This window comes from Alnus glutinosa, chromosome 9 (genome assembly GCF_958979055.1).
Source record: "Alnus glutinosa chromosome 9, dhAlnGlut1.1, whole genome shotgun sequence".
NCBI classification, from domain to species: Eukaryota; Viridiplantae; Streptophyta; class Magnoliopsida; order Fagales; family Betulaceae; genus Alnus; species Alnus glutinosa.
The window spans coordinates 11,246,006-11,390,184 of record NC_084894.1 but is presented as its reverse complement, the minus strand read 5'-3'; the positions used below and the strand labels follow the sequence as shown (position 1 = coordinate 11,390,184).

Genomic DNA, 144,179 nt, shown 5'->3' with positions numbered 1-144,179 from the left:
ACTCACGATCCGTGACCCATTGAACCCGACGGCTTGAAGTTTGGTTTTTCCGGCGATTTTCGGTGGTTCCAGTGGCGATTTCCGGTGGGTTGAAGCAGAGGCGAAGCCCGGTGGCCGGAGAACACGATTTCCGGCGAGACAGAGCTGGGTTTTCCGTGGGTCGTCATCGGAGGCGATTTCTGGTAATTTGGGAGGCGATTTCCGGCGAGAAATCAAACCGGTTTCTCTGTCTTTCTCAGTGATTTTTCCGGTAGCTTTCTAAGAAAGTCCTCTAGGAAATTTCTTGTGATTTTACCTCAAATTGTTGTTGCTTGCTTTGTCGTTCTCTGTTTTGATCTAACTGATTTTGTTGGGTAATATGACGAATATTTCTTTGTGGATTATTGATGGGTATTTCGGTTGTGTTCTTCCCTGTTTAGTGGTTACCCGGGTTCCCTGTTTCGACAGTGTGTGTGTGTTTGGATTTTTGTGGGTTCCGGTCGGTAGTCTTAATCTTGTGGTTGTGAAATTGTTGATGGATACTATGATTTGGGGTTGAACCCGTGCATTTTGGAGCTTTGGGTGTTTTGTCTGGTTAAGTGTTATTCCCCTATAGAGTTTCTAAGTTTAAAATAGTATTGTTCTTATTCTTGAGGGCTGATTTTGGATTGGTATTTAATTAAAGAATAACAGATTCTATGGGAGTTTTGCTGACTGTTTTGGTGTTTCTTTTTCAGTTATGGTATCTTTGAGAGTTAGGTGTTGGTATTTGGATTGTTCTAACCAAATCAATTGATGAGTTTTATTGTTGATTGTTCCCTGTTCTTGATTAATTGTGATATGGGGATTTTAGAGGCGTTACGGTGCAAGTTGGATTTGTGTAGCATGATGTTTCCTGTTTTAATGTTGAGTTTTGCTTCTTATGAGTTGAATATGAGTTTTGGCCTTTGAATGATTATGAGATATTTTATTTAGAGTAGTCGAGTGGGTGTATTGAATTGTGGATGATTACTAGTAGTGGTTTTGTTGGCATATTTTATTGTAAAGGATTATTATGTTTTAGTAGGATTCTGGAATAATTTTGGAGTGAGGGTTTTGGATCGGGTTTATTGGATTCGATTTTGTTTGAGGAATTTGGTGAATTGGTGGGTAAAATAGTTAAGCTGATTCTTTGGCTATGGGTGTTGGCTGTGATTTTATTGAAATTTCTTAGGATTGAGGATTTGGTCTATTAAAGTAGTGATGCTGATTCACGACTATAAATTATGCTGTAAATTGGATGGAGATTTTGTATATAGAATATATGAATAAGATAGTTTATTTAAAGTCTTAGAAGCTGAATTTCAGAACGCTCAGCTAAATTCATCCTTATGTTTTATTTAGGTAGAAGCTCGACCTTGACGCTAATGGAAAGTCCAGGTAAGGGGATACATCACCGAAAAACCCCAACAAGATTTTATTATAAATCTTTTGAAAAAGTGTTGGGGAATTTTACAAAGTGTTGCTCATGCGATTTTTAATGCCAAGCTTTATTACTCATATGGTATTGTTTAAGAATTTTGAGCATAAATCACAGTTTTGGTTAAGAGCATTTTTAAGAATTATGATTTATGTATAATTATAGTTAAGACTAAGAGCATTTTAAAATTATGAATTATGCATACTCACAGATATGATTAAGAGCATATTTTAAAGTTATGATTTATGCATAATTACAGTCATAATTAAGAGCATTTCAAAGTTGTGAAATATGCAATGATGAAAAAGAGAGCATTTGAAAGTTATGACTATAGAGCATTCCAAAATAAATGACTCTATTTATGAATACAGTTTTGAAAGAAAAGAGAATCTAAAGTTAAATTCTGCACATGACTACAGTTATAAAAGCGGCTCTTACAGTTTTGAAATAAAGTTTACAGATAAAGCAGAGCCTACAGTATTACAGAAAACGTTCATGTGCAGTAATTGTTTAACCTTGAGGCACTACTACAGTTAGAATTGGTACCCATAGGGTAGCATGGCAAGCATACCGTAAGTCGGTGTGTGCTACCATCCGAGGTTGGCCTTCACCTAGGGAAGATCCCCAACCCGGCGACTCTTCTCTGTGACGACAGGCTGAGTCTATAGGTCCTTTGGACAAAGCCAACGTGCGCCGCTCACGGGAATTAGCGGTGTAGAGTCTATAAGAGGTTAAACCACAGAGAAAGGATTAAAGAGAAAACTGATAAAAAGAATATACTGGATCATAATAAACTGTCATTCTCCTTTATAAACTGTCATTCTTATATCATTATTCATATTCTACAAATTCTATTTAATTGTTCATATGCTATGCCACCTGTCCTAAAACAATACATTTCATTTTATGAATCATGCTTTAATATGTGTTTTCTTATAAAACATAAACAGCCTAGCATAACACTTCTCATACAATTTTCAGAACTTGAATTTCCAACTTATATTCAGTCTAAAATCACATATCATATTCATACTTTTAAACATCATCGTAATTTTTAATATACTCAAAAACACTTAATTCATCTAAAATAAATTAAAATCAATATACTATTGGTTTAGGTTATAAATCAATTTACATTATGCAATTTATCATATGTGAAAATAATTCTTATCAGTGAGTAGAATAAATCTGTCATTATGCATGACTAAAGATTATGGCATAAAGGTTTATAACATGTTTTATTCCCCTGGTGTTGTATTTTCCTTACTGAGTTGTCGAACTCACCCCTTTTTCCTCCACCCCTCTCCAGATGACAACCGTTAGACGAAGTCTTTTTCTTGTAAGGGCGTAGACCTCGCTGAGAGCGATAGTTCGTGATGAACCAGCCAAACCCTAATATTGTATAGTATGATTTGTTCCTTTTGGAGTTCATGATTTTGTAAAGATTTATTAATAGAAAGGTTTAATAAAATAGGAGATTTTAATTTTTTTTAGTTGTAGATGCACGCTTTTATTTAAAATGTTTGTTTTTAACACTTAAACTCACGTTTTTCCTTATATCCCAAAACGGGGGCGTGACAGGCACTCTCTCTCTCTCTCTCTCCCTCTCCCCCTCTCTCACTCTCTCTCTAGCTCAATACTCCTTCTGCCAGCTCTTTCTCTTTCTCTCTCTCTAGCTTGTACTCAATCCATCCGACCCCTCTCTCTAGAAGTCGATCCCGGCTGGCCCTTCCTCATCTTCTCCGGCGACGTCTTGACACGTCTCAGCTAGCCCGGGAGCCACACCTCCGTTTTCCCGACGTACGCTAGCCGATGCCCGGTTTAAAGGTTTTTTTAAATATTTTCCTCACTTTTTGCAATTTTTTTTTTCCTTTTAAATTTGTAATTAGTTGATGATTTGCATATTATGGACTTTAATTTGTGTGTATTTTTTTTTTTTTGTAGTTTTAATATTTATAATATTTGATTATTTGGTTGAAATATTTATTTTTGATTTTGATTTCGCAAATAGTTTTAAGAGTTTGTGCAATTTTGGTTTATGTAATTTGATTTTTGAATTGTTTGTTTTAGGGTTTTTTCTATGGGCACTCTTGTCATTAATTTCGTATGACCCTACACTTGTTTTTAGTTTTTGAAATACTCTTATTTATTTATTTCATTAGTTTACTGGATGCATTTTTTTTAGTTAATCAATACATAAACCATTGCAAATAGCCAATAGATTAATCCCCATGCCAACTATTATTACTATTAGATACACCAAATCTCTTTATTTAGCTCCATATATTTGACTTGAGCTATGGTTAGTGTTTGTTGTTTACCAAAAATACTCTTTTACCCTTCCTTTTTTATTTTTTTCCAAGTTATATCAAGTTTTTCAACGAAGAACACGTCATGCTAGCTAGCAACAAACATAGATGTACATGTGGGGCATCAAATGTAAATCTAGCTCTATCGATCAAGATGGGATCTGCTTGATAGAGAGTCTAATTTAAGAAACATAACCTAAAGGTAATCCAAGTACCACCATCCAAATTTATTAATATATCGAAACTTTGAAACTTCTTTCAAGGATATATAGGGCATTGGGTCATTAGTTATCATATGTGAAATGACATCTTTTACAATTCATTTGAGGGCTGGGATTAATTAATTAGATCATGAATTTGGAATAATATTAATTTTAATTTCAATTAATTGATCTAGTACTGTCATCAAAGCGCCATCAGATCTCTGCCTAAACACATGCATGGGCAGCCATACATGCGTGTTAATTTTACTTTCTTGTAAGCCCATACATATCCACATGCGTACATGTGCATGCATAGTGCACAAATCTATATATATATACAATTTGACATTTTAATTAAATGCAGGTTATATAATTAATGTACAATGTTCTCACTGTATAGGCAAGCCATGAGAAGTTTCATCCTCTATCGTACACTTTTTTTTTTTTTTTTTGGAATAATATTAATTCTAATTTCAATTAATTGATCCAGTACTGTCATCAAAGTGCCATCAGATCTCTGCCTAAACACATGCATGGGCAGCCATACATGCGTGTTAATTTTACTTTCTTGTAAGCCCTTACATATCCACATGCATACATGTGCATGCATAGTGCACAAATCTCAACACATAATATTGTTCTAATTAATTAGGCTCTCTATGCTACCAAGAAAATCGATCTTTATTATGATCAAGCTCTATGCATATATAAGAAGTTGATTCATGCATCTTTTGAGCTTTTTGATGGGCTATATATCTATATACAGGAGTGGGAGAGAACATATATATATTACAAAAAAAAGAGAAAAGACAAGAAAATAAAGAAAATAGATGGATCCTTGCAACATCTATATATTATTTTACCATATATCAAACTTTATTTGGACCAACATGCATGGAGATTGGTAATTAAAGACAAAACGACATATAATTAGACAAAGAAAAGACAAGAAATTAAACACGTAGTGATGAAACAAACTAGCTAGTGTATTTACGTTGTGATGAAACAAACTAGCTAGTGTATTTAGAATCTGTCCTGTTAAAATCTGAATGGTGTATTCCTTCCTTCCTTCTCTGTTTTTTCACTTTTCAATATCTTTTTCTTCTTCACATGATTTGACTAGTGCTTGCAAAAATAATGCATCGCTACTACTACTAGTCTTTCCCACCAAGTCTTTGGCTTTTAGAGATTCTCTTTCCCAATCTGTCTTAGGAGTTAATAAGTACTCTTGAATTATCTTATCTTGAAATATTTGGTCTATTTTGTGAAGTAGTTAGAAAGATAAACAAGAGTTGGATGAAGTTGTTGAGAAGTTCATGAGAGTATATTCGCAGGGTTATGGCCTTTATGAAATTTTCACATGAACATTCGAAGAGAAAATGGGTCATTGTGTGCCCATGTAAGAAGTGTTTGTTGGGCAAATGATGGTCCAGTGAAGTTGTATTTGCCAATTCAACGTTAGGTGCCGGGATTATTGAAGGTTACACTGAATAGATAATGCATGGGAAATCACTTGTCCCTCTCGTTGATAACGAGGCAATATCTAAAGTTCCTAGGACGGTTCAAGTGGATAGCATTCTACTACATGGGGGGTCCAGTGGGATGCAAGACATGTTTAATGACGTTTTCGCGATGTACGATGTTTGTGTAGAAGCTCGTGGGTCTCAAGTGGGAGTTGAAGCCAAAGCCGAATCTGTGGATGCTGAAATTGAAGACTCTAACAGGGGGCGAATAAGTTAAAAGAATTACTAAAGGATGCCGATACGCCACTCCATGGAAATACAAAACATAGCAAATTGGGAGCTATTGTGCGTCTATATGTATTAAGTGTATGGGCGGTTGGAGCAATACATCATTCTCCATGTTGCTCAAATTCATCAACGAGCTGATGCATCCGAATGCAAGTTTGCCTAAAGACACATACGAGGCAAAAAGTACTTGAAGGATTTGGGCCTTGAGTACGAGAAGATATCGACTTGTCGTAAACGTTGTATTTTGTTCTGGAGGGAAAATGAAAAGTTGGACAAATGTACATCGTGCAATGAATCTAAGTGGAAGGATAACGTAACTAATGAAGATGGGTCGACAAAAAGTTCAAAAAAAAAAGTTGGTCAAAGTGTTGCATTGGTTTCCTCTGATACCAAGGCTGCAGAGGTTGTTTATATCACATCATACATTGCCACATATGAAGTGGCACGCTCAAGGCCGTACAAAAGACAGTGTGTTGAGGCATCCAGCTGATGGATAAGCATGGAAGGCATTTGATTCACGTTACCCAGACTTCGCATCAGATTCGCAAAATGTGAAGCTAGGTTTAGCGTCAGATGGCTTCAATCCTTTTGGGAACAAGTCCTCTAGTCATAGCACTTAGCCGGTAATGTTAGTACCCTAAAATTTGCCTCCCTAGATGTGCATGAAACAACCGTATTTTATGTTAAGCTTGATTATCCCTAGTCCGAGTGCACTAGGACAGAATATAGATGTGTACCTAGTGCCCCTTGTAAGTGAGTTGAAGGAACTACGAGAAGTAGGGGTTCAAACTTTTGATGTAACCTTGAAAAAATATTTCACAATGCGTTCGGCCTTGATTTGGACGATAAATGACTTCCCGGCATACGGTGATTTGTCAAGCTGAAGTACACATGGACGGAAAGCATGTCCTTGTTTTAGGCATGAAACGCAATCAACGTGGCTAACTTATGGTAGAAAATGGTGCTTTATGAGGCATAGGTGATGGTTGCCTCCAGATCGTCCATGGAGAAGAAACAAGAGACAATTCAACGGTGCGCAGGAAATGGTTGGTCCTCCCGAAGTGCCGGATGGCGATGAGATCATGAGACAATTAGAATGTGTTGTCAATCGGGCAAGGACCGGACATAAGCTGCCCAATGGGGAAGTTGATTGGAAGAGGCGAAGTGTATTATACGATTTGCCTTATTGGAAAGATCAATTACAACGCCATAACATTGATGTGATGCACAAAAAAAAAAAAAAATGTCGTTGATTACTTGGCACGCTATTGAACATGAATGGTAAAACCAAAGATAACTTCGAAGCACGTCAAGATTTGCGTAAGATGAATTTGAGACCAGAACTTCATCCTTTTACCATGGAAAACGAAAAAACACTTTTTCCCGCAACTGGTTTCACAATGACGAAAAAAGAGAAGACTAACTTCCTGCAAGTGTTATATGATGTTAGAGTGTCAGATGGATATTCTTCAAATGTGTCACGTTGTGTCAAACTCAAGGAATGTACTATTGGGGGTTTGAAAGTCATGACAATCACATAATCATGCAATAACTCATGCCAATTGCACTTCGAGGAACCTTATCAGATGATGTTGTTAGGCCTTTAATCGAGCTAAGTGGGTTCTTTAGGGACATTTGTTCAAAAACACTGCGGGTGGAAGATATGGATCGTCTAGAGAATAAGATACCCATAATCTTGTGTAAATTGGAACGAATATTCCCTCTAGATTTTTTTACATCCATGGTGCATGTGATCATACATTTAGTACGTGAATGCAAACTAGGCGGACCGATATACTACAAGTGGATATATCCGGTTGAGAGGTAATGTTAAAATTATGTTAACTAGTTATATATTCAATCGAATGACCTATTACTATATATCTTTCTTATGTTACCGTTTTATGGTCTAGCTTTAATGTAGGTGCCTTGGTAGATATAAACGTACCATTCGTAATAAGGCTGCACCTGAAGGGTCTATTGCAGAGGGTTACATTGTAGACAAATTGTTGACGTTTTACTCGCGTTATTTAGTCAACGTGCCAACGGTCCACAATAAGGCCCCAAGACACCAAGATGATTCGAGAGGGGTGAGCAATTGGATAAAACTTGATAAGATCACATTTGAGCAAGCACACCGATATATTTTGTTCAACTCTGACGATTTCCACCAATTTCGCACGTGAGTTGCATTATTAAATACGTATTGTACGCCTCTAAATACAATGAAAAGTAACCGAATACATCTTTTGTTGACGTATAAGATGCACATGGAGTCGCTAATGGAACCAAACAATAGGCAACGTTCCTCGCATCAACAGTTGGTGAAGCAACACAGGGACCAATTATGTAGCTGGTTTGAATAATTATTTGCCTATAAAAGTATCATGAAATCATTTTTTAAATAAGGTGTCTAAATCACAGGTTGATAAGTTGGCCGAGGCAGGTAGAATGGAATTGGGAGAGAAACTTGTAAGTCATACCAAAGGCCCAATGTTCGATGCTGTAGAATATAAGCGGTATGTGGTTAATGGCCTGTTGTACCGCACCCTGGATGTCGACGAAGAAAAAAAAAGTCAAAACAATGGGGTGTGTGTCACCACTGAAGATGGTCCTACCTACTACGATAAGCTAACTCGAATAATCGAGGTTACATACTACGACTTGACGTGGTATATGCTTTTCAAGTGCGATTGGGTCGACATTCAACCGAATAAGGGATACAAAAAGAACGAATATGGATTCGATCTTATAAATTTCAAGAACCTAATACACATGAGTGCGTGAATCACTGATGATCTGTTCATACTACCAAATCAAGTATCATAGGTATATTACGTCCAGGATCCCAAAAATCCAAATTGGGTTGTTGCTGTAAGGACAAAACTAAGAAACGTGTAGGATGTTGGCAGTGGTGAAAGTGAGGATTATGCTGAGGCTTACAGTTATCATGAGCACGAGCCTTTCAAAGTCAACGTGACGGGAGACGTTGGTTTTGATGACATTGATTATGCACATACTAATGTACCGGCCACCAAAGCACCATAATAATTGTATGTAGAAATATGGTAATTAACCTATTAAATAGAATCCAAATATATGGTCTCTAGAATGATTTACTTATAGTCGTCTCACTTTTATTTTTTAAGCATGTCGTTTCTGTTGCTGCATATTGTATATTTTATTTACTATTAAATGTGGCCCATTTTAATGTGTTTGCAGGTAGACATGGCCCCTAAACAAAGGACGCCGCAACCGAGAAATGATTTTTGGATGCCTATAGACCGTACACCGGTTGAGTGACTAGTTGTAGGGTCATAAGATATGACACAAGACCCTAACGAGACACAAGAGGGCGTAGATTCTCATATAGTACATGAGCGACTGGTAGTAGGGTCAGACGATACGACACAGGACCTTAACGAGACACAAGGGAGCGTAGATTCTCAACATGTACTATATGAGCAACCGGTTGTAAGGTCAGATGATATGACGTAGGACTCTAACGAGACACAAGGGGCTGTAGATTCTCAACAATGTGTAGCACCTGATATAGAGTTTGGATCATCAGCACAATCAAGACTTGAGACTTCACATCATAATGGTACTACCCGAGTGCTACATATATTACGGGATGGGAAATTTCACACAATAGGTATGAACTATTTTAAATTTGATGATAGTCAGTTACTTTGATAATCTTCTACTAATTTAATAATAATCAAGTGTGACGTAAAATTTTTTTATGAGTTGCAGATGAGCAAGGTAGAAGGAATGTTAGGACTGTTGGTAGTCCTATGGACATATGGCACATACCTAAAGGGGAAAAGGTAGTGATCCAATTCAACCCTGCCTACCAACCAACCGGCCTGGGGGTCGAGAAATTTAGAAGGATTTGTGAGAAGATCATAAGAAATGGTCGATTTGTGCAGTTCAATTGTAAATAGAGGAAGTTACCATCGGAAGGGAAGGAAGATATGTGGCACACCCTAATGGTATGAAACTTTTTATTGACATGTCAATCACTTCTTATTTATAGTTTTGTAGCCTTACATTTCCAATTAAGCTATGGGATTTCATTTTTGGTGTAGAAAAAATTTTATTTTGAGCCTGTTCACGACCTCGTGCACATAAAAAGGTTAGCGTTGATGGACCTAGCAAAGAAAAGAAAGCAATACAGGTACGAGGTCAAGAGGGCTCTAAATTTGAAAGAAAGTGATATCGTAGAGTCTGTGGTCAGTAGGGCTTCGACAGCGCCAGTCTTTGATGCAGAAGACTTCGAAATGCAAGTTGATACGTGGTTGTCTTCAACTGATAAGGTAATATTATTTATTTATTTATTTTGTTGAAGAAATCCACATATTAACATTACCAAGTTTATAGGAGAGAGTGTTGAAGTCCAGGACAAGCCGTGGCCGCAACGCATTTCTTCACATTCTGGGATCGAAGATAAAAAATAAATGTGGACTTCTAATTTTAACAAGTGTGTGTGAACAGTGTGCAACAAAATATTAAATGCGAAATTAAAGGAGACAAATATTTTGTTGACGAAGTGGAAACTCAGTTAAAAGAAAAACCACTCTGGGGCAGCCAAACCCAGGAATTCCACTATTCAAAAAACATAGCTAGATACAAGACAATAACACTCACATGTACCGATGCAGTGGTCGTACCTTGATCTCTGACGTGTAACCCAACACGAACACTTTCCAATCAGGTTCTCCTACCTAAAGGGGTCTTCAATGGAACTCCTTTACCTTAGGGCCAACCCCTTAGATAGACTTCACAACTAATCAAATCACACACTTGGCAAGCCTTTAGAGGAAATATCACGTCTCTAAGCTGTAGAGAATTCACCACCGAATTCTATCTTGAAAGCATGCCCAGACCCTCTTATTTATAGGCTTAGGAAACCCTATTTTGAGTCAAAAACGGAGTCTGAGGCACACGCGTCCGGACGAGAGCCTTGGGCCGTCCGGACGGGCCAAGTTTTACTTGTCCAAAAAGTATTCTGGAATTTTCTGCAGGGCCGTCTGGATGGAAAAATATTTCCGTCCGGACATTTCTAGGGTCTGTCCGGACGCTTCTAGGGTCCGTCCGGATGCTCAAATTACAGTATTTTTTCTAAGCTTTCCAATGAAGCCAATTTTGTCCCAATCCGATATTTGAGTAAAAAGTTATGACCAAAATATCCGAGGGTGTCCGGACGGCTTGACCAAGCGTCCGGACGGTCAACTGCAACCGCCTCTCCAATATAGCCCTGAAAGCTTCCATAACAAGGCCGCTTCCGGAAGGAGTTGCCCTAGCGTCCGGACGGTTGCACTTCGGCTGCATGAAATTACCATAATAAGGCTTGGAGCGTCCGGACCTTGAAGGCTAACGTCTGGATAGTTGAACTGTTGCACGCAACTTCCATATATGAAGCTTGATCGTCCGAACCATGACGGCTGACGTCCGGACGGTTGAACTTGGTATGCATGTTCTTGCCTTATAGAGGACATCGTCCGAACGGTAGCAGCCGTCTTCCCATAACTGTGTCTTAAGGCAGAAACCCTAATGCTTGTCAAACCCTGAATGGCGTCCGGATGGTATAACCACGTCGTCCGGACGGATGCGCTAGAACACTGGGATCTTCTCGAACTCTGAAGAGTGTCCGGACGATTTTCCATTACGTCTGGACGGATGCAATCTTGAATTGTTCGAAGCTTCTAGACACTGATGGGCGTCCGGACGGAAAGATCTCGTCGTCCGGACGGATGTTGCTAACTGATGAGCGTCCGGACGAAATACCACGTCGTCCGGACGGCTGACAGGGAACCAAAATAAATCCTTGAAAACTTCACAGAATCTTCTCGAAGAACATAGCTGAACAGTAGACTCTGGATAAAGCAACATCCTTGTGAAAGCAGCAACATTACATAGAAGTGATTTTGTCCAACAGAATGTAGCCAACACAAAAACTAACAAACTACCCTTTTGGCCATTCTGGGACAAAAATCACTTGACCGGTTAAAAATACAATCCCGGTCCAAATCAACAATTACTCCCCTTTTTTGTCACAAAAGGACAAAGGGTAAAACAGAGGAATGAGAAAAACCACACAACAATTACTCCCCCTTAATGTCTCGGAAGGACAAGGGTAAACGGAGTAATAATATCCACAGACAAAAACGTTCTAAAATCCAAAACAATAGGAAAGTAGAGAAACGTCTGTAAATGGCCCAAAAGAGAGGAACAGAAATCCTCCAAGTATCAAATCCCAAGACCTTTGGAAATTGAACATCCGACTTCAACAATAGTCAGTTTTCCAAAGGATGCATCTGTCAATCACTGTGCTGGGAGCCGCTGGATGTCGTATCCCTAAAAAACCAATCAGAAATATCTCCAAAAATACCATTAGATCCTGTTAGTTCCAAACATAATGTGGTATTTAACACGGCTGTCAAATGATGCCAAAGAGAAATATAAGCAATGCAGCTACTCATAAGGCATAAATATATCATGATCAGCCCAACATACAGACAGAAAAGGATTTTCATGCACAATATCTCAAGAAAATATCCCAACAAATATTCCAATATTCTAAAAGCACAAAGACTTAAAAGAATAACGGAAGACACAAAGAAGATCATGGGATGAGAAGAGATGTGCAACAAATGCCAAAATCTCGGGAGAAATCCACGAGAAAAAGACACAAGATGCCATGATAAACTAATAAAAATGCAAAGATGTGTGTATGACAGAGAAAGAGAAGCAAGTCTTAAACCTATAGAGATCCTGACCGGATGAGCAATTGCTAGGTCAGCATATGGCAAGACTGCTCTTGTTTTGGACGTAAGAATAAGTCTGTCCACACACTTCACATTGAAAATCTGAAACTTGAGGAAAATTTGCAGAAAAATAATTTTTCCAAAGTCAGTTTAAGAACACGCATGTATAATCCACTGATAACACAATCAGGGAGCATCTCAAAACTAAGCAGATATATAAAAGAGAGTTGAGAGTTCAATCAGCACAAACATTTTCCTGGACATAGAAAATTCAAATAGACAACTCAACTCATGCAATGCGTGTGTGTGTGAAGACTTAACCCACAAGGTATGACTATCACAGAAATGACAAAGAGCAACCAGATTTTCTAGACAAGAGAGAAAATCTGTGATAGATTAGCCAAAAGTCAAACCTTATAACTTACTAGGGCCTAGCCACCCTCATCTGATACACTCCCCCTGAGATGCAGCACCGAATTGTTTTACTTGTACCATGAAGGACAAAGTAAATTTTTACTTGCACGTAGAGGGCAAGGCATATAGCAAATTCAGCACAAAAGCAGTGAATAGACAATTTAAAGCACAAAATTCATATGAATAACTGCTTAATTCTTATGGTGCTACAATCTTGAGGGAATGCCAGAGTTTTTTAGGTTCTAGGTTCAACTAGCATGTGGTCAATTTGGCCATCTTATCAAAAACATCTTCTCTTATCCAAAAATTCTTAGAAACACAAAGTCAAAGAAGGAAAGATGTACCTTTAGGGGAGTCATGGATAGTGCACATTTTTCATTACATGAGAAAAGAAGCTATCCTACTTTTGCATATACAGGAAAACACTTGGCAAATTATAGTCAAAAACTCTCAAATATATCTAAGCAAAGTAAATTAATGCCCAAATAATTGAGATATCATGAGAAAATACATGCAATATCTGATATGCCAAAAAAAAAATATCCTGCAAATTCTCCCCAATATTTTTTTTTTTATTAAAAACAAATGCAATATGGAAAGAAAACATCATATGCATGGCAAGATCAAACCTGATGATGCCAATACAGAAAAAAAAATAGTCGCTCGACCTGCTTTTTCTGTCTTCCCCAAACAATACCTGCAATGCTCTCTCAAAAGAATAGGGGGCACAACAAACTGGTTCCTAAATTGCATAGTAAGCACACAAATATAACAAGTAAATGTGCAAGCAATCAAACCTGATGCCTTAGGATTAGGAACCGAATCCTAGGCATGAACACCTTCTCTTGCTAGGTGCATTCGTTCCCCCTCATGGGGTGAATGGTCTCATCACTCTTGACCCATACCTGCTTGACTCGAGGCGGTGGCTTGCAGGTCTTGTCCATGTTGTCCATTCTCCTTAGCATACCTTGCATTAGGCTAAGCAATCCTTCATAGCCATGGCTGCCATTGGGCTTATGCAGCTTTCTCTTGTAGCGCCTTGATTTGTTCTTCTTTGGTTTGCCACTCTGATTGGCAAGAACAAACCTTTGCTGATGTTGCGGAGCCTGAAGTGCCATAGGAAGTAGAGTGCCTGATGTAGCTTTTGTTGGCAGCTCCTTCTGAACCTTCGACTTCTGAGCCTGGAGATGTGGACAATTGGGTCTGATGTGACCGGTGACGCTCAGTGATGGCAGGTAGGCAAGCTTCTTTTGTTTGAATGCTTCTTTGTATTCTTTGCAAAATTATGGTTAGCATTCTTACAAATAACATTGCCCTTACCTTTTATATGTCTCTTATGCGGAGGGACATATTTTGATGAGGAAGAATCATCAACTTCACTTTTCCTCATAGCATCCTGCTTAATCCAAGGCCTGTGGGATTTCAACAAATAACAATTTGGCCTAATATGACCAATTTTTTCACAATTATGACAAGTAGGAACAAACTTACCTTGTGTTCCTGATTCCTTGGGCTTAGACATCACACAATTATTCAAGCAAGAATTATCGAAACAAGCAGTGTCTACTATCACAGGCTTAATAATAATGGAATCTAATTCAGAATCAACAACATGTGAAGTAGAAGCACTCAAGTCATCAACAACTAAATCAGGCTTGTTGGAAATATCTGAATGAATACAAAGCATGCTTTTCAAATGATCACTAGAGTTTTTTTCAATTTCTTCTCAAGTGAATCAATAATGTCAGATAGCATGGTATTCTCAGATCTCAAAGAGTCAATCAAAGCATGTGATTCAGACAATTGAACAATCAAAGACTCTTTTTCTCGCTTCACATTTTTAAGCTCTTTATGAAAAATTTTAGAATGTTGAGCATTCTTCAATTTATTAAAAACCTTAAAGAGCATAATATCAGAATCCTCACTAGACAACAGAGAAGAATTCATGATAAAAGGTGTAAAAAAAAATATAAGTCACAAAAGATGAGGATCACACTCAGGAAATAAATCCTAAACAGAGTGTACATGCTCTGATACCAATTGAAAAATAAATGTGAACTTCTAATTTTAACAAGTGTGTGTGAACAGTGTGCAACAAAATATTAAATGCGGAATTAAAGGAGACAAATATTTTGTTGACGAAGTGGAAACTCAGTTAAGAGAAAAACCACTCCGGGGCAGCCAAACCCAGGAATTCCACTATTCAGAAGACATAGCTAGATATAAGACAGTAACACTCACATGTACCGATGCAGTGGTCGTACCTTGATCTCTGACGTGTAACCCAACACGAACGCTTCCCAACCAGGTTCTCCTACCTAAAGGGGTCTTCAATGGAACTCCTTTACCTTAGGGCCAACCCCTAAGATAAACTTCACAGCTGATCAAATCACACACTTGGCAAGGCTTTAGAGGAAATATCACGTCTCTAAGCTGTAGAGAATTCACCACCGAATTCTGTCTTGAAAGCATGCCCAGACCCTCTTATTTATAGGCTTAGGAAACCCTATTTTGAGTCAAAAACGGAGTCTGAGGCACGCGCATCCAGACGGGAGCTTTGGGCCGTCCGAACGGGCCAAGTTTTACTTGTCCGAAAAGTATTCTGGAATTTTTTGCAGGGCCGTCTGGACAGGAAAATCTTTCCATCCGGACGGAGGCCGTCTGGACGCTTCTAGGGTCCGTTCGGATGCTCAAATCACAGCATTTTTTTCTAAGCTTTCCAATGAAGCCAATTTCGTCTCAATCCGATATTTGAGTAAAACGTTATGATCAAAATACCCGAGGGTTCCAGACGGCTTGACCAAGCGTCCAGACGGTCAACTGCAACCGCCTCTCCAAGATAGCCCTGAAAGCTTCCATAACAAGGTCGCGTCTGGACAGTGTTGCCCTAGCGTCCGGACGGTTGCACTTCAGCTTCACGAAATTACCATAATAAGGCTTGGAGCGTCCAGACCTTGAAGGCTAACGTCCGGACAGTTGAACTGGTGCACGCAACTTCCATATATGAAGCTTGATTGTCCGGACCATGAAGGCTGACGTCCGGACGGTTGAACTTGGTATGCACGTTCTTGCCTTATAGAGGACATTGTTCGGACGGGATCACACATCGTCCGGACGGTAGCAGCCGTCTTCCCATAACTGTGTCTTGAGGCAGAAACCCTAATGCTTGTCAAACCCTGAATGGCGTCCGGACGGTATAACCACGTCGTCCGGACGGATGCGCTAGAACACTAGGATCTTCTTGAACTCTGAAGAGCGTCCGGACGATTTGCCATTACATCCGGACAGATGCAATCTTGAATTGTTCGAAGCTTCTAGACACTGATGGGCGTCCGAACGGAAAGATCTCATCGTCCGGACGGATGTTGCTGACTGATGAGCGTCCGGACGGAATACCACGTCATCCGGACGGCTGACAGGGAACCAAAATAAATCCTTGAAAACTTCACAGAATCTTCTCGAAGAACATAGCTGAAGAGTAGACTCTGGATAAAGCAGCATCCCTGTGAAAGCAGCAACATTACATAGAAGTGATTTTGTCCAACAGAATGTAGCCAACACAAAAACTAACAGAAGAGCATCGCACAGGTTGCACGAGAAATGATACATATAATAGAAAAACGTTCACGGCTCGTACGTACTATAGTAAGTAATAAGCTTATAACTGATAATGTTAATGATATTGTAGGAGAAAGACTCTGGAGAAACCCCGAACTGAGACGATATGTTCAGTGTCTCACTTACCAAGAAAGATGGGAACCTTGTGAATGCAGCGGCTGGGGAAGCTATCGTAAGTGCTAAATACGTAATATTAGTTGTATGTTCAAGTTTTCACCATTGGATGTTTTGTGCAGGCGAAGATGAGAGAAATTATCGATAATCAGTCGCCTGCAGAATGAATGTGTTCACAGGGGTCAGTCTATTGGTTGCATAACGATGCGTGCGCCAAGTGCTAGGACGAGAACATTTTGGTCGTGGACGTAGGGTGGGGCTAGGACCGACTCCCAGTAAATCCACCTCTTATACTGTAAAGACCAAAAAATTTAATAGGCGATTTATCAATTAATAATTGTATTTATTAAATAGATAGGAGTGATAATTATATTTTAGGTAGCAATAATTGCATTATCAAAATAAAATAAGTTTAAGATAAAATAATTGAAAGAATAATAATTATTATAGTGGGTCCTAGTTGAATAAATAATTACTTGCATTAATAAAAGTGTGGTTTAAATATATGTGGGGTCAAATGTTAATTATTAAATGAAACGGTTTTAATAAAATGGGGTCCCACTTTAATTCACATAAGTTGGGGGTTTTAAAAACAAAAGAAATCTCCCCCTTGCCACGTGGCAATCCGGTTGGTTGGGAGGATTTCATTATCTCCTATCAGCCATTCACATCACGCCACGTGTCCCCACCCTATCTCTTTTCCTTCTTTCCTTTTATTTTCCTCTTTTTCTCTTTCTCCCTCACGCACTAATCCGGATCTCCCTCTCTCACGCTCCCCATTTCTTTTCTTCTTCTCTCTTCTCCTCCCCCACCCGATCCCCTTCTCTTCTTCTTCCTCTCTTCCTCTCGGTTCTAGCTCGGCGCAGCACCCAAACCCCTTCATTTTCTTCCTTCTCTTCTTCCCTTCGTCTTCTAACTCTCTTCACTAACCGCCACACACACCCAGCCGAGAGAGAGATGAATCGAGAAAGAGAGAGCTACTAAGAGTGAAAAGCCGTGAGTGAAGGGGTGGATTTTTGGCTGTTGGGTGGAGCGGTTTCTCAAGTAAAACGCATACTTGTATGAGTGTTTCTAATATAGAATGCATGCTCCTATGTGTGTAAAGCGATTTGATGTCCAAATTTCGAGGACGAAATTTTTATAAGGAGGGAGGGATGTAATGTCTGGGAAATTATTTAGTAATTAAAGTATAAATTTGAGTAAATAATTGATTAAACTTAATTAGGTGTAAATAAAATGCAAGATAATATTTTTGAAAGACCAAAGTTTATAAAATAGGTTTATCGGGATTAAATAAAAATAAGTTTATTTAGTGTGGTAAAATAAAACAAAGTGTTTTATTTTTATCCTATGGACTTGTAAATGGTAGCCAAGAAAATAAAATACAAAAGAATGTTGTTAAAGTCCAAATATTGAAAAATAGAAACTAAGTAAAAGAAAAGATTAAAAGGAAAATAAATTAGAAAAGAAATATAAAACAAAATTAATTATAAAAGTAATTAATTAATAAAAAAATAAAGAAAAGAAAAGAATTCAAAAAAAAAAAAAAGGAGATTAAAAAAAAAAAAAAAAGGAAAGAAAAGTCAAAGGAAGAAAGAAGTCAAAAAAATAAATAAAAATAAAAATAATATGCAACATGTGGGGCGACTTGTGCCCCACATGTTGAAAAGAAAAAAAATTGAAGGGCCATTCACACACACACACACAAAAAAAAAAAAAAAAAAAAAAAAAAAAAAAAAAAAGAAATAAAGAAGAAGAAGAAGAAGAAGAAGAAGAAGAGAGGAAAGAGCCATCAGACCCGAGAGATTGGAAGGAAAAGGGTGAGAGAGGATTTTTCATAGAAAACCTTTGATCTAACCGTCCAAACTCAAATCCGACTTCAGTAACGTGATCTACGAAGCCCGATCTACGTTTCTACCGATTGGTTTGAGGTATTTTTGCAAACTCTTGGTCTTTGAGATTTTAGATTAAATCTAAAGATATTTGAGTTTAATTTTATGTGTTCTTAGGATTTGTAGTGTACGTAGAGCTTGCTAAACACTCTCCAAGTGTTGGATTTACATTTGATAGAATTTTTGGTGAGTTTCTTTAAAACCTAACTTTTGGGTATTTAATTTTAATTGAGTTTTTATGTGATTAACCCTTAGTAAAGCTATTGGGTTAATAATATTGTGTTTAGGGTAGCATTTTATAAATTATGATTTAAAGTTAGAAACCTTAATTTGATGGGTTAAATTAATTTGGGAATTTTTAAGTGATTAAAATCTAGATCGATAAATTATGTTAATAAGTTGGTAATTATTGTAAAAAGATTAGTAAACGTAATTTTAGGGTTAATGCCATGGAGAAAATGTTAGTAATTTATGGGTTGGTAGAAATAATGGTAAGTTAGTAATTAATATTATGAGTAAGTAGTTAAATAGTAATTTTAATATTTAACCCTTAGTAAATACTTTGGGTTAGTATTGTTTGAGTTTTAGTTAGTGTCTAAGATTTATGGTAGACCATTGGAACCATTAAAGATATATATATATATTATGGGTTTTTCAACGGTTTAGCCTTGAACGATTCAAGTGCTAATTAGGGTGTTAATTATTTAAAGTACTAAGTAGTGCAATGTGTTAATCCACAGTGATACATTGCAAGATGGTGTCTGGGAGACCTAAGCTTGATATCCGCGCAGCCAGGTGAGTATTCTACTCACTGAGGGATCTTAAGAATTTAGATATATGAGTTGCTATGTTTAGTTTAATTTGATGTTAACTCTATGATGATGATTTGGTATATGTAATTATGAATTATATTGTGAAAAATAAAATATGTTGGTGAATTGACATTGAAGAATGCAAGAGATTTGTGTTGTGAATATGATATATGTTAATGAATTGATATTGAAGATATGCATGAAAATATATGTGAATGAGTTTGTGAGATATTTGGATTGAGAATTGTAATGATAAATGGACATTGATGAAATTGGTTGTATTTATGATTATGGAATAGTAGTTAAAAATATATGTGATTGGGTTGTGAGAATTGTGATGATAAGTTTATATTGATATGTTTGAAATGGCTTAGGGTTGAATAACATGAAGTTGGAATGATGATTTGTGTTGTATGAGATTATGTGTTAAATATGAGTTTGTTGTGGAATGTGGTATGTGTTGAAAGAAAGATGTTTGTGAATACACATGTGATGATATGTATATAGTGTGGATGCTTTGGTATTATGAGAACCCGGTAGTTGGTAGATGATAAGTCCAATGTTGTAGTATCTAGCACAGTGGTAGACCATAAGGTAGCAGCTCTTGGCTGAGATGAGTGGTAGGCCAAAGGGTAATAGCTCTTGGCTGAGATGTGTGGTAAGCCTAGCATTGAATTGCTAGCACTCGTGAGATGTGTGCCATGTGGGTCGAAGCTTTACAAGCAGTATTGACGATAAGCCTAGCATTGAAGTGCTAGCACTAGTGAGATATGTGGTAAGTCCAGCATTAAAGTGCTAGCTCACATAAGATGTGTGCCCTGTGGGTTGTAGCTTTACGGGCGGTGTTGATGGTAAGCCTAGCATGAAGTGCTAGCACACGTGAGATGTGTGGAATATTGTTTATGGTATGCGTGGAATATTGTTAATGGAAACCGTGATAATATAATGTGTGATGAACAACGTGACTTGTACTTGATAATGTGTTGTTATGCGAACTTAATAATTTGTGAATAACGTTGTTGAACCCTACATGCATTTATGTTTGTGTATGTTGTATACTTAGTGTCTTATACTACTGAAGTGGTGAACTCATACTTTCACTTGTACGGATGTGGTTAACCCCCACAACCGTACAGACTCTAATGTTTTGACTGTAGGTTCAATGAATCTAATGAAAGACGTCGTAGCATAGTACTTGGGATGTTATGACTGAAGCCCAAACGCTACCATCCCAACCACTGCAGACAAACGTGAAACAAAGGTCGAAGTTCGTCACGCACATCACATTTTGTGTCGAGGTTGAGCTTTTGCCTCGAAAAGGGACGTCACTATGATTCGTCACGCACGCCATTAGATGTGTGCCATCGATAGCACCTATACAATACTGAAATTGGATAATGGTTAAAATTTGAATAATAACGGACAAACACACATAATAAAATCTGACTACCTTAAACCACGGGTAAAATTGTAAATTACGGGCGACGTAAGGATGAGGAATCTCGGTGCTACAAGGTTGTATGATCGTCTTTCCCAACCTGCAAAGTGCCCTGCATACGCAATGACAATATTTGCTAATTGTGACAGTTGATCACTGCAGCCTGTCAGACACAGTCCTCTGTGACTATGCTTGTGCAACTACTAGGCAAAAGGCTGCTACTTGCTTTGTGATTTTAAGATAGCGGCTACTTCTGAGATAGCCATTATGTTTTAAGGTGCAACATAGTTTCATGAAGGTGGGGGGGAAACATTCTGAAGCGCTCGTAGCATGTATTCAGGTTAGGATTGCTCAAAACCCAATGGATACACATTGGGCCCGTCAAGGAAGACGTGCATTGCGGAATGCGCACAACTCGGTCCATGTGTTGCATCATATAATTCAATTCTTGAAGCACACTGAACAGTCTATGAAATGAAGTCTCTAACTCTTCAAGGACCTCTTGCATGTACCTTTGCCCATCGTTTTCATCTTCATCGTCATCCATGTTGTTATCCAAATTGGGTTCGTCATCTATAATATCTACCTAGTTTACAGCGTCGAAGTTCGAGCTCAATGTACCAGGGTCATCCATGTCAACTAATCGAATCAAATAATATCACCTACATGAGGATACTAACAACTTATTAATTTAACTAAATAGGAATAAGTACGCTAGATAAATATCATAAAGTCGGAAATATCACTACATAACCAAGGTAATAAGTCATAACATATCCAAACTACAAACAACTCTAAAATTTAAAAATGTATAGTGAAATGCCAACAACGAAACATAAATAGGGTTCAATCGTCATCGCCTCGAACAAAACTCATCAGCTAGTCTCTCTGGCAAGCATCTGTCATCGCTACGAAAAGCTTCCCATAATTGTTGACGAACATGGCTTCACACGCCTTACGTTGTTGATGGGCATCCAATCCAAACTCAACGGCCAATGTGTTTACTATGGCAATTGCGTCAATGAGCCAATCTCGTCCACGCCCAGTGCTACAACCTGCATTCCCAACAGATCCAATGGTCTCGATCTTGATCAGCATACGCTCAATGTGATCTGCGATTTTGTAGAATTCCTGGTTGAGGTCATGCATAACCGCCTCTCCTTTCAACGACCTTTTGCTACTGTGTGGCAGCTGGTCTGTCAGGGATGCAACCCACTTACCCTTCCTCTTGTGACTCCATGGGGGAGGCTGTTGGGGTTCAGTGAGGTCGATTATGGCCGGTGTGAGGTTCAGGTCGACGCATGCAATGTCGTCGCTGTCCAAACTTTCCGGGGGGGACCGTGTGCTAACATGTCTATACCGACCAGTTGCAGTTGATCCTCCAAAGATGTTGTTCAAGAGGGAGTAATTTGCCGGAGCGCCATTCCTGAATTTGTAATATTTACTTGTGCCATATTGCTGCAACACATTGTGAATCTGTTAGGGGATAAATAGCATTTGTCAAGTTCATAGAGTAATTGTACAAATGATAGTGAGAGACTTACCAATTTCAATTGTTCCCATTGACGCTCATCTAGTGCGACCGTGTTGTCCACCTCGTTCCAACCTGCCCCAGTCGCAATGTGGCCGGTAAGGAGGTCAATGAAGTCCTTCCAGTTTGTTCTCAATTTCTCTATCTTCTTCTTAACATGATCCTGACTGTATTGGATGCCATCCCTTTCAACAAGTTTGTTCAAATTAGCAGTGATGTTGGAAAAATGGCCCTTGAACGACTGTCACTCACCTTTTGTTGCCAGATCCAACAGTTCATAAACTAGTGCCAACTCATGCTCTTTGGTCCATTTTACTTTACGGGAATTCGACTGTTTGGTGGATGGGGTTGGTACAGGGTGCTTCCTTGGGGACTTTCGTGGGGTAGTGACATATGACATTTATGAAAAGGTTTCATATGCATGTACAACAATTTTATACACAATATATGTTAAGGTATATAAATGACATTTAAACACCTCACAAAGTTTAAAACAGATGACCAATCGTTGAAATATTGAACAGCATCATACCTTTTTAGTTGTCGGACATGGTCGTAGGAAGTACCGTGGGCGCTGGAGTGAACAGTCACAAACATAAGTATACAATTAATTACGAATCACAAGTGTAATTGTTTTACGGAGTGGAAATAGGGTAAAGGAGAAAGGAAAAAACATATAAGAGAAAATAGCCTTTACGCCTATATTGCGGAATATATAGAACGATGCTATGATGGCCTGTCTGAGAATTTAGACCTACTGCTTTCGATTTTCCTCTAATAATCTTCAGAATTTTCCTTTCGTTTATAGGTAAAGGCTGAGATATTGAAAGTCGAGAAATACGATAAACCTATTCAAAAGCTCATTCTAGAGGACACAATTTCTGGCCTCCAAATAACCAAACTAGTCATAGGGTTTACATTCATGAAGTCCTTATCATGGTATGCATTTTTTTTTTTGTTTAAGTTTCATAATCTTATTTATGTTTTGGAGATTCCTAGGTGAATTTGTTTGATTTGGATCATCTGTCTTTAAATCTTACCTCTTTGTGAATTTTACATAATCTGTGGAGGAAAGCAGGTGTTACTTATAGGACACAACGATGAAGGAACCATGGAGGATGATGAAGGAGTTATGGTTGCAAATATGAGGGAAAAGGCTTATCTTAGAGGTTGGCTTGGGACAATGTTTGCCGATTCCCTAGAAAGACATTCTCGTATCTCATCCACTTTGTGGCTACCCAATTCACAAAATCGATGGGAAAACCATGTCTAAGAAATTGAAAGTTATTTCTAGCAAATGTTGTCTTCTTCAGATTTCGATGGAGATGGTCCTGCCCAGGAGAATGACGATTTTCAGACTAGCCCATAATCAGATATGCTGGAAAAAAATGATGCCAATATGGTAACTAAAATATCATAGATATTTTTTCTGCAATATGTGGCTATAATTACTATTCTTTCCGTTTCCGTTCGGGTGTGGAGTAGTTGTCTAGAAAATGATGTTATTGTTCAACAATTCCACTTCGCTTTCTCTTCTTTCTTACTCGGATGAAATATTTTACTCGCTTATCGTTCTTTTGACCCAGCATCGATATGATAATGATGGGATATAGGGAGTGTTTGGCTGCCAGTGTACCGAAGCCATTATCAAGTGCCTTTCCTGTCCCCAGAAAGTGGGGTGCTCATTACATCTAACATCTACATCGTACCATGTTTTTTAAAACTTTTAAATAACGTGGATTAGTTATATATACTGATTTCTGTTACATTTATATAAATTGGCAAACTGTCAGAGTCCCACAGAAAAAATCGAATATTTAAGAAGTAAAATCAGTGAAGCCCAGCAGGCAACCTAGGAGAAGAGAAGAGAAGCCAAGGACAATAATGAAAGGCATGCGAAAGCTAAATGGATCATTTCTTTAAGCATTCATCTGGTAATATATATAGAAAAGTTCTGGGTTTTCAGTTTGTTTAATGGAAAAAAATTAAAAATTAAAAAGAAGCCCTTCACTGTTCTGCAGGCTGAAGAACTTGAAACAGGGATAAAAGAGGAGGTTAAAAAGCGATTAGAGTTGGAGAGAGAATTAGATTCTGAAAAAGAACAGATGAATGAAGTAATAAACGACATTGAAGAAAGCAAGAGCAGGCTAAGCTCACTTGTACAGCTCCAAACCGAGCTCTGCAGCAAGCTTCAGAGGTCCACATTGGCAAAGTCATGCGCCGAGACCCAACTGGAAAAGGCAGTGATGATGAGGGCAGAGATGGTTAGGGAGATTGAGGAGTTGCGGAGGCAAAGAGATATGCTCAACCGGAGGATTGAGTTTTGCAGAGAGAAAGACGCCATTGGAATGGCTACAAAGCTTGATGACTTGAGAAGTGGTTTAAGGGAGTACACGGCCGAGGAGATCAGATTAGCCATCGGTGACTTTTCTGAGAGCATGAGATTGAAATCTGGAGGGGACTGGACTAATGTGTATAGAGGGCGCATGAATCATGGCATAGTTGCAATCAAAATGCTCTATTCAACCAATCAAATATCCCAAGAAGTTTTCCAAGCTAAGGTAACACACAAACCTTATAACTCCTTTGTCTGATTAATTAGTATACCAAAAAATTAGATGATTCATTTTACGGTCTAAATCGGATGATTTTACAGATTTAACGATCTATATGTTGCCACATCATTTAAAATTTTAAATAACGTCTTATTGGGATAATCAAATAACAAGACTGTCAATATGCTTTTAATTTATTTATTTTTTCGTGCCAATTTTTGACATTGTTTTCATTTTTAAGTACATTGAATACTTCTAATCTATAGGCTTAGATGGATTCTGGAGTTTTATTGAAAATATAAATGATAAATGGAGAGTATTCATTTTATGGTCAAGATTTTATATATATATATATATATATATATATATATATATATATATATATATATATATATATATATATATATATGTAATTTAATCTGAATTATGAAATAGATCATCTATAAGGAGGCACATTTGAACATGATCATATAAAACTACATTAATAAATAATAAATGAATAGCATCATTCTATATATTTCTTGGACATGTTTATGTAACACATGCAGCCAAAAAAACCTTTCTAATGGCAGCCAACCAGAGACCCTTTGGAATTGAACCATCTTACTAGTTTCACTAATGTAGTAATGTGCAGGATTTATCTGCATAATACCTTTGAACTAAAAGGCTAAATACACTTCAACCAGTTGAATCATTACATGAAATTAGTTGCAAAAGGTCACTGATTCATACAATTCATTTTCTCAATTTGATTATGGTTTAATTTTTTCTAGTGGTAAGCAACCCATATAAACTCAGGATCCCCATCATCACTAAAGACTACATGCATTTAACCAGCTATGCATCATAAGAATAAAACCAATGACAAACACCATGACCCAGCAAAAGTCCAAGTATGCTGGAAAAGTAGAGGACTTGCAGAAAAAATGCGCACACACGAAACAGTAGCGTGAACAGTAGTCTCCGAAAAAATACATAAATTTCCTGGAATTTTATTTTCACCTTTCCCAATTTTCCTTCCAACCAGACAAAACCCAAATCACAATGATCAAAGACAAACTACATGTATCATTACTTGGCATCAAAAGCACCCAATATTTCACAACAAATTAAAAAATCTGGGGGAAAAAACACACACACACACACACACACACACCTGTGAACGTGATCTGGTACTTGGACCCGTGGCTGTAGAAGTCGTTGACTGTATGGCCGGGCATGCACCGCTGGTGGCAAAGCACCTGCTTTCCCGTGCAAACCGAAATCTCTTCGACCCACTATACACTGTCGTCGGCTGTTGCTACCTTGTGGAAGACCTTATATCCATTTATAGGCAAATGATGGAAGATTGCGAAAATCAAACTATCAAGGATGATTCGCACGGTCTAATGAGGGAGTAGATTGAAAAGACTGGCGATGGGCAAAACGGATGGAGCGTATCGTACGGCTCTTGGATGCGAATCGCAGAGTGGTTGAGGTGTAAATGAAGGAGATATATGGATATTGATGCAAATCGCCTGTCAAGGAAGACCTGCATATTGATGGAGATAGATGGATCAGTGGTGTGAGAGGTTTGGGGAGAGGCTCTTTGACGGAGGACCACGTTCGCTCAGTCCATTCACTTTGGGTTGCTGAAATTTTTGGAGCATGAGGGTCTACTCACTGTGCAAGCTGGCTGGATTGCAAGAATGAAGAAGGAAATGAAGGGTAAAAGTGAAAATCATCACCTGCACAATGTTCTGTGTGAGATCCGAAGAAGAGATTTGCCAACCTGTTTGTGGATTTTCTTCAGGTCTGAAAGAACGAATTTTTTTGCTTTGTTTGTTTGAATAGTCCAGGCTGTTGTACCATAGAGAGAGAGAGAGAGAGTGAGAGAGAGAGAGAGAGAGAGAGAGAGAGAGAGAGAGAGAGAGAGAGAGAGAGAGAGAGAGAGAGAGAGAGAGAGAGAGGGAAAAAGGTTGAAAGGAAAATCACGAAATATAAGAAAGCAGTGATGCTACAACTACTAATTGGGGGAAGGATTGAAAGGGTAAAATAGGAAATTAAATGCATTGAAGAAGTCAGGAAGTTCAAACTTTTCACTTTTTGTACTGACATGAACAGTATGAAAGGGGGGAAGGGGTTTGGTAAACAGGGCCTCTATCATTAACTTAGCAGTGTGATATTGGCAGTTAAAAGTTAGCTACTTAATTCCATGATCCTCGCAAATACGCTGAAAAATCATTTTGTATTGATTTATATTATGTACTTGAAATCAATGATTTTAATGTTAAACCCCGCAGTTGGATGTTCCCACCCTAAGTTAAAATGAAGCATTATATTTGTGTTCAAATGTAAATGTGGGTTTTATATATATATATATATATATATATATATATATATATATAACTAGATTCTTTTAAATAAACGTGTTAGATCTTTTAATCCTAACTCGTTAATTTCATGTTGGGTTCGTTGAGTCGTGTATAAGGATGTAATCAAGCCGAGCTGAGTCGAGTTTGGCATTTTCGAGATTGGCTTGTTTAAAAAGCCCTTTAATCGAGCCGAGCTTTAGAATCCTTGTCCGAGCTCGGCTCGTTACGTAATTACCTTGGCTCGAGCTCGAGCTCGCCAAGTAAACCTTATTGAGTCGAGCCAGGACTCGATAGGCTCGGTTCGGCTCAAGCTCAATATGTAGTTAAATATTTAAAAGAGCCTAATTCGAGCCCGAGCTTGAGCCCGAGCCCGATTAAAAAGCTATTCAAGCCTTTAATGAGCAACTCAGCTCATTTAAGTCTCGTTTAGTATGTTTTGGAATATGATCTGTAAATATTAATAAATAAACTATTAAATACAAAATTTATTCTAAAAATACCAAATAACTTATTTCAAGCATTAGGCATTCACAATATTACAAGCAACTTTGAAAAAATAAATCTTGAATTACAAGGGAAAAAAAAAAACCAAAATACACAAAAATGAAAGAAGTACAACTGTAAGTGAACTAAGAGATAAAATTTACATAAATAAATAAAATACAACACAAATTACAGTTTAAATAATTTAATCTCAACTCTAAAGGGTTACAGTTCTCACATATTGACACCACCAACTTAAACAAAATTCATGCAAAATCAAATAACAATTACATGACAAAATTCAACTCTAAAGGGTCGCACTTCCCACTAGCCACCCTGTATTCACTAAAAAAAGTTTGTTAGATATTTTTATTCCCCTGCATTGTTTACTAAAAGTTCTTCAACCTTAATAAACATGTCAATGGAGCTTGATCACTTAAGATTTATTAGCATGCAAATGATCCTTATTAGTTCCTTGGAGAGTAAAGATTCAGAAGCAAGCCTTCAAATATAAGACAAACAAGAACAAGTAAAACTAAAAGATTATATAAAAAAACTCAAGACCCAACTAAAAAGTGGTAACAGAAAAATGTGGATACTCTTAAAGAAGCTAGCTTTGGATCTTGCCCAAAACAAAATTCTAGGGAATTATTATGCAGTGAAACTCAAAAGAAGAAGAGACAGTGCTGACATGCAACAATAATTATTGAGAGAAACAAAAACTAAACAACCATAGCTAAGAAGAAGAAAAAAAACATATCATGCAAAAAATAATTAATAAACCAATTAAGATTGAAATGTCAAATGGATTAAAAATTAGAACACAGTGAAAATACTTCAATTTCCTAGTAGATGCACTTCAACGTGTATAGGCCAAACACAACCCCATTTAAAGCAGACAGCTACACTGAAAGTTCCTTTTTGTAAGTTATTAAAACTTTGTATTTTAGGTATTTTCCTTTCTAGTGGAACTAAGGAAATTGCTTATCAAAATTTTCTCTCTTTCAATTGGTCTTCTTTAACATTTTTTTTTATTTTTTTATTTTCTAACCACAGCACTCGAGCAATTCCTTCTTGAAATCACATTAATATGGGGGCACACTGCACACATATGTTCAAATAGAAAGGTTAAGGTCCCAAGTTAAATTTTGCTTCCATTGTTTATAGAAGCATTTCTTTGAATTCCTGTGTTACAATTCCAAATATTTCACTAGATTTAACCCTTAGAACGTGCAAAGAAATTGAACAGAAATTTGATCAATCAAACATAATGTACCTCGTTTTCATGAAAAACGATATAAATCATGCATTGTGATTGATGACGAAGAGATGAAAATGTTCATTGAGGGAGATTCTTACACTAATTAAAGTGGATCTGATCTTGGCGTGGGTAGTGATGATTGGGTTGTAATGCATCTACTTGAAAATAGGTTCGAGAATCAAATGGTTATTGTTATGCAAATCAACTTCCTGCAATTTATATATATATAGACATTTCAACTATGATGAACATAACATCAACATTCAGTAGCTAAAAGATATCTGAAGCTTTTTTTTTGGGGGGGGGTAGATATATATAACTTCTGCAGTGAGAATCAGCACATCCACTTTTTTGCAAACACCAAAATAGATTGCAAGGTTATACACAAAAGACAAACAAAAAATAGTAGTTGGCAATCTATTTTGATGTCACGAAAAAAATAAACCTTGAATAATACAAAGATGTCAAAATACGAGAAGTTACATTAGTCTTCCATTTTATATCACCATGGGAGGAAGAAGGTTCTTTGTTGGTAGAGATGATGGTACAAGAATTGATGATCTAGTTGAGGTGAAGCAGGAAGTATTAGGTATTTCCAAAAGTTGCTTAGTGAAACCTCCCTAAATAGGCTTGTCAATCTAAATGCACGTGCCATACCCAGAAGATTGTCACGACTTAGGAAAATGCTAATCAATCAGTATTATACCTTAAAAGAACTAATCAATCTTTTTATAAAACCAAGTTTCAAATGATAGAACCAATATAAGACTTAGTATTCATGCAACACCTTCACAGTTTTGTAATGTAAAATAAATGGAACCTTCTCAGTTTTCACAGTGTCTGCATTGCTGGTCAAAGCTAAAGTGGCCGGGCTGCATCAACTTTTGACTTTTGTTCTCAAAGCTAGCCACCCTGCATTCACTAAAAAAGTTTGTTAGATGCTTTTACTCCCCTGCATTGTTTACTCAAAGTTCTTCAACCTTGATAAACATGTCAAGAGAGCTTCATCACTTAAGATTTATTTAGAACATAGAATTTAATTACCATGACAAACATGAATTACCATTACCATGTCAAGAGAGCTTCCATTCCCTCTGGACATAATCTCACTGTCATTCCAAGAACTAAACCAAAAATCTAAGTCATCCCAAGAGCTAAACCAAAATGGTTACATATTTTTACTCATTTGTATTTATTTATTCAAAGTTCCAAAAACCTTGATAAATATGTCAAGGGAGGTTTATAAATAAAATAACACATAAATTGTTTGAAAAGTATATGTAATGCCATCGCCCAATCATGCCCACAAAAGATCATAGAAGTATGAAACAACAGTTCAAAATACAACACAAAATTCAAAATGCAATACCAAATTCAAAATACATATAAAGTCCCTACGACTTTAAACTTCTTGAATCATGGTGGCGTTGATAAGTCTACTTCAACCACTTTCTACAAAAACAAATAGAAAAAAGTTAATAACTTACTATAATGTCTTAAAACAAATAATTAACACATAATAAAAATGTGCATAAAGTCTCACTTACAGCTTCATCTTTATCTATTTTATAATTTTTTCTAAGTCCATGTAATGCCCTCACCCAATCATGCCCACATAAGATCATTTCTATTGTTTTGGTGGACAATCTCGCTCTGTGAGGATCAATTACTCTACCACCAGCACTGATGCTACTGTAGTGATTGGAATAGCTAAAATGCCCCGTGCCATCTTAGACAAGATGCGATACTTCAAGGCATTAAATTTCCACCATGCCAAAGCCTCAAACTCATCATCTATGTCTTCTTCATTGACATCATTTTCACATATGTAAATGTCATCTTCAAGATATACATCCAAATCTGTTTTAGCGGGTCGCACAACATCATTACATCTTACATGTTGCAAAAACCTTGATCGACCAATAGGAGCTTTGACTGCAGCAACTCTAGTAGAACCACTTGTAGAACGGGAATTTTCCTGAGCAATTTGTTGCAGTTGCATAACAGATGAATTATGAGAAGTTACATATACCTCATATAACTCATGAAGAATGGAGTGGACATTATCAATGTTCATAGAAGCTTCAGGCTCTGGGTAAATTAGAGGGAAACAATGCCATTAATAAATTGCAATTACCCCAATACTTCTCATTTGTTACTCATTTTACTCACCATTACCCTGATGTACTCATTATTATCCCTACACTTCAACAACAATACTTCTTTAATCCTCCAAACCTCAGGTAGAAACAGATTTGAAGTTGGGTATTCACTGCCAGATACTATGTTGGCCACATCATTGAAAATTGACAAAATTTGGTTCACATTTTCAACCTTCTCCCATTCTTCAGGGCTTATTAACCACTGAAATGCTTGATCACTTTGATCGTATCTAGGAAATACGTCTTTGAATTGTACAGCTGTCGCCAACATCATTTAAATGCTATTCCAACGTGTAGGGACATCTAAAATCAATTTCTTGCCAGGGAGTTGCAATCTTTTTTCAATATCACTAAATTTTCTCAACCGACCCTCAGAAGCCACTATGTACTTGATACCCTCTCTAACTGAATCAACTATGTCTCCAATTTTAGCAAGTCCTACTTGCACCAACAAGTTAGTAATATGAGCACAACATCGCACATGAAATAATCGACCTCCAATAGGCAAGACTTCCCTTAACTCGAAATCATCTTTAAGAATTCTGATAGTAGTATCATTTGCTTTAGCATTATCAACCGTTATTATAAATACCTTGTCCTCAATGCCCCAATCACCAAAACACTTTCGCAGTTCTTCAGCAATAACAACACCACTATGTGGAGGTGGCACATTACAAAAATTCAACACTCTCTTTTGAAGGAACCAATCGGAGTCCACAAAGTGGCAAGTCACCACCATATATGACACTCTTTGTGCACTTGTCCACATATCCGTAGTGATGTTGACCTTGTCCACCCCTTCAACAATGTTTTCAACTTCTTCTTCTCAATGTTATATGTAGTAAAGCAATCTTTCCTAATAGTTGCACGACTAACCTTCTTCCAAAGAGGATTTAAGGACTTTCAGAACTTGTTAAACATTTTATACTCCACTATTTTAAAAGGATAATCATGGCAAAGAATCATGTGAGTAGCAAGTTCTCTAGATCTCTCAATCTTAAAAGTAAAATTTGACATAGATATATCTCCCGTTGCATCAGGATCAAGGGCAATGCACTTTTGCTTCTTGTTGGCAGACACATATTTGAGACACGCAACCAAATGCCTACCAAGTGTAGAGGTAGAACTTGAGATGGAAATGGCAAACAACTTTTTGCACCACTTACACTGTGATTTCTTGACACCACCAACTTCAACAATATCAAAGTCATTCCAAACAGGCGAAGTCTTCTGCCTCTCTCTCTTTCCATACATATTCTTCTTAGGATTTTCATCAGTATGACCCACAGTTTGGGATTCACCTTCTAAGGAAGGACTTATCATCGAGTCATCCCCACACACAAATTGATTGACTTCTATTGGTTGACTTGTATCTTCCATAACTAATTAACTATTAAAATGTGAAAGATAGGTTATAGGTATGAAACAGAAATGCCAAAAACTATGAACAAATATACTAACACAATATGGCAAAACTAAAACATAACATGATAGATTTTTAACAAACCAAAACAAAAACAAAATATGGCAGATTTTTAAAGCAAAACAAAACAAAACTTCTAACATGGTGGATTATAACATTGTAGATTTTTAAGTTGTGTAGATCATGGCTGTTTCTAAACAAATAAATTAAACAAGGAACAACTATACTAACACTGTAACACAACATGGCAGAAAACAAAACTAAAACGAAACATGACAGATTTTTAAGTAGCATAGAACATGGCTATTTCTAAACAAATAAATTAAACAAGGAACAACCATACTAAGTTACTAACACAACATGGCATAAAACAAAACTAAAACAAAGCATGGCAGATTTTTAACAAAACAAAACAAAAATAAAACATGGCAGATTTTTAGACTAAACAAAACAAAACTTCTAACATGGTGGATTGTAACATGGCAGATTTGTAACTTTTTTTGTTTTTTTTTTTCCTCACCCTCTAGGTATTATACAAGAAAATCACTAGAACAAATTAAGAGGGGGATACCTTATTACCAATTGCACGCCCAAAGCCACTTGGAACTGCTGCACCATCTTCATCACCGACATTAGCTTTAAGATTGTTTATAACCCTAAAATACAACACTTCAACTATCATAAATGAGAAAGTCACCAATGACAGGGCCTTAAATAAGATTAAAGAGAAAGAAGTATACACCTAAAAAAAGAAACAGAAAGACAAACTATATATGCATTACATAGGAGCTTAACAACACATAGAAATTTAACCATATGTCCATTATTTTATATTGCATTTCAGGACATAGATAAGCAGACCCATTATTTTATATAAAGCTCAAACTCAAGTGAAAATACACTCCAGAAAATCTGGATCAAAACTCTTGCTTAGGGACAAACCCCTTAAACGGGAACAAACAAAGAAAAGCTATACACAAATGGCTAAACTCAAAACAAAGCTATACAGAAACAGCTAAACACAAAATAGAAAATACAAGTCTATAATAAATCCAACCTAAACTGCAAACAAAGTAGCAATCAACAAAACACCAGAAACAAATGCTGCACTGCAAAAGAAAAGAGCAGCAGCTCAAGAATATCAAAACAACAAACAGAACCCAACTTCAGTCAATCTTTTTTTTTTTTGATGAATAAGTGAACATTTTATTCCTAAACAACATCGAAATACAAACAATGGTCTAGCAAGACCACCGAAAACAACAAAACCAGAGCAGATAAGATTTTTTTACACAAAAACAAATGAAAAACACAACATATTAAACCAGTACAGAACCATCTACCTCAGTCAATCTTTAGGAACCACAAACACTTTGAAACTCAAGTGAGATAAACACTTCAAAAAATAATCTGAAAAAGGGTCATAGATTCATGCATTCACATTGATACAGAGTCCAAATTGCAGATTTTGTAAAACACGGTATACACCGAAACATCAAACTTCAAACATATGAAACGCCCCCTAGCCCCATACTCTTTAGTATTTATGTTTTTTCTATGCAATAAGCATCAATATTGTTTTTTTCTAAGCAATAACCAGAGCTCCAAAGCAGAATGCCAAAAGTTGAGATGCATAAATATCAATATATTATATTATAAAAATGTAAACACATCAGGCAATCACGTAAAGGCAGGCAAAGCTCAATAATCAAGTGAGTTAGTGACAAGAAAAACTCAAACCGTTAGATCAAAATAATCCAATGGTCGGATGGAAACCACTCCTTCGAATCCATAGGTGAAAGGCCAGACAAACCATTTAATGGTCGCTCCCTCTCCATTGAATCGTTGATGTTCTGTCTTCTCAAGCCTCTCTCCAAGTCATCACCATTGTCACGCACTCATGCCTCACCATGAACGAATCAGATGATCGAAAAGAAAAAGAAGATCTTTATGTGCCATTGGATTCTCTAGACACAAATCGCGCATGGGAAGCTTCGCCAAAACTCAAAACCTCTTCTCTAAAACAGTTACAGGAGGCATTTGAATGGTCTTGAAAGATTAGGAGAATGGGTGTCATAGGGGGTACTGGGTAGTGGGTAGGGTCAGTCTGAGTTCCCCCGAATCCCCTCTTCTGCAGTTCATGTTCTGCTTCTAGCCTTCTAGTCTCTTCTTTTTGATTGATGGGTTTTTTCACTTTTTAGGATCATTTTGTATTTTTGTTTATAATCGTTCGAAGAGATTGAGAGTTACTGTTTAGTCTATTTGATATCATCCGTTGGATGAAATGTGAGTGAGAGAATTGGTGAGTGGTGGTAGTTGGGTGTGTTTAATGCTAGCATTAAATGCAAAGCATTTCAAATTTGAAATTTTCAATCGATTTGCCCCGACTCCTGGAATCTGGATGCTTCTTCTTCTTTTTTCTTTTGTCATTTTTTTTTTAAACAACCAAATAACAATATTTTATTATAAAAAGATAAAACTAAAAAAATAAAATATATATAAAAGAATAAAATCTAATAAAAATATAAATAAATAATTAGTTTTTTTTTTAAAAAAAAAAAAAAAATACAAAGGGGTGGCTGCCTACCTTGGGGGTCACGCGGCCATCCCCGTTGTATTTTTTTATTTTTTAAAACTAATATTTTTATTTTATTTATTTTTATTTTTATTAGATTTTATATTTTTTATTGTAATAGACACCTATGACGTGTTGACTTCTTATTGGGTATGACATGGCTGACTAACGAAATCAGTTAATTTTTTGATGAAAAATGTGTTCAGAGAGTGATTTGTAATTATTGTTTACCACGATGACCACCCATGAACTTTTTGAACTACAAGGAGTGAAAAATAATTATGGACAACCCCAAAGACCAACAGTACAATTATCTCTTTTTTTTAGCCTAAAAAAATATAATATTAATCAAAGTATAAAGATATCATTATATCAAATTAAAACACAACCTATTATATGCAAAATGCAGTGCCAATATATATTTATTATCTATACATAATACATAGTATGATTATGTACTTTAATATACTAATGTAATTTATTTATAGACACACATACATAATATAACTATAATTTGTGTAAATATGAAAGTATTGTAAATTTGTAATTAATACATAATGTAAATAAAATATAAGTTAGTATATAATTAGGTATTGACATTTGACCAACTAGTTAAAGTGTTACTTTATTAACTAACAAATAACTAGTTACTATAATAATACAGGTTAATAATATATGATATATACAAAATATTATGTAACCTAAATCCTAAATTCTAATTCTTTAACTATGCATAGGTAGTTACTTCATTAGTTAATAACTAGTTAGTTACTTAATAAGACGCTAATACCTTAACTATGTCTATACTTTATGAATCATATAATATTATATGAGATTATCTAGTTATTTAGTTACTTAGTATGATTATGTAATTTAATATACTAATGTAACTATACTAATGTAATTGCTTCAAAATAAAAAACTATACTAATGTAATTTATTTATTAACATATACATATATAATGTAACTATAATTTGTGTAAATATGAAAATATAGTAATTAATACATAATGTAAATATAAGTTAGTATATAAGACTCTAATACCTTAACTATACTTTATGAATCATATAATATTATATGAGATTATCTAGTTATTTAATAATACTCTATTTTCTTAACAATATCCTTATGTTGTGATTTATGAATCATATACGCTTAATTAATACATTATAACTAGTTAGTAAGTTAGTACTAATATATATACAGACACAAAATTAAGTAACCTATATTTTTTTCATTATCAAAATAACCTATAATTAACTATAAACATGTTTTTAACTAACTTGTTACTAGTTAATACGTTAATACTTAATGCTGATATATACATACATATATATATATATATATATTAATAGAAAATATTGAGTATTCTAACTATATCGACTAAGTCACTTATTTACTTGGTATATATTAATTAACTAGATAATATGTTAGTTTATTGACTAACTAGTTAGTCTGTTATACTAAAGTTAGCTCAAATACTAATATACATACTTAAATATATACAACTCATTTTGATTAACATATATATATATATATATATGTATGTATGAATCATGAATGAGTTAATGAGTTGAGTCGAACTTCATTACAACTCATAAGTATTTAATGATAATACTTAAATGAGATCATATGAGCTAAGTACTATCATATGATCATATAATTCATATGATTTTAAATCTTAGATCATGTGATCTAATGATTTATAAATATATAATAATAATACTTAAATCATATGGTTATATTTATATGATAATGATTAAATAGGGTAATATAAATACAAACATTAAGTAACCTATATAATTTTATAAATAATATATATATATATATATATATATATATAGTTGAGCTTTATACGAGCTATAATGAGTCGAGCGAGCGGGTTGGTTGAGCTTGCAACATATTAATCATAGCCTCAACAAGATGATTCTTACCTAACAATTTGGGATTTGTATACTTATTACAGTAAACACTAGAAGCATAAATGAACAAGATGGTTGAAGGAAGCAATACACACAAGGCTGTAAATCAGATTCTCTTCTGGACTTGCATGCATTGATAATTATGGGGCATGGATTATAGGTTTCAATTTTTTTGGATTTTAATTATGTATTTATATTTGAATTATGTAATAGGTATGCATGAATTTTGTAATATGTAAGCTAGTAGACTATTGTTGTGAAAAATTTGAATTTGGAAATAGATTTGGATTTGGATTTGAATTTGGATTTGGAATTTTGTATTAGGGATTTTTTTGGATTTTAATTATATATTTTTTTTAAAAAAATATACATTTTTCTAGACAGTTTGGGCCCAAACCGTCTAGAAAATTACAACAAAAAAATATACATTATTCTGGACGGTTTGGGCCAAAATCGTCCATAAACAGTTATGGACGGTTTTGGCCCAAACCATCCGGAAATAATTACAGACGGTTTGCTAAAACTGTCCATAAAAGGTTATGGACGGTTTGGGCCAAACCGTCTACAATTACGAACGGTTTGTACCAAACCGTCCGCAACCAGGATTACCGACCCATTGTCCTGGATGGTTTGAAACCATCCAAAAAAAAAATGCCTGGACCCTTTTCTAGACGATTTTTTCCAATTTCTAGACGGTTTGAAACCGTCCAGAATTCTAGTTGTCATTTTCTATGGTCAAAGGTTTATATTTTACGGTTAGCCTTTAATCCAATGATTATTGTGACCGGCATATTGCAATAATGAATCTTGAAGTTGAATATAGAATGATTTGAGAGGGAAAGAAGGGCGATGACTTGGCAAAAATTTTGCTCCTAGTAGTTTTCTTCCTTTTCTGTTGCATCGGCTTGGCATGGGTAAGAATTATGTTCCTTGTTTTGTTGTTGTCGCTATGGGTGTACAACCGATTGCAGCTGCGGTTGCAGTTGCGATTATTTCCTTATAACCGCAACGGGGCTTACCCAGTTATTCTTATTTAAATAACTGCAGTGCAACCGGTCTATTACCAATCGCCTGTTATCCGATTATTAGCCAGATAACTGGTTTTCATACATTGTTGATTTTTTTTTTTTGTTAATCCAATATCCAATGCTAAATAATAAATACTATTAGACGTGCATAATTTCATTTACCATTCATCATTCATTCATTTCAATAAATTCATAATCAAGTCCATAAATTAAATAAAAGGGTTAAACACCTTTTTGCTCCCTGTGGTTCAACTCTTTTATTTTTTGCCCCCTATGATTCATTTCGTATCGCAGATAATACCTTAGTTTTGGCTAAAGACAGAGATGGTACCTCCGTCCAAAAACTAACAGTTGTTTACGTCAGCGCCACTAAACACCCTTAAAAAGTCAACACCTGTCCCAGATGCCACATAAGTCTCCACATCAGTGCCATGTAATTGCCATATTTTTTTTATTTTTTTTTTTAAGCTTTAAAAAATTGAAAAAAAGAAAACAGGTGGCTTGACTAGTTTGGGGCCTGGGGGCGGCCAAAGAGAAAATAATAATAATAAAAAAAATAAAAAAAGTTTAAGGGGGTTTGGCCCTTGGGAGTGGCTCATCGGGGTTGTTCGCCCACCCTAAAACCGGCCAAGTGGGTGGCTGAGTCAGGCCACCCCATTTTGGCCAAGGGAGCCACCCCTTATTGTGTTTTTATTTTTTTATTTTTTATTTTTTTAAAAGCTTTTAATTTATTTATTTTTTTAAAAAAATATGGTAGTGACATGATTCTGATGTGGTGACTTACGTGACATCTGGGACAAGTGTTGAATTTGTAATGGTGTTTAGTAGCGTTGACGTGAACAACTGTTAGTTTTTGGACTGAAATTTGGACGGAGGTATCATCTCCGTCTTTAGCCAAAACCAATGTACCATTTGCGATACGAAATGAATCACATGGGACAAAAATAAAAGAATTAAACCACAAGAGGTGAAACCTATTTAACCCTAAATAAAATGACCTATTGTGTATCGTTTATTGTCAGAGAAATGAATAAATCTGTTTGAAATTGTTGAGCTTGTTTGGCGAGCCTATTGTTAATGCCACAGTAACTTAGTAAGTGAGATGAGCAAACATAACTCGCTTTTTGGAAAGGCTGCAAATGACAAGTATCTTTACTAAAGAAGGCATGTAGCTTAGCTCTGATTACTCGTTGGACAGGTAAGCATCACATTTATTTTTGGATCCTTGGTCTTCTCTCAGAAGATTTTCATGACAACTTATATCAACATTTCTTGTCGTTGGAGGAGCTAATGTCCATTGCGCATAAGGTTCTCACTGCCAATTCTATTCTTGTTTTGAGGGGTACATCTGGGATATTCTTGAATGGCTTGCAATACAATGGGCATTCAATAGAGGTTTTTTAATATTTTACATTTTTTTTTTAATATATACATAAACCAATTACTAGTTATTAACCGGTTTTCTAAAATTCAATAACCGGTAACCGTAACTGGAGTATTAATTATTCGGTTGTGGTTATTTTCGGTTTTCTGGTTATTTAATCAGCGGTTAATAACTGCTTCGCTTGTACACTCCTAGTTGTCGCCAGCTGGTAGTCCTTACTTTTTTCAACGCAGTAACCTCCAATTGTGATTTATAGTCCACCCAGTCAGAGGATGGCATGTGGCAAAACCGTATGATGAAGACATTGCTTTCAAGAAGTAAAGTAGAAGTATAAATAGAGAGGTAAGCACCTCACTCATTTGATTCGATTACACAAACACTGTACAACTCTTTTGAGAAGAGAGAGTTATCTTTGAATCTGTTATTAACTAAAGCATCAGAGACGTCTCTGGTTGACCCACCCTGATTGGTCTCTAAAGCCTTATTTTTCCTTCTTTGTTTGTGTACTTATGCTCCATTTTTTTTCGACGTAAAATGTTTTCCGTCGTAAAATATTTTTAATGAAATTATTTTTCAAGAAAAAATAATTTTTTTGAAAATATTTTTCGACATTTGGCTCGTACGAAAAAATCACCAACAACATAAAATGGAATTCGGTCAAACTAAAAATGATTTTCGTTGACTATTATTTTCACTTCTACCAAACACCAGAAAATGTCAAAAGCATTTTTCAAAAAATATTTTATACCCAAAAAAATAAAAAATTAGGCGAAATACTAGCTATGCATATTTTGGCTTCATTAGAATTGATTTGGATGGGAGTGGGGAGGAGGGAAGAGCATGATCGTAGCTAAGATTGGGCAAACAATTCTCACTCCCACTCTATTTTTTTCAATTCTTCAAAAAAGTCAAATAAAAAATATTCTTTTTTTTTTATTTTACTTTTTATATCACATTAATAATTTTTTATTATTATCTAAATAAAAAAATTCACTACAAAACAAAACATTTTTCACTTTTCTATAAAATAATTCTAAATTTTTTTATACTTTATATCACATCAATTATATTTTACTATTATTCAAATAAATGTTTCAAAATTACAATTATTTGCCAACCAAGATGTTTGCAGTCTGAGGAAGCTTATCACTTTCGGGAGAGAGTGATTGGGTTTCTAAATATAAAATATCTTATTTTGCTCCTCACTTTCTATTCATTTGCATTTATAAATGTCCAAGCAAAATGATAAAATTAGATACTTTTTCATTCATTTCCTTATTTGAACAAATAAAAGACACACTAAAGCACACTTCACTCCTTAAAATAGTAAAATGTATATTTTTTAATTAATAAAAACAAAAATAAAAAATATGTTTTTATCCTAAACATAAAAATAAACAATCTTTTGAATTATTATTCCTTTTGTTCTTAATTAATTAATTAATTTTTTATTTATTAAAAAATTCTGTCATTCTCTCCCATCCATGGAGCTCTCGATCGGCTGCAATCCACTATGACGATTTGATCAATTGAATCCATCAAAAAGAAAAAGAAAGTGATATTTTGCCTCAAAATTCAAGGACATCCTGCCTCAACTCAACTCTCTTCTTCGTCAATCAATTCATCCATGATCTGCACAGTTGAGTTCACACCCACTCGACTTCCACCCTCCACCAAAATCTAAAGAATGCCAACCATAACGTAAAACCCAGCCTCACCGTCCCCTCTCCGGCATCTCAAACTGAGGGAAAAATGTCGAACCTCCAATCTCGGTCTTCTTCCACCTCCTACATCCCTCCCCACCGCACCCAACTGCACCCGCGCATGCACCTCTTCTCCCCAACCCCAGCAAACCCTAAACCGCCTTTCCAATCCCAAACCAAATGTCTCCTCCTCTTCGCCTCCCTCTTCACCGTCCCTTTCCTCTTCTATCTCTTCACCACCGCCCAGAAGATCCACCAATCCGCCAAGTTTGCCCAGCCCAAGTCCACCTTCTTCGGCGTCTTCATCAATGCTGGCCCCACCGGCGCCCGCGTCCGCGTCTTCGAGTTCCTCGGCGAGGGCCGGATCCCGCTCATGGACGGGACCGGCTCCAGCTCCATGAAGGTGCGTCCGGGTCTGACCGGGTTCGCCGGCGACCCGGAGGTCGCCGGGGATTCGATCGCGCGGTTGATCAGGTTCGCTAGGCGGCGGGTCCCCAAGGCGGAGCGGAGAAACACTAAGATCCAGTTGATGGCGCGTGCCGAGTTGGAGAGTCTGGGAGAGGAGCTGAGGGAGAGGATTCTGGAGTCTTGTAGACGGGTTTTGAGGTCGTCAGGGTTTCTGTTTAAGGACGAGTGGGCGCGTGTCATTCGAGGTAATGCTATTTGTACTGATTTTGCAGCGTGGAAGTTAGCTTTGTAGTTACTTAATTTTTTATTGAATCGCTACTAATTTCGTTCGCATGCTGTTATAATTGTCGAATACAGAGCAGACGTCTACGTAGAAGTGGTAAAGTTTAAGCTCTTCTAAGCATCTTGAAACACTACAAGTCCTTAGAAGTAGATTATTAGAGGCTTATTTTCAGTATTACAAATGAAGTTCTTTTAGAATTTATGCGTGGTGTCTGTAAATTATATGCATGCCTTTTTTCAACCGTTCAATATATACATCATATTGGGACTTTTTTGTTTTTGGTGAATTAGTGAAGAGTGTTGTGGCCTTGTGTGGGAGAGAAGAGAGGCTGGGTGTGGGTTAGGGTTAGGTTTGTCCATGGCGGCTCGGCACAGAGAGAAGGGTGGCCTGTGTGTGTGGTGGTGTGGGTTAGGGTAAGGGTTAGTGTCAGCGTCTAGGCACAGAGAAGGAGGCCTAGGTGGGTCGTGTGGGTTAAGGTTAGGTTCAGGAGTTCAGCATAGAGAGGGAGGGTTTTATGAGGGTGACCGTGTTGGTTAGGGTTGTCAGCCACTTGGCCTAAAGAGGGGGAGGGTGGACTGGTCGTCTGGGTGTGGGCCGTGTGGCTGTGGATTCAGGTCAGTGGCGTGTTGCACAGTTGCAGAGAGGGAGGGAGGGAGGGTGGTTTGGTGTGGGTTAGGCTGTTAGGTTTAGGGCCAGCGCAACCTCACAGTGGTTTAGGAAATATAGAAAACAGAGAGATTAAGAAAGCATTTATGTGGGGGCTTGGTCATGTGGGTACGGGCCAGATTTCCGACATCCAGCACTGACCCCGTCAGTACTTTGTTTCATGTAACTGACATTGACCAGAATCTAGGTGAATGCCACTTAATTGAATTTTTCATCATGAAGTGGTAAAGTTTAAGCTCTTCTATGCATCTTGAAACACTATATAAGTTCCTATAAGTAGTCTCAATTTCCTTAAACTAAGCTGTTAGGCATTGAAGTAACTATTATAAGTAATTTTAATAAGTTAACTTATGTCAGAGATCTGGGAAGATGAAATTCCTTTGCTAGAAGATTTCATTTGGATAATGTCTAATGGTCCCAAGTAGTTGAGCTTTACTGAGTTGTCTATCATGTGAAAATTTCTTTATGGATGAGGTTGGTATTAAATTCAATTATTTATCAATATTTGCATTGATGCATATTAATCTAACTAATAAAATTCAACGAATGAAAGAGCTCCTATTAGCTAGGTGTTTTCTTTTGTATACTTGCTGTGTACCTAGGGGTGTCTTGCGCTTTTAATGATATATCCATTACTTATAAAAAATAAAAATCATTGAATGAAAGAAGAAAAAGTTCAATCATTTTTTTCAAAGCACATTGTTCCAGGTATAAATTACTTAACTCATGCAAAAGAGGACTGAATTTATTGAACCCTTCATATAATTTACTGGAATTGATTGAAAGAAGAAAAAGTTCAAACATTTTTTTTTGAAGCATATTGTTCCAGGTATAAATTACTTAACTCATGCAAAAGAGGACTGCGTTTGTTGAACCCTTCATATAATTTACTGGATTTTGTCCCCTCCCACCCCCTTTAAAAAAAGGAAAGGATTGTAGTAACTGCTCATTGACTGCAGCTGATAGACTTGTTGGCCATGTTGGTGCGAGTCCTCTTACAAATTGAATCACAACATAACTACTAAATTGATGTCTTATATTATGTATCAGGCAAAACAATTGGTAGGCATGCAATGTATTTTACAATATGTATTTCCATATATGACCGTGACGCATGCACTGAGATCTGGTAGCATAAGTCTGTGCTGTGTACCACAGTTATTAGCTTTTTGTATCTCTTTCGAGATTCATTATTTATCATATATATAATGCTTGGTTGAAAGGCCATTGCTTTGTTCTGCTTTTCTTTCAGGAAGTACTCTTATTGTATATGACGCATGAAATGATCTCGAAACAGGTGAAGAAGAAGGTTTTTATGCTTGGGTCGCTGCAAACTATGCTCTTGGAACTTTGGGAGGTGAACCTCAGGAGACCACTGGGATAGTTGAACTTGGTGGGGCTTCTTTGCAGGTTATCATTCACTAAGCGTCTTTTGACCACAATTTTAATACTTTTTATGTATATATTTTTTTGTTTGTATGCCTACACGTGGGATTCTTCTTGTTGACAATTGGTTTGTTAGACTCTTTTTCACCGGCTTATTAGAACATGTCCGACACCTATATGGATGATTCTAGGAGTCCACTTCTGACGTTGAAAATTTGCAGTAGTATATTGCCTTTCATGTTGATGAATTATTTTACAATTGTTGTCATCGTTTCACTCCTGCGTCCATATGCAACCTTACATACATGTACGTTCAGTATAGTATATTTAAAAACATACATGTATTTTGTCCCCAAGTCTGCAATATGCGGGGCTGCCATGATACAAGATTTTTTGTTTTGGGCTGAAACTCTATTTGTTTACATCAGATATAATAATGAGTTTTTGCTCAACTGAACCTTTTATTATGAATGCCCTACTACTTTTTACTCACTGCAACCTGGAATAAATGTCTGGTTATCTAATGAAGTTATATCTTTAGCTGACTTTGCTCCTCTAGATGTTGCGCCATTGAGATCAAATTGGCATGTGGATGATATTTCTGTAGTTTTGCTTTATTTTTTGAGTTGATTTCTCTTATTAGTGAACCCGCATCTTCTGTCTTTTTCTTTTTCTTTTTCTTTTTTTCTGTTTTTTTTCTTTGGGGGGGTGGGGGGTGTGGGGGGGGAGGATATGGGGGGAGAGGGGGTTATAATTGTTATACAAAAATTGCAGCAGTTTCTCCTCTTAATACGTGACTTATCATCAAACCTTGGAAACAAATACATGAAGCTTTCTAAAGTTCTGAATGGAAAAGCCAACAGAATGTTCACATTCAATCAACTAAATGGTGATATAAGAGCTAAGCAGTTGATCAAATGTTGTTGCTCTCCTGTTAGTGTATCTATTTGAGGCTCTTCCTGTCAATCCAATAGTTGCTGAAAGTAGTAGATTAGTGGGGCAGAGTTGATTTTATGTTCACTTCCTCCCATTATTTATTTATTTAATTATTTACTCTTTCTCTGTCCTTATTTTCTACACAATATAACCTGCGTACAGTTCATTCCCATCAAAAGTTGATATGATTTTAAAGCCTGGAGAGCTTAAGGCTGTGCGTGTTTTACTAATACTGTTAAGAGTAATCTCCTATCATTTATTGACTTAAGAGGTGTAGTTGTTGGATGTTGCATTGAAACATGTTTAAGGGGTAAGTGATTCCAAAATACGTGTTTGGTATGATCTTTTCGCTAAAAGTATGAGTATCAAGAACCAAGAACCAAGGGAATCTATATTGATCGGTAAGTTAATCACGGTGGTTGTTGGTTACTTAACCTGGAAAATGAGGTTATCATTGCTTTTTTCAGCGAAGTTAATGGGACATTGAGGAACCTGCAAATGTGCTTCATCTATTTTTACTACATCAATGTGACAGCATTTAGGAAGAAAGCAGGTTATCTGTTTGTGTACCCAGGACGCCTTGCACTTTTACTGATATTTCGATTACTTGTAAAAAGAAAGAAAGAAGAAGTTATGAAATTCGCATTTTTAAGAAAAACATTTTGAAATAAGTATCTAGATGCCATTGGTGGTTGCTTTTGTTATGCCCCAAACCATGCGCTTTATAAATTTCGATAATTGTATATTTAGTTCCTAATAATATTATTTGGAAAATAATATTGTTCCAAACCCTAACAAAAGGGAGATTGTAAATTTTTTAAAGTTTGATACACTAAATTGAGAGTTTTTGAACTTTGGGAAGGAGATTGCAAAAGTGATGGAAGTTCAGGTGGGTTAAGTGAAGTTTTTGAATGGCCCTTCAAGTTGAGTTTTGCTTGCTAGCAATTGCTTTGCCATGTTGAAATTTAGTTGTTTTAATTAATCTCTCTTTGGGACATAATTAAAGGTTTGTATTTTTTATAGAGACCATTGATTTTGTAGCCTTCTCCTTGAAACTGTTACAGAGCTATTACTTATGTTTTGGGAGATTTTAATAGGTTAATATTTTACATATTGTGGATTGATTACTTACCTTGATGGAAATGAATTATTTTTTGAAAATATTTCATTCAGGTTTCAGATAGTGGATGATTCTCATGTATTAAACACTAGTGGGTTTGGGGCGTGGCAGTTTTGTTTAAACATTTGTTCTACTGTTTTTCTTATTAAAGAAAGTAGAGTTATTGGATCTGATTGGAGAAGTATGGTGCAAGTGATTCTAGATTTTGTAACACTTAATCCCATTTTTGATAATATTGTCTGTCTAAAATTCTACTATCAAGATTTTGAATTCATTCAAAATACTCCTGCAGGGAGCATGGATGAACATCATATGTAAATCTTTCCTTTTCTTAGAGTAATATATATTTATATTTTTTTGTTTATTTTTATGATTTCTGGTTGCTTCTTTAGATGCATATGAAAAGTTTTATTATTTTGAGAGATGCTGAATTGAAGTTGGAACTATTCAATTGCAGGTTGCATTTGCTACAAAAGAAACAGACCGACTGCAATCTACAAGAATTGTGAAATTTTCTGGAGTTATTTATTATCTCTATGCTCGAAGCTTTCCAATATTCGGTCAGGTGTTTCCCATGTAATTACCTTTATAAATGAAATATATTAGACTTTAATATGTTCTTCTTATTTTTCATATAAGTAATTCAATCTTATTAAAACATATCGTGGGGCGCAACCCAAGTATACAAGAGAGACACCCGATTAGGGAGGAGAAGAAAAACACAAATTCATAAATTTTAGAAAATTAGAAAAGTGAGAACTATTGTAATCAGCCATCCAAACACAAAGAGATTTGAACATAATAGCTTTTAACTTTATCATCGTTCTCACATCTTCAAAGTTTTGAGCATTACATTTTTTCCAAATGCACCACATTAAGCACAGAGAAACTATCCTCCAAACTTCTAAATTACAGTGGCTTCCAACCAACCTCTCTAACAAGCCAACAACTCCACCACCTCTTGGGGCATGACCTACTATCCCAAAAATATGGAAAATTGATACCCACAAGTCTCTAGCCACTTCGCAGTGGAGCAGAAGATGATCAATGTTTTCCTTGCTCTTCTTACACATGCAACATTAATCCATCCCTATGAGTGCCTCTTACTTAGGTTATTCGAAATTAGAATCTTCCTTAAAGTTGCCATCTATACAAAGAACGCCACTCTCGATAGAGCGTTAGTACTGTAAATGCTCTTCCAAGGAAAGGGAGAGCCAGCGGAAGGACAACTCATGATAAAAAGATATGACCTCGCACATCCACCTTTTGGAAGGGATCCAACAACTTTTATCCTCGTCACCTCATCTCAAGTTGAGAGAGTACAAAAGATTAAAGAACGAAGTAATCAATCAACTCAACCTTCCAATCATGCATTGATATGATAAAATTGATATTCCATTGTAAAATATCATTAGAAAACCGCACATGATCTGCCCCGGAATCCTTCTTACAGCAGGCAATGCTAAACAACATTGAGAAAGCTGCCTTCAAGGTCTGATCCCCACACCACTCATCATACCAAAATCTAATCTTAAACCCATCACTCACCTCAAATATAACAAATCTAGAGAAATCCCCCTCACCACCTCCTAATGTTTTCCACACTCCAACCTAGAAGGACCCAATAACCGCATTGGAACACCACCATTCCCACATGTTCTCATATTTAACTTTCAAAAACGATCTCCACAAAGCCCCCCTCTCCCGAGGACTGATACAAGGGGATCCTTTGTCACCCCTTTTGTTTGTTTTTGTGATGGAAGCCTTGAGCCGTATGATCTCAGCTGCAATTAGGGGGGGTTTGTTGGATGGATTTAAAATAGGTGACGTAGATTTTTCGCATTTTCTGTTTGCAGATGATACTATGATTTTTTGTAGTGCTCATTCTTCTCAGTTGCGTAATCCGCGAAGTCTCTTCCTCCTGTTTGAAGCAGCTTCGGGTCTGAAGGTTAATTTGACAAAGTCAAATTTAATTCCAGTGGGGCATGTTGATCAAGCGGAAAGGCTAGCCGACATTTTAGGGTGTGGGTTTGCCAATTTGCCGGTTAAGTATCTTGGTCTTCCTTTGGGGGCTTCCTATAAGTCCACTCATATTTGGGACGGGGTTGTTGAGAAGATTGAACATCGTTTGGCTAGTTGGAAAATGATGTATCTCTCTAAGGGTGATAGAGTAACCCTTATTAAGAGTATCCTTGCCAATGTGCCTACTTACTTTTTGTCTCTGTTCCATTTCCCAAGGAGTGTTGCTGCTCGTTTAGAGAAGTTTCAACGGGATTTTCTTTTGGGGTGGATTGGGTGAAGAATCTAAAATTCACTTGGTGAGGTGGTCGAAAGTCTGTTCCCCTATTTCAGATGGAGGGTTGGGTATTCAGAATTTGTTGTTGTTCAACCATGCTTTGTTAGGTAAATGGTTGTGGCGGTATGGAATAGAGAGAGAAGCTTGGTGGAGAGTTGCGGTGGATGCCAAGTTTGGTAGTTTGTGGGGTGGGTGGTGTTCACGCTAGCCGGTTGGTGCTCATGGGGTGGGGCTGTGGAAGAATATCAGGAAAAGGTGGGAGATTTTCTCTGGTCTCTCTAGATTGGAGGTGGGGGATGGAACTAGGACAAAATTTTGGCATGATCTGTGGTGCGGGGATAGGGTGTTGAAGGAAGTATTTCCTATTCCTTTTGGTATAGTTCGGATGAAGGATACTTCCGTTGCGGATAATATGGAGGTTTTGGGGGGGCTCTATCCAGTGGAATGTGAGCTTTGTTAGAGAGGCACATGACTGGGAAGTGGGTGTCTTTGCATCCTTCTTTCATGTGTTGCATTTAGCCAGGGTGAGTAGAGATCATGCTGATAGGCTTAGGTGGGTCCCTTCCAAGAAAGGGGTGTTCAAGGTTAAGTCCTATTTCAGCTCCTTGGCCGGCTGTGAGGGCAGTCATTTCCCTTGGAAGAGTGTGTGGAGGACTCAGGCTCCTTCAAGGGCGGCGTTCTTCGCGTGGTTGGCAGCCTTTGGAAAGATTCTTACAGCGGATAATCTCAGGAAGCGAAAGATCATCATTGTGGATAGATGCTACTTGTGCAAAAGAGACGGGGAAACTGTAGACCATCTTCTTCTTCATTGTGTTGTGGCTACTACTTTGTGGAATCATGTCTTTTCTAGGTTTGGTATGTCTTGGGTTATGCCTAGGAGAGTTGTCGATTTATTCGCATGTTGGTGGAAGGTGGGTAGGTCAAGGAGTGCTGCAGTTTGGAAGATGGTGCCTATTTGCATTCTTTGGTGTGTTTGGAAGGAGAGAAATTTTAGGTGTTTTGAAGACTTGGAGAATTCCATGGAGAATTTTGTTGCTTCGTTTTTTCATACGTTGTATCTTTAGACGGAGGCTTTTTTGTCTCCCGTGTGTATTAGCTTTTCTGATTTTCTTGTTCGTTTTTCTTTGCCTTCTTAGGCGTTTCCTTGTATATACTTCCAGTGTACTTAGAGGGGCGCCTTACGCTTTTATAAAATTTCATTTACTTATAAAAAAAAAATGTGGAATACTTTTAGCGTGTTCTTCTTATCAGTAAATTTTTTTCTCATCCATTGGATGCCCATTGGGTCTATGAACTATATGAAAGGACATAGTCCTTACCCTTCCCTTAAACCCTCAACCCTAGTGAGTGCAGTTTTTCCGGTTGAACCAACCCACATGTTTGGTATATGACATTCTTGTTACAAATATAATTAATCTGTTTTTCACTCCTTTGCTATCTGTGAGAGAGGAAGTGAGGGTTATTTGTGATAAAGACAGTCTTGCAGGAAGCGTAACCTAGGATGCTATTTCATTCTTTCTATTTATAATCTGTTGATAAATTATAATTACTCATAAAAAAGTCTGTTAATAAATAAATTCTGGTTTTTATAATGTAGAGCAGTTAACAATGTAGGAGACATGCTTGAAATAGAATATATTGCATTATTAAATTGATAAAAACATATGTATTTATGTATGGTTTTGTGTTTAGGGTTCTTTAATGCATTGGAATTACCTGCACCTGTAGTTGATCTGCAGTTAGCTAGGCTTCAGGCGTACTGGGTTATTAGCTTCCAAATTCTTTTGCCAAACCACCCCTAATGGTTGCAACATCAAGTCGATTTGGAATTAATGTTATATTTGCTGCCTTCCAATAGTGGGCTGGTTCAACAGTTTGTGGCGGTGTGTGGTGACAGTAATGGGGTGATAGTAGTGGTGGCAGTAATGAGATGGTGACGGTAGGAAATAGCAGTTGGGCACTATCGTAGCAACTTTGGCATTGTGGTGATGCTGTTGATTAGATCTATTGAATTTACCACCGGAAAGCTTAGAGGTGCTCTAGGCGCAGGAAAGGAAAGGGCCTCAAGTTGTAGGGTAGCGTTCTTTAGAGGGCTTTTGGGTTGTCTCTAGGTTTCTTTTGTGGGTTGTTTTGGGTTTTTTTTCGGGTTCTAGGGTTTTCCTTTTGGGGTTTTTGGTGGGTTTCGGGCTTGGTCCTCTTGGGGTTTTTTTTGGGTTTTTTTCTTTTTTTATGCTGGCTTTGGCTGCTCGTGTATACCCCCGGTGTACTTAGGGGCGCCTTACGCTTTTTAATAAACTTACTTATCAAAAAAGCTTAGAGGTGCTGTTTGAGAAGCATTTTTCTTACTTTCTTTAGTCAAGCATTAAGTTGAAATTTGCTTTCCAAGCAACAGTAGCTTTTAATACATGTACAAAGGGTGAAAGGTAGCTTTTTATTTGTGGGATGAATTTGAAGCTGGCATAACAACATTTTTGGAAGGGATTGAATGAGGTATTTTTGACAATTGAACTAAGATAGTATCTTCTGTACAACTGCTGCTGCTTGACGTTCTTTTCTTATTTTTGATAACATATGCAGTGAAAGGTTCTTGTACGAAAATCTCTGACCATTATTTCTTTAATAGGATGCCGCTTGGGAATCATTGCAAGAGGCTCACAATTCTAGAGAATTGGCATCTTGTGAGTTCAACTTTCCTTTTTTAGTGCTGTGAAATAGAACTTGAGTTTCGGTAGGTGAATACTAACAGTTCATTTCTAACTGCTACTGGGTAGTTGCGAGGATTTCAATTGTATGATATTTAGTCTTGAAGCTTTGGTTTTCCATTTCTTTTGTTTTTTTATCTTTTTTTTTTTTTTTTTTTTTTTTTTTTTTTTTTTTTTTTTGTGACAAATATAGCAATTGTCCAGAATATTTTCAACACAGCCATTGTCCAGAATATTCCAGCAACCTATTTGCTTCTTAAATAGCTTTCTTTCCCTTATTCCCCATCGTTTCAAAACACTAGTCAATATTTGCACCATAACCATCTCTAAAATCCTAAACCATTGATATATAAATTTTTCTAACCCTAAGCCCACCACAAGCACACATGGACAGATTCCCTTTATCTGTCCTACATCAAAAAGTCTCTTATCAACATATGAATTTGATATCATGCATAATGTGTCCTATTTCAGTATTCAATAATGGAATTGAAACATTGGTAATTGTAAAATTATATGATTGGTTTTGCAGTTTCAAGTTCTAGTGATGGCTTTGTTGGTAACCCTTGCATTCCCAGAGGATATAAGCTGCCATTGAATGCAAGTTATGCAGAGCCTCTGGCATCTCCAGCTGGAAATTTTTCTGCATGCAGATATGAAGCATTGGCATTGTTAAAGAGAAAAGAAGGTAGCAATTTCTTCTGCTTTCAGTATGATAAGTTTGAATCTTTTCCGATCAAACTTGATTTTCTATGGATTGTGAATTTATACTTTATTTTGACTGAAAGCTTCATTGGATACTTCAACAGAAAATGGGCCTTTATTCCCCTTTGATTGTTACTAAATAGATTTATTTCTACTTATCCAAAAAAAGGTTCTAGAATTTACTGGAGAAAAGAGAAATATTAAAATTGTGTCTAGAGCTTGAAGAGCTATTATAATTTAGAGATGATATTGATAGAAACATATTAAATTGAGGAAATAAGAAACTTATATAAAATTATCAATGTTGATGAGAAATAAAACTTACATAAAAATTTGCCTCACACTCACTCTCACTATTATGCTTGTTCTTTAAGAATAGCAACATAAGCTTTGATAATGATATTGGTGTTTAACATAGATGCAACAACTCTTATATCTTTCTATACTTGTCATCTTGAAGAAATATGGGGCTATTGACCTTAAGGATTTCTGGCCTATTAGTCTTGTGAGTGGAGTTTATAAGATTATTGCCAAAGTTCTTGCCAATAGATTGAGAAGGGTTATGGAGAAGATTATTTCGAAGTCCCAAAATGCGTTTGTTCAAGGTAGGCAAATCTTTGACTCTGTTCTCGTTGCTAATGAATTTGTGGATAGTAGATATTGAGAAGGCTTATGATCATGTCAATTGGGACTTCTTACTTTATTTGTCGAGGAAAAAAATGGTGCTCTTGGATAGCACATTGTATTTCTTCGGTGTGCTTTTCAGTCTTGGTGAATGGCAGGCCTTCTTTTTTTTGCACTAGCTACTCTGGTTTGAGACAGGGTGATCCTTTTTCGCCTTATCTCTTTGTTATTGTGATGGAGGCCTTAAGTAGAATGATATCTGCCTCTGTGAATGGGGATTTTTCTCTCAGGCTTTTCTGTGGGGTCTACGCTTTCAGGCGTGGTTAACATTTCACACTTGTTGTTTGCGGATGATACTTTGATTTTTTGTGGGGCTAAGCTTGACCACCTTCGCAACCTTATGCTTTATTTTTATGCTTTGAAGCTGGCTCTGGACTGAAGATCAACGTGGCCAAGTCAAAATTGGTCCTTGTGGGTATTGTTGAGAATTTGGATGGATTGGTTGGCATTTTGGTTTGCAGGGTTTCTTCCTTGCCTTTGAAATATCTTGGTCTTCCATTGGGGGCCTCCTTTAAGGCCAAGTCTATTTGGGACAGAGTTATTGAAAAGACAGACCGCCATTTGGCTAATTGGAAAATGAGGTACTTGTCTAAGGGTGTAGAAATAATAGGTGTACTTGCCTCTTTTGGTGTTTATGAAAGGAAAGAAATAATAGGTATTTTGAGGACTTTGAGAAGTTATGGAGGATATCTTAGCTTCGATCTTTCATACTTTCTTTGGACTGTGGTTTTTGTGTCCCCATTGTCGCTTAGTTTTGTCGATTTTCTTGTTCGTTTTTCTCTTTCTAGTTAGGTGTTTCCTTTTGTATGCTTCTGGTGTACTTAGGAGGCGCATTACGCTTTTAATAAGACTGATTATTACTTATATAAATATATATATATATATATATATATATATATATCACCTGGTTAGCTTGTCCAATGTTCGCCGCTCTCTGGCAGAGGGTTAGAAATTCAAAACTTGCTGGTGTTCAATCATGATCTCTTACGTAAATGGCTTTGGCGTTATGTGCATGAGAGAAAGGCTTGGTGGAGAGTGGTAGTGGACTCTAAATTTGGCAATTCGTGGGGTGGGTGGTTTTCTATTGAGCCTTCTGGAGCGTTTAGGGTGGGGTTATGGGAGAATATTAGGAGGGGTTAGAGGAAATTTTTGTGTCACACCAAATTTGAGGTGTGTGATGGTTCCAAGATTAGATTTTGGCATTATCAATAGTGTGGGGATGTGACCCTTAAGAAAGCATTTTCAGATTTATTTGGTATTGCATGTGCAAAGGATGTTTCTGTTGTAGCTCACTTGGAGTTTTATGGCAGTTCCAATCAATAGATTGTGAGCTTTGCTAGAGCGGCTCATGATTAGGAGGTGGATGTTTTTGACTCATTCTCCAAGGTATTGTATTAAGCTATAGTGAGACAAGGAAGTGAAGATAAACTATAGTGGGCCCCCTCCAAAAAAGGGTTTTTTAAGGTTATATCCTTTTATTGTTTCTTGGTTTGTTGTGATGGCTGCCGCTTTCCTTGGAAGAGTATTTGGAGGACTAAGGCTCCTTTGAGGGCAACCATTTTCGCTTGATCAACGGCTCTGAGTAAGATCTTTACCATGGATAACCTCAGGAAACGGCACGTCATTGTGGTGAACAAATGTTGCATGTGTAAAATGAATGAGTCCATGGACCATCTTCTTCATTGTGACGTGGCTTCTGTCATTTGGATTGCCTTTTTCAGTTGTTTTGGACTGTCTTGGGTTATGCCTAGACGTGTAGCCAAGCTGTATGCTTGTTGGTGGATTACTGACAGTATGCGTTGTAATGTTGTGTGGAAGATGGTGTTTACGTGCCTTTTATGTTGTTTATGGAGGGAAAAAAATTACAAATTTTGAGGACTGTAACAAGCCATTGGGTGAGATTAACGGTGTGTTTGGTAAAGAGTTTTGAGGGGGGAAAGGAGGAAATAATTGATTGATGTGATATAAAGTAGAAATGAGAAATGAGTTTTGAATTTTTTTTTGTAGGAGAAAAGTGAAGAAAGTTGTTTGATAATGTGAAAAAATGAAGTTGACTTTTTTTTAGGAGAAAGTGGAAGAATGCTTTGCGAAACACTGCCTAAGTCTTTATTCTTCAAAACTTTGTATCTTTGGACAGTTGCTTATGTTTTTCCTTTGACGATTAGTTTAGTTACATGGATTTGTTTGTTCTTTTTGCTCTTAGGTAGGTGTTTTCTCTTGTATACTTTCTGTATACTTAGGGTTGCCTTAACCATTTTAATGATGTGTCGATTACTTATCAAAAAGAAGTTACTGGCAACTTCTAAAAATTACAAGTCAAACAGGGCTATGAGATTTCATTACTGGGAGGCCAAGTTTAGGAGAGCTGGTCGTATAAATAAAGCTTTATTCCATAACTTAAAAGGGTTCATACTTATGGTTGTGGGGGCAGGTCTACTTTCCACTTTGTTACTACGGAGCCGGGCCGGCAAGCAAGTGAATGTGATCAGTATACGGCAATCTCAATTCTTTATTAGCCGTGCGGCACAAATTAAGAGAGGGTTCAGTTATCATAATTGAAGTTGTGAAGCACTGTGTAATAAGTGCCTTAACGGTCATACAGATACTGATCAGATCTCACAGCATGACCTAGTTAGGCCTTTATCTCTAGAAATTTGTAACTTTCTTTGTGAAATATTGTGTAAAATTATATAGACATATATACTTATACATCTGTTCTCTTGTTACTATTTTTATTTTATTTTCTATACTTACTGGTTTTTTAGATTTCACAATATTGAGGTAAACTATATCTGTTGACAATTCTATATTTCTAATGCAGATAAATGCATGCAGCTGCCTTGCAAAATTGTTTCATCATTCTTTTCTGAGTTACCAGGCAAGCCAATTTCTTCGGAATCCTTCTTATTTACTTCTGAGGTTTGTAAACAATGACATAACACAGTTGATATTTCATTGTTAACAATTTAGTTTATTTCATGCTTATTATATACAAGCTAAGGGTGTGACTTAGTGAGAAGTGAAAATGTGTTGAATTTGGTATCTGCCTTTTCCTAGCATAAAGTAGATCTGATGTAACAATGAACTATAGTTCAAACGGCACCTCCTCCCCCATAAGAAATGGGTGGAGTGTGGAGGATGAGATTGTGGGTTCAAAGCCCACAGGATAATTAACTAAGTTAGATCTGAGGTAAAAGTGTGTCAAATTCTGAACTTTGTGGCCCTGCATTGAACTAAATGGTTAGTATTAAACCTGAATTGTGTGGCCTTTTATCTGATAGAGGCACAGCATCATGGTCTTGCATTGAAATTGGACCCTGTGAACTCGTACTATAAAAGTATTAGGTATTTACATTCAACAAAGGGTTCCAAGGTAGCAAATTACTGATTCTTTTTCAGCATTTAGATAGCTTTTTAGAGAATTTTGAATTTAAGGTTAGCAGTTTGCTTCAGACCAGCAACTTTTGATCTTTTCAAGCAGAATATGATGACAATATTATGTAATTGGAATTTAGGATATTTTGGAGCGTAGATCCATGTCAAATAGAGCTATTACAGATATCAGGCAGATCTAAAATAAAACAGACATAGGATCTGAAATTTGACAACAATGACTGGAGCAGGATCTTTAGTTTCAGCATCTGAATGCAGGGGAAATAAGGACATCAAGGCAGGTTAAAGGAAGACGGTTAGGGTGCTATAATTATAGGACAAGGTTGTTTGTTGGGTTTTCGGGTTAGCTTTGGTTCTCCTTTGTATACCACCTGTGTACTTAGGGGTGCCTATGCTTCTTTTCTTAATAAAACTTTAATTACTTATCAAAAAAAAAATATTATAGGACAAAAGGTCAGTATTATTATTTATTATTATTTTTTTTTATAAGTAATCTTTTGTCCCCAAGAAGAGGAGTAAATTCGTCATTGGCGTTAGAGTACTGATTGGAAACTAAAATGTGGCTGATCAGAAGTTAAAATGGAGAAGGAGGAGGACAAAAGAAACCTAGGCATCACTGCTAAGGATGTATCACGACCCAAGTGTGGCATCATATCACACTAAAAAATTGCAAGGGGATGAAATACTTTTCTTCATTCATCTAAAAATAATACAATATATAGCTTTCTTATTCTATAAGTTACTACTAATGAGGTCTACCTCAAATAGTACATCCTTCTCTGACAATGGTGGTATGGAGGGTGATGTCATGGGTTCAAGACTAACTGGGTGCGCTGTAACCTACCAATAAAAGAATATACGAAAAGCTATCCATTCTCCCATTTTTTTGGTCATGTATTCCTTTCTAGGATGTCCCAAAATAGCCGTCCACTTTCCTAAGACAATTTACACATTTATATGACTGTTTTCAAATATCCTTATTTTGACTTAGAATAGAGTAAAAACTAAATAGAGAGATATGTTTGGAAAGTAGTGCTTTTTTGTTTTTTCGAATGTGAGAGCAGCAATCATTTGTGTTACATTGAAGAGTTGGATTTTTGAAACCTGACATACAAAATGGGGTGCAGTAGTACTAAGAAACATCATATGGGGTGCAATATAAATAGGGAGCCAGAGGGGGTGCAACCCCTCTAAACAGAGTATACGAGAGGACTCCTCACAAGAAAACAAAAAATAATAATAATAAAGTTCTGAAAAGGAAACTGAGGAACCACTTATTATGCATAGGTTATATAGGCTATACGTACTTGCTGAGCAAGCACACTAGAGGACCATGTAAAGTTGGTGTATCAGTAACACTTTCATCAAAACAAAAACTAGAAAATAGTAATACACACCTGCAGTTGCTTCTTATTCAAACTCTTTACCACTGAAATATTTCGAGAGATTTTTGAACTAGATGTAACATTGAAATTATCCAAGTTTCAGTATTTTCATTTCTTCACAAGTGTGCACCCAGAATTCTTCCGAGATCTGCATCAAAATTGATTGAATTGTATAGAAGGTACAATCCCATGTAATAGATCAAACTTAAGATATGGAAAGTTCCATACTTTCTGGACCTTGCAATTGTCTGTTTTCAGTTCCTTGGGAATTTTTAATATAGAAGGGTCTTTGTAAACCATTTTATTGTAAAATGAAACCACTACATCACAAAATTATTGTATAGGATTTGAAAAATTTAACAGCAGAATCTCCAAAAAAGATCAAAATAAGATATGCATAAAACACTTGTCAATTTTACAATGATGCATGACTAGAGATTTGGGTTAGGTGGGGCTGCTCGAGGTGATTCGAATCTCCTTTGCCAGTCAAACATATTAATGCTTTGAGTTTTAATAGTGAGAACAAAAAGTGAATTGATTTTCTATATTTACGAGGACTGAAAAGCCTGCTTGGACAAGCTAATTGTCCACCACTCTTACTGTTTGAAATCCCTTGTACCTCAACATAGCAAAGTGAGAAAGAGAAAAGAAAAGAAAAGGGGGGGAAATTATAACATTATGTGAATAATAGGGGGACTTCTATGGCGCTGCTTTTGATGCTATCATTAAGCATATCCTATTTAGAAAAAGAAGAGACAGGCTAATTCCACTTAAGTGGGGTCCTGGGAGGGGTGGCCTGGATGGTTATAGCCGAGTTCCTAAAACATTGAATCCTTAGTTACAATCATAGAAAATTGCTGATGGGGATCCCTTCAGCCTAAATACACTTGGAGGCAAGCTTGCACAAATTACTAATTGTCAATCTCAAAAAGTGGACAATTCAAATACAAAATGAAAAATTTAATACTGGAATCTCTTTCAAGTAGGTGATATGCAAAATAAATCCTTGGATTTCTGTATTTTTTTTTTTTTTTTATATATATATTTTCTGTAGTATTCTGAATGGGCACGATTAAGTAATCCTTCCTTGGGTGAACAGTGTGTCATCGTCAAACCATGTTTGCATACTTTTATTTTGTTCTTATAGTCATTAATCAAGTACTTCTTTTCCCTGCCTCTACCTCCTACAGTTTTTTGGGCTCGTTCCTAGGGCTTCTTTGTTGGCATTGAAGGCAGCTGGTCAACATTACTGTGAAGATGATTGGAGTAAACTGAGAATTGAGCATCGTAACATTGATGATTTGGATTTGTCAAGATATTGTTTCTCTTCTGCATTTATGGTGGCACTGTTGCATGACAGTCTTGGAATCCCTATGAATGAAAAAAGGTATGATTCTCTTTGGATGCAGACACCATTCTTTTTCCTTTTCTAGTGGCATATAGCATTTAATTCAGGGTACAAAACAAAGTGTCAATTTTGGATTGGGTACTATAACTTAAATGCCTAATGCTTACATTCAGCCAGATGTCAACAATTAATTGAGTGGAATCAATTTGCTAGTGACCTGACTCTTGTTGCATAGAATATTAAACCTTCTCTTGGTATCATGTCAAACTAGTTTAACATTCTTAAGTGGTTGTTCACACGCATCTTTTGAATGTTACTGCTTAGAGTAATTTTCACTGATTATATAAATATTTGATAAGTAATCGAAATTTTATAAAAAAGCGAAGAGGCACAACCCTGTTACAAAGAAAGTATATAAGAAAGATACATAAATTGACATTCCATTTTCTGCAAAATCTTTCAGAAGTTTAAGATAGATGTGTAATGAAAATGGAAAGGTGAGTTCTTGGTTTGCTAGCCTAAAAACCTTGGATTCGATATAGATATGTTCTATTGCTATAAATACAATTTCAGCTTCTAGTTGAGTCCTAATTTGAAGGTAGTTTTGCTGGCTTATTCAACCATTTTCTGCAATATTGGATTTAGGTGCCCATGGCACTGTGTCGTACATGTTGAGATATTGAATTTTACATCTAGTCTCCATGTATAAGTTTTATTTTTATAAAACAAATCCTAATGACAGTTGTAACTTTGAAAGTATTGATAAACAGAGATAGTAAACTCATATGAGGCAAATCTTTTTGTGTATTTAAATTTCTTTTCTTCTGTTAGAAATAGAAACCTGTGAAATTGAGGTAAAAGTTAACTATTTGTAGGGTTGGGTTTGCAAATCACACTACTGGAAGCATTCCCCTCGACTGGACGCTTGGAGCTTTCATCATCGAAACAATGTTGGAGCCCCTCGAATTGGAACCTGGTAACATGGGCCAGATTGTTGGAAATGAGTCGGTTACTTACTTCTCATTGTTTGCATTTCTTTTAATAGCTGTACTGGTTACGGTCTTTGTACTGCAATGGCAGAAACCACAATTAAAGACTATCTATGATCTAGAAAAGGGTCGGTATATTGTCACTCGTGTACCTAGGTAACCGCCCCGCCCTACTTCCCCCAACCTTTGTTCATTTGAAAAGAATCTGTAAATTCAGCTATATACTTCAAGATCTAGAAATTCGTTAGAAAAATTTATGTGAGCACTGTAGCAACAAGGAGCTTTATTGATTGAAACCACAGCTACAATGTCCAAAGTCTAGAGAGACAACAACAGCAGGGGAATCCCCACTCATTTTGCAATGTATTATTGTTTCCTGCTTACTAATAATATCAATCCCGTAGTTCAAGTGATTTATTTATTTATTTCTACAAGGATGTTTGAGAAACTTGCAGTTATATTTTGCCCGACGAAATTCCCAGAACATCACTGGTGTATACCTGATGGTGATGCTGAAATTATTGCTGTTATTCCAAAGTTTCGGTCTATGGTTTTAAAGAAGGCAAGAGGCTGAGTTGTTAGAATTTCTAGGCTTACAGAATCATACAGAAGGCATTTTTATAGAGGCGAAAGATCTCCGACCTTTAAAGGAGATATGATATTTTGTCACTCCAAGACATAACTCTTAACTACCTTGTTCATGTGGCAAAATGGTCCCCTAGCTAGCTTAAGAGTTTTTATTCTTTCTAAAAATAAAAAATAAAATAAAAATAAAAGTTGCCACGTGAACAAAGGTGGTTAGGAGTTGCGTTTTGGAATGGCAATGTATCATATCTCCCTTTAAAGGTATAAGCTTTACACTTGATTGTTTTTGAACTGGAACATTAAATTATTGAAGAAGAGGCGAAAGATTTTTGTGTTCTTGTGACTGATTAAGTTTAAACAGATCCTTAAGGGTGCCTGGAGCTCAAGATCTAAGGCTGTTGTTAGAAAGTGTGAGGATTGAGCTCTTTATCCATGTGAATGAGGGTTTTTATACGAGGGGAGGGTAGAGTAGAGTGGTGATGGGTTCCATATCTTTGGGTCAATTTAAAATTTATGTTTTTGTAAATAGAGGAAGGTGGAGAAGGCAGTGAAGAGAGATTGCAGTTTTCAAAGAGAAAAAAGTTCCAATTTGTTGTTTCTTTCTCCTTGTTTTCAATTTGCGGTGACGTCAAATGAGAGAAATCAACCAAATATATCCAGTTTTAATGTCAATTTCAGGCGAATGAAAGAACATCCTCGATTTCACAAAGGATTACATTGTTTTTGTGGCTTCCCAATGAAATGAATTTTTTTTTTTTTTTAATGGATATTAAAGCCCCAACAAGGGAGAAAGAAACAAAAACAGAAAGTCCTTTTTTTGTCTTTTTTTTTTTTTTTTTTTTTAAATAGATGCTATATACTACACAACGGTCATTGTCACATTAACCCAATAAAACGGGAAAGATGAGAGTAGTGTAGAAATGCCAATATAAGTATGATTTGAGGACAAATATGACCATCGGGCGGGCCATTTTAAATAAAATTAAGCTTGGGAAATTTTGTTTGTTTCTTTTTTTCTTTTTTCTTTTTTTCCGTCGCATCTCATAAGGGTGTATATGTGGGCGGCTATCGGTTTTAGAGTATGCAAATGCGGTTATTAACTGCATCTACATACCATATATATATACATCAAATGGCGTCATTTTGGATTAGGTATAGGTTATGTTTAGTACCCACTAGTACCCACAAAAAAATTGAAACTTTTACTAGAGTGGGTACTGTATAAATAATTAAATATGACCAAAGTGTGTATGGGCATGTTTGATAAGAGATTTACCAGCTTTTAGAGTATCTCTGATTGTATTCTTTTAGATAGATAGCTATGTTTTGTGTTATTTGTTGAAGGTCTTATTGTGCAACAAGTATTGTAGATGGTTTGGTTGGTTTTGTTGCTTTTTTGTGTAATACTTGGGCAAAAAAACAAAAATAATGTGAAATCAATATATTTTCAAAACATTAGGACCTTAAAAAAAAAATTAAAACAATCCCAAAACACTAAAAATAGGCTCAAATTCTTTTCAAAATCGTTTAAAATGATATTTAATAGAGACCCAAAGAAGGCCTAAAATACTACAATGGGCACATAACATAATATGCGGATAGCGAATAATAACTGAATTTTAATTATCACAATAACAATGCGGATGCAATTAATAAGAAACATGATTCTGATGCGAATATCTAAAATTGATATCCACATTTTGTAAATTCGGCTGCGAATATTACAAATAACCACATTCGCATGTACACCTCTAGCTTCTCACTCTTCTTTTTTAATGTGAATGTAATATGGAGGGGCGCGTACGGTGGGTATGCCCCTCCTGTCCATGCTATTAAGGCATGGAGTAACACCTTTTAGGGCATTACTCCAAAAAAAAAAAAAAAATGGATAGATGTGTTGTTAGGTTAGTACTCACTAATAAAATAAGTGGCAAATGTAGGATAAATTTATGAGTAAACTCATGCTATGAATTTACTCGCTCACTTGTTAATTTTCAATTTTTGATATATGCATTTTTACGAATTTGAAATAGGTCCCTCAGTGAGTTTTTCGACCAAGTTTTTCTATAGAGCATTGGTTTCACACATTAGCTTTTTTTTACCAAATCACCTTTAAATAATTTTTTTTTTCATTTTATTAAAAAAAAAAAAATCTAAAACATATGAGAAAAATAGGTTGGCAAAACGGGTTATCGAATTGGGTTCGGGTCGGGCCGATTGACCCACCAACCTGTTTAGGTTAACCCAAGCCTGACACGATTAGATAAACGGGTTGAGTGAATCAACCCGTTTAGCTAATCGGGTCATAAAACGGGTTGGTAGTTTGAACCGTTTATAAACGTGTCATAAGCGGGTCAATCTGTTTATGACCCAAACCCGTTTAGCCTAAACCCAAACTCTATAACTTTGTGTCTGATTCGTGAATCATGTCAAAAATTATCAACCCTAGAAAAAACCATGATATTATTCTCTCTTCTCCTCAATGCATGACGCAAAGCCATGGCAGAGTTCTCATCCAACTTTGAGTGCTTCATAGGGAGAAGAATCCCAGCCGCACTCTCCTCCGATTCATACTCTCTTTCATCCATTTTTCCCCCTTTCTCTCAAGCCCCCGCACAAGAAAGCTTAGAAATGTGTTTGAAGAAATGATAATAGTGCAGGGAAGGTGTTTGAAGAAATGATACAAAGAAAAAACAGACGAGAAAAACCAAACAGATTCACAACCAAGAAAAATGACTCCCCTTTGATCGTCAACATCTCTCTCTTCCTCTCCTCCATCAACAGTGAGTAATCAGTAACCATTAATCAACAAAGCTAAAAAGGGGAGAAAATACTTTATTTCTTTGTATTTCACTTTTTATTTCCCCAGATCAAGCTAAAAAATGTTTGATATAGCCAGGCCAATGACTATCCCAACATCAAACCCAGTAACCGAAGCTGCAGTAACTGATTTTCCCTTCTTGGCTGATTTTGGTGAACCACCCACAAAGTACTATGAAGGAATCAGATTTTCCAAAGGACAACCCACAAAGTGCTATGTTATAGTTAAAATTTCAGTGCCCTCTGCTTTGGAGCTGCTATGTTATAGAATTTTGATATTAATTTATTACAAGGCGGAAGATGCAATTGAGATATTGGAGTACATTCTTAAGGCGAGAGGATAAAAGATTGGAACAGCAAATCTAGAGGTTGAAGATAAGAAGAAAATGTTAGCAAAACTTTTGAAATAAGCTGGAAGGGATGAGAATATAAAGGGAAAATCACCTTGCATGCCTCTTTGCATCGTTTTTTCTTTCCTCTTTGTGTCATTTTCTCAAAACACATTGCCTACGAGTGGGGTGTGGTTCACAAGCCACCTCTGCTCATGGGGTGAGTGGGAGCCACCCTCAGCCACCTCTGAAGTTGGCTCATAAGCCAGCCTAGGGGGGGCACCCCACCACTGGCAGTGGCCAGCAATGGGGATGCCTCCATGGGGACTTCTTTTCTTTCTTTTTTTCTCCCTTCTGTTCCTCTTTTTTTAGATTTTAATTTCTAATGACAAAAGTATTATTTTAAGGTGATTTTAGCCACAAAAAAAAAAAAAAAAAAAAAAAAACTTGGACGGAAAACTCACAGAGGACTTACTTCGAATTCACGAAAACTCATGCTTCAAAAATTGAAAAAAATAAAGAAAATGAGGGAGTTAATTCAAATCGTGCATTTGTTAAGAGATTTATCATACATTTACTCTTAAATAAAATACTAAATATGACTAGGATTAATAATCATGAACAATTAAGGTAAAAGTAAAGCCTACATTTTGTCTAGTTTCTATTACATTATTTGGTTACAATAGAGAACAAAATATAGCCGTATGAAGGGGAAGAAGGTGGGAAGGCTTTTCAAGAGGAGAAACAAAGCAAAGAAAACAAGAAATGAGAAGACATTTAAGTATGGCTGTCGGGTGGCTAATATGGTTGTGTAGGCTACAACTGTTGGGCATGAAACATGGAGGAGAGGCTGCTGTCATGCGTGAATTATGGAGTAGAAGATGCTGACTTGTATCTGACTCGCTTGTGTCTTCTATCAAGGCCGACTCAATAGGTTTTAAGGTCTAAGGCGACAAATTTAGGTGAGGCATTTTTTATATTTAATTATTTTACAAAATTCATCTTTTTAGGAGACATTTAATTTTAACAGATGTTATATTTTGTGTTGAGCTACATATAATCCCTTTAACAAACAATATTTGTATACACTTTTTTGTACACATACTCACATTTGGTGTGAGACCCATCTCACATGCATATGCCACACACTGAATATGAGTGTGTGTATAAAAAAATGTGTACAAATAACACATCTCAATTCTTTTTATGTAGAATTTAACTTTCTTCGTTCTAAAAATTATTTTAATGGACAACTTAGTAACTGTTTTAGAGGTACAATTAATGTAACATTCCATTTTTCTTCCTTTTCCTCCTTAATATATTGGAATTCAATTCTTTATATTTATTTTTTTACAGTAATTAAGGCCTTAATTAAAGAGCATTGACTAACTTTTTTATCATAATATTATTTTTTTACCATAATTGGGGCCTTAATTAAAGACCATTGACTAACTTTTTTGTCATAATTGGGGCTTTAATTATTATTTTTAAAAAAAAAAAAGAAAAAGAAAAAGAAATTTAATTATACTATCACTATTTGGGGTCTTATTTTAATTAGGGGCATTAGGCAATTGCCTAATTTGCAAAACCATTCAGTCAGCCCTATCTTCTATTACTTTAACACCCCATGCAAACCAATGAGGAAATACACCTTCAATTTGTTTTGTAGGAAACAAAAAATATTGGCAGTGTGCCAATGTCACGATTGGTATTTTTTTTTTTTTCTTCTTCATCTTGGAGATGGAAGATGGTGGCGGCCGAAAACTCGCTAGAGTTGATGGTGGCCAGTGGTGGTAACAATAATATGCAGAAGAACTTGGACTTTTAACAACAGTAGGTCGAAGAACATGGGCCAACAAAGGGCCAAAACAAGGCCAACTATTGACCAAAAAGAATAGCCAACTTGGGCCAAAAAGAGAGCCAACAAATGGCTTAAATGAGGCCAACTATGGGTCTTAAATGGGCTTCTTCAAACTATACCACAAATGCCCTTAATTGGGCCAACAAATGGCCAAAAATGAGAGTCTACAAAGAACTTAAATGATGACAACTATGGGCCTTAAATGTGTATGGGTCTTCAAACCATACTACAATGGCCAAAAATTGGGCCAACAAATGGCCGAAAGATGATCTCCAAAGGGCCAAATAGAGGATTGACCTTCTATTTTTAACCAATATTTTCTATTTCTTGTCCCTTTTTTTTTTTAGGGTAAATATATAATAAATTATTGAGTCAATGCGCGATTTAAAATCAGTCCCTCACTTTTTAAAAATCAATTTTTACTTCTTAAGTTTGTCGCAGATTTGAAATCAGTCATTTCGTGATTTTTTTCATTCATTTTTGCAACTTCCGTTAGTGCCACATCAACATTTTCACTACATCATCTTAAAATATTTTTTTTATTATATTATAAATTTAAAAACCTAAAATTTTATTTTCTCAACTTCCGTTAGTGCTACATCAGCATTTTCGCCACATTATCTTAAAATATATTTTTTTAATAATTTTGTTTAAAAAGAATTTTTATTTTTTATTTTTTTTTTAAAAAAAAAACAACTTAAAAAAAGAAAATAAGGGTTTGGGGGTTGGCTACCGGTGAGAGCCACTCCCCATGGGGAGGGGAGTGGCCTGCGAGCCACTCCCAGGGGTGGCCAGCGCCACCTCTAGGGTGGCTCGCTGCCACCCCCAGCTTGCATTTGGGCTTGCATCTTCTCCCAAAGACCCACTTGAGGAATCAACAAAAGCAACAAGACAACACCACCATCATCAATAGTCTCAGCCGATCGTTGCTCTATTCATCTCTACCCCTCTTTATGTTCTGAGCGCCGCAACTTCATTTCCATTTGAGCAAAAATTTGAGGCTGTAAATTCCAAAAGACCTATATATATTGGGCAATGACCATTTTTACCATCTCCAACAGCATTGCAACAAAAACATACCCAATTGACCGAATCAAGCCTGACCAACCCACAAACCCAATGATCCCACACCGCAGGTGCAGCTTCTTCCTCGGACACAACCTCTTCTCTTTTCGCCGTATCTGGGCAGGACACAAACAAGACGAAGGGACAGTAAGCTCACCATCAAATCAGAAAAGGGAAATATGTGAGCTCGGTCTGGAAGCCAAATGAGATGCTTTGGTTGGTCGTTTTGGGCGTTGAATTTGTTTCTTATTGACAAAGGAACAACAAGGCATGGGATCATAATGGGGGTTTTGTGAAGTTGCCAACTTTATCAGACCGAATAAGCCCCAGGCCCTTCTAGTAACTTGTTCGTCCCCAAAACCCTACAAAAACCCTGTCGACGATCACTACCTGTTGAAGTCCATCAAAAACTTGAATACTGCTATAACAACCCAGGGAAAAGTATTAACCACATCTGTGCTATCACCCCAAAATGACTAGTCAATTTGGAGTTTCCCTAAAATTTCTTATAAATGCCAGTTTCACCTAATAACTAGGCAATGTGGGACTTAGCACTTATGACTATCTTTATAAACCACCCACTCTATGTGGGCTACTCATCTTCCCAATATGAGACAGAAGTGTTACAAACTCCCCCTCTTAAACTCCTGACGTCCTCGTCAGGGCCACGTCATGCAACACTCAAATACCAAATGACCTAACGTTACAACTTGGCTTTGATACCATTTTATAACGACCCAGGAAAAAGTACTAGCCACATATGCTCTATCACCCCAAAATAACTAGTCAATTTGGAGTTTCTCTAGAATTCTTTATAAAGCCTAGTTTCACCTAATAACTAGGCAATGTGGGACTTAGCACTCATGACTATCTTTATAAACTACCTACTCTATGTGAGCTACTTATCTTCCCAATATATGACTGGGGTGTTATAGCTGCAAGCTCCACGGGATCGAGATCTTCTAGAACATGGCGATCCTGGACGCCTAGATGGCCAGTTTCTGGGTGAAACTCCCACTGATACGTAAACTCCTCCTCTCGCACCCCAAAATCGAGTTCCTCTGGTGGATGGACATCGATGCAATGTTCACTGACATGGCGTTACAAGTCCCCTGGGAGTGCTACAAGGACCACAACTTCGTGATGCACGATTGGAATGAGATGGTCTATGACGACAAGAACTGGATTAGGTTGAACACAGGTAGCTTTCTATTAAGGAGGCGGCGAGCCACCCTAAAGGTGATGCGGCCACCCCCTCAAACCCCCCCTTTCCTTTTTTAATTTTTCTTTTTAAATAAAATTATTAAAAATATTATTTTAAGATAATGCGATGAAAAGGCTGATATGGTACCAACGGAAGTTGGGAAAATGGACAGAAAAATCATGGAATGGTTGATTTCAAATATGCGACAAACTTAAGGAGTAAAAATTGATTTTTAAAAAGTGGGGGACTGATTTCAAATCGCGCGTTGACTCAGGAATTTATTATACATTTACCCTTTTTTTTAATACAAGATAACATACAGCTCATAGACAGCATCACCATCACATGAGACTGATGCTTTGCTATGTGATGCACGCCTATGTGGGAAGAAAATAAACAGAATGACACATTTGGTGCTCCATTTGACTGACAGCGTACAAGATTGTTGAGAGTGCAAGAAGAGAGCCACATCATCGTAATGGGTGTTGAAAAGAGAGCAAAACCTTATCCTGACAGTTTTTCTGTGTGCACTTAAGAGAGCTGAATGTGAAAATGAAATAAGGCACCCATTGAACCGTTGAGTTCTATCTCTCTCCTCTCACAACTTCTTCTCCAAGCAAAAAACCTTCATCTCCAAGCTTAAGCTTTCATACCTGTTATAGGAGGAAGGAAGCATCTCTCAGCCTCCTTCCTCCTCTTCTACTCTCCCCTCCTTCTTTCTAGAGCTTTTTACCTCTTTTGAGACTCTAGAATGCCTTTGGCGATTTATCCGAAGGGATTCATCTCATCCCCTTAAAATCACAGCCTCATCAAGCAGCAAGCCCATGGGCAACCATAAAAAAAAATTTAAAAATTAAAAAATTAAAAGAGAAGAAAGAAAGAAGACGAAGATAGCTTGTCTACCCAAAGACGATACCGTGAGAGGGCGGGGGGGCGAGATTTTGGCAAAAAATAAAAATAAATGTGGTTGGGCTCAAAGATTTTGACCAAAACCAAAATTAAATGTGGCAATTAAAAAATAAATACAAAACAACATTATTGCCCCCTAAACTATCAATTATGTCAATATATATTCTAAACTATCAAAAAAAAAAATTGTCGATGCCCCCCAAGGCCAATAAAAAGACAAAAATGACAATAAATTTTTTTATTAAGACAAAAATATCCTTACAAATTCGGAAAAAAAACTGAAACAAAGAAAAAGAACAAAAAGTTCAAAAAAGAAATAATAGAACACCCACAAAACTGAGACCCTTTGCTGAATAATTTCCACCGTGCTTATCTTGGTGAGCATGTATTGATATATATATAGATTTACAATATATTAGGATAGTTACAACTCTACCTCTCTAAATTTGAAATCTCTATTATCTATCTATCACAGCATGCTGGATCTTATCATTCTATCACAGCATGCAATTACTAGGTATTATAGTTATGGTATAACTCTAGGTTACCTAGTTCCAGGTGTGATGGTTATCTATAGGCTCTCTAGACTCGTGTATAAGATGTGTCTTTAGGGGATAAGTTAAATGTGTTAATACCCTCTCGCAAGGTCAACGGGGGAGAACGAACGTTGAGCTTGAAACATAGCCTTTGAAACCGAGTGGAAACAAGTGGTTTGGTCAGAACATCTGCTAATTGGTTTGATTTCCAAAGATTTGTCAGCAATGCGATCTTTAACAAAGTGGAAGTTGATTTCCATGCGCTTTGTCCATGCATGAAATACTAGATTTATTGACATGTATGTAGCGCCAATGTTGTCACACCATAGTTTTGGTGTAGAAGTGAGAGAGATACCAAGTTCATGAATGAGAGCTTTAATCCAAAGAAGTTCAATAATGGTGTTGGCAACTGATTTGTACTCGGCCTCTGTAGAAGATCGTGAGACGGTGGGTTGTTTCCTAAAGTTCCATGAAATCAAGTTCAAGTCAAGAAAGACTCAATAGGCTCTTGTGGAGTGTCTACCATTTAGGCAACTTGCTCAATCAACATCTAAGTAGGCTTGTAGGCTGTTGCACTGTGTTCGATGAATGAGAAGGCCGTGAGAAACTGTGTGCTTGAGGTATCAGAGTATCCTTTTTACAGCTTGCCAATGTAGTTTAGTTGGTCGATGCATGAACTGGCAGACACGATTAACAGCAAACAAGTCAAGCTCTGTCAATGATAGGCATTGTAAGGAGCTAACAATGCTGCGATATAGGGAAGGATCTTCCATTGAATCACCCGCAAAAGCTAACAGAACTGAGTAGGATGACATAGGGGATGTGATAGGTTTGGCCTCTAGCATGTTTGTTTTTTTCAATAAATCCAGAATATACCTTCATTGGGAAAGGAGGAGGCCTGACTTAACTTTGAGAACTTCAACCCCAAAAAAGTAATGAAGATCACCCAAGTCCTTAACAGCAAAGTCGACATTAAGAAGTTGGAGAAGTTCTGTAATTGCAGCTGGTACAGAGCCAGTTATGATGATGTCATCTGCATAGATGAGAAGGTACATGGTGACTGTATTTTTGCTGTAAATGAACAATGATCAATTTTCCTTTGATGCCGTGAAGCCAAGTTGAATAAGTTTTTCACTTAGCCTAGAAAACTAAGCGCGAAGAGCCTATTTAAAACCATATAGAGCCTTATGGAGCTTGCATACATGGTGTGGGTAGCTTGGATTGATGAAGCTGAGTGGTTGCACCATGTGGACTTCTTTGAACAGGAAGCCATGGAGAAATACATTATGAATATCTATTTGTTTGAAAGACCAACCTGCAGAGTAGGCAATAGATAAAATAGTTTGGTCGGTTGTAGGTTTAACAACCAGACTATAGGTCTCACCATAGTTAAGGCCAACTTGTTGGTGAAAGCCTTTTGCAACCAGCCTCGCCTTGTGGCGTTCAACTGACCCATCCGCTTTCCTTTTGAGCTTGAAAACTCATTTGCAGCCTACTATGTTTGTAGCTGCATGTGGAGGAACAAAAGACCAAGTCTGGTTTTGAAGTAATGCATTGAATTCAACTTGCATTGCAACAGACCATTCTGGAATTGTGACGGCATTTGAGAAGCATGTAGGTTCCACAAGAGCTGAGTGAGTCTTGGACAATAGTGCCCGAGGTATAGGGTACCTGATTGTACCATTTATGAGCTGCCTTTGTTGTACAATATTATTCTGGGACCTTGTGCGCATAGGGTGAATGCGAGCAGGAGGTGTTGGAGTGCTAGAATCTAAATTAGTCACACTTGGTTCTACAAAAGAAGACTGTGACACATGAGAAGATGCTGGAATAGTATGGGATGATGTAGAGGGAATGTCAAGCCGAGTGTTAGTAGGTGCTAGAAGGTGTAGAGGTGAAATAAAAGGAGCAGGGGTAGCAGTAGGATACTCGGTAGATGATGAGGCAGCAACAAATGGGAATCGATTTTCATGAAAAACCACATCCCTTGAGATGAACATACGGTCAAACTCAATGTGATAGCACTTGTAGCCTTTGTGATTGTTAAAAATAATGTAGAAGTTAGTGTTCCTATTTCCTAGCTTGTTATATGAGTAGTGTGTCAGTGTTCCTATTTCTTAGCTAGTTATCTGAGTCATGTATTGAGCATTATTATTTGTTATAGTTTCTCCTACTGCACGTTGAGTCTTTTAGCTTAGGAGTCTTAGTTACATAATGGTCCATGTTGTTATTAGTTGTGGTCAAGTGGGTCCTTGTTTGTAGGGTTGTTTGTTTCTTAGTTGGAGTCTATTTAAATGTTTTAGTCAATGAATTATTCAAATCAGTTTTATCCATACTATCTCATTTGTTTTTATTCACTTTGTTTTTACCTCTTTCAACATCACAATTGCATAGAGAAGACTATTGCTTGTTCATCTTCCATCCTAATATCTAACATTTGGTATTAGAGCCAGGTTGATGGCAAGCAACAGTATTAACCCTTCGCAACTATCACTCCCACTATTTCAAGGAGCTGGGTATGACATTTGGAGCATAAAGATGAAGACTCTCTTTATTTCCCAAAACTTGTGGGATTTGTTGGAAAAAAACTATTCTGAAACTGGGGTTTCAGCAGACACTTTCAGAGATCTTCGGAAGAAAGATGCAAGGCTTTGTTTTTCATTCAACAAGCTGTGGATGAATCCATCTTTCCACGAATTGCTACCACAACAAAATCAAAGGATGCTTGGGATGCATTACAGAATGGGTATCAACGTAATGATAAGGTATTGACAATCAAACTTCAAACTCTTCGCAGAATTTTTGAAAGTTTGATAATGAAAGAAGGGGATTCCATGCATGATTATTTCTCTAATATGTTGGGTATTGTGAATCAAATCATAAAATTTGGTGAAAATTTATCTGAGCAGAAAGTTATTGAAAAAATTCTGAGAAGTATGCCTATGAAGTATGACCATGTTGTGGCTGCCATAGAAGAATCTAAGGATTTAAGTGTGCTAATAGTTGATGAATTATTTAGTTCCCTACAATCTCATGAAGACAGGATGAAAAGATACGAAGAAAATTCTATAGAAAATGCATTCCAAACTAAATTGCAATTTTCTAAAGGCAAAACAAGTGGTGACAATAGTGAGTCAACCGATAAGGGTTCAAGCCCAAGAGGACATGGAGGCCATTGTTTTCATGAAAAAAGAGGTGGTCGAGGTGGTGGACGTTCAAGTAACAACTACCAATATAACAATGAAGGTAGCAACGAAGGTGAAATTCTTACCGAAAGCCTCAATGTAGTTATTATAAGAAGTATGGACATATAGAGAGGTATTGTAGGCTCAAAGATAAAAATGAAAGTAGTGACGAAGGTGAAAATTCTTACCGAAAGCCTTAATGTTATTATTGTAAGAAGTATGGCCATATAGAGAGGTATTGTAGGCTCAAAGAAAAACAAGCAAACTTTGCTGAAGAGAAAAGAAAAGATGAAACAAAAAGTTTGTTTCTTGCGTGTTATTCTTCTAAATAATGTGGCCCAGATGTTTGGTATATGGATAGTGGGCACAGTAATCACATGACAGAAGCCTTCACTTGCTTGGATAAATCTGTGACCAACAGAGTAAAGATGGGTGTTGGAACCATACGTGCATCACAAGGCAAAGGTAACATAAAGCTGAACTCATGTGGAATGGATAGCATACGTTCAACGTTTTGTATGTTCTTGATTTGGATACAAATATGTTAAGTGTGGGGCAATTTTTAGAAGAAGGTTATGCTCTTGTTTTTTAAGATTTATCATGTTATGTGTATAAAGACAAAACCAAAAAGCAGTTGTTAGTCCATGTCCCTATGGCTAAAACCAAAATATTTCCTCTCAATTTTGCTGGGGAAAAGCAAGCACGTAAGGCTTCATTTTTGGATGAAGAAGTGTTTATGCATCAACCACAAGGTTATGAAGTGGAAGACATGAAGCAGCATCAACAAGAAGCTACAATTATCCATTGTGACAATCAGTCTACCATTGCAATGACAAAGAACCCGATGTCTCATAGCCGCGCAAGACATTTTTTTTATTAGAGAATTGGTTGACAAAGAAAGCATCAAGATGTTCTACTGTGGTACCAATGATCAACTTGCAGATATATTCACAAAGCACGTTCTTTCGGATAAATTCATTCGTTTTAGAGACATGTTAGGAGTTGTAAACTTTCTGCATTAAGGGGGAGTGTTAGAAATAATACAAAAGTTAGTGTTCCTATTTCCTAGCTTGTTATGTGAGTAGTGTGCTAGTATTCCTATTTCTTAGCTAGTTATGTGAGTCATGTATTGAGCATTATTATGTGTTATAGTTTCTCCTACTGCACGTTGAGTCCTTTAGTTTAGGAGTCTTAGTTACATAATGGTCTATGTTGTTATTAGTTGTGGTCAAGTGGGTCTTTGTTTGTAGGATTGTTTGTTTCTTAGTTGGAATCTATTTAATGGTCTGTTTGGTTAGAATATTATTCAATATTCGGGTTTTTATTCAAAAACCCGGAAACAAGCTAAATGAAAACCAACAGCTGTTTGAATATAGTTTGAATTTCAAGGTGAAATGACAGAGGCGTAAATTTTACTCATCTAAGCTAGCAGTTATCAGAGGCATAACTTTTGAGTTTTGTAGCATTAAATGCTACTCTCAAACCCGTTGTTCAGTGATGAGATGGTGGGACTGCGTTTTTAGATGCAAGCCTCATGCAAGACTAACGTGTATGTCGATAAATGCTATCTATTTTTTTGATCTTGTGGCGACCATCGGAGTAAATCACGATGTACAATGGTTAAATCTCGTCCGTCGGTTGCATTCGTACATATCCGTGTGCACACACCCAACCATTCCCGCATTGTAACGTCTGCTTTTTCTTGGAATAGTAAATTCAAGCTTTTGTCTTATCAATAAACATGCTCAAACTCTAAGGACGCGTGAGTGCATTGGAATTCTACTGGGTGTAAAACATACACCGCACCCTTCTCTCATTTTCTTCCTCCTGGCAAACAAGAAACCCGAGAGAGAAGAAATCGTGTTACTATTGCCTGAAAAGCAGCGTGTCAGGGTGCTTTTTAGGCTTCCATCACCTCCTTCCGCCCGTTGCAGCAATATTCGCCAGCAGAGAGTAACAAATTGGGGTCTTTCACCCATCAGATAGGTAGGTGATTTGCGTTATTCACTTTTATTCTATTTATTAGACCTGAACCCAACAATTTTCGGGCTTTGTGTTGTGAGTGATGGCCTCACACAATGGACGGAAATTGGCTATAAGATCGTGCATTAGAAGGTAGAACCTCAATGTCTTTAGAGAAGCCTTCTTCCTCGGATGAGCATTCTTCCTCAACTAGTTCCAACACCAAACAATACTAAGCTCCTTCAATGAAGAGAATCCACGTGGTCGGTCCAAGAACACGGTCTTGGAGGGTTAGTATCAATTTCATACTTTGTTATTGTTGATTATTGTTTCATTTTTTATTTGTAATTTGCATAAGAACTTTGTATTTCAAGGACTGTTAAGGAGATTTATTATGTTATTACTTTTTGTATATTCTGTTTTTAATGTTCAAATGTTGTCCCTGTCTGTTGGTTTGGATTTTTAAGATCATTTCTCATACAAGTCGAGTTCCTGCATAATTTTGTAGATCTGTTATTATTGTTTGAATTGTTGTTCTAATTTAGGTAGATCTATGTGTTTTTTTTTGTTTTTCTTTTTTTCTTTTAAGTATATTTTTTCTTTCAATCACCTAATAGACTGGCATGAGAACTGATCTGCTATAACTTATTTTTTTAATGGACATCCTTTTTTTTTAACCAAAAAATATCTCATATCAGTCGAATTCCAGCTTAATTTTTTGTTCGCCAAATCATTTTCGTGGAGGTGATTTTTGTTTAAGTGTGTTCTTTTCTCGGTCACATTCATCCACGTGTGTTTACAAAATAATTGTCAAAGTTTTTTTTTTTTTTTCGCAACTCCATAGTCCATAAGATTAAATAGTTTTTCTGAATGAATTTCTAAAAAAAGTGCAAGTTGTTTTTAGGTTAGGACTTAGGACAACAACAATCTGCCAAATTACAATAAACTTGGTGCCAATTTGACAATCTATCGCCTTTTTTAACTTAAAACAAATTCATCAAAAGCATGTGTAAACTGGTACAAAACAGATTAACCCAAAAAATTAAAGCAAATTAATCAGAACTTTGTCAAAAACACATTTAGTACACAACACTCCAACCTTTGAAAATAAAATCACAAAACACTCTGATCTTTTTTTTACTTAATCAAATCGCGTACAATACACTCTAACAACTTCAAACAAGTTCAATACGGTTTTATTTACTTAAAATAAATTTTATCAAACCATTACAAAAAACGAATTTACTTACAAAACACTAAAAAAAAGAAAGCATAAGATGATCCATTGATAAATATAGAAAAGTAACTTTGTTTTTACTGTCCACAACTATAGATGTTGTTTATATGCTTTCTCTTTGTTTTGTTTTTGGCAATACAAAAAAAAATATATATATATATTAAAAACGGGCACAATAATACCTAACCACAAAATAATCAAAAACAAATTTGTAAACAAGACACTCATATTTGTAACAAATTTTTGAAAAAAAAATTTGTCTTTGAAACACTATTAACTTTAAAACAAAACCGGCACAAATTATTTCAACTAACCACAAACTAATCAAAACATTATCAAAAACAAATTTATTTACAAGACACTCATATCTTTAACAATTTTTTGTTTTAAAAAAAAATTGTCTTTGAACCACTCTTAACTTTAAAACAAAATTGACACAAATTAAAAACTAACCACAAACTAATCAAAACATTATCAAAAACAAATTTATTTACAAGAGGTGATAAAACAATTTTTTTTTTTTTTTTTTTTTTTTTTTTTTTTTTTTTTTTTTTTTTTTTACACTTTGGTAGATTTAGCATGCTCACAGCACAAATTGAATGCTGTCTTAAATTCATACTACATTTTGTACAGCCATATTCGACGAGAAGCAATAAGCAATGTTTTCCTGACGCGTTAAAAACCTCTCATATTCGACAGGTATTCCTCACAACCTGTTTCTCAATGTATGCTATAAAAATAATGCATGTTTATAACTTTTTCACCATAGGCATATATTGGAATCTTAGACTGTATTTAATTTAATTTTAAATTAGGTTGCATTACAAATTACTTGCAGCTTTGAGAGTTAAGTGTAATTTATCCTATAGTCGAATTTTGTTAAAACATTTGACTAGCAATCCTAATAAACAAAAATATACATAAATACAAAATGTAATAGGGAAAAATATAATGTAACCCCCCAAACTTTAGAAATTCTCAACATTGGCACCCAAACAGAAAAGTACACTAATCCCCCCCAAATTTCAATTTAATAGTCAATGTCCCTCATAAATACCAATTGTGTCTATAAAAAAAAAAAAATACTTTTATAAAAGGCATCTTTGTTATTAGGGGGGATATAGAAAATGAGATGGTAGTTTGAGGGGCTATGTAAAAATATGTCAACTTCATGTTCTTTTAGTTGGCCATTTTTTCGTACGTCATTACTAAACCAAATTAATGGCCTTACTTTTCCTGACCATACTAGAGAAAACGACGTGCCATGCCAAAAGGAAAGGGAATTGAATGGACTCCTGACCAAGAGGACCTTTTGCACGAACTTCTTCTAGAATGTGTGCATAACGGTATCATTGTCAGAGGAACCGTGAACCAAAATACATGGGTGGAACTGACTAATAAAATGAATGCGAGGACTAATAGGGTTTTTAATCCTGGCCAGCTATCATCAAAGTACACAAGGGTTCGAAAAGACCACAAAGACTTCTCAGATCTGTTAAGTCATGAAACCAGCTTCGGGTGGGATCCCGACACAATAGGAGCGTGTCAGGATGGTATGCTATATCCCAAATAACCTCGGTGTGATCAATCTTTTATATAAATCATGGAAAACAACAATGTAAACTGAGTACTTTTTTCGGGTTGTCGTAGGTGGATGAGAGAATCACACGCTTCCAGGCAAGGGGTACCATAACTATGAGCAACCGGGGACCCTTTTCGATCGGTCCACTGCAACTGCATTCTCCGTTGATCCTTCACACAGTCCCTGCCTGACACTGATGAGGAAGAATGTCTTATGCACCGCATGCAGACGGAAGGCATACACGTGCACAATGGTGGGGCAGGCCGTACAGGTTGAGGAGAAGGTTATCCGTCACAGGCAATTGTTGACTTCGGCATTCCGCATGATGATGAGGCCGGTGGACCTTCATTTGGTGGAGGTGGGCACAGGCGGAAAGAGCTGATGGTGGAGGATACATGGGGTGACCAAGCGCGTGATATTGGACTGGGTGTCACAATGGGATCTACACAAAAAGTATCTTCAGGTAAAAAATCGTTTAGGCAGACAAAAAGCACAATGGTGGCTTCGAAGCAGGCTCTCTATGACAAGTTAAGGGAGATGGCGAAGGCAAGGAAAGAAGTCTTGCTTCGGCAGAGTCAGCAGGATATGAGTTCCACACAACAGCACAACACTGCCAAATCCGCACTCCCGATATGCCGAGCTCTTGACTTGCTGGACGAGTTGCAGCATGATATTAGTGACGAAGTTTACGTGGCTGCAACAGTTTCCCTGATGGATGAACAACTTCAAGCCGCGTGGGTCCGCATGACAAGAGAACGCAGATTGATCTGGCTAAAAAAGCAGAAGCCCTTGGACTGACATGCAGGATGAGATTGCAATGTGTTATTTTATTTTTACTTAACTTTGAGGATAATTTATGTTTGTTTTGTATTTTAGGTATTAGGTATGAGACAATTATATTGGGACGCGATGTGTTATTCTATTTTCACTTAACTTTGAGGACCATTTATGTTAGTTTAATGTACTTTACGTATTAGCTATTGCAATGTGGTATGATTGCTGATATGTGTTTTACTACGTGCGTATGTGACAATAATTGAATGTGTGTTTACTGGTATTATTCATCAAATTAGTTTAAGCTGTATTAAACTCAAATGTGTCTGTTGGTAAGATGGATGGGTCTAACATGCCTTTCGACTCAATGGATGAAGATAGCGACGAGGAATTTGATGATGAAATAAATATGATATTGGTTGTGCTAGACATATCAGACAACGATGAAAACACCAAAATGCCGGCACACAACTTGCCATTACAAGGGGCCATGTATATAACATGCATGCTGAACGGTAACCCAATGTCGTATAAGGAAATGTTTCGTATGGAGCCACTGGAGTTTATAGCTTTGTGTAGTGAGTTGAGGGAGCGCCAACTCATGAGGAGTACAAGGTACCTTGATGTTGAGGAAAGTATGGCTATATTTCTTATGATTATTGGCCACAGCCAGAGGCAACGAGTCATGTTAGATCGCTTTCAACATTCTACTGAGATAGTAAACCGCCATTTCAAGACGGTGCTTGGTGCAGTGGGTCGTCTGGCGATGATTTACATTAGAGTTCGACACAAGACTGTGGTGTACTCACATGTAAGCGGTAATCCTAAATATCATCCTTGGTTCAAGGTGAGTTTATGTTCTTTTGAAACACAACTGCGTTATATTAATGCCACCTTTCAAATACTATACGCAATGCTCGGGTTTTAATTTTTTTTTTCTATATTTTGATAGGATTGTATTGGTGCGATCGATGGCACACACATAAAGGCGAAAGTCCCGGTCGAGCACCAATGCCTCTTTCGTGGTCGGAAAAATGAGTGCACACACAACGTTATGGCAATATGCAATTTCAATATGTTATTCATGTTCGTGTATGTTGGCTGGGAGGGAACAACCAACGATGGTCACATTTTTAAAGATGCTATTACAAGTGACAACGGTCATGAGTGGCCCACAAATGGTTAGTACCTTGCATTCAAAATGCAATTAATTTATATCGGACATTTTGTCGTGTCCTTACACTTTTTCACTGTTTTATTTATGAAGGGCACTATTATGTGGTTGATTCCGCGTACCCATGCACGCGTGGTTTTTTGCCTCCAAATAAAGGAAAAAGGTACCATCTCAACGCGTTTCGCAACAGGCTTTTGCCACGTGGGTATAAGGAACTGTTTAACTTCAGGCACTCATCGCAGCGAATGATCATCAAGAACTGCTTCGCCAGATTGAAGAGGAGATGGCGTATATTAAATGGTATGCCTGGGTACTTATTGGTGCATCAACCTACCATTATAATGGCATGCTGCACACTACACAACTTCATCGGGGTACACAATCCGAATGATGAAATCTTCAATGGCACTGATGCAGCAGAACCAGAAATGGACGTCGATTAGACATAGATAAGTGAGCAGCCAGATGAATATGGCAACAACGATGAGGCAAACCCTTCAAATTCAGGACATTATGACTTCTCCCAAGCAGCTTCCGTTGAAATGGGCCAATTTAGAGAAGGCATTGCACAAGCAATGTGGGAAACCTGTCATGGACACTACAATGCGGATAATTAAAAAAATTGCAATTATATTGTAGAAGTAGTGTATTTTGTTTTGGAAATGCATTAGATATGGTTGTGGTTTTACGCATGTGTTTGGTTAATTTCGAATTAAATATTCTCTTATGTCAAATTTTGTACCTGTATTAATTTTGTTTTACGTGTTTGTTTTAATTTTTTATACCGCATTACCAAGTAGACATGGACGTCGAGGTGAACTATACATGTGATGCTGGACCCATGAGACTTCTCGTTTTAAGAACATAAAAGAACTACATGAGACGTTTTTACAAGTGTCCCCTAGGCAAGATATGAACTCGTAAAAAAACGCAGGCCTCAAATTGAACCAACATTTTTATGTTAATGATTTTATATGCATTTGTTGTATTTAGTAATGGCAGTCTCATCCCGTTTTAATGTATTATTGTAGAATCATCCCGGAAGTTTCTACTGGGAAGATGAGTTGATGCAAAATTTTGCAAAACCGGTACACGAGGACCTCGCTGTGCACTTACATGCGTAAGGCAACGCATTGGGCATGCTATGGATTGTCGAGGGCTTTATGCGATGCTGTGGTATTACATGGATTTGCGTCCGGTATTTGTTTGGGTTACTGTTTTTGTTGGTTCTCATCTTTGCCTGAAGTGGTTTGGTTTGTAATACAGGTGGGATGTGAAAACCACTGTTTATGATATCATATCTTTTGCTTTCACTGGTATCGGTTTATTGTATAATATATGTTGGATATTGCTAGGGATCGCTACTTGAACCGTATTTTTTTCAGTACCGCTCATGAACTGTATAGAGCTATGCATTTGATTAGACGCCAACCTTTATTCATAATTTACCTATCTGTTTCTTTTTCCTTTTCATAGATTTTTTGTTTGCTTTTAGTTTCTTTATTTTATATTAGATATATCTTGCCCAAATTAATTTGTGGTAAATGAATATGTCGATAATTTCGGTTTATAATTTAGAATTAAAGCAGATAATTAATTTAATTTTAACGGGAATAAAATAGGCATTTTTCATGAGAAATGAGAAGGAAATAATTTATATTAAACTCGGAAAATATTCGTTACTAAATAAAATTAACTAAAATTAATCATAAAATTAAAAGAAAAAAACGTGTTTATCTTAGATTTAATAAAGCAAAATAAATTAAAATCATTAGTCCAGAAAATTTAATACTCAATTTTTAATTAGTATACAATGAATATTTTAATCATTATCAAGATTAAGGGAAAATTACAGTTTAGCCCCCCAAATTACCATCCGCTTTGTGTCTAGCCCCACAAACTACCAACACTCTGACTCTAGTCCCTCAAATTACCAAAACCTTTGAAAAATGTTACATTTGGCGAGATATCTCCATATTACTCCTGACACGTATCATTATGCAATTTAAAAATATTTTGTCGAAAAAAAAAACTAAAACTAAAAAATAAAATAAAAAAGTAAACTAAAAAAAAATTATTTATTATTATTATTATTTTTTTTAAAAAAAAAAGGAAAATGGGGTGGCTCGCAATGGATTTCGGGCTAGCCGCGCGGCTACCCCCAGTGGCCTGGGGGTGCCTTTCAGTCCACCCCAAATGGATTTCGGGGTGGCCCGAAAGCCACCCCTAGGGGGTCAGGGGGTGGTGCGTGGCCACCCCCCTCCCCAAGTGGCAATCACCCCAAGACACTATATTTTCTTTTTTAAAAAAATAAAAATAAAAATAAAAATTTAGTTTTTTTAGTTTTTAATTTTTAGTTTTTTTTTTAAAATTAAAAAGTGACACATGGTAGGGGTAATATGAGAATATTTCGTCAAATGAGATATTTTTCAAAGGTTTTTGTAATTTGGGGGACCTAAGTCGGAGTGCTGGCAGTTTGTGGGGTTAAAATTATATTTTTCCCAAGATTAATTTTTACCATACCAATCATTATGCACAACTTTTCATACAATCCAATCATTTCCTACTATTAAAAAACATTTTTTTTTTCAATCTCAAAAAATTAACACTTATTTTCATAACACCAATCATTACACACAACTTTTCATACAATCCAATCATTTCCAATTACTTTCTACCATTATAAAACACTTTTTTCCAATCTCAAAAATTAAACACCCAAACACATATTCAAGAAGAATCTGAATTTTATTCAACATTCAAACACATTTTTACTGCCTCGAAATCCGCAAACAGATTCAGAGTATTATTCATATTCGAAATATTCAATATCCAAACGGGCAATAAATGTTTTACTTAATGAATTATTCAGATCAATTTTATCCATACTATCTCATTTGTTTTTATTCACTTTTTACTTATTTCAACCTCACAGTTGCATAGAGAAGACTATTGATTGTTCATCTTTCATCATAATATCTAATAGTTATTACAACTATAGCCAAGGAAGATATATTCTTTGGAACGGATAGAAAATTTATGAGAATTATAGGGACAAAGATTAGTGAAACATGCACACCCAAAGATCTTTAGGAATGTGTAATCGGGTGTGCGATTAAATAGTTTTTGACATGGAGATTTATTTTTCAATAATGGAGTGGGTAGCCTATTGACGAGGTAACAAGAGGTGAAGCATGCCTCGTCCCAAAATGTTTTTGGAAGATTACTTTCAGCTAGAAGGGCTAATGTAGTGTCAATGAGGTTATGGTGTTTTCTTTCAGCACATTCTTGTTGTTGATGCGTGTGAAGACATGAAAGGCGATGGATGATGCCAATAGATTGAAAATAGGTGTTGAGGCTGCGATATTCACCACCCGAATTTGTTTAAACACTTTTAATTTGAGTTTAGTAAGCGTTCGACCATAGCTTAAAATTTTAAAAAGATAAGCATAACATCAGACTTAGATTGGATGGGAAAGACCCATGTGAAACGATTGAAAGCATCAATGAAAGACACATAATAACAATTACCATTAATTGAAAGAGTTGGGAAGGCCACCATACATCCGAATAAACCAAATCTAAAGATTACATATGCTAGAATTGGAAACTGGAAATGGCAATTGATGTCATTTGCCCTGAGGACAAGCTGTGTAAGGAGAGGATGCCTTGTTGGGGATGACTAGAAGCTGAAACATAGACAAGACTCTATGGACTGTGCGGAGAGCATGATGACCTAAGCGTTTGTGCCAATGATCGGTGGATGTTCGTTCACCTACAAGGGCTTGATTATTGGTGGAAGAGGTGGATGAATGATGAAGTTGAAAGTCCATCCTTAAGTGGGTCGTGATGTAGAGTGATCCCGGATTGACAGTCTTTAATCACAAAATAAGAGGAATGAAATTCAAAGAATACAGCATTATCACAAGCACATTTATGAACAGAGAGAAGATTTTTTGAAAATGAAAGGAACATGAAAAAGTTGATTAAGGATAAATTGACGACGAGTAAGAGTTAGAAGTGTAGAACCAATATGAGTTATAGGCAAACTTGTTCCATCTCCTACACGAAACTGGGCCTGCGCTTTATATTCCTCGGTTGATAGGTTGAGGTGTTGGAGCTCATTAGTGACAGGGTGAGTCGCCTAAGTATCGGGGTACCAATTTTCCTTAGTTGGCAAGGCAGAAGAGGAGTAATAGGCCTGGGGATTCTGCTGATAGGCTTGTGGATGCTGTTGGGATTTGGATGAATGTGCTGATTCCAGCCTTTGGTAGCATCGAGTAGTGGTGTGGCCGATCCTGCCACAAAACTGACATATAGGCCGAGAAGAAGGAGCAGCATCATTGTTGAAGTAGGAACCACGTCCATGGTTGCTAGAAGATGCGCCTCGACCACGAAAATAGGTGCAGCCACCAAATGAAGAGCCTCAGCCACGGTTGCCTCTGCCTCTATGCGTGGCAGCCCGAGAGGTGTAAATGTCAGAAGGCTGAGCGAGGTCTAGGGAGGGAAGTTGCTGCTCAATCCACATCTCATGAGTCAAGAGGTGTTCATACAGCTCATCAAAGGATAAAGGATCCACTTGGGCTGTTACAAACATAACAAATGGATCAAACTCAAAGCCAAGGCCTTTAAGAAGAAAGGAAACACTTTCAAAATCGTTGAAAGGTTGTCCAGCAGTAGCCAACGTGTCGCTCAGTGTTTTGATCATTTGGAAATACTCAGTGATGGAGTTATTTCCCTTCTTGACCGTGGAAAGCTGGAAGTAAATTTGCATGACATGAGCTCAAGCTTGAAATGCAAACATGGTGACCAAGGTGTTCCACAGAGTACTGGTTGTAGCACAACCAACAACAGGAGCCACATATGACTTAGTGAGGGTGGAAATGAGGACGCTGAGGATCATTTGATCCCTTTGACACCATGCAAGGTATTTTGGATTGACCATGGTGGCCGGAGCACCAGCAACAATACTGGTATTTGGAAGAATCTTGTTGGAGGTTGAGATGAACCATCTAGAAACCCGAAAGCATCTTGCCTTTTGATGTAGGCAATGATTTGCGTCCTCCAGGCCATGAAATTCCCTTTAGACAGCTTGATATGTAGGGAATGATTCATGTTGGGGATGGTAAAAACAATGGAGTTAGGTTTGGTTGGGTGAGGCGGTGAAGCCATGACAAAAAGGGATCCAATGGAAGGAATAGGAGATTCAAAAGCTATGGCAGTAGTAGGCGTGATAGGTTCAGAGTCAAACATACGGATCAAGACGTTGGTCTATATGCTACTCTATTACCATAATAGAACACCCATAAAATCGAGACCCTTTGCTGAATAATTTCCATCGTGCTCATCATGGTGAGCATGTATTGATATATATATATAGATTTACAATATATTAGAATAGTTACAACTCTACCTCTCTACATTTGAATTCTCTCTTATCTATCTATTACTGCATGCTGGATCTTATCATTCTATCACAACATGCGGTTACGAGGCATTATAGTTATAGTATAACTCTAGGTTACCTAGTTCTGGGTGTGATGGTTTCTATAGGCTCCATAGACTCACGTATAGGATGTGAGTCTTTAGGGGATAAGTTAGATGCGTTAATAAGAAACAAAAAAAAATTTTAAAATACCAAGGGAGTGGCAGCCAAATAGTGGGTGGCCAAACCACCTCCAACGTCATGGGGGTGGTTTCGGCCACCCTAAAATGGCTAGGGGGTGGTGGCTCACCCCCTTGGTTTTTCCAATTTTGTTTGTTTGTTTTTAATTTTGTTTTGACGTTTCGTTTTTTTTTTTTTTTTTTTTTTTTTTTTTTTTTTAATTTTTAGTTTTTTTTTTTTTAATTTTATGAAGGGTATTTGTCATTGGGGGGCATTGATATTTTTTTGTTAGTATAGAATGGACATTAGCACAATTGGTAGTTTGAAGGAATATTAACAATAGGATAATAGTTTGAATGAGGTATGTGTACTTTTTTCAAACTAAAATGATGAAGCATTGGAAAAGAAATTCTTTTCAAGGTAGCAAATTGCAAGTGAAGATCCATTGAAAAAAAGAAGTAGTATTGGAAGTTTCATAAGCCTTGGATTTTTTTTTTTTTTTTAAGATACTGAAGAAGAAATTACATTGAACTAGGGCTGGGCAACCTGAAATAACAGAAAGTAAACCCTAAGAACAAAAGTACACGGAAGCAATGCTTTCGAAGATGCGGACTTATTTGTTCTTGGTACGGATGACAAGAACTGGGGTCACCAATGAAAGTGGTAAATGGTTGATAAGGAATCCAAAGGACCCAAACACCATGGTAACCAAAACAGAGAATACAAAGATGATATACAACAATGAAAACCAGAAAAGCAGAAATGCCCAAAAACAACAAGAAATTTAAAGCAACAAAGATAATCGAGGTAGGAGGGTGGAACTCTCCATGGCCAACGCGTGTGAACCACGCGCCAGCTTCTGGAGACCTCTCCTCACCCATGAGAGCCGCACACAACCAGAAACTAACAGCAGCAGAGGTGGTGGAGAGCGGAGAGGAAAGATAGGCTTACACGCGCCAGTGAAAGAGATCTACTTGCTGCGCATGCAAACCACTCTTCGGGCAGTGGGTAACGGAATGAGAGGCGGCTGGTGTCGTTGGAAGCGGGGGACAACGGTGTTCATGGTGGAGAGGTGCGTGGCATGCGAGAACTGGCGGAGATGTGTAAATCTAGATTGGAAATTTTCGATCCCAAACCTTGCCAATTTTCGCAAAAACCACAAAGGGTGAAGGATATTGCTGATGATTTCTTTGTGGATGTACAAGAAAGCAAATAAGAAACCTCCGAAGAGGCGGATAAGGCTAGGGAAAACCCTAGCGGGATAGGGGCCTCATAGGAGGCGGTAGGGGCCTTATAGAGGCAGTAGCAGAAGGAAAGGGAGGGAAAAGGGAAGGAAAAAGGAAAGAAAAGGAAAGGAAAAGAGGGGAGGGAGGGAAAAGCTTCCCATGGCTTGTGGGTTTTCTGGTTTTTAAGAGAAGGGGAAGGGTTTTGCAAGAGAGTTCTCGCTCAGATATGCCTTTGAAAGGCTTGGATTTTTTTTGCCTTTTACACTCTCCCTTATAAAAACTTTACTGTTCAGTATATTCTCAACTCTTTCGTCTTCTCTCTAGTGTATTATGGAGTCATTGTTCTTTCAATAAAATCAAACCTCTCCTCCTGTCGTCTAAAGTAGAAGGAGATATTTGAATTAGAGACCTTCGTTTCATGAGACATATAGTCTTCAACTGATTGAGTTACCCATTAATTTTACTGTGGCTTAGAAAAAAAACATGGAAGTTGCACCTACAAAAAAGAAAAAGAAAAAATAGCAATGTCTTTTCTTTTTGGGTAAATATACAATAAATCCTTGAGTCGGAGCGTCATTTGAAATTAGTCCTTTACTTTCTAAAAATCAATATTTACTCATTCAGTTTTTCGTGGGTTTGAAATCTGTCCTTCCGTGATTTTTCCCGTCCATTTTTGCAACTTCTGTTAGTACCACGTCAGCCTTTTCACCTCATCATCTTAAAATATTATTATTTTTTATTATATTATAAATTTAAAAACTTATTTATTTATTTTTAATTTAATTTATTTTTTTTTAAAAATGAAAATGGGGGTTTGGGGGTGGCCGGTGCCACATCTGGGGTGGCTCGCAGGCACCCCTAGGGTCGGGGGGTTTAAGATGATGTGGCGAAAAGGCTGACGTGACATTAATTGAAGTTGCGAAAATGGACGAAAAAAATCATAAAAAGGGCTGATTTCAAATACTCGAAAAATTGAAGGAGTAAATATTGATTTTTAAAAGGGATAATTGCACCATTGGTCCCTATGATTGACCTAAATTACAAATTACTCATTGTGGTATTAACATGAATTCAGAGATTCCTGTGGTTGACTTAATTTACTAATCGATCCCTAGAGTCAAATTCCGTTAAATTTTTTGACAGATTTTGTTAAACGCCACGTAAGCGCTACGGCAGCCAATAAGATGGTGACACGTGTCCATCTAAATAAAAAAATATAAATATATTAATAAATAAAAAAATAAAACTTCCTTTTTTTAAAAAAGAAAACTTAAATTTAATTTTTTTTTTTTAAAAAAAAAAAAGCAAATGAGCCACCCCCAAGGAAGTTGGGGGTAGCCATGTGGCCACCCTTAGAAGTGGCTGGGGGTGGCGTGTGGCCACCCCCCAAAGGACTGGTTGCAGGTTGGAAGCCACCCCATGGTTTTTTTTTTTTTAAAAATTTTAAAATAAGTTTTATTTATTTATTCTTTAATATATTTATATATTTTTTTTTATTAAGATGGACATGTGTTGCCATCTTATTGGCGCTGACTTGACGTTTAACAGAATCTATCAAATTTTTTAACAAAAGTTGACTCCAGTAATCGATTTGTAAATTAAGCCCACCACAGGAATCTCTTAATTCATGTTGATTCCATAGTAAATGATTTATAATTTAAGCCAACTACAGATACTAATGATACAATTATCCATTTTTAGAAAGTGAGACAAATTTCAAATTACTCTTTGACTCAAGGATTTATTATACATTTACCTTTTTTTTTTAGCCAAAAGCTTGTGCTTTCTTTTGTGTATGTACATATATATATATATATTCTATGGAGTAATATTAGGCATAATCTTTTTATTCTTATTTTATCATTTTAAAATTAATATGCCTTTTTATCCTTTTTAAAGTTGATATATCGTTTAAAATTATCGTTAAAACAAAATTTAATAGGTATTCATCTAAGAATAATGATTCAATGCCACCTAAAAATAAAATTTTGAGTTTTTTAATTTTTTAAAAATAAATTAAAGTGAGGGATCACCTTACCACATAGATAAGATGATAAAAAATTGTATATTTAAGTAGTAGTGAATCATTAAACTTAAAGAATCAAGAAGAGTATGTGGATTGATCCGATATAAGTAACAGTGAGGTCGTTCGGCCCTGGACCGCGTCCAGTGCCCGTCCAAGTTAAATGAAGCTTCCAGATACACACTCTAATAGGACACTCGTGCTAGCACACAGTAGTTATGGTATACCGCAGCACACCCCAGTCACCACTTCCCCGAATAGCTGAAATTCACTAGAAAGCGCCATAAAATGAAAATAGAGTAGAGAAAGAGACTCTGAAGCCACAAAACCCTAGCCTTCTCCATCTCTCTCTAACCTCCACTGTTGCCAACAATGGCAGCCATGATGGTACTCTCTCTCTCTCCCTCTCTCTCTCTCTCTCTCTCTCACACACACACACACACTGAATCTGGATGATTATTAGGCTTAGTTGTTCTAGTCTCTTACTAACATTGTTTTTGTGTGAAAACAACAGCAACCGCAGATCATACTGCTGAAGGAGGGGACGGATTCGTCTCAAGGAAAAGCGCAGTTGGTTAGCAACATCAACGCGTGCACGGCGGTGGCCGATGTGGTGAGGACCACGCTGGGGCCCAGGGGCATGGACAAGCTAATCCACGACCACAAGGGCACTGTCACCATTTCCAACGACGGCGCCACCATCATGAAACTCCTCGACATCGTCCACCCCGCCGCCAAGATCCTCGTCGACATTGCCAAGTCCCAAGACTCCGAGGTTTCTTTTTCTGTTTCTATTTTTTTTTTTTAATAAACTTTTTAAGTTTCAATGCTTATATGCTTGTTTCTTTAACGTATTCTGTTTTGTTGCCTGGAAAATGGGGGGAAAAGCTAGGGTAATGGGCTGTTGGGGCCTTATGTTTGTTAATATTTTCGATTTCAGGTCTTGACTGTTATAATTAGTGTTTGTTAATAATAAATTTTTGTTATAATTAGTGTTTGTTCATTATAAATTTTTGTTTTTGTTTTTATCTTTTGAGCTATTGTGTGTATGACGGAAATGAGCTGAATTGGAATGGTTCGGCCATTTATCTTCCACTTGCTTGTTATGAAAATTGGGAAGAAAGGAAAGGCAATAAAATGTTTAACTGTATGTTTTTGTTGTGTTGGTTACATAGAATGACAAGGAACTTCAGTCAATTCCAAATTGCCTTTCCTTCCCCTAAGCAACAAACTAGAGCACCAAAAAAATTATTTTCATTGTGTTTTTCGTTATTAGTGGAATTTATATTTTGAAAAAAAAAAACATGAAAACTGTTTGTCTCTTGGGGCAGCTTCTGAAAAGTTTCAACTATTTTTTTTTTTTTTTGTTGTTGGATGAATAATAATAATTTTATAGAAAAAAGGCAAAGCCCTCGTACACAAAGAGTATACAAGAGAGCTGAGGCTCTATCTACCACTACAATATAGAAAACAAATTAAATCTACCAAATATGCTGAGGTAAAATTAGGAATATATACAATAGCCCAATCCAGAAGAAATCTCAGAAAAGAGGATTTAAGGAGAAGCACATTGGTCTCGCAAGATGTTTAATTGTTGAGTGTTATTTGCCTAAAATGATTTTGATGAATAATAATAAGTTTTATTGAAGAAAGAGGAAAATCCTCGTACATGAAGAGTATACAAGAAAACAAGAGTACCAAAGAACTAGCTGTTATACAAGGGAAACAAGAGCACCAAGAACTTGGTGTTGTTACTATCTAGAAAACAAATCAGATCTACCAAATTCCCTGAAGAGATCTGAGGAACATGAGCAAGGGCCCAATCCAGAAGAGATCTGAGGAAGGAGGATTTAAGAAGTAGAACATTCGACTCACTATCCTCAAAGATTCGATGGTTTCTTTCTCTCCAAATGCTCGACATTAAGAGGTCTGTAATAACTTTTCAGATAGCTTCTTTAGGATGTCCATGCCCAAAGAATTTCCAACAATGGAGTAGTTGAGGCACGTTACCATGTGTGACCCAAGAGACCCCCAAGGCTGATTAGCACTAAGTGCCAGATATCCACAGAAAACTCACAATGGGAGAGAAGATGATTAATAGTTTCCTCATCCTTCTTACAAAGGCAACATCGATTAATTAGCTCAAACTCCTGCCTTCTAAGATTGTCCACCGTGAGGATTCTACCCAGAGCTGTGGCCCATAAGAAGAAAGCAATGCGCGGAGGGGCCTTCACCTTCCAAATGCTTTTCTAGGGGAATGAACCAGGCTCTTCACTGTTAGGAGAAGTTAACAGAGTAGTAGCTTTTGCTGCAAAACCATGCCGGCTTGAAGGAGTCCACACCATGCTATCCGTAGCTCTAGAACGTGGGTTCATAGAGTATAAAAGAGTGAGAAAAGAATCTAGAGATTCAATTTCCCAATCATGAACATCTTGCATGAAATTAAGATTCATTTGCCTAAAATGATTCTGATCTTTTATGTGGCAGTTTTTTTATTTTTATTTATTTATTTATATATTGCTGTTATTTGGCCTATAACTCTGTTATGAATCGCTCGATTGTTCTAAAGTATTATGTCTATCGAGTAACAATTTATGTGAAATATTCATAAAAAAAAAATTTGATGTGAAATGCTATTTGTTATGAAAATTCATCAGAACTGCGCAGCTACAAAAATTATGTCATAAGTGATGACTTTTAGGATTTGATATGGGACAAAGACACGCTGGTCCCTGATGTTCATGCTGTTGAGAATAATGAGCTGCTACAGATAATCTAACCTGGTTCATGTGCTCAGCTATGCGCAACATATTGTTTTGTTTTGTGACTGTCTATCACATGTTTAACAATTTTTTTGGCATATGTCTTGGATGATTTACAGATTCTTATGTTTGTGGTGCAGGTTGGTGATGGGACCACTACAGTAGTTCTGCTTGCAGGGGAGTTTTTGAAGGAGGCCAAACCTTTTATCGAGGATGGGGTCCACCCGCAAAATTTAATAAGGAGTTATCGGACTGCAAGCTATCTGGTACATGATCTTATTTTTTTTCCCAAGTAAGATTATACTCATCCTTCTCCATCTTAAATATTATGAATAATGTTATAGGCAATAGAGAAGATCAAAGAACTAGCTGTTAGCATTGAGGGAAAAAGCCTGGAAGAAAAGAAAAGCTTACTCGCCAAATGTGCTGCTACGACACTCTCTTCAAAACTCATTGGTGGAGAAAAGGAGTTCTTTGCATCAATGGTCGTAGACTCTGTCATTGCAATTGGAAGTGATGATAGGTTGAACATGATTGGAATAAAGAAGGTAATTTGAGCTGTTAGTCATATAAGTTGCCATTTATAGTTTGTCTTGTTTTGCTGTTTCAGTTACTTGTAATAATTGCAAATTTCAAACTACGCGCTTGGGTTGGATTGTATCCCAATGAGGTCTATTTATGTACTTCACACTGGAGAATGCATATTATCCATAGGCATGCTGAAAAGTGCCCTACTTCAAAAATAGTCATGGGCAAATTATAAATGCGTATTGTACTTCTAGTGTACTTATGGGCGCCTTACGCTTTTAATAAGACCAGTTTATTACTTATAAAAAAAAAATTGTAGTTGTACTTGTGAGCCTGATTGTCAAATTGGATAAAGATATATCCAATAATGTTAGAGGATGTACAATGAAATAGACCCCCTTAAGACCTAATGTGTGCCTTTCCAACCATGCTAATCGTTATGTAGTGTCTTCCACACCTCCTTTGTTCACCCCAAAAAGTTAGTTTCTTATTGGGTGGATAGATCGCTCACATTGAGGGGGTGAATTATAAAGGTTCTCATGGGTGCTAAGTCTTACATTGGTTCCTTATTCGGTGAGACTGTCATTTATAAGTGATTTTAGAGAGCTCCAATTGTAACTTGACTAATCTTTTTGGAGTGATAATGCAGATGTGACTAGTGTTGTCCTTAGGTCATTACAAATGGTATCGGAGCAATCTAGTAACATCACGTGACACTAGACACTATATGACAGGGCCCTGACGAGGATGTCAGATATTTGAGTAGGGGAAATTGTGAAACCCCAGAAAGTTGATCCCACATTGGGTGTGTGGATTGCCCACATTGATTGGGTGGATTGTAAAGGTGTTCATGAGTGTTGAGTTCAATATTAGTTTTTTACTAGGTGAGACTGAGTTTTATTAGTGATTATGGGGAGCTTTAATTGTAACTTAGCTACTCTTTTGATAGTGTAGCGCAGATGTAGCTAGCCTTTTTTTGGGGCCGCTACACCCAAAAAAGAAAGGGATATCGACAATTTTTGGTAATTTGGGGGGACTTTGTCGCAATTTAAAATTTCGGGGGACATTGTCAATTGAGTGATAGTTTGAGGGGGGGTATGTAGACTTCTCCCAAAAAGAAAAAAAAAGTGTAACAAAGATTTGGCTTCTAGGTTCTTTTAAGCCTTGAGACTTCGTACTAGTCTAAGTTTCTAAAAATTTGCTCCAGCCACATTCTTTGTGTGATAAATAAGATTGTGATTCCTTAAAAAATTTGCTTTGAAGTACTTCACTCTAATCCTGATACTTAGAAGATTCTTGATGCTTTTGTTCCAATCTTGGAATCATGTTTAGCATCGATTTATTTTCATGTTGTAGTTTCAGTTTGACATTCTACCAGAGACTTGATCCAAAGAAAATTATGCTCAATGGGCCATGGATTCAATGTAGATAACATCTAATTAGATCATATGCCATTGACTTAATTTTGCTGCCTATTGCACTATTGGCTGTTGCATATGTTTAATTCTTTTCACCTATACAAAATAAATGTGTTTAGTGTTACATGGGTCCAAGGTTTACCTGACATGGGTGGGTACATGAAGTGGCTTTGCCTTGGAGGGTTTCCTCGGCATAAAAAATAAAAATAAATGTGTTTAGCGAATTAGTCTATTGGTTTCGCTGCTAAGAGGCTGCTTTTTGTTGGTTATATTATATATTGTGGCCTCTGTCTTTTAGGCTCTCCTGAAGTATGGGGAAATAGATAATTGGATTGGTTCTCTAAGGAATATTGGTGTCAATGGGATTGTTTGATTTGAGATTGTATCTTTTTCACTTTTTGGGAAGAAGGGTGAGGATACACTTATCAATTTATAAACATGCATATAATGTATTTGAGGTCAGGCTCCATGGAAGTCCATAAGCTGATGTTTTCTTATGTTGGTATGCATGAAAAAGAAGCATCTATTAGTCCCTATTTCTCTTCAATTTTTTTCCCCCCTCTTAAACTAAATCCACTCTAAACAGTGCAACTTGCCTATGGCAGGCGTCGGATTCTTTTGGAATGTTGTTTTTTAGATGTACTTCCTATATGTTGTTGGGTCTAATTGTTTCTCATCATTTTTGGCTCATGGGAACATGCACGAAGCATTTGTATAGGCGCTACTGCGTTTTTTTTTATTGGTAAGTTAGTCGTGTCTATGGATCTTGAACGCACGCCGTACCCTCCATCTTGTTTGTACAGAGGGAGGATGTATTATCTGAGCCAGAGCTCATTAGCTTGGTGCTGTTGCATTTTTACTCTAAATCCTGTTTAGAAAAGGTCATTCTAACTACCATGTAACTCCACTTTGATCCACCTGTAGTTTGTAGCAAAATTTTAATTGTTGGAATTTTATTTCTTGTCATTTCGTTTCCTTTATAATGTATTAAAGATTTTATGCTTATGTATTTTCTTTCAACTTCCATATTGATCTTCTATCATTTCAGTAGAAACTTGTTTTAGCTAGAATTGTGTTTTTCTAAATCTAAGAATTGGGGCATCTGTGTTGCTTATACAGGTTCCTGGTGGTAACATGCGTGATTCCTTTCTGGTTAATGGTGTTGCCTTTAAAAAGACATTTTCATATGCCGGTTTTGAGCAGCAGCCGAAGAAGTTTGTAAATCCCAAGATACTTCTGCTAAACATTGAATTGGAACTGAAATCTGAGAAAGAAAATGCTGAGATAAGGTAATTGTTTTGGCTTTATTTTTATTTCTATGTAGTCCTTTAGAGAAAGTACTTATCTAAACAACTTTTTCTTCTCATCTTCTGTAGACTTTCAGATCCATCGCAATATCAATCAATTGTCGATGCAGAATGGAATATCATATATGACAAGTTGGCTAAATGTGTAGAGAGTGGGGCTAAAGTTGTTCTTTCACGACTGGCTATTGGTGATCTTGGCACACAGGTGTTTATTGTACCATTTCTAAATGCATTTATTCTTTTTTCAGTTTTGCTTGCTATTCCTCTAATTTATGTAGTAGTCACTTCACGAGCATTAAAATGATTTTTTATTAGGTAAACTCAACTCAGGCAACGACATCGGATCGAACTTGTGATTTCACTTATCAAAGACCATTGATACATAAGATATTTATTTTTATCACTCCCATTTTAGTGTCATAAAAATGTCATTAGCTTTTTGCTGAAGGCTATATAAGTATTTTGGTAATTCACACGTTTAGAAAGTTTGCCATGTTAAATTAACATAATATCATGGTCCTTCAACTTTATTATTGGCTGAAAACATTATTTATAATCATGCTCATTTCATTACTCTCTTTTAAATAAGTCATAGTTTACATCAATAATATGACTTTTGTGACTACTCTAAAGAAATATTCTTCATAGACTTATTAAATGGGTTGTGTGTTTGGCAGTATTTTGCGGATCGAGATATTTTCTGTGCAGGTCGTGTAACAGAAGAAGATTTGCAACGGGTTGCTGCTGCGACTGGTGGGACTGTACAAACATCTGTCAATAACGTTATTGATGAGGTCTCTATTTCGCATTTTCACTTAGTATTATTTTTCATTTCAGCATGAAGATACTCTTTTGCTTAAATGTTGTTATATATGTTAGTGGAGAGCATTCTTCTTTTCTTCATTACCAACTGAAACTACCGAGATTTGTTTGTCCTCAAGGTTCTAGGAACTTGTGAGCTTTTTGAGGAAAGGCAAGTTGGAAATGAGAGGTTTAATATATTTAGTGGATGTCCGGCTGGCCATACAGCCACTATAGTTCTGCGTGGTGGAGCTGATCAGGTCTGTCATATGTTTAAAACTATTACGACTGTGTTATTTGTGTGCATCTGTGCATCCACATATATTTGACTTTGGATTTCTCTTGCATTCAGTTCATTGAGGAAGCTGAGCGGAGTTTACATGATGCAATCATGATTGTTAGAAGGGCTATGAAGAATTCCACTGTAGTTCCTGGGGGTGGTGCTATAGATGTATGTATGGTTTTTAGAACTTAAATTAGATCTTGGTGAATTGTCACTATATTTTGGTGATTCAAAATGTTGTTTTTTGGGTGGCAGATGGAGATAAGTCGATATTTGAGGCAGCATGCTCGCACAATAGCTGGAAAGTCTCAGCTTTTTATAAACTCTTATGCTAAAGCTCTTGAGGTATGTCTTGTTGGGCTAACCGCATTTCAATTTACATGTAAAATGGTTTGGATGACTTGCGTGGAAATTCTCGTTCAAGGGGAGTGGAGTGCATTATTTATTCTTGATCTAGCATGTAAAGGGGTGATGAACCTTTGTTTTCGTTTTCTCCCTTTTTTTCAATTATTTTTTGTTCCCTGGAATAGATATGAGAATAAACTCAGTCATAGGCTTTGTTAGAAAGTCAGAATCAGTATTGGTTGAAATGGATTAACTAGTATTCTCAATATAGATCTTAAATTTAGTGGGGATTCTATTCAAACTATTTGTCCGGTTTACCAAATGTTCCTGTTCTATAATCTGGCTTAGTAGGATTGTACTACCTAGCATAATGAAGAGAACTTCCATGCATTGTTCTGCACATTATTGTTCGGTTTGTGGTCAACCTTAAGTATTAGAATATGTGAAGAATATCTGAAATTATTGTTTGACAGAATACAACTTGTTGAAGACGGTTCCTTTTCTACTTATGTTGTGCATTGAGCTATCGAGTATGGGTTGAAAAAAATTATTTGCTAAATTACTAATACCATCCAAGTTAGAAAAGATAAAAACTAACCAATGCTTTGTTTTGGGTGTAAGAGAGAACAAAATTAGTGCTCTGTTTTGATTGGCATGTCCTTTTAATTTTCATATAGGAACTTAGTATTTTCTTATGTTAAGTCTTTTAATTTTTATGTAACTGAAGGAAAAAATTTCGGAGTTGTTTAGTATTGCTTGCTGTAAGGAGGCATTGGTGGTAGATCATTTCTAGTTTTCTAATGGAGATGATCTTGCTGAGAGATTAGTTTTAGGTGTGTTTTATCATGGCGTGCACCAGAAGTTGGGAGGTGGAATCCAAGTTTTTTGAATTGGTGGTAGTAGGAGGAGAGACTGGGGCCAGATTACGCGAGACTTGCAGAGGAAAGTTGAGGTCTATTCTGCTGGATAGAGACGAGATTGCGTGGTTGGTTCGCATCTTTGAGGAACTGGTGGAGGTGGAAGACTCCCGGGTCTTCTGGGATCAAGGTCGCCCTGGCTTTCCAAGGATCATTGCTCAACGTTGTTTCAATCGACACGGAAGTTTCCTGTTGGTTGAGGAATACGATGGTCGAAGGAAAAGCGGGGTGGTTCTTGTTCCAGAAGGAAGAAGAGGTGTAGGATGGGATCTCTTTGGCGCGGCCCTTCGTTGGGTGCACGAGTTTTTCAGAAAAGGAGCTACTATGGGGAAGGCACGGCCTGTGGTTCAGGCGGAGAGGGGAAAGAGGACCTTTGCAGAGGTCTTGAAGAGGAATCCAGTATCGGTTCATTCGCTAGCTCCAGCTCCAGTTCCGGCGGTCAGAAGGGAGAAGATGATGAAGAATTCCTACCCTACGGTGAAGAGTTTTACAACCAGGCATGGACCAACGGTCTCTGCGCAGGAAGGATGTCCAATGGTAGGAAGGGTGTCCAACGGAAAAGATGCACACTGGCACAAGCAAACTGTCAAGGGTAGGGTGGATACTGACACGATCCCACATTTCGGTGAAAGTATCGTAATCTCAAATCTGAAAGAGACGTTGTTGAAGCTCAAAGAGGATGTGGACCAGTGCTTGAAGAGGCTGGGCTCAGCTGAAATTGGGCTTACGGGATGGGATCAGGCTAAGCCTCACAAGCCCATTACTGGAGGAAATTTACAAGCCGGTCAAGACGTCTCCAAGCCCAAGCCTAAGTGGATGAAGAAGGCCGATACCAAAGGAAAGGCCGTTGTTACGGAGAGCCAAGTCGGTGGTGGATCGGCCCTATGGTTGGATGGCTCGGATACAGGCAAGACGGTAGACCTAGGAGCGTCGACGTCATCTGGGCCGTCCGGGCCGTTAGGGAGCCCTTTCTCGGTGAGCGGGCCTGAGGGGAACCGCTTTGAAGCTCTTCTCCTCTCCGGTGGTCAGAAGCAAACGACACCGGTATGTGCTAAGCTGCTCCAATCGGTGGTCGAGGCGGAGGACGTCGCAGCTCAGGTCGACTTCGGGGCTGAGAGTAGTCAGAGGGCGACGGAGATGCATTTTCCGGTGGTCACTTTGACCGATTTCGGGGCTGAGAGGATTCAGAGGGCGCCGATGATGCGTTTTCCGGCAACAGGAGTGAAATTTTCGGGGCCATGGTCGTTGGGCTTGGACGTTGCGGATGCTGGAGTTGGTTCTTCAGTGTCCTGGCAGAACGGGTTGAAGAGTCCGCTGATCTCTCCTCATGTGAACCGGCCAAGGCAGCTTGCAGTCTGTTCCGGATGCTCTGAATTGGCTGAGGTTCAGGAGGATACTCGGGGTCTTGAAGGAGCTGGAAGTAGGAAGGAATTGAGTATTGCTGGAGAGGGGGCAGGAGCGTTGACTGTAGCGGAGGAGGTGGGAGGTGCTGCTGATTTGGGTACACTGCCTCCCCTTCATTCATATTCTCCAACATCAGGGGGCTTTTCGGGGTATTCTGATTGGGTTATTCAGTGTGCAAATGAAATTTATCCCATTGTGGGAATTTCGTTTGAAGGTCACAAGCTACAACTGTTGGCACTCTTAACATTTCTGGAGGGGGAACGACGTTCAGAAGCGATGGGTGAGCGGTCTAGTATTGGGGAGAAAGGTAAGAGGGAGGTCAAGAATCTGAAAAGTGCAGTCAATTACGATGCTAGAGGCGCTTCTTCCAGACGCAGGAACAGGAAGGTAAGGGGGGACCAAGTTGTGTTATGAAGCCAAGAATCCTTTCTTGGAATGTGAGGGGGCTGAACAAGAGAAGAAAACGACTTAGGATTAGTAACTTGCTCAGAGATTGGAAGGCGGATGTTATTTGTTTTCAAGAAACTAAGCTTAAAAGTCTCTCTCGCAGTGTTTTGCGCAGCTTATGGAGATGCAACCATTTTGACTGGTGTTCTTTAGACTCCAGTGGGGCCTCTGGGGGCATTCTTATTATGTGGGACACAAGGGTGGTGGAGATGGTCGAGAAGTGTGTGGGGGAATTCACTCTCGCAGTCTCATTCAAGAACGTTGCGGATAATTTTGTATGGGCCTTTGCAGGGGTTTATGGCCCGAATTCTGGGTTCGATAGAAGACGTCTTTGGGATGAGTTGGCTGGTTTGTGTAGTTGGTGGAGTCTGCCGTGGTGTATAGGGGGAGACTTCAATGTTACACGCTTTCCGAGTGAAAGATCTGGTGATGTTCGTCTTTGCTCGGCTATGACTGAGTTTTCGGATTTTATTGCAGACCATAGACTTATAGATCTTCCCCTAGCTGGAGGCACCTCTACTTGGTCGATTGCTCATGATCCTCCCATGTGGTCAAGGATTGACCGCTTCCTAGTGTCACATGATTGGGAAGCCCGGTTTCCTTTGGTTTCGCAAAAGAGGCTTTCTCGCCTTTTTTCGGATCATTTTCCGATACTTCTGGATTGCGGCGATGTTTCTAGAGGGAGAAGGCCTTTTAAGTTTGAAAACATGTGGCTAAAGGAAGAAGGGTTCGTGGGTTTGGTGAAACAATGGTGGGATTCTTACTCGTTCCAAGGTTCGTCTAGCTTTGTTCTAGCGTGTAAGCTGAAGGCTTTGAAGCAGGATTTGAAGAAATGGAACGATGAGGTGTTTGGCAACATAGAGCATAACAAGAGGAAGCTGACTGAAGGTATTCAGGCTTTCGATGCTATTGAAGAAAGAAGGGCATTAGGGGAAGAAGAGATCTTGAGAAAGGCTGAGACTGTTAGGGAGCTAGAGAAGTGTGCTCTTTTGGAGGAGGTGAGTTGGAGGCAGAAATCTAGGATGTTGTGGTTAAAGGAAGGGGATAAGTGCACTAAATTCTTTCATTCTATAGCCAATTCCAATAGAAGGTACAATTCTCTGAACTCCTTAGTGATAGGGGACTCTATATCCTCTGATCAGTCAGAAATCGGTGTGCACATCGTCAAGTTCTATAAGAAGCTGTTTACGGAGCAGTGCAGGTGGAGGCCTTCGGTTGAGGGTATATCCTTTGATTCTATTCTAGAGTCTGAGGCCAGTTGGATGGAGAGAGCTTTTGAGGAGGAGGAGGTCAGGAATGTAGTTTCAGCAATGGAAGGAGATAAGGCGCCAGGTCCTGATGGCTTTTCTATGGCCTTCTTCAAAGAGTGTTGGGATGTTTTGAGGGGGGACATTATGGATGTGTTTCAGGAGTTTTTTATCGGGGGTTCTTTCGAAAAGAGCCTCAATACTTCGTTCATTTCTCTTATTCCGAAGATTCCAGGTGCTGACGATTTAAAAGACTTTCGACCTATTAGTCTTGTGGGTGGTGTTTACAAAATCATTGCCAAAGTTCTTGCAAATAGGCTTAAGACGGTTTTGGAAAAGGTTATTTCTAAATCTCAAAGCGCCTTTGTCAAGGGGAGACAAATTTTGGACCCAATACTTATTGCTAATGAATGTCTGGATAGTAGATTAAGATCTGGAGAGCCTGGAGTCATGTGCAAAATGGATTTGGAAAAAGCTTATGATCATGTCAATTGGGATTTTCTCTTGTTTGTATTGAGGAGATGTGGATTTGGAGAAAAATGGTGCTCTTGGATAAAACATTGTATATCCTCTGTGAGATTTTCAGTGATGGTTAATGGCTCTCCCAATGGATTTTTCAGCAGTTCACGTGGATTGAGACAAGGGGATCCTCTCTCACCCTTGTTATTTGTTTTTGTGATGGAGGCATTGAGTCGAATGATTTCAGCTGCGGTAGGGGGGGGCTTACTCGAAGGATTTAGTGTGGGTAATGTTTCATTCTCACACTTGTTATTTGCAGATGATACTTTGATTTTTTGCAATGCTCGCCATGCTCAGTTGCGTTATCTTAGAAGCCTCTTTCTTCTATTTGAAGCTGCTTCGGGCTTGAAGGTTAATTTGGCCAAGTCAGCTTTAATCCCTGTGGGAGACGTAGTTCAAGTGGAAGGTCTTGCCGATATTCTAGGGTGTGGGGTTGCTAATCTACCGGTGAAGTATCTAGGCCTTCCGTTGGGGGCTTCCTACAAATCTATTCATATCTGGGATGGTGTTATTGAGAAGGTTGAACGTCGGTTGGCCAGCTGGAAAAGGTTATACCTTTCCAAGGGAGGTAGAGTTACCCTAATCAAGAGTACTCTTTCCAACTTGCCCACGTATTTTTTGTCTCTTTTTCCTATCCCGGCAAGTGTAGGTGCTCGTATTGAGAAGCTACAACGAGACTTCCTTTGGGGAGGAATTGGTGATGAGTTCAAGTATCATTTGGTGAAATGGTCTAAAGTGTGCACTCCAGTTTCAGAAGGCGGGTTGGGTATTAGAAATCTGGTGGTGTTTAACAAGGCTCTATTAGGCAAATGGCTGTGGCGTTATGGGATTGAGAGGGATGCTTGGTGGAGAATAGCGGTGGATTCCAAGTTTGGAAGTCTATGGGGAGGTTGGTGCTCCCTAGAGCCTACATGTACTTTTGGGGTGGGGTTATGGAAGAACATCAGGAAAGGGTGGGAGAATTTTGTAGGATTCTCTAGATTTGAGGTGGGAGGTGGGGCTAGAACAAAATTTTGGCATGATTTGTGGTGTGGGAACTCAACTCTTAAGGAAGCTTTTCCTGTGTTATTTGGAATTGCTCGTGCGAAGGATGCTTCAGTTGCGGATAATGTGGAGCCTGTGGGGGGCTTCAATCAGTGGAGCGTGTGCTTTTTTAGAGAAGCGCATGATTGGGAAGTGGATACCTTTGCTGCGTTTTTCCAGGTATTGCACTCGGTCAGTCTTAATAGAGGCAGTGAAGACAAATTGTGGTGGACCCCTTCCAAAAAAGGTTTGTTCAAGGTAGGGTCTTTCTTTAGCTCTCTGACTTGCGATGTGAGAAGTCACTTTCCGTGGAAGAGTGTATGGCAGACTCAGGCTCCTCCGCGGGCGGCTTTTTTCGCTTGGTCTGCAGCTCTAGGCAAGATCCTAACGGGGGATAACCTCAGGAAGAGGCATATCATTGTGGTGGATAGATGTTGCATGTGTAAGAGAAGCGGGGAATCAGTGGATCACCTTCTCCTTCACTGCGATGTTGCATACGCTATGTGGAGTGCTATTTTTTCTCGTTTTGGGCTGTCTTGGGTTATGCCTCTAAGAGTCCTTGACTTGTTTGAGTGTTGGTGGACGGCTGGGAGGCAAAGGAGTGCTGTTATCTGGAAGATGGTGCCAACATGCATTCTCTGGTGTGTTTGGAAGGAAAGAAATGATAGGTGTTTTGAGGACTTGGAGAGATCATTGGAGGAAATTTTAGCTTCTTTTTTTCATACTTTGTATCTTTGGACGGTGGCTTTTGTGTCACCGTTGTCGTTTACCTTTGATGAATTTCTTGTTCGTTTTTCTCTTTCTAGCTAGGTGCGTTCTCTTGTATACTGCCGGTGTATTGAGGGGCGCCTTACGCTTTTAATAAGACCTACTTATTACCTATCAAAAAAAAAATTTTCATATAGATTTTATTTCAAGTGTCGTACTGGTTGTGCTTCATTTTTACCTGATAAGCTTGCTCCAAAAAACAAAAGCTTAAATTTTACCCCTAAAGAGTGGGCCGGGGGCCGATGATGTGGTCCCTTGAACTTTTAGTGCCTTCTTCTTGACTTTATCCCGCAAATTTGAATATATAAGGTTAAAAACATAATAAGAATAGAGTTGGCATAGGTGGCCTATAGTAAATTTTAATTGTTGTAAGACTTTTTTTTTTTAACATTTAAATTACTTGACAAACACCCTGGAACTTTGCAAAGCAGCATTTACATTTTCTACTTTAGGTGCTTAATTGCATGCGCTTCCCGGTAGGGGTAGAGAATTCTTGGAGTTGATTCTGACCAGTTGGGACTAAGACTTGATTGAGCATACATATTAGTAGAGAGAGAGAGAGAGGCCAATGAACTCTAGCTCAACTAGCACCTCTTTCTTTGGTGAGAATATGGTTTGGAGGGCGAATTCATGGGTTTGAGAACCACAATTTTTGCATTTATTGGTAACACAGGGATTTCTTGGCTTGGTGTGGTTTTGATTTGCTAGTCTTTGAAACCAGTCTTGGATAGTGATCACTTTGATCATTACATTCTGACGTTATAGATATGTATGGTGTGATTTTTCAGGAAATTTTCAGTATAACATCTGTTTGTCAAACACCTTTTGGCAATCCTTTTTCCTTCTGCTGTTATTTTCTTAAAAGAAAAAAAGGTGGGGTCTTCTTTAGCAGTTTAAAGATTGGCTCACAAATGGGTGAGCTGGGTAATGAACCTACTGATTTATTGTAGCCTTCTAAAAAACGGTGTGACTTCTTTCTGTCTCTTTGGTACTGGCATGTTGATAATTGCTTTGGCAGTGTCCGACTCCGAACTCTAAAGGCCAAGTCTATCATAAGAAATTGAGATACTCTACACTATTTTCTTTGTCTCTGATATTATATGCCTATTATCTTCAGCCAATGGTTCTTGGACCCACTGGCATATCCTCCCCCCATAAGTATTGGGTGAAGGGTAAGATCACAAGCTTAATCTTGTGCCATGTGTGGGTTGTGTACTTACTAAGAAAAAAGGAAAAAAAATCATTATTGATTTGTGTTGTTTATAGAGTATCGATATTTGATGGAACATTTTGACGAGATATGTTCCTATGATGTTTCAGGTTATTCCGAGACAATTGTGTGACAATGCTGGATTTGATGCAACTGATGTACTCAACAAATTAAGACAGAAACATGCACTTCAATCTGGTTGGCATCGTTCTGCTGTTTTTATTTTTTTATTTATTTTATTCTATTAAATAAGGGTTGGTTACTAGAACTTCCCTTTTTTTCTTCATATATGGTCACCAGAATCAGTTGATTTAAATAATATCGCTATATATACCCTGTATTCTACTCTAGAAAGAGGGTGCTCTCTCCTTCTGTGGAGGACATTTATGTTGTATGGTTTATTTCTAGCAGCAGATTATATAGCGATTATATGTTAGTAAGTAGTTTCTGAGTTATATATTTTTTTACGGATGATTCAAATCTTTATCAGGTGAAGGCACAAATTATGGAGTGGATATCAACACTGGCGGAATTGCTGATTCATTTGCTAATTTTGTCTGGGAACCAGCAGTTGTGAAGGTATCTTTCAATTTTCAGTCCTTTGCTGTGTCTGTGTGCATACACCTGTACATGTGTAATGTTTTTGCTGATATTTTTACACTTGTTGGCTATTTATCAAGAAGGAACAAATTACATTTGTTGGGTACTATGGTGACTGCTTTATTGCAGATTAATGCTATAAATGCTGCTACTGAGGCTGCCTGTCTTGTTTTAAGTGTGGATGAGACGGTCAAAAACCCAAAGGTAATGTAAATTCTGGTTCATGTTTTGATTTTTGGTTCCTTATTTTGTTGAGATGTCCATGCAATCAAAATGATCATTCCTTGACCAGTTAGGGTACTTTGAATAACGTAAGATTGTCTTTTCTGGCAAAAAGAAAATAGAAAGAATAAAATGTCCAAGGAAAAAATCCTAATAGCCTCTTAAAAATATCAATTCCAAGAACCTATAGAAATATTTATATACTGGGAAAATGCCCATGAATCATATTTTGTTGACTTTCTAACCACAACTAATGCCATCCTCTAGTTGACTTTAAGAACACACTTCAGACTAGTTAACTCTAAGAATATACTTTAGACAATAAATGCCTGGAGGTGATGCAGGATAGTTCATCCAAAAACAAAGAAAAAAAGATGCAGGATAGTCTTGGTAATCTTAAGCGTCTAGGCTGTTTCAAGCAAAAAGGTGGTTTAAAATTGGTGACTAAGAGTTGTTTCATAAGGAGATCAAAGAGTTGTTTACCGAGCATTGCAGTTGGAGGCATGTGGTGGACGGTCTTTCCTTTCATTCTATTGATGAGGTTGAGGCTAGTTGGTTGGAGAGACTTTGAGGAAAGGGAGGTTGTGAAAGCAATGAATGGTGACAAGGCACTGGGCCCTGATGGAATGGCGTTCTTCCGAGCTTGTTGGGTTTTGAAAGAGGACATCATGAAGGTCTTTCATGAATTCGATGCTAGTGGTAAGTTTGAGAGAAGCCTTAATGCTACGTTCCTCGCTCTCGCTCCAAGATTCCTTTGGCTATAGACCCCAAGGATTTTCTGTTAAATAAAATGGAAGAGATAGAAGGGAAGAAGAGAACACAAAGGAGAGAAAATGACGACATTGCTTCTTATTTCATTGAGTGCTTTTGATTACAAAAGATATGAATATATAGGCTAATAGATGGGAGCACATCCCACACAATCAGGAAATATTAAAGTGGAAAATATTGAGGAAATCAGGTAGGAAAATAAGGAAAGATATTGGAGAGGAAATCAATGAGATATTCTTGATATGCTGCAACGGCTCTAACACTCCCCCACAAACTGACGGGAGGAACTTCCTTAAGTTTGTCGTGAAACTTTTTTTTTGTGTGTGTGTTGGCCCGGGTTTGCAAACTGTACCTCAAAGGCTAAAAATAAAGCCAACTATGGGCCAAAAGAAATTAAAGACAGGCTCGGGTTTTAAAACATTACTACAAACAAGAGATTGGGCCAACAATGGGCCCAAGAGAAGAGGGCCAACTATGGGCTTAAATGAGCTTGGGCCAACATTTGCCTCAAGCTATAAATTGGGCCAACAATGGGCCAAAGAGAAAAGAGCCAACAAATGGCTTAAATGGGCTTAGGCCTTTGAACATTTGCCTCAAGCTCGAAATTGGGCCAAAGAAAAGAAGGGCCAACTATGGGCCAAAGAGAGATTTTCCTTCCTTTTTTTTTTTTGGCAACATCTTCATAGTACAGCACAGGACAAAACAAATAAAAGAAAAGTGGACTAAAAAAAAAGTCGATAGACAGGAAACAAAACCAAAAAAAAGAAAAGAAATTGCAACTTGTGGACAACCTTAGGAGGAGAGTTCACAGTGGATGGAGAAGGCACGGAAACTGGAGGATTTGCGGCCGGAGACGGTGCCAGAGGTGGGAGACTTGGCTGGTGGAGAAGTTGTCTGGAAAGGATGCTGGAAAAGATGCCGGAGGTGGTGCTGCAGTGGAGCACACAAACTTGGCGGCAAGGGACTGTGATACGCATTTTTTTTTTTTTTAAAAAAAAAAAAGTCATTTGATACAAACAATTGGAAAAAGTGTAAAGTTGAGAGCCCAGTGTTAAAAAATATGCACTGGGTCACCATGTGATGGGTGAGACGTGATTGATAAAAAGGCTGAAAGAGTGTGCTGTAACGAAGAAGAAACCAAGATCGTGAGGTGTTAGCCAAAATGCTCTGATACCATGTTAAATAAAATGGAAGAGATAGAAGGGAAGAAGAGAACACGAAGGAGAGAAAATGACTGCGTCTTATTTCATTGAGTGCTTTTGATTACAAAAGATATGAATATATAGGCTAACAGAGGGGAGCACATCCCACACAATCAGGAAATATTAAAGTGGAAAGTATTGAGGAAATCAGGTAGGAAAATAAGGAAAGATATTGGAGAGGAAATCAATGAGATATTCTTGATATGCTGCAATGGCTCTTTATTCTCTAACATTTTTACCCTATCAATTTGGTGGGTAGCATTTATAAGATTATTGCTAAGATTCTAGCGAACAGGCTTAAAACGGTGTTGGAGAAGATCATCTCTAAGTCACAAAATGCATTCATTCGAGGTAGGCAAATTCTAGATCCTATTCTTATTGCCAATGAATGCCTTGATAGCAAATTGAGATCTGGAGAACTAGGAGTTATTTGTAAAATGGATTTAGAAAAAACTTATGATCATTTTATTTTTTTTGATAAGTAATTGCAATTTTATTAAAAAAAAAGCGTAAGGCGCCCCTAGTGCACATGGAGTATACAAGAAGCAAAAGCCTCACCACCGACCCAACAAGAAGAAGCCCACAAAACAACCCAACCTTAAGGCCCCGAGAAACAAACCACAAAAACCCCCAAGGCAAACAATGTTTAATTGGGATTTTCTGTTGTACATGTTGATAAGATGCGGGTTTGGGTGGAAGTGGTGCTCTTGGATAGCTCATTGTATTTCCTTAGTGCGGTTTTCGGTTTTGGTGAACGGCTTCTCCACAGGCTTCTTTAGTAGCTCTTGTGGCAAGGGGACCCTCTTATCGCCTTTTCTGTTTGTTCTAGTAACAAAGTCGTTGGGTAGGATGATTTCAACTGCTGTGAGTGGAGGATTGTTGTTTGGCTTCTTTGTGGGGACATGGGTTGATATTTTCATCTTCTGTTCGCTGATGACGCCTTGCTTTTCTCTGGAGCCGACCCAAATCATGTTCACATTTTACAGAGCTGCTGCTTATTATTTGAAGCTGTGTCGGGTTTGAATACAAACTTAGCCAAGTCAAAATTGGTTCCGATGGGAAATGCTGATAATGTGGCTGGGCTAGCTTGGATTTTGGGTTGTGGGGTAGCGTCCCTGTCTTTGAAGTATCTCGGTCTTCCTTTGGAGGCATCCTATAAGGCCAAGCATATATTGGATTGTGTTATCAAAAAGATAGAAAGTCGGTCGACTAGTTTGAAAATGTTGTATTTGTAGGGGTGATAGGATTACCCTTATCAAGAGCTCCTTATCCAACTTACCTACGTACTTCATGTCTCTCTTTCCTCCTTCGAGCGTTGCAAACCGTATTGAGAAGCTCTAACATAATTTCTTATGGGGTGGGCTAGGTGAAGAGTTCAAATATCACTTGGTGAGTTGGCCAAAGGTGTGTATGCCGATCTCTGAGGGAGAGTTGGAGATTAGGAACCTGTTGAGGTTCAATCATGCTCTCTTAGGTAAATGGCTTTCGCAATATGGGCTCGAGAGAGGCTTGAAAAATATCGGAGGAGAGAGAGGATCATCCTGTCTCAAATAGCGAGAGTTACATAAGAAACTAGGAATGCTATTCACCAAAACAGAAGAGTGCATTGAAGAAATACAATTTGCCATTCAATTACTTCATTTCTCCTCAAAACCACATCTCCTTAGTAAGTACAATAAGTGAAGGGACCAAAATCCAACCCCAATGCACAAAATACAATTAAGTAGCAAGTTAATCTAAAGAACTACATCAATTGAATACACAAATCAGCCACAAAGAAAAATCATCACATAATCAACACTATTTCGGGGTAACCCTTTGAACATATCATAGGTAACTGTTAAATTACCACTTATTCCAAAAGCTTAAGCTGATAGGAAGAGGTAAATTTAATTACTTAATCAATACTTTAACACTACTCCTCACGTGTGAGTTCAAGCTTTTGGGATAAGTGGTAATTTAACAGTAACCATTTGAACATATCATAGGTAAAACCACTTTGGGGCAACCAAACCTAGGAAATCACGCGCTATAAAAGATTCAAAGTACATGCATAGTAAATTTATCACTCTTTGAAATAAAAATTGACAGTCCGTACGCAGACAAAATCCTCGCTTGTTTTCATATCTCCGCAATAGGCTCCAGCTCTTTCAATCATTTTAAGTCTACCAGTGGGTCTCTTGTCTTCCTTACTGACCCATTGGTAGACTTAAAATGATTGAAGGATTTGTGATGGCTTGTGGTTTGAAACAAAAACTCCAAGAGATGGAAAGCAATGAAGCTGTCAACAATGGCTCTCTTGGCACATGAAGAAGGTGAAGCTAAGCAACCTCTCTCAAGGCTCTAGAAACGTTTTCTTGCTTGCTTAACCTTAGAAAGGGGGGCATCCTTAAGTATTTAAAGGATGGAGAGAAAACCATGAAAAATGGATTCAGATTTGTGCAAAGATCTATGCAGCGTTAGGACAGACCAAAAAGTGTCAGGATGGTCACTAGGGTTTCATCGCTAACCCTAGTGACAGCTCAACAGTGTCACGACGGTCCAAGTGACGGTGATCTCAGGAGTCCCCTGGAACAGCCAACGTCTCGACAGAACAGGTGACGATGCTCTCGAGAGTCCCTTGGAACAACTAGCCTCACTACGTCAAGGTGACGAAACTCTCGGGAGTCATTCCCTAGAACAGTCAACTCAGGACGTGAAGGTGACGGTCCTTACGAGTTATCTCTTGAAGTCGTTATCCACGATTCACGTCAAGGCGGTTGGTGACAGTCCAGGTGACGGTTTCACAATTTCAAATAAAAGAACAAACTTTTAACACCATAACATTTAGGGGTTGAAAAGTTTTACAACCCTAGTTTTGATTACCGAATAAAGCTAATTTCTAAGACATAACAATAATGACTCCCAGTTAACATGATTGTAGGCTTTCTCAATATCCATTTTGCAAAGAACACTTGGCTCATCAGATGTGATCCTACTATTCAAGCATTCATTTGCTATGAGAACATAATCTAGAATTTGCCTACCTCTAACAAACATATTATGGGGCTTTGAAATGATCTACTCTACAGCCCTTTTAAATTTTGTGGCTAGGACTTTGGCAATTATCTTGTTGGCTCCACTCGCAATACTGAATAATCAAAAATCTTTAACATCAACAACTCTTAAGTTTCGTCGGAATGAGAGTAATGAAAGTAGCATTGAGGTTTTTTTTTTTTTTTTTCAAACTTGCTACTAGCATGGACTCATGAAACACCCTCATAACATCTTCTATAATCACATTCCAGCGAGTTTGGAAGAACGCTATAGTAAAACTATCAGGGCGCTAAGCCCTTTTAAATTTTGTGGCTAGGACTTTGGCAATTATCTTGTTGGCTCCACTCGCAATACTGAATAATCAAAAATCTTTAACATCAACAACTCTAAGTTTCGTCGGAATGAGAGTAATGAAAGTAGCATTGAGGTTTTTTTTTTTCAAACTTGCTACTAGCATGGACTCATGAAACACCCTCATAACATCTTCTATAATCACGTTCCAGCGAGTTTGGAAGAACGCTATAGTAAAACTATCAGGGCGCTAAGCCTTATCCCTGCTTATACCTTTCACCACCTCCAGAACCTCATTTTCCTCAAATGGACACTCTAACCAAGTGGCCGCCTCCTCATCTATGGAATCAAATGTAAGGCCATCCAACTTGGGCCAACTAAACTGTTCTGTTAACAATCTGTTATAGAAATGCACAATGTGCTTTGATCACCCACGACACACGCATTTGTAGTGGGAGCTGAACACAGTTTTCCCCTTGTTGATGCAAACACTGCCCCTCCTCACACATATTGATCACAATGAGCTCCACCCACGTAATAAGTCAGCAAGCTGCATATGGTCAACTAAGTTGGCCTTTTGGCCATCCTTCGGCGATTTAATGCAGAATTGGAGCCCCTTCTGCAACCAAAAGCTCAATAGATTTTGACTCAACACAAAACCAGCTCAGAAATCTTATTGCTGAAGACCAACCAGCCACCGTTAACCCAACCACACTTAGTGTTACAGAAAACTATCAGCAATCTCCACAAACACCGTCGAAAACGTTATGTCAGAACAACATGCAAGCACCTCGTATCCCAAAAAGATGTGTCCTAGGTATATTTGTCGTTTCCAAAGATTAAGCAATTCAAATCATTGGGAGACTCGTGTGGCAAATGTATTAGATAGTGTCCATTGTTCAAGTCTCAGACGTGCCAAGTATTAGATTCACCTTAGAGAGAAGTTTGAGTTTTAAAAATTTGGTGGTAGTATATTGTTGTTGCTAAGAGAACAATAGGGTCATGGCTCTCACCATATAAGGTTCTTTGTGCAGCATATCGATAGATGTAAATAGAAATGTATAAACATCTCTAATACAATTGCAATACAGAAGTGTCATAGATCTTCTCACCATTTACATATATCATCAGCAATGTCTGGATGTGGTTTGATACTTCTTAGCACTGTAGGGTTTATATTCTGACACTTCAGCTTGCTTGTAACTTTTTATTGATTTTTTCTTCTTTGTTTTCCAATTTGTGCTATACATAGTGCATCTGTGATGTTCAACATACTCTGTATTTGATTTGATTTTCAGTTATCTTATCTTATGGTTCCCTAATATTTTGATAATGCAGTCTGAGAGTGCACAGGGAGAGGCTGCTGCTAGTGCCATGGGTGGTAGAGGACGCGGCGCTGGTTTTCCTGGTCGTGGACGCGGCATGCGAAGGCGCTGAGCTCCTTAGATTTTTGAAAGGCGTGTTTAATTTTTCACTGTTAACCTTGCCTTTTTGACGTGTGGAAATTGAGTGACCCGTACTTTAACCGCCCAATGCTCAGCATCAAGTAATGTGGAAGGCGATGAACCGCTTTCTGTTCAGAGCAGCACATTGTACTTTATGTTAGTTACAAATGTGAGACTTATATTTTGGTTTTCTAGAATTAAAATAGGTGGCAACCGTTGTGATTAAATTTTGTTCTTGTGGATTTTTATTTTTTATTTTTTTTTTGGTTGTGTATTACTGTTTTTTCTTTGGAAGATGAAGGCATTGATTTATTCTATTAGGGATTGGAGATCCAAAAGTCTGATCCTTATATCCAATGCTCTTACGGATTTATAATAGAAAAGGATATAAATTTCCTCCAAACTAAGGAGGAAATTTCTGTCCAATATATATATATATATATATATATATATATATATATATATAATGCCGATATTTGGGCTTAAACGATAATAAAAATTTAAAATGATATATATCTGTATGAGAATTAATTATCTCAATCCTAAAAAATGGTCGTTTATGTAGTGATTTACAATTGGTTCAGCTACAATTTTATTGATTCGTGAGATTGCCAAGCATCTCAGGAAGGAATCATAATTGAAAAAATAGTAATAAAAAAATTGTGCTCCTAGAGAATGAAAATTGCTATTCCAGTCTTATATTTCTATCCTTTTTATTTTATTTTTATTTATTTATTTTATTTTTTATTTTTTATTTTTTAATCTGGATACCTCCAATCTGACACCATTCAATTAATTAGGATCTTATAGCCCTTTTTTAACTTTAGGGCCTGTCTAGGTTTGCGATTTTAGAAGTGCGATTTAAAAATAGCGATTTTAAGATGTGCACTTTGAAAAAGTGATTTTTAAGAACTCAAATCAATTAAGCGTTTAGTAAAATTGTAGCTTGACCTTTAAAATTGCAGGTTAGTCTTTAAAATTTTGCATTTTAAAAAAAGTATCTTATTGCTTACGATTTGAAAAACCAGTTGAAATCGTAATTTTAAAAAAATGCAATTTTCAAACAGTTTATTTTTTACAATTTAATTTAAAATCATACATTTTATTTAGGAAATCACAATCACAAACGTGCCCATTAGTATCATAACTAAGGAATTCCAATTATTTCAATTTTCAAGGGGCAAGAAATCCAAAATTTATTGTTTTGTTTCGTCGAGTTGTAAACAAAAGCTTATTGTTAACTGTTTCCCTTCCTTTCCTTTTGGCTGGAAATAAAGAAGCTGAATGCTTCAAAATCAGCAAGGAACAATTGCATGCTTTCTTTAACGTGGAACCATTGTTCTTTGAATGAATGAGTTCAACTTTTTCCTTACATATATATATATATATATATATATATATATATATATATATATATATATATATATATATATATATATATATTCCATTTTATTGGGAGGGGATGTCTCAATTGTCACTTAGTTTGACAGAAGAACTGAACTAGCGATATAGGAATAACTGAGCAAACAAGTGTCATGTCATACATAATAGTAAGAATTTTTGTTCTTGAAAGCAATTTGAAAATTGGGCAGCCTTGCCACAATAGCTAGGTTTAGAGAGACACTCAAACTAAAAATCAAACTCAAGCCCATGTACACATGTCTTACACGTGTAAATTAGAAGGAAACAGCTTCCAGCTTGAAATGGCGTTAATTTGTTCAATCTCCGTTGTACAACTCACAATCGGATAAGCCTGGAATTACATAAATGTCTCATTTTTATGGTACTAGTTAGCAAAGTAACGGATAAGAAGAGATCCATCACCAGAGCCTTAAAACTTGAACTGCATTGTGGGAGCGTATCCAAGATCATCAAGGTGAGCACCCATAGCCTTGTTCATGGGTGGTGGCCCACACCTCAATATCTGTATATCATAGTCATTTGCATTAGCTTATTTTATATATACATATATATGAGTAATGCTAGTTTGTAAACTCCTATAGAATTGCCATACAACTTGATGATGTGATATACATATATATGAGTAATGCTAGTTTGTAAACTCCTATAGAATTGCCATACAACTTGATGATGTGGCGATGAAAATCACTTTTTTTACAAGTACTGATCCAATGACCGATTGTCACTACCACATCATCAAATTATATGACAATAGATATCAGTCTATATATATATGAGAGAGAGAGAGAGAGAGAGAGAGAGGGGTTGACTTCACCTGAATATCAGGTGCTGGTGCAGGGCAGCGAGCTCCAATCATTTCCTTGGATACGAAACCAACACCACCATCCCATCCTTCAGGTGGCTGTATTCAGTATGACAAGCAGATTACAAAGAAATCATCAAGCAAATGATTGTTTTAAATAGAGATTGTCCTTTTTTCTTCGTTTGGGCCTGAGGAAATTCGTATCTAACTACATAGTTGCAAAAACAAATGCCTCCAGTTAAAAAGCATTAGGATATCATCAAAAGCTTGTTTTACATAACTATATGAAACAAAAGATTATGTTACACTTTAGCATCCAAACTGTTACCCTCATTGCAATGTTTCTACCGAACTTTCAATTTCGGCAGTTAACCCTAGAAGCAATTCTTGCATCGTATGCTTTACCGTCCAAACTAGGAGTTAAATGCAACAGAGATGGAGAAAAATGAGTACAAAATCCCTGCACACAAATAGTAACCTGGAAGTTTTCTCATTGGCTTTGCATATTTATGTCTACATGACACATAAAGCAAAGAAATGTACGAAGGTTCTATGGTAAGGGACTCTCTGTCCTTGATTGATCATGGTCTAATTGTTAGAAAACCATCAGGACCATTAATATAAAAAAGACCAATAATATAATAAAATAAATACCAATTACAACACATCCCTCACGTGCAAGCCCACCCAATAAGTGTGAACTATAAATGCAGGCATTGCACCTCATGTAGATAAGAACAAATCACCATACAAGGGTTTCTAGGAACTGAGCTGAAGACCTCTTATTCCAACTAATGCTTTGATAAAAAAATTAGTAGTGATTCAAAAAACCTAACAGGAAGCAACAGATGGAGTTTAAACATAAGACCTCCTGCTTTAGTACCATGTTAGTAAACCATCAGTTCCAAAAGTTCAAGTTAATAAGCAGTGGGCTTACAATGTTTGCAGGATCACAAATATCAATGCCACCACTGGTCCAACTGGATTCCCTATCCCTTGACTGTGTATGACTGAAACAACTCTTTCAGCAAATTCATCTTGATTTGGGTTTGACGTTTTAACAATGAAACTGTATTAAGAATTTCTCGATTACGATCCAGTGCCTAATTGGTTTTGTGGAAACCCGCTCGAAAGGGAGAGCTGGTGACAAAGATTAAGCATGGTGCGCTCTCAATAGCCTTATACTTTTTAAAAAATATCAATGGCTTATACAAATCCTATCTAATAGAAAGGCTACCATATAGCAATTATTACAACCTGTTGTGTCATTAAATTATGTGTTAGGATATGAATGTAAGAAGTCTAAACAAAGCCCTTATACTTTTAAATCGAATCTTGAACAAATACGACTTTGATTCAGATGCAACCACTAAAAAACGAAATGCCAGATGGAAGTAGTCATTATTCAACTCAATTAATAAGGAAAGGAAAATCTACAATACAGTGCTAAAAATCTGTGTAACAAATAATACCTGATTCAGAACATAGTAGACACTGAAGCGGTTGGGAAAGTTACTGGCAAGGTTATCCAGCTCTTCCTGTACAGATATAATTGCAATGAAGTTATCCAAACAGCAAAGAAATTCATTACTTGTGTCCAATCATTCTCACATGCAGGAATGTCTGGTTCGTAATCCACAATACTTTGGAGTCACCACTACCATTACATAATATGTCTGATCTTATGCGTTTTCTAGGTCACAAAGCAACCCCCTATTTTCTTTTTATCATTTTTGTATGAAAATCCAAACAAATGCTTCCATATACTTTTAGTATCTAGACTTTCCTCCCCCAAAAATTTATGTATGATATGTTCCAAAAAGGATTATTCTTGATGATGTAAAATCTTTGTTCTCATCTGTCAGCACAAAAACGATTTTTTGCCATTCATATAACAGCTTATGGTTTTGAAAGGATCCATACAAGGAAAATGTTAAAGCTAATCTCAGCAGGATTGCGAGAACCTAGGCTTTTCTATATCGATGTTTAAACGGTGGAGTCTATGTTACGTACCTAGGGTATGTGATAAGGGTATTATAGGAAATATATTTATGCCCTCTTTAATAGAATAATTAGGTTAGATTTTAATTAAGGTGAGAGTTGTAGATTATTATTATTATTAGGTAAATAAGGAGTATTGCTCGTAAAACAATATCTCCAATAGGAAATTAACGCTCTGGGCCACGGCCCAGTTTGGGTTGGCTCCCTGAGCCTCCTCCTTGCCACCCAACGCCGATTCGCCGGCTTCAAGGAGCGCCAGGTGTTGCCCCGAAGCCCCTTTCTCAGCCTCTTCGGCCCTCCCTTGCCCGAGCCCTGGTCTTCCTTTCCACGGCTCGACACCTTCACGCCCAAAGCAAGGAACTCGGCAAGCTCTCCCTTGATTTTTGTTGCATTTCTTCTGTCGACTACACAGCTTGGCTTGTACCGTGCCCCTTTCCTTCTTCGGAACCAGTCACAAGCCCGTCTTTTCTTCCCTCTTGCACCCGAAAGCAGGGCAACATCCAGAGATGGAGTGTTGCGGCAGAGCCCGAAGAAACGGCTATGTGGGTTTGCATCGTGATTGGTGGGTTTTGTTTGATTTTTGGGTGGGATTTTGGGTGGTGATGGTTTGATCAGTGGTGGTGAGGCTTTATGTGGATTGAGGGGGCTGTGGGTATTGGGCGAAGGTGAGGCTAACATATGTGGTTTGTGGCGGGTTTGAGGGCTTGCAATGGTGGGGGTGGCTGGACTTGGAAGCTTTTGGGGTGGTGTTTGTGCCGATGATGGGGGTTGGTCCTTCTTTTGAGAGATGGGTTCTGGGTCCTTGCATGGTGCTGGGGATGTGGTTTTGGGCAGTGATTGTACTGCCGGGTCGATTTGTGGTGGGGCTGTGGGTTTAGGTAGTGAGTGTGCTGAGGGGTTGGTTTTTGGTGGGGCTGTGGTTTTGGTGAGTTGTTGTTCGGGTGGGTTTGCTAAGGGTGAGGGGGGTGGTGGGGTTTCTTTTGGGCAGGCTGCATGGAATTGTTGGAATTGAGTGAGGACAGATGCCAGCATCTCATCCATATGTTTTATGATCCATTCTTCCGTTGATTCCAACGTGCTCAACATGCGATCTAGCCGTTGCTCCATCATGTCAAAACTTGGCTCTAATACCAGTTGTTACAGACCTTTGTAACGGGGATGAACGGTGTATAATTTGGATATGGAAGTGCGTGGGATAGTAGGGTATTCGAGGTACCCTGGGCCTCCTAAGGTTAGGGTTATTCGAGAAACCCTAAAAAACACCTAATCAACTACAAGAGCCGAATTATAATAATTTTCTTCTTTTTTATTCATTCTTCAATACCCCTATTAATAGGGTTACAAAGCTGGAATTACGGGACGATAATTAAATAAATATTACAAACCCTAAATAATAAATATTAATTCTAAAGAAAGACAAATCCCTTAATTTCCTATTGGAGATATTGTTTCACGAGCAATACTCCTTATTTACCTAATAATAATAATAATCTACAACTCTTACCTTAATTAAAATCTAACCTAATTATTCTATTAAAGAGGGCATAAATATATTTCCTATAATACCCTTATCACATACCCTAGGTACGTAACAGTCTAATATCACTTGGTGGGGTAGGACACACTGTGCTCTTCACAAAATGTTTTTTAGGGTTAAGAAGGTTTGATCTTTATAATCAAGTGTTGTTGAAAAACGGTTGTATCACGCGTACTGTGGAATAAAACAGTTAATGGAATTGTATAGCGAGCATCAAATATGGAGAGGAGAGGGGCATTTTACACATTGGTACCCTATGTCATAAGGGTACAAGACCACTTTGGAGAGTTTTACCTTCAAAAGAATGTCCTCATATGTGACATTGGCATAAATAAGATGTATGTTGGTTTTGTCATCTGGATTCTCTAGTATGGCTCTTGTAACCTGAGGAAACCAGAAAGAGAAAGGAAAGCCATTATAAAACTCAAAGCAATGATATGCACAACTGAAAGAAGGGGTACATGAAAGGTCCTCTGGCATCTACACTTCAGAATTAGATACCTGGAACATTGGAGTAATGCCAGTTCCACCAGCAATCATCCCAAAAGCTCTAACTTGGTTGGGTTGATACTTGAAGCGTCCCTGGAAGCCACCAAATAAATATATTATTAAATATTCAATATAAGTTCAAAGTTTGGTATCTCTTTCATAGATGATAGCAAATATGTATGTGTTTGTGAGAGGACTAAAATACAATAATGATTTCACTTTATATAACAGCTTTTTTTAATAGACATTAGGTAGAAGAGATAAGCTCACTCAAAAGGACTTACATAACTTCCAATATTCAATATTACTCGAGGTGTTCAAAGACAAAAATGTTATTTTTTATTTAAATGATTTGTTCTAATTGAATCACACAATTCAGAAGGCTACACAGTAGAAGATTACCAGTTCAACTTCTTCCACATGGGTACCTTATGTGAGGAACCACTACGTGGGTTTTGGAAAGCTGCATGGAGAAAGGAGCACAATAGATGGAAATTGAAGGTAATGTATCTCAGAAGGGAGTGATTTTACCTTGGGTCCCTTCACAGCCAAGTAATCACCTTCACGCATCTCTCGAAAATGGTGGGACATTCTTCCTTGTGGATACATCTATTTGCCATGAAAATTAAAATAACAATAAATAAAACAAACAATAACTGATTCATGAGAAAATGTAATTCACGAATGGCATGTTGCAGAGCATGTGAACCTTTATAACTAATTCAAAGTATCCAACATCAGAATCCAAAGTTGTTGGGGTATATGGTTTAATAACTTCTTCACCAAGAGCATCTTTTCCTCTGTATAAGAAAATGTATAATCATCATGATTGACCACAAAGTAACTAAAATATGTCATTCAAGTAGTAGACACGCATAACTTTGGGATTGGATCCTATTAAAAAAGAAGGCATTGACATTGTTTAATGATTTGGACAAGTAAAAGACAGCCTAGCAATCAAACCTGCAACTCATATGCTGTCCAATTGGAAGACCCAACACTGAGGTTGGTGTAGGAAGAGCAAATCTGAAATTAGCCACATTATGGCTGAGCTGGGTCCGTTTAACTAGTTTAAATTCCTTGAAGTTATCAGGGTCCAAGAGACCTAATATGTCACATAAAGTGTTAGTAGAAACTGCAGGTAAAAAAAGGCATAACCTCTTTATGCACATCCACCAAAAACTGAAACATGGTGTGACTAGAGAATGCACAAAAGGAAAAAAGAGTAAGAAACTAAGAGGATGCAGACAATCTGAATGAATTAGAAACATTGTAGCATCAACATAATGCTCTTCTTAAAATGCTTTATCACAAAAGTAGCAGAAAGATCAAATATCACGATAAACAAACCTCAAAGAAAGGATAGCTTATGCTGAACTACATTGGGGTTAAGTGGAATTACAAGAATCTCCCCTTTCTTTTCAAAAACTACATTGACATCTCTACTAGAGGAGTTGATACGAATAACTTTTGTGTTGGAGGTAGAGGTTTCAAATCCAAGTAATGGCCAAACCAGAGATTCTACCTTCCAGGACTACGCTGTGGCTTTCTAAAGATTGCTCCCTCCGTCCCAATTTATATGGAAACATATATTGATTCCATTTAGATTTCGGGAAATTACATTGCATTTTCTCCATGTTTCAGATCAGACTCTAACCTCCCTTAAATTGGACAATATTACACATCGGTCAATCGTAAACCACAAAAAAATCAAGATTTTCAAATTATTGTATTGATTTACACCAAAAAACAAAAGCTAAGAAAAAAGACTTATTTCCCACAAAAAAATATTAGACCATTGATTTTTAGTTTTATAACTTTTCTGAAATATTTTTTTAAAAAAATTATTTTGTTGTCACTTTAAAAACATGCCCCAAAAAAAATCCGAGCAATTTTAAAGCTATCAAAATAACCAAAACTTGAAAACTATATGAGGAGCATGGGTTGGTGAGAAAATAAATTGAAATAGTCCAATTTTGGTACAAGCTCCTTTAAATAGTTTAAACCCCCCATTGATCAATACATTGGTTATCACTCTAAAAAGACCAATTAAGTTACAATTGGAGCTCACTTAAATCACTTATAAAGCCTAATCTCATATAGTAAAAAAACCAATGTAGGATTTGGCACCAATGTAATACCATCACAATTAAATGGTGTTCGTGGATAGCTCAATGCATTTCTTCTGCAAAGTTTTCGGTGCTAGTTAATGGCTCGCCCAAGGGCTTTTTCAGTAGCTCTTGAGGCTTGAGGCAAGGGAATCCTTTGTCTCCTCTTTTGTTTGTGTTTGTTATGGAAGCTTTGAGTCGTATGATTACAGCAGCGGTTAGTGGGGGTTTGTTGGATGGCTTCAGAGTGGGTAATACTTCTTTCTCGCATCTTTTGTTTGCTGACGACACTTTGATTTTATGTGATGCTAGCTCCTCCAAGTTGCGAAGTCTCTTTCTCTTATTTGAGGCTGTTTCGGGTTTAAAGGTCAACTTGGCCAAATCTAGTCTTATTCCAGTGGGGAATGTCGTTCAAGTGGGAAGGTTAGTCGACATTTTTGGGTGTGAAGTTGCTTCTTTGCCAGTGAAGTATCTGAGACTTCCTTTGGGGGTTTCCTACAAGTCCACTCGTATTTGGGATGGAGTTATCGAGAAAGTTGAAAATCAGTTGGCTAGTTCGAAAAGGTTATATCTCTGTTCCCTATTCCGGTGTGTGTTGCCTCTCGCATTGAGAAGCTACAACGAGATTTTCTTTGGGGTGGAATCGGAGAAGAATTTAAATACCATTTGGTGAGTTGGGCGAAGGTTTGTACCCCAATTTCTAAAGGGGGGCTTGGCATTAGGAATTTGGTGTTGTTCAACCGTGTGTTGTTAGGAAAATGGTTATGGCGCTTTGGCTTGGAAAGAGATGCTTGGTGGAGAGTTGCAATGGACTCCAAGTATGGTAGTTTGTGGGGTGGGTGGTGCTCCTGTGAGTTTGCAGGGGCTTTTGGAGTAGGGTTGTGGAAGTACATAAGGAAAGGATGGGAGACTTTTTCCAGATTTCTTAGATATGAGGTGGGGGATGGGAGTAGGACTAGATTTTGGCATGAATTGTAGTGCGGAGATATGGTTCTGAAAGAAGTGTTTCCTGATCTCTTTGGTATTGCTCGAGTGAAGGATGCGTTAGTGGCTGACAATATGGAGATTTTGGGCGGGTCCATTCAGTGAAACGTGAGCTTTGTTAGAGAGGCGCACGATTGGGAAGTAGATGTTTTGGCCTCTTTCTTTCAGGTTTTGCACTCTACCAGGGTGAATAGAGATCGGGCAGACTGCCTTAGTTGGGTTTCTTCCAAGAAAGGTGTGTTCAGGGTTAAGAATTATTTTGGTTCCTTGTGTTCTGGAGGAACTCGGTTCCCTTGGAAGAGTGTGTGGCGGTCTCAGGCACCCCCGAGGGCAGCTTTCTTCACATGGTCTGCAGCTCTAGGTAAAATCCTTACTTTGGACAATCTCAGGAAGATGCACATAATCATTGTAGATAGATGCTGCCTATGCAAGCGAGATGGGGAATAAGTGGACCATATTCTTCTGCATTGTGATGTGGCCTCCGCTCTGTGGAACAACATCTTCTCTCGCTTTGGTATTTCTTGGGTCATGCTTAAGAGTGTGCTAGACCTAGTTGCTTGTTGGTGGAAGTCTGGGAGATCAAGGAGAGCTACAACGTGGAAGATGGTGCCTATATGCTTATTTTGGTGTATTTGGAGAGAAAGAAACCTTAGGTGTTTTGAGAACCTAGAAAGCTCCCTTGAGGAGGTGTTAGAGTTGTTTCTCCATACGCTGTATCTCTGGTCGATGGCTTTTTTGTACCCTTTATCCATCAGCTTTGCTGATTTTCTTACTTCTTTTTCTTGTTCTAGTTAGGTGTTTCATGTTGTATACTTCCAGTGTACGTAGGGTCGCCTTACACTTTCAATAAAACTAAACTTACTTATAAAAAAAAAAAAACTTTTTTGTGGGTCACAATCTCCCCTACTCAAATCTCTGACATCCTCGTTAGGGCCCACATCACGATGCAATGCTCCATTACTAGCTTGCCTTTGATATTATTTGTCACAACCTAGGAAAAACGCTAGTTACATCTGCGCTATTACTTTAAAAAGACTAGTCAATTCCAATTGGAGCTTCCTAAAAGCACTTATAAAAACTAGTATCACCTAGTAAGAAACCAATGCAGGACTTGACACCAATGTAATACCATCACAATCTACCCACATTTTGAGAGAACTTTTTGGGGTGTCAAAAATTCAGTAGCCATTGCACTTTAAAAGGCAAAAATAGTATTTTACACATTAACTAATTTCTAATTAATACTTCTACATCAGCAAAATTTGTTATTCATTTAGTGGATGTTATTAACATGAGATTCATTGACATATTTTCCAATTTAAGGGAGGTTTATGTTTAATTCAAAGTAAAGAGGAAAAACAGTAATTTTGAAAATCTCAAGGGAGGTTAATATAATTTTCCTCAATTTAAATCTATTGCTTTCTTTTTTCAGGACATCTTAAAGCAGATATCCACCTTCTAAAGTAAAAGTTCTTACATCTTTATATTACCCTTACCTTAAAAAAAACAAAACACAAAGCAAATAAGATTCTTAAAAGTCCTACTACCTCTACAATAGACTAAAGGACATTGCATAAAGATGGCTATATTTTTTACCCTTTTATTAATAATCATATCATTTCAATTGGGACAAAGGGAGTAACATGTAACTGTCAAATTTAGTAGTTGGAACCTCTGAAAGATACTTAGTATTTACGCTATTGATCAAACTATTTTCTTTTAAAGATACTCTACTTTTGGCAGGATTTGAATTCACAACGTCCACATGGAAATCTTCTTCACCACCATGCTAAAGCATATATAGACAAATATGCTGTATTAAAAATAATTCTAAAAATACAATAGCAAATTACTAAATGTTTTGAAACATTATTCTCAGCATAAGTATTTTCGTGAACATAATTAGAAATTCACTTTGCTTGCCATCAAAGTTCCATGAGACAACAAATAAATAGAAGTTGTACGAAGCATAAACAAAGATGAGAAATTTTCATAGGTTCTTCTCAAGGGTATCTGATATTTGGTTTACTGTCTTTTTAGTTGAAATCTTTGGATAGTTGAAGAAATTCTAATTGGCCAAATATGACAAGTTATTATGTCCAAATGGATCATCTTGGTTAACAGAGCTTTTGTGAATGATATACAAGTACCTAGTGTATTTCCATCAGTGAGGATCAATTATAAAAGTCTCAAATGTATTCTACTACCTTGAGTTGAGGTGAATTGTTGCCGCACTTCTAAATTAAGCAATCAAGTATTTAAATTGTCCTAGTTATAGTAGCCAAGTGTAATTGAAAGCCATTGTTGATGAAAGTGAGGAGAATTTCCAATCTAGCTATAACCCAAATTTTTCTCCAATTTCATTTACAAAATAATCAAATTTGAAGTTCAGCAAGACTTTTCGATAAACTACCCTAATTTTCAGTGCAGTAAAGTCTATTTTAGGCCATATATATCATATTTGTTTGATTGGATTAATGATATCACAATAAATATTAATTTGCCCATAAACTTAAAAATTGTTGTAATACGTATGACTGAAAACATATTCTCAAAATGTTTAACAAAGTTGGATTGTCTACTACCCAAATAACATTGAATAGTCTAATTCATCCAAATTTAACTGAACTTTTCAAATTACTCGGGAAACTTCACTTACATCCCGAAGTACAAGCGATTTTGCAATCATAACCTTGAAGTTTAAAAATTTGCAATGTTGATATCTCATCTTTCAGCCCCTTTTAATTTCACCACTTTTTTGTTTAAATGCCTAAAATGTCCCCTTCATTTTTATTTTTAAAAAAAATCGAAGTGAAAATTCAAAATTCAAAACTTTAAAAAAAAAGCCTTGGACTCGCCCACAGCTTGGTCATGGGTCTTCGTAATTTGCACCTTTTTTTTTCAATTTTTTTTTTAAAAAAATGGGGGGCATTTTAACAAAAAATGAGTGAAATTAAAGGGGCTGAAATATGGGATACCAACATTGCAAATTTTTAAACTTCAAGATTATGATTACAAAACCACTTCTACTTCGGGGGGTGTAAGTGAAGTTTCCCCAATTATTATTCATAATTTATTTATTTATTTATTTATTTATAAGTAACCAACATTTCTGCAAGTAACAGGTTTCAAACCCCCCTCGTGTAACCGCTAATTCATAGATCTAACCAACTTCATTCATAAAGTGTTAAATCTTATATGTACTTGATGCAAGGGACGGAGCACAAAATATTGGTCCACCTAATTTTATTTAGGTCCTATTAGTTAATGGGGGTTATGTACTTTTAGCTTCTTTCCCCTACTTTCTCTATTTTCATTGTGTGAATTTTGAGTTTATTGTTTGTCCCACATCAGTACTTTAGGAGAATTCAAACTTTATATATCTGCATACAGCTCTTAAACTTTTGATTTTCTCTTTTGAAAGACCATCTCAAATGATCAATTAATAAGTGATACAGAAAACTTATGTTAAAGAGCATAGTTATAGAAGTCATGATACCCTAGAAGATGATTTCAATTTTGTGATGAACCAGTTTTCCACCCGTTCTCATCCGAATTCCTATCTCATAACAAAGAAATATAAAACAAATAGTGAAAAAAAAAAAAAAAAAAAAAAAGATACTTTTTTTTCTTTTTTTCTTTTTTTCCTGTTGTCCAAAGATACAAAGTTTTGAAGAAAAATGACTTAATCTTCACCAAAGCCCTCTAACAGTCTTCAAAACAGCTATCATTCATTTCCCCCCATAAACACCATAAAAGACATGTTGGCATCATTTTCCACACAGAAGCACTTCGCGAACTGCCGGTAGTCCACCAACAAGCATACAGGTCGACTACAAGTCTAGGCATAACTCAAGACAATCCAAAACAACTGAAGTGGGCAACCCATATGCCATAAGTCACGTCACAATGAAGAAGATGATCCGCAAACTCCTTATTCCTCTTACACATGCAATATCTGTCAACCACAATGACGTGCCACTTCCGAAGGTTATCCATAGTAAGGATTTTACCTAGAGCCGTCAACAAAGCAAAAAAGGCCGCCCTCAAGGAAGCCTTAGTCCGCTAAACACTCTTTCAAGGGAACCAGTAGCCTTCACTACAGACCAAGGAACAATAGAAGAATCTAACCTTAAACAACCCTCTTTTGAGGGGGACCCACCACAATTTATCTTCACTACCTCTTCTCACTCTAGTTATATACAACACACTGAAGAATGAGGCTAGGGCACCCCCCTCCCAATCATAAGCCGCTCTAACAAAGCTTATGTTTCACTGATTGGAACCACCAATAATTAGAACAAGATATTATCTTTTACAATTAACCATTCCTTCTTTCTAAGCAAAAACTTGGGTTCATCTCTCCTAGTAGCCAAAAGCACATCCTTTGTGTGAAAAAGTCAGCCGAAACACCCCTATAGCTTCTAACTCCCTTACACTTAATTATTTGAATCTTCATAGTAAATTACCATCCCTTAAGACTGACACTATCAAAATATCTCCAACATCAAAACCTATATAGTAAGGTTCCGGAGCTCACTCACCAAAAACCATCATAAGAGCTTGGGTTATAGAGATATCAAGACACTGCTACCTCATTCAAAAAACTTAGGTAGCTGTAGCACTAACTTCGATAATTACATCCTTAAGTACTTTATATTGTAGAGCAAAGTAATCATATTTTATGAATTGTACAAATTTGTATCATTTATGAGTTCAATGGTGCCATGCAATCGTGACACTTCAGTTTAATGAAGGCCTATCAAATAAGCTAATCCTACTGAATCTTCCATGATTTTTTTATTTTTTATTTTTATTTTTTATTATAAGTAATTCAATCTCATTAGAAAGCATAGAAGGACACAACTCTAGTATAAAAGAAGTATGCAAGAGAGACCCCTAAATTGGAGAAAAATAACAAAAATTCAAAAAAACTAGAAAAATGCGAACTATTGTATGCTGTTGTCTATGTATAAAGGGTTTTGAACATAACATTCTTTAGCTCTACTACCGACATCTCGCAATCTTCAAAGCTCCTTGCATTCTACTCTCTCCAAATGCACTACAATAAGGACAAATGAGCCATCGTCCAAACTTCTAATATTTTACAGCTTTCCAACTGACCACTCCAACTTACTAACAACTCTATTACCCTTCTATGAATGATCCAGTCTACACAAAAAAGACGGAAAATCAAAACCCATAATTTTCTTGCCACTTTACAATGAATAAAAAGATGATCCATAGACTCCCCACTCCTTTTACACATACAACACCAATCAACCGCTATGACATTCCTTTTCCTTGACTTATCCAAACTCAAGATCTTCCCTAGTGCCGTCATCCACCCAAAGAATGCTACTCTCAAAGGGACCTTAACTCTCCAAATACTCTTCCAAGGAAATGGGGAACCAGCAGGAATGGACAACGCATGATAAAAGGACCTTACTTCAAACTTCCGCCTTTTGGAGGGTATCCAACATATTTTATCCTCACTGCCTTGTTTCAATGTGAGAACACAAAAGATTAAAGAAAGAAGTGACCAAGTCCACCTCCCAATCATGCCTTGATATGGTCTAAGATATATTCTACTGAAGAATTTCATTAAGGAACTACATATGATCTGAAGCAGAGGTCCGCTTCTGCTTGCAATTTGATAGTAATAATCTACGTAAACATTGGGAGGATAAAAAGGGGATAAAAAGATGGTCCCTAGCATTACTCCATCTTGCACGTGATATGGCAGGATTCACTCCACCTAGCCGTTGTATAAGTTTTGTCATCTGCGTGTTAGGCTTTAGTCTGATTTTTCCAATTTTAATGGCTGCTTGGGAATTAGAAGTTTAGAAAATCAGCCATGAAGTTCATGCGATTGTAATGACCTTCTAAAGCAGAGCGAGTCCAAAATAGTCAATCCCAATTTCAAGGAATGCAACAGCGCCACAAAATCTGATTTCACAATATTTCGTGTTATTCATATCAGGTTCTCTCTCATATAAGCTCCTACAGAATCTTAGACGAATTATCTTTCACTCATAAATTGCAATAATTAGGAACCAAATCTCATTACTCTAAACTAATAACCGCATTTGCTTTTCTTTCTTATCACAATTGTGTCTTCTAAATTTCTTTTCAATGCACCATACAGAACACCAGATCTAACCCGAGAGATTCAATTATTAGCATCACTCGAACTAATCAGTAATCAGGACAGAAAACATGTTGGAAATGCAAAGAAAGCCAGAAATGAGAAACAAATTGAGAGGTGAATGCCAAACCTTTGGGTTTCCTAGTGAGGTAGTAATAGTAGGCGGAACCACCAACGATGGCTACGAGAGCCACCGCTATGCTTATCATCTCCGCCCTGTGCGACTGTAAAAGCTCCATTTTAGAGAGCGCGAGATGAAGCAGCTGGTGGGAGAAGCTTTCCAGTGCGACTTCTTGTTTATATATGGATAAATTTAATGGAACAAAAATTTATATATATAGATGACGTGTACATATTTTTATGCAACAAAAATTGTGATCGCATGAAATAGTCCAACTTTCTATTACCCATCCGAATAACGACAAAGATTCCTTTCAAATTGGGTCGGAAGTTTTTTTTTTTTTTTTTTTTTTTTTTTTTTTTTTTTTTTTTTTAATTCGGTCTATAAAAATTGTACGTGTTTTTTTCATATGAAAAATTTATGTTTTTTTTTTTAATTGCAATGACAAATTTGGAAGAAATTTTATTAAAAAGGCATGGGATAAACACATGCTATTTAAAAAATAGGGTTAAATGCCTTTTTATCCCATGTGGCTTAAAACTTTTATTTTTGTACTCCTGAAATTTTTCTTTTTTTCATAGATAGTGCATGTGTTATGAGAAAAGATTGAGAAAATAGACTCATGTATAACAGTTGTGCAACTGTTGTGCAGGTTTCTAGAGACATGGGGTGGGACTTATGTGGTGTGACACCCACTACCATGGGTCTCACCCCATGTCTCTACAAATGTGCATAACAGTTGCATAACTGTTGTGCACCAATCAGGTCTCAAAGATGGAGTTAGTACCTCCATCCAAAATTGACGGATTTCCATGTCAGCGACACATGGCATCATTAAAATTGCAATACGTGACTGCCAATTTTTTTTTTTTTTTTAAAAAAAAGCCTCAAAATTGAAATTTTTTAAAAATAATATGGCAGCCACGTGTCGCAATTTTAATGGTGTCATGTGTTGCTGACGTGGAAATCTGTCAATTTTAGACAGAAAAATGGACGGAGGTACCATATCCGTTTTTTCCCATAGCACATGTACTACCTAAGAAAAAAAAAGAAAACTAAATGGGCAAAAAATAAAAGTTTTAAACCACAAAGGGCAAAAATGTATTTAACTCTAAAAAATAATATATATCTTACAAGCAATAAGACACAAGTCATTTTTATAGACTAAGTTGAAGAAAATTCCTCAAACCCAATTTAAATGAATATTGTGTCCCCCAAATAATTACCCACCCAAGATCGTACTTAGCCTATAAAAGGTCAGAAGGAGGCGAGACCCATGTATGCTCTCATGCCCTAATATTCTTCTGTTTTCTCATTCTCACATTTATACTTTAACTAATTTAAGTATCGAAGGTGGTGCTGCCACCCCCCTTCCCCTTGGCGGCACACCGCTCTGACCTTTGGCTATTTTGTAGGAATCCCAAATCGAGAAATATGCCAAAAAAAAAAAAAAATTGTACATAAACAATTTCCATACCTGAAAAAATAATATTAAATTATTTTTTGAGAAGTATTTTATGTATTATTTTTTGAGAAATATTTTATAGAAAGTGTTTACTTTCTTCTTCTTCTTCTTCTTCTTTTTATTTTTTTTTTTATATAAGAGTTTTGTAGTTTGTAATTTTCATATATCATCATATTTACAATGCTCCTAATGTTTCAATTTTTACAATGTCATCTCCAATCTATTATTTAAGTTGCAATGTTTCATTTTTGCGCCCAAAATGATAAAATTACCATTTTTAGCTTTTGTTTTTTCAATCGATTATTCAAATTTTTCGTTAAAATTATAAAGAACATCTGCATGTTGGCTCTTCTGATCCAATGAAAACCTAATTTCGGAAGCGTCCTAGATATGCAAAATTAAATTTTGATGTAGCGGTCTGTGATTCCTTGTCTATTTATCTTGCTATATGTCGATATTTAGAAGGAAAAATCACCCATTTCCTTCAACCAAATTAAATTAGGGAAGCTTCTAATTTGGGTCTTAACAGTATCATTGTGGAAGGATTCAACCATTTCATTCATCAATTCAACTCATCCATTTCCTTTCTTTCAATATTCCAACCAAATACGTTTAAGTGTTGCAAAAAATTTCAAAAGCAGAAAATAGAATTTATTTATTCACTAACTATATATATTTTACAATCATATGCTCAATTTCAACTTGTTTCAGTAGCCTCAGGTGGGTTATCAGACTCTACTTTATCTTCAGATTCTTCTGCTTTGCTTGCAGCTTCCACATTTTCAAGCTTGGAAACGCGAAACATTGCCAAATGAGTATCCCCTAGCAATAAAAGAAATCCAAAGTTAAGCAGCTAAAGAATAAAGATGGAACTTCTGAAGCTCAGGAAAATATCCATCTGGAACACTTGAGATCTTAACATCTTATTGACTAAATGGCACGAATGGCAATCAATCCAACCATTTTTGGTGTCTTTCCACAAGATGACCAGCCTTAGAACCAGTTTTTAACTATAAATCTAAATGATTTGCTTAATGTGACAACCAAGATTGGATGGTAAAGATGGTGAAACAAGAGGGATTACGTCAGACATCTAAAAATAGCAGACTGCTCGACGAATTTTCAATTATCACAATCTATTCGGTTAACCCTAGTGTAGTTATTTAATACAAGTATGCTATACTCTCAACCCATAGATCATGACAAGCAAACTATTACCTTTCAAAAATACTTCTTGAAGCCATCTAAAGAAAATTCAATTATGCGAAAAATAAATATATCATGCTTTGCATTTCCACCAACATGAGAAATTTAGGATCTATTGGTCCACTTCTATTGTCAAAGAAAAATAATCAAACCTTTTGAGCCATGATTTGTATTAGCATCTTTGTAGGGTTCTGGTTAATATTGCTGCTGACAACAACATAATTTTATTCTTCTCAATTCAAGTTTATTAAGTTGAAGTTATACTTCAAAGATACAAGGGAAATATGTCACGTGTACCCAATTCGAACAGAATTAAGTGTTGTCTTAGGATGTGGGAGTTTTGATTTAATTTTCTAGCCGCTTCATCTTTTCCATGGGAATTTGGAACCTGCCATTAGCATCCACACCTGGAAATAAAGTAGGCTTAACAACTTCAAGGCATCACTTTTTTCTATGGTTGAGTTTTAAACAGATTAAAAACACTGGTTTGATTGAATTTAATCATCTTTGGGAAATTATGGGTATGTTTGTTAATGGTTTTGAATAGTCCTTTTTTTTTTTTTGAAAAAGTTTTTGATGTGATATAAAGTTGTGAAGTGTTTTTGCTAGGGTCCACATATAAGAAAATATTTTATGTGGGGTCTACTTAAGAAAATTGTTTGATAAACTTATTAAAAAGTATTTTGCGTTTTCAAAGAAATAAATACTAAACATACTAATTTTGAGAAAACACAAACAAGTGCTGGACTAACTACTTATAAAATTATAAACAAAAAGTGGTCGTACAACAACCTTTAGTGGAGAAGAGGTGTAGCTGCTAGCTACCTTTTGTTAGAATGTTTTCAAAATTAATATAATTATCTATGTAGATCTTTGGTTTGAGAACTTAATGGAAGGCATTCAAAAGCCTTGGAAGAGGAGAGTCCCACATGGAAAAGAGAAGCAAAGGAAAGCATTTATTAATGCTAATTCACACCAAGCTATTGCTTTAAAGCAATACTTGTGTGTAGGCTCTAGTACGGTGTGAAGCACCTGACGTGCGCGTTACGCGTGTGCATGACTATGAGTTGTAAGGCGTTGGTGGTGCTTTTATAGCACCTTGATGGCAATTAGATCATGGCTGTTTATTTTTGGACGGTTGTGCTCATACGATCTAGTGATTTGATCTAGATCGTATGATGCTTCTAAGTAAGATTCAACAATAGGATATACCTTACTGTTAGTAATGTCAACATAAGATTAAATCAAGTTTGATCTAATTTTTAAATTAAGCAATCGTTACTAACAATTAAGATTTAACAGTTATAATTAAATAACCAATAATTATGATATTGATCTAATGACTGACAATCAAGATTAAGTGTTTGTTAATATCGAGTAGTCAGATTTTAATGACTGTTAAATTAGCAATTATTTTCTGTTAATTTCGAAAATACATGTATGTTAATGAATATACATTAAAACTGCCAAGGTGACACTATACGTAGCCCACTTACAGACCAGTTTTTTTACACTGAAAATATTATTTTCTTCTATCTCTCCCAAAGTCCTACTTTATTTAAAACTTGTGTCTATTAGGTTCTGTTTTTTTGCAGAAACAAAACTCTAATCTTCTTGCCAGAATAGTAAATCTAAGGGTGTTTTCACTGTTTTGGTTTGATTTCATTTTGTACTAAACACAATCAAACATTAGAAATTTTATGGGCTTCATTGTATCCTAGAGACGTATTTGCTATAACCCTGTACACACCAATTGATCAGAATTTGTGAGGGCAAATAGCTTCTTAAGTAAAGCAATGTTGTACTGCACCTTATGGGCATTTACTTTTCTGTTTATAGTTTCTGTTCTAACACACCTTTATCTAGCACAGCCACAACTATTTGGTTGGGGTGGCTGCGTGGCCACTATTAGCTAGCATATATTTGATTTGATTCAGCACATATTTAGCCTTAATTATAGCTGTAGATATTCTGTAATTATAGGTTTATTATACTTACCTTATTTGGTTTCCTAGATATTCAGCATTGTAATTCCTGTTCTATTTTCTAAATAAGATGAGAACCCTCATAGAGAGAGGTATTCAATCCAATTGACAGCCACCTCTCTCCTCAGTTGGAGTGGCTCTCTCTCTCTCTCTTTCTCTCTCTCTCTCTCTCTCTCTCTCTCTCTCAAGTTAGCTCCCACATATGAAAAATTAAGCACATGTTTTGCACATGTTTTCTCTAAATATTCCTATAGGAAGATTTGAAAAGTTTTCTAAAAATGTGTTGTGTCTTTGTGTTTTGAAAAATGAATTGTTTGTTAAAGGTTTTTAGAAAAGTGTGTTTTTGGTTTTAAAAAGAGAACAGTATTTTTGAAACCGTTAGCAAACAAGGCCTACACTATTTCAGCTGATATATATTATCCTGCAGAACAATAGGTTGTTCCTCTAAGACTCAGAACTTTGTTCTGCCTAAAAAAATTCTGTTTGAACTACAATTACTTGGGGGGAGACCGTCTGACTGTGCATACCACATAATTGAAGATGTTGCCAAAAAGAGAGTGGGACCTCAGGACTACCTTGGATCAAAGTCAATGTTCAAAAAAAGTTCAAGGAGATGATATCATTCTAGAGAAGGAAAGGTTTTGATTTTCTGTTCTGGTGGTAATTTGATACTATTGAGTCCAGATGTATTTTAGAAGGGCGTGTTTAGCTAACCAAATTCATTTTGAGGAGTTTTAAACAGATTATGGGTTTCATGGGGCTTGAGTTGGACTATGAACAAGACATGGTACTGCATATTAATTCTTAAATCTATAACAATGAGAATCATCTTTGGGTTCCCTATTAGCCTTGGTGGAAGACAACATTCTCCCACTTTTACACTAGCAGGATTCAGAAGGAATGGAAATGACATCTACCATCAACATCATAACCCCAAAAACATATACATACAGAAGGTAATGAGGGGTGACTTAATTTATGGTTTAAAAAGTTATAGTTTTTTTTTTTTTTTTTGATAAGTAGTTTAAAAAGTTAACAGTTGGAGCTCATCAATGCAGCAAAACGAAATAAATGAGTGGATATGCCAGAAAGAAAGATTGGAACTAAGTAAATATGTTTAAGTTAATGATACGGTACCAAATGTAACACAACTTCCGGGTGGCACAGTAGCAATAACTCCAGGTCTCAGCCGCTTGTCATCAATGAATGTCCCATTGGTGCTATCCAAATCTGTGACCAAGAGATTCCCTTCTTTCTTCTGAATGCGGGCATGCAGACCAGATACTGTTAAGTAGGAAAGAAATGTTTCAAAATTTCATAATTGTTGTTATGGAATTAAATAAAAAAAAAATTTTAGCTCCAGTTAAAAATATTAATAAATCCACATATTTATAAATGATAAATTAGTTGATTACAATTTCAAAACGAAACTATATATATATATATATATATATATATATATATATATATATATATATATATATATATATATATATATATATAGAAGTACTTTGGAAGAGATTCTATCCTCGTTCTACCTTACTTTGTACTTTTGGACTACGGCTTATATCCACCCTTTGTCTTATACTTTTACTGACTTTCTCGCTCGCTTTTCTCTTTCTAATTAGATGTTTCCTTGTATACTCCAATGTACCAAGGGGTGCCTTACACGCTTTTTTAATGAGATTGGTTTCTTACTTATCAAAAAAAAAGAAAAAAGGAAGAAGCAGAAGAGGTAAATGGCTTTAATTTAGACTAAAAAAGAAACGAACAGACTCTTATCTTTAGAAAAGATCAACATATTTAATTCAGCTAGTGGCGTTTGAAGGAATGTGATGGTGATCACACCATAATAATGTGCGCACACACATACCATAACCTCCCATGGTAATAGGTTTCCCATGGGAGATGCGGCAGATGCCTGATCACCATGAACAGACACAACCCTTTCAAGAGATGTATCTGTTGTAACTCTTGAAGAGTTGAACTTGTTGTAAAGAGGCACTATTGCATGGGAGATGCATCTATAAAAGGATGCAATGGTGGTAAGTTTCTAATAACTTTTTCTCCCTCAACAGGTTGTCTCCCATGAGATCAACACCCTCACGGGACACACCACCATTCTCAAGTTCCAACAGTGTGGAAATATCAGGTATTTAAAATTATGCAATCCACAACACGCTCTATAAGGGTATGAAATGTTAGACCAAAAATGCAATCCACAACATCAAAAATTATGGTTAGAAGTCTTGCAAAGCCCATCGTCACAATTTTTAGTACAAAATGCCATTTCATAAATCTTTGTGATCACTTCAATGTTATTTAACTGTATGAAACTAGTTGGAATAGCTAGAAGGAAATCACATGGTGACAACCTTGAAACTTGTTTGATGGTGTATGACATAGCATCCGTGCTTCACAAGGGATTCAGGTGGAAATACCTGTTGCAACTGGAATCACCAAATCAGCTTTCTCAGGAACTCGGCCAACAGTCACCTCGTTCTAGATGGTGTCCAAATAGACAAGTCATCTTGTTGCATAGTTATGTTATACATAGAATTACCGTAAACAGATGCTAAGAGTACTTACAGAAACAATTTCATACGCATCTGGCATTTTGACCTTGAAGCCTATGTGCCTTGTATCTCCATCACCTGCCAAGTAGCAAACATGTAGACGAATTGTTATTTCTTAAACAAGAATGCATCATGAGAAGATTTCAACCTGAGCCAAATAATCTTAAGACTATTACTTAAAGTTTATCAGTAACAACAGCACAGAAGTTCCTCTTTTGTAACTTTTGAATGAAAGCACAAATCTGAGTCCTGTATTCCATGAAGAAAGGGAAATCCGAATTTTTGGTGCTATAATCTGGGTCTCTTATCAGACAGTGGTAGAAAAAAATGAAAATCTTCTTACCATTAGAACCCAACAGCTTGGAGTTCAAGATAGGAATTTTGATGCGGAGCATCCAAATAAAACTCAGCTCAATGACACATATTTTATGCAATTGTATAGGATACATGGCCAGTTGATAATAGTCCACTTGAAAGCCCCTATTTCAAGGCAGGCTACAAGTCAACCACTCAACCTGAGTTCCTTCTGCCGCTTTACTCTTTGGTAATGAGATATACAGGAGTTGATTATAAATGAATGTCATTATAATCAAGGGCTTGGCAGCCTTGATATGCTGACACCTTGAGAAAGCTTATCTTGCTAGAAGTGTTTAATCACAAAAGCATGTGATTGTTTATTTTGTTTGCTGTGAGTCCCTCAATTAATATAAGAACATAGATTATACATACTCCCATTTAAAGTGATTGATGTTTCAGAGTGAGTAGGATCAGCCAGCAATTTGCATGTTTTAAGTGATTGATGTTTCAGATTGAGTAGGATTAGCCAGCAATTTGCAGGCAAACTGTAAACCATATCACTGCTCCCACCATCACAGCATCTTCTACTGCATCACCTACTGATGCAGCATCACACATAGCCATTCTCCCTAAGGCAACTAAGGATGCATATCAGTCCAGTGACGAGCCACATCCTGGAGATATTGCAGCCATCAATGCTGCAATATCAAATATTCGAGAGATACCCAAATCAGCTGCTACCAAGAATACAGCCACCAATCACGATATAATCCAAGCCACCAAAGGAAAGACAGGAAACCATGACTTGCGCAATCTACAACGGAAACAAACAACTCACTATGGCAACACCCAGACTCGTGGAACTCAAGACAGCCTAACATGGAAACAAATGACACACTGCATGCCTTTAGAAAGTAGCCGTTGCACTCAACAAGGAAAGGAAGACAACCAACGATACTGTTTATGTAATTAGAATAATTCTCAGTTATTACTTTCTTTCTTTAGTTCTGTATAGACTTATATATAAGAATGTAATCAACCATAATATGAATCAAGTAATAGAATACATTTACGCTCACTCTTTTCATGGTATCAGAGCCTTTCTAGGCAAACGCCCAAAATCCTCTGTCTCTTCTCTCGACAAGTTCCCCTTCTTTTTCTTAGAAGTTTTTCTCTTTCCCGTCTCTTTTCTTCTGTGCAATGGCTTCATCATCTTCTGCAAATCTTCCTGCTGCTCTCACTACCTCTCCTCCAAACCTCACATTTCATGAAAAGTTGGAAGGTCCCAACTACTTGAGCTGGCTTACTCAATTCCTTCCTATCCTGCAAAGCCAAGATTCCATGGGCTTTGTTGATGGCACCGAGCCATGCCCTCCCAAGTTTCTGACAGATGAAACCAACAAACAAATTCCTAATCCTGCTTTTTCTATATGGCAAAGAAAGGACCAAACCATTCTCAGTTGGATCAACATCACACTCTCCAGAAAAGTTCTCTCCACTATCTATGGCTTAGAAACCTCTCGGCAGGTGTGGACAGCATTGGCTAACCAGTTTGCCAATCAGTCAAAGTCTCGCATTGCTAATCTGAAGAAACAACTACAAAGTCTCAATCAAGGATCTAAGAGCTGCTCTGATTATATTCATACAGCCAAAGAATGTGCCAACCAACTTGCTGCAGTTGGCCAACCTATGCCTGATGAGGACCTCATCACTTACCTCACCAATGGACTCAACTCTTCATTTAACAGCTTCATCACTACCATGTCTATCCTGACCCGAGACAAACAATTCTCATTTGAAGATTTTCAGGATGCACTGTTGAATCATGAAATGCTACTCAATCATCAAAAGACCCAAGCTGTGGACACTTCTTCATTTGCCTTGTTCAACCAGAAACAAGGTGCCAGATTCTTCCCTTCAAGACCTCGCAGACAGTCCTCCTTTCCAAAATATCCTCCAAGGCACTTCAACAACCGATCCTATGCTGCAGCACCAACTCCCAGATTTAATGTTGTCCCTCCACCTGCTAGCTACTCTGGTTCCCCAAGATTCCCAACCCCTCGTCCTGCACCTGACTCAAGGCCGATCTTCTCCTCAGCACCCTGAGTTCCATGCCAAATCTGTGGCAAATTGAATCACATTGCACTCGATTGCTTTCATCGAATGGACTACGCTTTCCAAGGCAGGTGGCCACCTTCTTCCCTCCAGGCTATGGTATCTCAATCCCTTCCTGCATATGAAGACCAAGAATGGTATGCAGACAGTGCTGCCAATGCCCACATAACCCATGATCTTGAGAATCTACACATTCAGCAGCCGTTCCAGAACAATGAAACTGTTGGTGTGGGAAATGGGGCTGCACTTGCCATAGCAAACACTGGTTCAACTACCCTTATCTCTCCTCATAATAAATTTCAACTTCACAATGTGTTGCACTGCCCCCAAGCAGCTGCCAATCTTGTCTCTATTCAGCGCTTTTGCTTAGACAATGCATGTTATTTTATTCTCACAGCAACTAATTACTATATTATTGATCTGCAGACACAAACACTCCTGCTGGAAGGAAAGAGTGAGAATGGCATGTATCCTCTCAGGTTTGGGAAGACGCTTCACAAAGACAGCAAGTCATTCACGGCTTTGTTAGGAATAAAAACAACCTCGTTAATTTGGCACTTTAGACTAGGTCACCCATCACCTGAAATTGTATCCCGAGTAGTTAAGGACAATAATCTGCCTCTGTCTTCTTCTTCCTCTGAAATCAATAAAGTTGTTTGTTCTGCTTGTCAATTGGGAAAAGGAAAAAAACTACCATTCCATGCTTCTACCCGTGTCTCTACATTTCCTTTACAACTTATCCATACAGACATTTGGACTTCTCCTATCCTATCTCACACTGGCTTTAAGTATTATATTGTCTTCATTGATGATTTCTCTAGATTCACATGGATATACCCACTGCATCAAAAATCTGAAGCATTTACCATCTTTACTCAATTCAAGGCCCTGGTAGAAAATCAGTTTTCCACCTCCATCAAACAACTCCAGTCTGATGGAGGAGGTGAATACACTTCATTGCAATTTCAAAATTTTCTTACTGAGCATGGCATAGCCTTTAGGAAAACCTGCCCTTACACCTCTCCTCAAAATGGTATTGCTAAAAGAAAACTCAGACATATTCTAGAGACAGGCCTCACTCTCCTAGCCCATGCTAATCTCTCCAAAAAATACTGGGTTGACTCTTTCTTAACTGCTGTCTACACTATAAATCGGCTTCCCACTGCAACACTTAACTTCCTCTCCCCTTTTGAAAAACTACATCAGAAACCTCCTGAATATCAGAACCTCAGGGTCTTTGGTTGCCTCTGCTATCCCCTACTTCGTCCCTACAACACTCACAAGCTTGACTTTAGATCCAAACTCTACATTTTTTTAGGCTACCAATTTGCAGGCTACAAGTGCTTGGACCCGGTGACAAACAAAGTGTATCACTCTCGGCATGTTGTCTTTGATGAATCCTCATTCCCTGCCAAGGATCCGGCTACCTCACTGCTTCCTTCTCAGCTCCCATCCACAGGTATTTCTGCACCTTCTTGTTTATTTAATCCCTGCTCACTTCCTGTTGACACTACTTCTCCCATTCTAGATTCTGTACCCTTGCCAACCTCTCAGTCCCCTTCAGACATTCCTCACCCACCCTCATCATCAGTTTCTGCACCTGCGTCCCTACCAGTTTCTGCACCTTCATCACCAGCCCTGCACTTGCGTCTCCTTCAGCCCTTCCTCCCCCATTCCCAGATTCTGCACGTGTCCCTACCAGCTTCTGCACTCGAGTTCCTGCCAGTCCCTGGTTCCCCTACACCTACTCCTCATTCTCTTGAATTTAACCCCAACTCTGTTACTTCCTCTGCCTCTCTGCCCTCCACATACCCACTGCTCCCCGCGTCTGATCCTTTCCCTGCTCCTTTGTTACCTTCCTCTCCTCCTTCTAGCCCTTCTCAGTCTCTTCATCCCATGACTACCCGGTCTCGCACTGGATCCCTCAAACCCTCTCAATTTCCTGGCTTCAAACTCTATCGGTCCAAATATCCTCTTCTTGGCTATCACTCTTCTCTCTTAGAAGCTGAACCCTCCTGCTATCGCAAGGCTGCCTCTGACCCTCGCTGGCACGCAGCCATGGCTGCTGAATATGCAGCTCTCATCACTAATGGTACTTGGACCCTTTGTCCCCGACCTGAGAATCAACATGTTATTCATAACAAGTGGGTGTACAAAATTAAAAGGAAAGCTGATGGATCTGTGGAGAGGTTCAAGGCCAGACTTGTGGCCAAAAGTTTCGAGCAACAGGCTGGTATTGATTACACAGAGACCTTTAGTCCTGTCATCAAACCAGCTACCATTCGGCTGCTCCTCACATTGGCTGTCTCCTATGATTGGGACATCCGGCAGCTTGACATTTCTAATGCGTTTCTTCATGGTCATTTGACAGAGGAGGTATACATGGAGCAGCCTGCTGGTTTTGTGGACCAAACTCAGCCTACTCATGTCTGTAAACTTCACGAGGCCATCTATGGCCTTAAGTAAGCTCCCCAAGCTTGGTACACTTGGCTTTCTAATTTTTTGTTGGATCTCGGTTTTACTGCTTCTCTGGTAGACACTTCTTTGTTCATCCATGTTTCTGGCAGCCTTAAATTATTTCTACTCATTTATGTTGATGACATTATTGTCACAGGTACTCATCCGCAAGTCATCCAAACTCTCATCACCCGCATGCAACATGAGTTCCTAGTTAAAGACCTGGGCCCCTTGAGCTACTTCCTTGGCATTCAGGTCAGCCGCACCCCTGATGGCCTTCATCTTTGCCAAGCCAAATATGTTGCTGACATTCTCCATCGCACTCACATGGCTGATGCCAAACCAGCCTCGCCCCCGTGTGCCTCTGGCTCTAAGCTCTCCCGCTTTGATGGTGCCCCCTTGCAGCATGTCTCTGAGTACCGTAGTATTGTTGGGGCTCTTCAATACTGCACCTTAACTCGCCCGGACATCGCCTACTCTGTCAATCAGCTCTGCCAACACCTCCACAGCCTTACTACAGCTCATTGGAGTGCAGCCAAGAGAGTCCTCCGCTTCCTCAAGCATACCAGTAATCATGGCATCACCTTCACCAAGACGTCGTTGCAACTTAACGCCTATTGTGATTCTGATTGGGTTGGCAGCCCAGATGATCAGCGCTCCACCTCTGGCTTTGCTGTGTTCTTGGGTGATTGTCTCATCTCTTGGAGTGCCAAGAAACAACCGGTAGTGTCTCGCTCTAGCACTGAAGCCGATTACCGGTCCTTGGCCATTGTCACTGCCGAACTCTATTGGATTCGAATGCTGTTTTCAGAATTGCTCATCCCTCTCTAGGTCGCTCCCATCATTTGGTGTGACAATGTTGGAGCTCTTGCTCTTGCCACCAACCTGGTCTACCATGCTCGCACCAAGCATATAGAGGTCGACTATCACTTTGTGCGGGAAAAAGTCCTAAACAAAGATGTCTCCCTTGCCTTCATCTCTACTGATGACCAAGTTGCCGATGTTTTCACCAAGGGCCTGCCATCTGCCCGTTTCTGCTCTCTCAAATCCAAGCTGACGGTGACTCCCTCCCCTGTCAGCTTGCAGGGGGATGTAAACCATATCACTGCTCCCACCATCACAGCATCTTCTACTGCATCACCTACTGATGCAGCATCACACATAGCCATTCTCCCTAAGGCAACTAAGGATGCATATCAGTCCAGTGACGAGCCACATCCTGGAGATATTGCAGCCATCAATGCTGCAATATCAAATATTCGAGAGATACCCAAATCAGTTGCTACCGAGAATACAGCCACCAATCACGATATAATCCAAGCCACCAAAGGAAAGACAGGAAACCATGACTTGCGCAATCTACAACGGAAACAAACAACTCACTATGGCAACACCCAGACTCGTGGAACTCAAGACAACCTAACATGGAAACAAATGACACACTGCATGCCTATAGAAAGTAGCCGTTGCACTCAACAAGGAAAGGAAGACAACCAACGATACTGTTTATGTAATTAGAATAATTCTCAGTTATTACTTTCTTTCTTTAGTTCTGTATAGACTTATATATAAGAATGTAATCAACCATAATATGAATCAAGTAATAGAATACATTTACCCTCACTCTTTTCACAAACAAGTAAATGAATGATTTCATGACATCGAATAATGGAGATATAAATGCCTTGCTGCTCATTCTCTTTCAACATGAATTCCATAATTAAATTGTGAGAAGTGGAAAGAAGGGAAGTAAAGTGAATCAAATCTTTAACCACTTCTCATTTTTGGATATTTAACAAGGAAAGAAGTCAACAGAGATAAAGGGAAATAGGCCTCCATTACACTTCTGTACAAAACGGTGGAAGGAATTGTACATGTACAACATTTAAAGCATAGTGTACAAACAAATATAATAAACCCCAATTTTTAACACTTTCTCTTGTCTTCTTTTAAAAAAGGTTCTACAAAATTTACTACTGTTCTCCTCACTTCTTTTCTTTTGAGCTAAAATTGCCCAACATACTGTTAATTTTAAACCCAAAAGATTATTTAAAAATGAGAATGTTAGCAACAAATATGACATTGAATTGCTGGAAACTATAAATAAGTCATGGGGGCTCATTTGAAGACACTTAGTTTCAAGGTGCAAATTTACACCACCAAGCATGTGATCAAAGGAAGCTAACAACTTTTTTGCTGATCCATATGACTGGTTTACACATATTCAATTAGTAATGTTATTGTTATACAGTTGTCATAAGATGATGGGACAGTAAAAATCAACTTTTGGATCATCATGAGCTTGTAAAAAAAAATAAAAAATTAATGGCTAATTTGCAATCCAACATCATCCCAGTTCAATTGAATAGCATTTCTCATATTCAATAAGCATATGATCCAGATGGGTTTCAGAGTCTCTCGAATTGAGATCAAAATAATGGTCAACTGGCAGTTCACATTGGAATGATAAAAAAAAAATTGTACTTATCTCTAGATTTCTACTGCATTTTACCAAAATAGCAATTTTTACTACACAACCATCTTCCCCCTTTTTAGTCAAAAGCTCTATATATCAATCTTTTACAGTAATACGGAGAGAGAGAGAGAGAGAGATAGAGAAAGAGAGAGAGAGCTGACTGACCAACAGGTTCAAGAAGCCATCTTTCTGCAACATGTGTTGGAGGGCCTTGAGCTTGAGAAGCATGTATAGCTCTAGGATTCCTCTGCTGCCTTACTTTGATGCTAACGCCTTGCAACTGTGCGAAAAAGCTCTTAGAAGAGGACTGAAATGGAAGTGAACTAGAAGCAAGAAAAGAAGCTTTAGAATGTAAAGTTGGAGGCTTTGGAAGCTTGGCATGGGAAAGAGAATGGGCGGCTATTTCCATTTTGTTCACTCAAAGTTCAGCTGTGTTAAACTACTACAACGAGCTGTTTCATCATAGACAACATATTCATGTACGTTGGTCTGGATATCGGATAAAGAGCTTTTTGGCCGCACATGTGGCAGCCATTTAATGCTTTGACAGGGATTTGGATAACAAAATCTGCTTTTCAGCTTGTCAAAGAAATTTTTTTAGGATATTTTTTTGATTATGTTAATTTGTTAAACCTCTTAAATTGTAATCATTATTTTGAAATTAAATGATAAGAACTTTATCGCATTAATTTTTTTAATATATATATATATATATATTGTAAGCATAACATATAAAAATAAAATGCTATAAAATAAATAAGCAATGAAATTATAAATACTTCCAGTTATATTTTTGTTCAAGCGTGATGAAAAACGAAGAAATTTTCTGCAACACTAAGAATTCTGAAAAGATAAAAAATTTAGAAAGGTCTTCTAACCTATGCCTATGAGTGTACCGATAGATAGATATACATGGCTCTTTATATAGGTAGGCTAGGGACCCTCGTTATTAATTAAATAACTGATTATTCTCCTCCCATCAAGGAGAATAAATCAGAAAATTTAATATAAAAAACCGTTTTGATTTCATATAACTTAATGTGGAATAAATCATATTCAATCTTTATATTAAATCTTTACCGTTACGATAATTATTTAATTTCTATATATATATATAAAAGGTATGATAAATATTGAGATAATAAATTCTGGATTGATAAAATGATAATTACTAATGGTCTTGTTGGTACAGGGTTATGAGTTGGAAGTGATAGATGTGATATAAAGTAAAAAGAATTTGCATGGAAAAATGAAAAAAATTGTATTGTAGTGAATTTTTTTTTTATTTGAATAGTAATAAAAAATTATTGATGTGATATAAAGTTAGAATATTTTGAAATTTGATTATTTTTGAAAAAAGTGAAGGGGGGAGGATTTTATATCATTTACCAAACAAGCCCAATATTACATGACATCATTCCAACAATTTAATTTGAAAATAATAATTAAAATTGAAAAAAATATAATTTATTTTCATTTTACTTAATATAAAGATGAGTTACTGTATTGTTATTATTTTATTTTGCTTTATTTAATTGTATATATTGTGCCACGTGTATGATCCTTTTCATTTTAGAATTATTTTAGACTCAAGACTTTATTTTGTTTTATCTAATGGTGCACATGATACCACATAATAAATATGTTGTTATATCATTTAAAAATATGATATCAGATATAAGTTAAATGAAAAGAAAAAGAAAAAAATCACTTCTAATTCTTAATTTTTTATCACTTTCGACAAAAATTGTATTTAATCTTTAAAAAATGTCAATTTAGGGTATTCATTTTTCAATTTCAACCCTCTGATAGAATTTTCTGTTAAATCCTGTCAAAATTTTCAAAATACTCCTCATTTTTTTTATGAAAAAAAAAAAAAAATTGTTAGGATTTAGGTGTAGATCAAAATTTAATGAAAATTGCAAAAATACCCATGCCTGAATATTTCGAAATTTTTATAATTTTTTTTTAAAAAAAAAACCACATGAGTATTTTGAAAATTCTAACGGATGGTTAAAATTAAAAAAAAATTAAAAAATATATATTCTAAATTGACACTTTTTAAAGTTTGGATACATTTTTTCAAAACTGATGAAAGATCAAAAATTATAAATGCAATTTTTTCAAAAAAAAAAAAAAAAAAAAAAATCGACCATAAAATGACTCATCAATCCTTGCCTTAAAAGTGTAGAGGATTTTGATTCAAAATTTGTAAGCCCATGCTAGCATCAAATTTCTTATTTTATGAGTCCCACTAATAAGATTTTTTTATTTTTTTTTATTTTTTTTTATTTTGTCTACATGTTGGATAAATTTCAACGTTTACCACTCACAACACTTTAGAGAGACATAAAAAAGAAAAAAAGAAAAGAAGAAACCTTTTAAAAGTATCATTTACTTTGTACTAAAGGTGACATGATTTTAAATGAGAATTTTATTTGTTACAAAAATAAAGGAAATATAAAAATTAATATATATATATATATATATATTGTCTACATGTTAGATAAATTTCAACGTTTACCACTCGCAACACTTTAGAGAGACATTTAAAAAAAAAAAAAAAAAAAACCTTTTAAATATATCATATACTTTGTACTAAAGGAGGTATGATTTTAAATGAGAATTTTATTGTTTCAAAAATAAAGGAAATATAAAAATTAAAAAATATATATATTAAAAAAATGGACATGTATTTTGAAACATCCCAAAAAAGTTGAACGGAATGAATATATATTTTCACAATGAAATGAAAATGAATAGAGAAAGCCTATTCTCATGAGCAAAGCTCAAATTTTATTGGCCAACCTTATAATCAAGTATCCAATATGTGGTAAAAGTGTAGTCAATTACTAATAATGAGGCAAATATTCACCTCTTGATTATTGAATACTACATGTTATTACTTTCATCATTCCAAATTAATCCTATTTATTTGCTTTCATTTTATTATATTACCCTCATCTTTATCTTGTGCACAAGCAAGATTCTCTTAAGAAATCAGGCTTGCATCTAATAAAGATGACGGGTACTTTGAATTTTAACATTATATTTTTTCACATTGGTTTCACGTTCGATTGCAGGTGGTGCCTCACTTATGGGTATATACCTAAATAATACAATCGTCCATCTACCATCAAGTAACTAACAGATTTTCAAGTCAAACCAATCAAAACTTGACATGTTTGATATACCTTATTTAAAAAATAAAACTTGAAAAACTTAAATTTAAAAATCAAGAAAAAAAAAATTGAAAGGGTGGCTCGAGCCATCCCTTAGGCCGGTATGGAGGTGACCGAACTACTCTCAAATGGCAAAATGAGTTAGCCGAAACCACCCCCAATAGCCTCAGGGAGGCGTGGCCACCCACGTTTGGCCTGGGGGTGGTTTTAGCCACCCCCTACGATTGGTTTTGGGGGTGGCCGAACCACCCTAAGGACTATCCACCCCTATTGGCCCAAAGGGAGCCACCCCTTTTTTTTCGCTTGATTTTTAAATTTAAGGTTTTATTATTATCATTATTATTATTATAATGAGGTATATGATACGTGTCAAGTTTTGTTGGTTTGACATAAAAATCTGTTAGTTTTTCTTGATGACAAATGGACATAGGTACTATGATCAAAAGTGAAACCGACATGGAAAAAAAATAAAGTTATTAAAATCTAGGGGACAAAAAGGTATTTAACCCAAAGATTAAAGATATTTTAGTTTTGATTTTTATTAACAAGTTTGCCAATTATAATCTATATAAATTTTTAGGACAATCAATACATAAAAAAATGTTATTTTCCAAAAGATTAGGAATTTTACTCTTGTGCTAAACTGTCATATTTTCCAAAAAAAAAAAATTTCAAGTCTGACATAGGAATGAGGGTGGGTGATATATTGGATATCCACCTGATCGAACCACGTTGAAAATGCA

General features: G+C 37.1%; 6 protein-coding genes and 1 pseudogene across 6 annotated transcripts; 4 read left to right on the top strand and 3 right to left on the bottom strand.

Moving 5' to 3' along the window:
* The first annotated feature begins 22,839 nt into the window (after positions 1–22,839).
* LOC133876761 (putative U-box domain-containing protein 50) lies at positions 22,840–25,117 on the top strand (annotated as a pseudogene).
* Positions 25,118–30,609: 5,492 nt separating this feature from the next.
* Positions 30,610–31,874, bottom strand: LOC133876760 (zinc finger BED domain-containing protein RICESLEEPER 1-like). The gene is made up of 3 exons (XM_062315008.1): positions 31,475–31,874; positions 31,116–31,363; positions 30,610–30,921 (listed from the first exon to the last, which is right to left on the bottom strand). The coding sequence occupies exons 1-3, from the start codon at positions 31,872–31,874 to the stop codon at positions 30,610–30,612; spliced, it is 960 nt and encodes a 319-aa protein (XP_062170992.1).
* A 9,055-nt stretch (positions 31,875–40,929) lies between these two features.
* Positions 40,930–59,863, top strand: LOC133877528 (probable apyrase 6). The gene is made up of 8 exons (XM_062315863.1): positions 40,930–41,794; positions 43,796–43,908; positions 46,398–46,505; positions 50,860–50,914; positions 51,471–51,626; positions 55,149–55,246; positions 58,296–58,492; positions 59,329–59,863. Exons 1-8 carry the CDS (start codon positions 41,191–41,193, stop codon positions 59,600–59,602), a joined length of 1,605 nt encoding a protein of 534 aa, XP_062171847.1. The 5' UTR covers positions 40,930–41,190; the 3' UTR covers positions 59,603–59,863.
* Positions 59,864–77,828: 17,965 nt separating this feature from the next.
* Positions 77,829–79,108, top strand: LOC133876759 (protein ALP1-like). The gene is made up of 3 exons (XM_062315007.1): positions 77,829–78,338; positions 78,444–78,672; positions 78,759–79,108. Exons 1-3 carry the CDS (start codon positions 77,829–77,831, stop codon positions 79,106–79,108), a joined length of 1,089 nt encoding a protein of 362 aa, XP_062170991.1.
* Positions 79,109–87,751: 8,643 nt separating this feature from the next.
* Positions 87,752–110,382, top strand: LOC133877776 (T-complex protein 1 subunit eta). Its single transcript, XM_062316180.1, has 14 exons — positions 87,752–87,906; positions 88,034–88,294; positions 90,422–90,547; positions 90,626–90,829; positions 93,347–93,516; positions 93,604–93,739; positions 94,212–94,328; positions 94,476–94,595; positions 94,688–94,786; positions 94,874–94,963; positions 102,609–102,696; positions 102,989–103,077; positions 103,228–103,302; positions 109,959–110,382. The coding sequence occupies exons 1-14, from the start codon at positions 87,892–87,894 to the stop codon at positions 110,055–110,057; spliced, it is 1,689 nt and encodes a 562-aa protein (XP_062172164.1). The 5' UTR covers positions 87,752–87,891; the 3' UTR covers positions 110,058–110,382.
* Positions 110,383–111,584: 1,202 nt separating this feature from the next.
* On the bottom strand, positions 111,585–125,859 carry LOC133878329 (NADH--cytochrome b5 reductase 1-like). Its single transcript, XM_062316855.1, has 9 exons — positions 125,687–125,859; positions 117,280–117,421; positions 117,026–117,116; positions 116,848–116,925; positions 116,329–116,409; positions 116,122–116,211; positions 113,762–113,827; positions 112,302–112,388; positions 111,585–111,989 (listed from the first exon to the last, which is right to left on the bottom strand). Exons 1-9 carry the CDS (start codon positions 125,793–125,795, stop codon positions 111,897–111,899), a joined length of 837 nt encoding a protein of 278 aa, XP_062172839.1. The 5' UTR covers positions 125,796–125,859; the 3' UTR covers positions 111,585–111,896.
* A 1,817-nt stretch (positions 125,860–127,676) lies between these two features.
* Positions 127,677–140,731, bottom strand: LOC133878064 (uncharacterized). Its single transcript, XM_062316552.1, has 5 exons — positions 140,420–140,731; positions 132,923–132,987; positions 132,775–132,835; positions 131,471–131,617; positions 127,677–127,964 (listed from the first exon to the last, which is right to left on the bottom strand). Exons 1-5 carry the CDS (start codon positions 140,661–140,663, stop codon positions 127,840–127,842), a joined length of 642 nt encoding a protein of 213 aa, XP_062172536.1. The 5' UTR covers positions 140,664–140,731; the 3' UTR covers positions 127,677–127,839.
* Positions 140,732–144,179: the final 3,448 nt, after the last annotated feature.

Coding starts and splice junctions, on each gene's coding strand:
- LOC133878329 (XM_062316855.1), bottom strand. CDS start 125,795: ATGGAGCTTTTACAGTCGCACAGGGCGGAGATGATAAGCATAGCGGTG. Junction 116,212..116,328: donor GCATTACTCCAATGTTCCAG/GTATCTAATTCT, acceptor TGGTTTCCTCAG/GTTACAAGAGCCATACTAGA. Junction 113,828..116,121: donor ATGAGGACATTCTTTTGAAG/GTAAAACTCTCC, acceptor ATATCTGTACAG/GAAGAGCTGGATAACCTTGC.
- LOC133878064 (XM_062316552.1), bottom strand. CDS start 140,663: ATGGAAATAGCCGCCCATTCTCTTTCCCATGCCAAGCTTCCAAAGCCT. Junction 131,618..132,774: donor GGTGATTCCAGTTGCAACAG/GTATTTCCACCT, acceptor CCTACTTAACAG/TATCTGGTCTGCATGCCCGC. Junction 127,965..131,470: donor CGGAAGTTGTGTTACATTTG/GTACCGTATCAT, acceptor TTTTATTGCTAG/GGGATACTCATTTGGCAATG.
- LOC133877528 (XM_062315863.1), top strand. CDS start 41,191: ATGTCGAACCTCCAATCTCGGTCTTCTTCCACCTCCTACATCCCTCCC. Junction 41,795..43,795: donor GTGGGCGCGTGTCATTCGAG/GTAATGCTATTT, acceptor ATCTCGAAACAG/GTGAAGAAGAAGGTTTTTAT. Junction 51,627..55,148: donor ATTGTTAAAGAGAAAAGAAG/GTAGCAATTTCT, acceptor TTTCTAATGCAG/ATAAATGCATGCAGCTGCCT.
- LOC133876759 (XM_062315007.1), top strand. CDS start 77,829: ATGGATGGGTCTAACATGCCTTTCGACTCAATGGATGAAGATAGCGAC. Junction 78,339..78,443: donor AATATCATCCTTGGTTCAAG/GTGAGTTTATGT, acceptor ATATTTTGATAG/GATTGTATTGGTGCGATCGA. Junction 78,673..78,758: donor TCATGAGTGGCCCACAAATG/GTTAGTACCTTG, acceptor TTATTTATGAAG/GGCACTATTATGTGGTTGAT.
- LOC133877776 (XM_062316180.1), top strand. Junction 94,596..94,687: donor TGCGTGGTGGAGCTGATCAG/GTCTGTCATATG, acceptor TCTTGCATTCAG/TTCATTGAGGAAGCTGAGCG. Junction 94,787..94,873: donor CTGGGGGTGGTGCTATAGAT/GTATGTATGGTT, acceptor TTTGGGTGGCAG/ATGGAGATAAGTCGATATTT.
- LOC133876760 (XM_062315008.1), bottom strand. CDS start 31,874: ATGTGGACAAGTGCACAAAGAGTGTCATATATGGTGGTGACTTGCCAC. Junction 31,364..31,474: donor GTACATAGTGGCTTCTGAGG/GTCGGTTGAGAA, acceptor TGTTGGCGACAG/CTGTACAATTCAAAGACGTA. Junction 30,922..31,115: donor ATGAGTACATCAGGGTAATG/GTGAGTAAAATG, acceptor CAAATTGCTCAG/GAAAATTCCCGTTCTACAAG.